This window comes from Dama dama, chromosome 12 (assembly GCF_033118175.1).
Source record: "Dama dama isolate Ldn47 chromosome 12, ASM3311817v1, whole genome shotgun sequence".
NCBI classification, from domain to species: domain Eukaryota; kingdom Metazoa; phylum Chordata; class Mammalia; order Artiodactyla; family Cervidae; genus Dama; species Dama dama.
Window position 1 is genome coordinate 96,167,142 of NC_083692.1, and position 144,179 is coordinate 96,311,320.

The 144,179-nt window shown below is 39.4% G+C and overlaps 3 protein-coding genes across 3 annotated transcripts; 2 read left to right on the plus strand and 1 right to left on the minus strand.

Moving 5' to 3' along the window:
* Window positions 1-17,541: 17,541 nt before the first annotated feature.
* AP3S1 (adaptor related protein complex 3 subunit sigma 1) lies at window positions 17,542-94,212 on the minus strand. The gene is made up of 6 exons (XM_061158181.1): window positions 94,021-94,212; window positions 63,942-64,033; window positions 60,446-60,557; window positions 48,963-49,034; window positions 27,421-27,528; window positions 17,542-18,261 (listed from the first exon to the last, which is right to left on the minus strand). Exons 1-6 carry the CDS (start codon window positions 94,087-94,089, stop codon window positions 18,133-18,135), a joined length of 582 nt encoding a protein of 193 aa, XP_061014164.1. The 5' UTR covers window positions 94,090-94,212; the 3' UTR covers window positions 17,542-18,132.
* Window positions 94,213-94,297: 85 nt separating this feature from the next.
* Window positions 94,298-117,097, plus strand: ATG12 (autophagy related 12). Its single transcript, XM_061158182.1, has 4 exons — window positions 94,298-94,724; window positions 107,026-107,162; window positions 114,643-114,705; window positions 115,237-117,097. The coding sequence occupies exons 1-4, from the start codon at window positions 94,562-94,564 to the stop codon at window positions 115,294-115,296; spliced, it is 423 nt and encodes a 140-aa protein (XP_061014165.1). The 5' UTR covers window positions 94,298-94,561; the 3' UTR covers window positions 115,297-117,097.
* Window positions 117,098-124,600: 7,503 nt separating this feature from the next.
* On the plus strand, window positions 124,601-136,064 carry CDO1 (cysteine dioxygenase type 1). Its single transcript, XM_061158524.1, has 5 exons — window positions 124,601-125,003; window positions 127,634-127,711; window positions 129,226-129,380; window positions 134,296-134,465; window positions 135,334-136,064. The coding sequence occupies exons 1-5, from the start codon at window positions 124,834-124,836 to the stop codon at window positions 135,361-135,363; spliced, it is 603 nt and encodes a 200-aa protein (XP_061014507.1). The 5' UTR covers window positions 124,601-124,833; the 3' UTR covers window positions 135,364-136,064.
* The last annotated feature ends 8,115 nt before the right edge of the window (window positions 136,065-144,179 follow it).

Genomic DNA, 144,179 nt, shown 5'->3' on the forward strand with positions numbered 1-144,179 from the left:
AGTATTACCCTGACATTTTCAGGACTATTTTATTCTATTCCATTCTTTTTTTTTTTTAATGCTGGTTGAAAGTGAAAGTCAGATACTTGGTTGTGTCTGAGTCTTTACAGTCCATGGAATTCTCCAGGCCAGAATACTGGAATGGGTAGCTGTTCCCTTTTCCAGGGGATCTTCCCAACCCAGGGATCAAACCCAGGTCTCCTGCATTGCAGGCGGACTATTTACCAGCTGAGCCACCAGGAAAGCCCAAGAATATTGGAGTTGGTAGTCTGTCCCTTCTCCAGGGGATCTTCCTGACCCAGAATTTGAACCAGGGTCTCCTGCATTGCAGGTGGATTCTTTACCAGAACCCACTAAATAGATTTCATAATCTTCTGAGTATCCTGAAAAACACTCCTGTTGAAGGAAGAGACTACCACTTAAGAAACGCAGACTAGAACCTAAGTGAGATGGGCTTTACATGTCAGCCTCTTGGGAATCCTTAGGGGTCGAATGGTTAGGACACCACGCTTCTACTGGATGGGGCCCAGGTTCGATCCCTGGTTGGAGAACTAAGATCTCACAAGCTGGACGGCACAGCCGAATTAAAAAGAAATGTCAACCTCTAGACAGCGTAGGACAAATGCTTAGTAGCTTATAGTTGGTGCCCCTGCCATCTGGGGCCTCAACAAAGTACAGACTTTGTTTAGCTTTTCCCTGGAATTCCAAATGAATTCTCTTCTCTAGTGGTTTCCAACTGAGGGTGATCTTGCAGCCCTGGGGACACTGGGCAAACACGCCTGGAGACATTTTTGTTGTTACGACTCAGAGAAAGACAGCTATTGGCATAAAGTGTGCGGAGGCCAGGGTGGACACTGCCAGCCATTCCACAACCCGCGTGACAGCCCCCACGACAGTGAATTATCCAGCCCGCGTGTCTCTGTTGCTGAGGCTGAGAAACCACGCTCCACTGGCACCTTCTCGTAGCCTGCTGTGTCCAGATCAGCTGTGTCTATCTCCTTAGAAGCCCTTTCCTGGCCCATCCTCCCTTACGATGCCCTGTGGTCTAAAATGTTGCCTTTTCTAGCTGGCAGAAGACAGTCACAAGCTCTTATGAATTATATTTGTGTTTTAGTCCATGAGGGCTGCTGTAACCAACACCACAAACGGGGTCGCTTATGCACAAATGTGCTTCTCACAGTTCAGGAGGCTGGGAGTCCAAATCGAGGTGCCAGCGTTATGGAGTGAGGTGGTCCTCCTCCGGCTGGAGACTTCCCAGCAATCCTGGGTGGCGGAAGAGGAGAGCAAGCCTCAGGGTGCCACCTTTATAAGGGCCTGGGTCCCATCTGGGAAGGCTCCGCGCTCATGACTAAGTGCCTCTCAAAGGCCCCATCTCCTGATAACATCACCTAGGGGGGTTAGATTTCAACATATTAACTTTGGGGGAACACATTCAGACCACAGCAGCTTGTGATAAACGGCAGCTGCCTTTGGAAGGGCTTACAAATGGAAAGCAGTGATTGGTGAAAGGTCCACAAGCTCCACCTGGCACACAGCAGCTTACCCCAGACTGCAGCCCTCAGTGAATTAAACCAGCACACCTACAAACTGGTTCAGACTTGCCAAACTACAAAACAGCTCATCTGGCCATCGTTTTGCTTTATTATATTTTACTACAGTCAGACTTAGGGGCTTCCCTGGTGGCTCAGACGGTAAAGAATCTGCCTGCAATGCAGGAGACCCAGGTTCAAACCCTGGGTTGGGAAGATCCCCAGGAGAAGGAAATGGCAACCCACTCCAGTATTCTTGCCTGGAAAATCCCACGCACAGAGGAGCCTGGCGGGCTACAGTCCATGGGGTCGCAAAGAGTCGGACACGACTGAGCGAGGAACGCACGCAGTCAGACTTCACAGTTGAAAGCCGTCTGAATGGGAGGCGAGCAGCACTGGTCCCCTGAAAACTGAAAACACAATGACTTCCATACTGTAAGGCTGTTTAAGAGGTTTTTCACTCTAAAAATAACTTTACAGTGAGTGTCCCTAATTCTGTATGTTCCATGGGCAGGGCACAAGAAAGCAGTTTAAGAGTAGAAGGGAACAGTCAATAACCACCTTCCGTTGTTGCTGCAAGGAATTGGTATAAAATGTACCATATGTTTAGGAAGTGACATCTAATTAGAGCCGATAGGGGACAACTTTCTAAGGGAGGCCCAGGCCACAATCACAGGGCCAGCTCCTTGGGAGACGTCAGGAGTGACACGCACAGGGGAGGGCGTGGTGGTGCCTAGCGTGAAGGGTGGATTGTGAAAATAATCTATTTCAGCCTTCATACTTGGGGTGGTCTTTGGGGAAAAAATACCACATGCATTGTTAATTCTAGAATGAATGGTTCTGTGGTTTAAGTATGACTGTCTCCTCTAGTTTCAGAGAAACATGAAAGCACCTATAAAAATAAACTCCAGGAAGTGGAAGATACATTACAAAGAGGGCTTTAAACATAATAATTAGAATTCCTGCCTTCTGAAACTAAGATAGCTTTACTGTGGAAAATACTCCGATCTTAATTTCTATGTTGCTATATGCAGCCCTCTCCCAACCCCAGGGGAATCTGGAATAGTAGCAGGAGAGGTCTTGGCAAACCAAACCTCAGGACCTTAAATGGTTAAGGAAGGTGTCTGAAAGGGAAAGTTCCAGAAGGGCACTGTTCCAAGCAGAACAAACCCTTGAAAGTGAAAAATATTCTTTACTAGCCAGCCAGGATCCTTCTGCACTTGTATGCATTTCCCCCCCTGGAGCAAAACCACATTTTTTTTTTTTTTAAAGCAACCATTTCATTAAATGCCAATCTTCTGTTTGGCACTGTGCTAGGCACATTACATAGATTATTCATGGAGTTTTCTGCTATGTAGTCAAGTCATGTCTGACTCTTTTGCAACTCCATGGACTGTAGCCCACCAGGCTCCTCTGTCCACAGGACATCGTGGGCAAGAATACTGGAATGGGTTGCCATTTCCTTCTCCAGGGGATCTTCCTGAACCAGGGATCGGATTGAAACCACATCTCCTGCAGCTCCGGCATTGGCAGGCATATTCTTTACCACTGAGCTACCACGTAAGTCCAGTTCATATACTCATCCCAGTAATTCTATGAGATAAGTACCATTGGCATATTCTACTTACACGTGAGAAAACTGAGGCTTAGCTGCCTTGCGTATTTGGTTTAACATGGACAAGCTAGAATTAAAAATCAGGTGATTTGAATCTAGAGGTCATGAAATCAATCACTGTGGTAACTGCAATGCTTCCCTCGTGGCTTTCCTGCAATGCAGGAGCTGCCAGAGGCACAGGTTTGATCCCTGGGTTGGGACGATTCCCTGGAGCGGGGCATGGCCCCGCACCCCAGTACTCTTGCCTGGAGAATCCCGTGGACAGAGGAGCCTGGCGAGCTACAGTCCAGGGTGCTGGACGTGACTTTTTACCCTTAAACAGCATCTCCCATTCCCTCAACCCCCAGCACCTGGTAACCACCATTTTACTCTTTGTTTTTACGAGTTCTGCTTTTTTAGGTTCCATACTCAGGTGTTAGCACACCTACCATTTATCATTCTCTACCCGCCGTACTGCACTCAGCATGATGCCTGAAGACCCGCGTGGCTGTAAAGAACAGGACTTGCTTCCTCACGATGAGTGACACTCCACTTCGCGTGTGTGTGTCTTTTTTTCCATGTCCTCACTGACACACACCTCTTGTTGTCTTCATAACAGCCATTCTAACAGATACGAGTTCATATCTCACTGTGGTTGTTTTCCTTAACCTTTTTAAAACTGTAGTTAACTTACAATGTTGTGTTAGTTTCAGATGTACAGCAAGTGATTCAGTTGTATACATCCATATACACAAATGTATTTTCCCAGATTCTTTTGCATTATAGGTTATTCCAAGCTATTGAATATATTGAATATAGTTCCCTGTGCTACACAGGAGATCCTTGTTGCTTACCTATTTTATATACAGTACTGTGTATCTGTTAACCCCAAACTCCTTATTTATCCTATCCCTTTCCCTTTGGTAATATAAGATTGTTTTCTATGTCTGAGTTCATTTTGTAAATAAACTCCTTTGTATCATTTTTTAAGAGTTCACAAGCGATAACATATGACACTTGTCTTTGTCTGGCTTACTTCACTTAGTGTGCTATCCTCAAGGTCCACCCTGGCTGCTGCATTTGGCATTATTTCGTTCTCCTTCACGGCTGAGTATGCGTGTCTGTGGCTGCCACGTCGTCTTTATCCATTCATCGCCTGATGGACACGCAGGACGCTCCTATGTCTCGGCTGTTGTAAACAGTGCTGCTGTGAACACTGGGGGGTGAGTATCTTTTCGAATGAGAGTTTCCATCCTTTCTGGATATATGCCCAGGAGTGGGATTGCTGGTTCAGTTCAGTTCAGTCGCTCAATTGTGTCTGACTCTTTGTGACCCCATGAACTGCAGCACGCCAGGCCTCCCTGTCCATCACCAACTCCCGGAGTCTACCCAAACCCATGTCCATTGAGTCGGTGATGCCATCTAACCATCTCATCCTCTGTCGTCCCCTTCTCCTCCTGCCCTCAACCCTTCCCAACATCAGGGTCTTTTCAAATAGGTCAGCTCTTTGCATCAGGTGGCCAAAATATTGGGAGTTTCAGCTTCAGCATCAGTCCTTCCAATGAACACCCAGGATTGATTTCCTTTAGGATGGACTGGTTGGATCTCCTTGCAGTCCAAGGGACTCTCAAGAGTCTTCTCCAACACCACAGTTCAAAAGCATCAATTCTTCGGCACTCAGCTTTCTTTACAGTCCAACTCTCACATCCGTACATGACCACTGGAAAAACCATAGCCTTGACTAGACAGACCTTTGTTGGCAAAGTAACGACTCTGCTTTTTAATATGCTGTCTAGGTTGGTCATAACTTTCCTTCCAAGGAGTAAGCGTCTTTTAATTTCATGGCTGCAATCACCATCTGCAGTGATTTTGGAGCCCCCAAAATAAAGTCAGTCACTGTTTCCACTGTTTCCCCATCTATTTGCCATGAAATGATGGGACCAGATGCCATAATCTTAGTTTCCTGAATGTTGAGTTTTAAGCCAACTTTTTCACTCTCCTCTTTCACTTTCATCAAGAGGGTCTTTAGTTCTTCTTCACTTTTTGTCATAAGGGTGGTGTTATCTGCATATCTGAGGTTATTGATATTTCTCCCAGCAATCTTGATTCCAGTTTGTGCTTCTTCCAGCCCAGCATTTCCCATGATGTACTCTGCATATAAGTTAAATAAGCAGGGTGACAATATACAGCCTTGACGTACTCCTTTCCCAAGTCGAAACCAGTTCATTGCTCTATGTCTGGTTCTAAATGTTGCTTCTTTACCTGTATACAGATTTCTCAGGAGGCAGGTCAGGTGGTCTGGTATTCCCATCTCTTTCAGAATTTTCCATAGTTTATTGTGATCCACACAGTCAAAGGCTTTGGCATAGTCAATAAAGCATAAATAGATGTTTTCTGGAAATCTCTTGCTTTTTCGATGATCCAGCGAATGTTGGCAATTTGATCTCTGGTTCCTCTGCCTTTTCTAAAACCAGCTTGAACATCTGGAAGTTCTCAGTTTACGTATTGCTGAAGCCTGACTTGGAGAATTTTGAGCATTACTTTACTAGCGTGTGAGATGAGTGCAACTGTGCGGTAGTTTGAGCATTCTTTGGTATTGCCTTTCTTTGGGATTGGAATGAAAACGGACCTTTTCCAGTCCTGGGGCCACTGCTGAGTTTTCCAAATTTGCTGGCATATTGAGTGCAGCATTTTCACAGCGTCATCTTTCAGGATTTGAAATAGTTCAACTGGAATTCCATCACCTCCACGAGCTTTGTTCATAGTGATGCTTCCTAAGGCCCACTTGACTTCACATTCCAGGATGTCTGGCTCTAGGTGAGTGATCACATCATCATGATTATCTGGGTCATGAAGATCTTTTTTGTACAGTTCTTCTGTGTATTCTTGCTACCTCTTCTTAATATCTTCTGCTTCTTTAGGTCCATACCATTTTTGTCCTTTATTGAGGCTATTTTTGCATGAAATGTTCCCTTGGTATCTCTAATTTTCTTGAAGAGATCTCTAGTCTTTCCTAATCTATTGTTTTCCTCTATTTCTTTGCATTGATCGCTGAGGAAGGCTTTCTTATCTCTCCTTGCCATTCTTTGGAACTCTGCATTCAAATGGGAGTATCTTTCCTTTTCTCCTTTGCTCTTCTCTTCTTTTCACAGCTTTTTGTAAGGCCTCCTCAGACAAACATTTTGCTTTTTTGCATTCCTTTTTTTGGAGATGGTCTTACTCTCTGTCTCCTGTACAATGTCATGAACCTGAGTCCATAGTTCTTCAGGCATTCATTCTATCAGATCTAGTTCCTTAAATCTATTTCTCACTACCACTGTATAATCAAAAGGGATTTGATTTAGGCCATACCTGAATGGCCTAGTGGTTTTCCCTACTTTCTTCAATTTCAGTCTGAATTTGAAGGAATTCATGATCTGAGCCACTGTCAGCTCCCGGTCTTGTTTTTGCTGACAAGAGCTTCTCCATCTTTGGCTGCAAAGAATATAATCAATCTGATTTAGGTGTTGAACATCTGGTGATGTCCATGTGTAGAGTCTTCTCTTGTGTTGTTGGAAGAGGGTGTTTGCTATGACCAGTGCATTCTCTTTGCAAAACTCTATTAGTCTTTGCCCTGCTTCATTCTGTACTCCAAGGCCGAATTTGCCTGTTACAGATGGTAACTCTATTTCTAGAAGGGGAAGATGTCATTGGAACTTTCATAGGGGCCACGCTGAATCTATGGGTGGCTTTGGGAATGGGGGGTTGCTGTCAGCACCAGGGCGGCATGAGCTCTTCCTTTTTCTCTCCCCTTTTATTTGCAGCAGGTTGGTGATTAACAAGCAAACAAAAGTGCTTCTTCACATTACACCAGAAAACAGAGTTGGGTGGGGAGGGGAGATGAAACTGGTGAATGCAAAATAAGGCAGACAAGCAAAGGGAAACAGAGAAACCTGTGGAAGTCCAGAGAGACCGTCAGGAGAATCAGGCGTGCTACTGGCATGGGAGAGTCGAGTTTGGAAACAGAGGAGGAGAATCTGAAACGTCAGCCCTCCTTCCCGGGGTAACACCGCCTGCTCCGGGCTTTCCCGGCATTGACAATGGTGATTGCCTTACGAGGGAGATGGAAAGCAAAAGGGTGAGTGGCTAACCAGTGGGCTGCCCGGGTCACAGGAGGATGGACCTGTTTCTCTCCAGCAGCATGGATTTGAGGAAAAGTCTCTGTGACTGAGGGGGAAAGTGGGTGAGAGAGGAAAGGGAAAGCGGCAGACAAGTGTAAGGAATGGCCTTACAGGAACAAGTGCCCTGCTATCTGCTTCAAGATTTTAGCAGGAGGTCTAACCTGCAATCAAGGAACCCCCTACTGCGTAATGGGCAGCCACAAAGCCCCAGGTGCTAAGCCCACACTTCCCCACAGTGTCCTCTAGCTTTTTCTAAGTCAGATTCTATTCTACCAGGAGCTCTCAAGTGCAGCCCCAGCGCTGGTTTAGGTAAGTGGAGCTGGTTTAGGTAAGCTGGTTTAGGTAAGTGGAGCTGGTTTAGGTAAGCTGGTTTAGGTAAGTGGAACTGGTTTAGGTAAGTGGAGCTGGTTTAGGTAAGCTGGTTTAGTAAGTGGAGCTGGTTTAGGTAAGTTTGACCTGTAGCGCCACCGTGTGGAAAACAAAAGTTTCTAACTGCCCATCTGCTAACCTGAACAAAGGAAACAAGAAAAGCGTGTGTGGTATTTCGAATGCAACAGGACAGGCACATTTCATCAAACACTATAAAAAAAATCATGGTAATATGGTATAACAAAAAGAAAACAATAATTCTGTAGCAACTGAACCCACAGGTACAGAGTATTGCAATCTGATAAAGAATTCAAAACAGTTGTTATGAAGAGATTCAATGAGCCTTCAAGAAAACTCAGAACAGCAATTAAAAGAACTCAGGAGTAAAATTAATGAATAGAAAGAGTTATTTACCAAAGAGACTAAAATTTTTTTAAAAAAAAGAAACAGACAAAAATTCTGGAGCTGAAAAAGTCAATGACTCTGATAAGGAATACATGAGAGAATTTAGGAAAAGAGGCAGAAAGATCAAAAAAGGAATTAGTGACCCAGAGGATAATAACGTGGAAATGACTCTGAAGACTAAAGACAAACTGAGATGTTTAAAAAGTAAAGAAACCCTATGATAACTATGAGATATGATGAGAAAAACAAATAAAAGAATAGTTGGTCTACCAGGAGGAAAAGAGTGAAAGAGGGAGCAGAGAGTGTATTTAGAGAAATAATAGCTGAGGATTTCCAAACCCTGGGGAAGGAACTGGACAAACAAGTCCAAGAAACTAATAGAACATCCTGTTATCTCCACGAAAAAAAGAACTTCTTGAGACACATTATAATGGAATTGTTAAGAATTAGTAATACAGAAAGAATCTTAAAGGCAGCCAGGGGAAAAAAGAAAGTAACCTACAAAGGAAAGGCACTCCATTAGGCTATCAGCAGATTTCTCATCAGGAATGCTACGGGACAGGAGAAAGTGAAACACATATTCAGAGTGCTGAAAGATAAAATCTGCCAGCCAAGAACACTTTATCCAGCAGTTACCCTGCACATATGAAGAGTAAAGGCATTCTCAGACAAACAAAAACTGAGGGAGTTCATCACCACGAGAGACCTGCCTGGCCAGAGAGGCTGAAAGCGGTTCTCCAAGTTGAAATGAAAAGATGCTAACTAGTGACATAAAAGTAAATGAAAGTGTGCTATACTCTAGCAATGGTGAAAAATAAATGGAATATAGATGACATTTTTAAGTTTTAATTCTTTAATTAAAATTTAATAATTTATTAAAGAATTATTTAAATTAATTAAAGATTAATTTTTAAATTTAACTTTAAAAATAATCCTTTAATTAATTAATTAAATTCTTTCATTCCAATCCACAAATTTCCATTTGTCTGTGCCTTCTTCAGTTTCTTTCAACGGTCTTGTAGTTTTCATTCTAGAGATCTTTCACTTCTTTGATTAAATTTATTTCTAGGTATTTTTCTGTTTTTGACGCTATTGTGAAAGGGACAGTTTTCTTTTTCAGATTTTTTGATTGTTAGTGTATAAAAGTGCACCTGACTTCTGTATGTTAATCTTATGTCCTGCAACTTAACTGAATTTGTTGATTACTTCAAACAGTTTTTTAATTCTCTAGGATTTTCTATATTTAAAATCATAGCATATCATCTGCAAATAATGCCAATTTTATTTCTTCCTCTCGAATTTGGATGATTTTATGTCTTTATCTTGCTTAACTGCTCCAGCTAGGACTTCCAGTACTACACTGAACAAGAGAGGTGAGAGTGAACTTACGTGTCTTGCTCCTGATCTTAGAAAAAAAGCTTTCAATGTTAGCTGTGCATTTCTCATTTTGATTTTGCTGAAGTGTGTCCCTTCTATACCAATCTATTGAAGGTTTTTATCATGAAAAGATGTTATATTTTGCCAAGTGCTTTCTCTGAATTTATTGGTTACTCTTCAGTTTTCTCTCTCTCATATATATCTATATATCTGGTTTTGGAGTCACACTGAATGAGCTGTGTCAAGTCAGCAACTGCAATGCTAGCAACAGAGTCCTAATGAAACCTGTCCTCAAAACAGCTGTGATTTTGAATCACTAGACAAAACATGATTGCTATTATTTTTGGTGCCCTGAAATATGCTTTTTTTGGGTCAGACTTCAGTGAGCTGAGGAGAAATGGAGGATGGGGACTCTTTACTTTGCCAACAAGATGTTTTGATATGAGGATCCTGAAATGAAAGGACAGCTGCTGTAGATGAAAGAGGAATACAACCCTTGTTGCACCCCTAGAGGAAGCATTTCTGGGATCCAAGACCTCTAGACCATAATAAACCCTAGAGTTGGGACGACAGGAAGCACAAATTCCCCTGGCAGGTCACTGGGAGTGGTGTAAGTTTAGCCACGTCTGCCCCGTGGTTCACCTGTTGGGAACAGAGCACCACGTAATGACTGTCGACGGAGGCACCCAGTACCTCACCAGTGCTTTAAAAAAGGCCACAACATGGCCCTAGCAGTCCAGCAGCTTGAGCTGGGCAGCGTGTAACGAAATCAGTTGACCCACTGTTCTGCATTCATCGCAGCCTCTCCTTTGCTGTAAGGTCCTTGGTGATGCTATGCGGGCCCTCCCGTGTGAGCTGATCAAACTCTTTGTAAGTCCTTCAATAGTGACGCTGGTTGAGGACACGCAGCCTGGAAACACACGCTCGTATCCAGAATACGTGTCCACTCTATCAGGCTTAATTCACTCTGCTTTCTAAAATGGAAGAGGCAAAAATTACTTGCCACAAGCGGCTGCTGGGTTTCCTCAAGGGGCTGAGCATTGGTCTCTGTTACCGGTAGAAGGCCATCTGACACAATCAGTGGCTAAGTTAGCCTTGATGTGGAGGAGTTCACGCTGCTGGGCCCATGTGTGGCCTCAATGCCTGGATACCCCTTTCAAGCTCCACTGGACCAACCCTGAGGCCAAAGGCAGAAGCACAGGAACACTTTGCTGAGTCGTTCTGTCCGTATTTGGCAGTATAGCATCTCTTCAGATGATTTCTATTCAAAAATCTTCACATTTTCATGCTCATTCTGATATAAGTCTATCCACACGCCTCCTCCCCAAGCTTCCTTACCCTGATCTTTCAATCTCTGTCCTTCTGGGACTTGGGCTAGCCCCTGTTTGCTCCCACCGTAACGGGGACAGAGGCACATGGTGAGGTTAGATTGCTAGTTGTCAGTGTCAACTTGGGAACCATGCCCAATACTCCTCAAAAGGTTGGGTATCTCCCATTTGCCAGTGTCTGGTTAGTCAAGTAAGTGGGAAAATAATTCATCTATGCCCTTGCCGTGGTGTGCTGGGTTGTCCTCCTGGAGACTCGATCTTTCTGTGAATCAGTGAGTTCTGGGTCTGAGAACCAGCTCAGGATCAGAGACTGGACCAAGAGTCATGCCTTTTTATCGTGGTGACTACTCTCAACCTGATCATCCATGTTTTATTTCTTTTGATTATGCAGATTGGGCAATGCCCTCACTGGCTGACCATCTGTCTTATATCTGCTGAAGCCCTGTTCCATTAACCATCTCTATAGCCCTCTGCGAATCTAGACCTTTGGCTGCCATTTCATTAAGATAATTAATCCAGGCCTACCCCAGTGGCTCACTGGTAAAGAATCCCGCCTGCCAATGCAAGAGACATGGGTTTGACTCCTGATCCAGGAAGATCCCACATGCCACAGAGCAACTAAGCCCATGGGTCACAACTACTGAGCCTGTGCTCTAGAGCGCGGGAGCTGCAACTACTGAGCCACGCGCTGCAACTACTGAAGCCCTCGCCCCCCAGAGCCCGTGCTCCACACCAAGAGACAGCACTGCAGAGCCCAGGCTCTGTGACCGCAGCAGCCCCCACTCACCACAGCTACAGAAAAGCCCGCACAGCAACAGAGACCCAGCGCAGCCAAGAAAAATTAATCCAATCGCCACAATCTGGAATCTCTTATTTCAGGATCTCAACATCCCTATTGTTTTCAGGGCACCCAGCTCTTTAACAGCATTTCCGACCATCAGCCCTGGCCTTCAGAAGACAGCCACTAAGGAGCTCCTAAATGATGCCAGTGTCCCTATAGACGGCATATTCCTTATTGCTTTAATAAATGGAGGAACTTCCGGGCTGTCTTGCTTTACACAGTATATTATTCACTTTAGCTCACATGCTTCTCTAAGGTTTTTAATGTCTTCTTCCTCCTCCTGTCAAAGAAAAGCTATGACCAACCTAGATAGCATATTTAGAAGCAGAGACATTACTTTGTCAACAAAGGTTCATCTAGTCGAAGCTATGCTTTTTCCAGTAGTCATGTATGGATGTGAGAGTTGGGACTATAAAGGAAGCTGAGCACCAAAGAATTGATGCTTCTGAACTGTGGTGTTGGAGAAGACTCTTGAGAGTCCCTTGGACTGCAAGGAGATCCAGCCAGTCCATCTGAAGGAGATCAGTCCTGAATATATATTGGAAAGACTGATGCTGAAGCTGAAATTCCAATACTTTGGACACCTGATGCGAAGAACCGACTCATTGGAAAAGACCCTGATGCTGGGAAAGATTGAAGGCGGGAGGAGAAGGGGACAACAGAGGATGAGATGGTTGGATGGCATCACCGACTCAGTAGACATGAGTTTGAGCAAGCTCTGGGAGTTGGTGATGGACAGGGAGGCCTGGCGTGCTGCAGTCCTTGGAGTGGCAAAGAGTTGGACACGCCTGAGTGACTGAACTGAACTCTACCTGTCTGCTTGCACATTCTGTTATACTTCACTTAGCTGGGCCAAACCAAGTGGCTCAGCCTTTCTCCAAGTTTTCAAGAAATACCCTAGCAGTGTAACAGCTCTGTCTCCCAAGGTCCTGACCAAACAGTTAAATCTTCTGTCACTGGAGAGCTCACATATAAAACTCTCTCCCTCGTCCAACTTTATGTTCCTTCCACCTTAAGCCAGAAGCCTTGTGACCCATGTCCATACGTTAATAGACTCTCTTGGCTCTTCCAGGCTTACTTTGGCAAGGTTCTGCAACAACTTTGGCAGACCTAGCACTTCCCTGGCCTGACTATGCTGTGTCTTGACCCTAGTTATTGGCTTGGTGATCAGAGCAAGGGAGGCAAATCCTAAGGTTTCATCTTACCCTGCGAGGTAGATGCTTCTGCATCTTCTTCAACAAGGACATGAGTGAGTGGCAGCTTAATGGGAAGAAGTGGGCTACCTCTGTAGGTCTGTATCTAAGATTTTTGTCCCTGACCTTGACTTAGCAGACATGATGAGCCTGGAATCCAGTCTTCCCTTGAACTTTGCCTATCTTACAGCTAAGTCTGGGCCTGATGCTTAGCTTTTCCTGTCATCCAGCTGAACAGAGATGAAAGTACTTTTATAGGCTGTTAAGAAGGCCTTCTGCTTTTCACTGTTGTTGTTCAGTCACTCAGCCCCCTTCTCCTCCTGCCCTCAATCTTTCCCAGCATCAGGGTCTTTTCTAATGAGTGAGCTCTTCGCATCGGGTAGCCAAGTACTGGAGCTCCAGCTTCAACATTAGTCCTTCCAATGAATATTCAGGACCCATTTTCTTTAGGATGGACTGGTTGGATCTCCTTGCAGTCCAACAGACTCTCAAGAGTCTTCTCCAACACCACAGTTCAAAAGCATCAATTTTTTCGTGCTCAGCCTTTTTTATTGTCCAGCTCTCACATCCATACATGACTACTGGAAAAACCATAGCTTTGTCTATATAGATCTTTGTCAGCAAAGTAACGTCTCTGCTTTTTAATGCACTGTCTAGGTTTGTCATTGCTTCTCTTCCAAGGAGTAAGCATCTTTTAATTTCATGGCTGCAGTCACCATCTGCAGTGATTTTGGAGCCCCCAAATATAAAGTCTATCACTGTTTCCATTGTTTCCCATTTGCCATGAAGTGCTGGGACTGGATGCCATGATCTTCGTTTTTTTTGAACATTGAGTTTTAAGCCAGTTTTGTCACTCTCGTCTTTCACCTTCATCAAGAGGCTCTTTACTTCCTCTTTGTTGAAGGGTGGTGTCATCTGAGGTTATTGATATTTCTCCCTGCAATTTTGATTCCAGCTTGTGCTTCTTCCAGCCCAGCATTTCACATGATGTACTCTGCATGTAAGTTAAATAAGTGGGGTGACAATATATGGCCCTGATGTACTTCCTTCCCAATATTGAACCTGCTCTTAACAAATAGCCTTTAATTAGTAATTAATCACACTCAGCATTTCTCTAATGGATTGACGGCCTGGAATAACAGTCATCCACTTACATACTCTTCAGTTACTAGTTCTCATGCATTTCTCAAAGGCCTGTGACACTGCCCCCACCAGGGCACGCCCAGCTCACCACCCGTGAGTGTCAACACTTACACTGCTGTGGCACACCACTGGTGAGCCTCGCTCCACTTGCTGTCAGTAATAGGTCTTCCAACGCCAGCCTGCCAGGAGGCAGTCACGTTTCAAATCTCATTTCAGAATGTGCCTCCTCAGATCATTCTAGGCTATAATTTGCTGAAAGCCAGACTGAGATAGAGATTTGCATGCCAGCCAATCACTGGGATCAAAGCCTGAAGTCTCAAGGAAGTAGGATGAGCCAGAGGGAAGAGTTAAGTGGCAGTGCAGTCCCAACAAAGGCTGGAGCTGATCCCATGGGCCGCGCTGGAGCTGGGGCTGTCCTGCCTTAGCCAAGTGGACTGCGCTTTAATAACTTGGCTGGAGGATGTCTCTGGAGAGGAGTCACGACTTGAGGTGAGGTAGCTCCCTTCAGCTGGCGGCAATCCTCAGCAACCAGCAGAGTGCCCTCCGCCACCCACGTGGCCGGCAGCTGAGGAGGTGCGTGCTCCAGTCCTGCAGAAGGCACGCCAAGGCGCCGCTTCTGGCACTGAGGCACTTTCTCCCCTGTTCTACCGCACCGTCCCCCTGCACAGGCCCCTTGGAATTCTAAAATATCACAGATACCAGGGTTAAAGAAAACAAGTTAATTTCGGAGGCAGGCAGGGCAGGTCTTTTTGTCTTTCGTGGTATTAAGAGTTTTAAAGTTGCCCTTTGGGGTCAGGCTTCCCAGGTGGTTTAGTGGTGAAGAATCCTTCTGCCAAAGTAGGAGACACAGGAGATGCAGGAGACAGCGTCTTTTGACCTCTGGGTTAGGAAGATCCCCTGGAGATGCAGTTTGACCTCTGGGTTAGGAAGATCCCCCGAAGGAGGAATTGGCAACTCACTCTGGTCCTCTTGCCTGGGAAATTCCATGGACAGAGGAACCTGATGGGCTACGGTCCGTGGGGTCGCAGAGTTGCACACGACTTAAAGACGCACGCATGCCACCAACTCATCACATAGTTCAATTTGCTTTGCTTTTAATTTTGGGGGGTTTAAAAATTTAAGTTTGATTACTAACTATGTAAAACATTTACATGGTTTCAAAACAAGATACACTTCAAGAAGTCCACGCCTCTGCCATTTTTCCTTCTCACTGTGTATGTGTGTGTGTGTGTGTGTATGTGTGTATCCCACACACACCACTCATTCTCCCTTTTTCTTGGGTAACTGATAGCATACCGTGATGGATAATTTTATGTCAGCTTAATTGGGTCTTGGGGTTTCCCAGACACTTGGTCAAACATTCTGGGTATTTCTGTGAGGGTGTTTTTGGTTGAGATTAACATTTAAATCAGTAAACTGAGTAAAGTGTATTGCCCTCCCTTGTGTGAATGGGCCTCACCCAAACAGCTGAAAGCATGAATAGACTGATCTTCTTCATTGCTCCTGTCGGACTGCCTTCAAGCCAGGACATCAGCCTTCTTCTTTTCTTGCCTTCTCATTTAAAAATGATCAGCAACATGATGATTTTATTTAAAGATCTTTATCATAAGGAAATGGCCCACATGAGTCCCGATCCTTATAAGTCCCACGATCTACAGGGTGAGTTGATAAGTTGGAGACCCAGAGAGGCTAAGGTGGAGCTCCAGTCTGAAAGCTGGCAAGATTGAGACCCAGGATGAATCCCCGTTTTATTTCAACTCCGAAGGCAGAAAAAAGCCAATGTCCCAGTCTGAAGGCAGTAAGCAGGAGGAATGAAAAGAGGCAGCTTTTTCATTCTACTCATGCTTTCAACTCATTGGGTAAGGCCTGTTCACATTAGGGAGTGCAATATGCTTTACTCAGTCTGCTGATAAAATGTCAACCTATTACATACACATATACACACACTCACATCCTACTGGTTCCAGGGAACCCTAACTAATACACATACCACAGATATAGATACTCTTCTTTTTATCTTGATTTTTCTCACTTAACATTATATTTTCTAGGAATCAATTTTATCAGTGTTTAGCACTATAGAGGGATATCTCATTTTGATTATCTCCTAAGACACCATAATGTGGATGCAATCCAACTTCTCAATCAGTCTCCTTATAAAGGACATTTGGGTCTCTCCAGGCTTTTGCTATTATAACTAGTATGATAGTTACCATTATTTATTCAACCATTTCCTTACTGGTGGGCACTGACGATATTTCCAGTTTATTATTATAATTATTTTGCTTTAAAAAGGTGATGAAATAATTACCTTTGTATATAAAGATATCCAGGAATGCTAAGAGAACAGAAAGTCTCCAAAGTGAGTCACAGGGTATGTATGATATGTGTGTTTTTAATTTTTAAAAATTTTCACAGAACTTAGCATATTATTTTTTTTTTTAAGTTACCATAAATTACATTCCCACCAGCAATATCTGACAGTTCTCATTCCCCACATCCTCTCCAGCACTGGATATTGTCACCCCTCCTAATTTTTGCTAGTATGACAGAAGTGAAAGTGAAGTCGCTCCGTCGTGTCTGACTCTTTGCAACCCCATGGACTGTAGCCACCAGGCTCCTCTGTCCACAGGATTCTCCAGGCAAGAGTACTGGAGTGGGTTGCCATTCCCTTCTCCAGGGGGTCTTCCCGATCTAGGGATCGAACTCATGCCTCCTAGATCACAGGCAGATTCTTCACTGTCTGAGCCACCAGGGAAACCCATGACAAGTGAAAGTAATTGTTCTTTAAACCTGCATTCCCTTGGTTACTAGTGAGATTAAGCATCTTTACATATTAAGTGATCGCTGAGATTTAGTTTTCTATGACTTGCTTATTTTTGTCACTGCACATGACTGGGTTTCTTTCTCATACTAGAATATAGTGAGAGAGAAAACCCTTTCCACTATTTAGGTTAAAGCATAATCTGGCCCAGAAGTTTCCCTAATTTTGGTACATTGTAACCAAAGAAAAACTTAAATTTTTCCATAATTCACACCTCTCACGCAGAAAAACGAAAAAGAGAAAAAAATACAAGCACTCTTGTGTGGTACTGTATATAGCTCCATTAGGACAGGGACTTGTTAACCTGGCACATTTGTCAAATGACTAAAACATCTGTCAAATGACTGAAGAGCAGGGACTTCCCTGCATGTTCTGCTTTGCACAACCTTCTTCTAGAACTTTGATCCACCTCTGAACTGATGGAAATCCCAATAATCACAGACTGAATTTCCTGGATGGGGCTTAGAGTCAGATTAATTTTATTTAAAAAGAAATAATGACTTTTCTTATACCCCAGACCTTGGAGTAAAATTCACACATGCCATAGATCTAAGGAAATGTTTCAAAAAAGAACATTTAGGGAGACAGGACTAGAACTACAGAGAAAACCTTAGTCTAACTGGAAGAGGAACTCCACTCATGGATCACAAGATAAGACTAAATATGAAAATGTGGGCAAATTATGTGATACACTGCTCTTGTGAAATAATTTAATTTTATAATAATGAGCTTCTGAATGTTAAAAATATAAATTAAATAAATCAACATTAACAGCTGCTTAACAGTGATAAAATATACTTTTATTTACTTTGTTGAGTCAGAGGGTCGTAAAAAAAATTATTGCTAAAGTAGATATCAGGCAAACAGAACGGTTCTTTATGAGTCCGGTTACCTTGGAGTTTATTTAAACTAAGAGAAATAGGTCATAAGGTTTTCATGCAATACATACTTCGTTCTTTAAATAACAATTGTGACAAATAACAGAAATTATTAAGGAATGCTGCACTTGTGATCCATACAAAACACCAACATTTTGGGTTGTACACAATTTAAAGAAATGTCCTGAACACTTTTCGAAATACTGTAATAGCCAATACATACAGGCATGCCTTAGGTGGCCACAGGAATGCAGTTTAGAAAATAAAGAAAAAAAATCACACTGGAACTACTTAATTTCTTCAAAACCACCGAGCAAGAAAAGCAACATTGAACTTCCATACTGATTTTATATAATGTCTATACAGTACCTTGACTTAAATCCAAGAGTAAAAGTTAAGACTCGCCTCCTTTATTTTTGGTAAACAACTGCATGGTAAACTTAGATGACTTTTTCCCCTGGATTTTACCTGGGAGTGGCCTTTTTAATTTTTTATTTAAAAGAGGGCAGGTTTGGCACTTTTATACTGATGTCACCAATGTTAATATTTCTTGGGATCTCAGGAAGATTCATATTCTTTACAGCTGATACAGCACGGGCTGGAGCTCCTGCTAAGCCAGCCTGTATACAGAAGCAAATAAAAGAAAAAGAAAATGAACAACTCAGGTGTAGCTCATCAAAAAACACTAAAACTGGAGGACAATGGTAAAAGATTTTCATATAACAAGCTTAGAGACCAGATGGTAGTTGAAATTGGTATGGAATGGTTACTTTGAAATACTAATCTATAAAGAGAAAACAGTTGACACATTAAAAAATACAGTGAATACATGCAATGATAACAATGTAAAGATTTAAATACAAATTAACTTGTACTATGGAAACATCACACAAAATATTTAAATTGCATAGCTAGATCTTCACCTTTATCTTGATTTAACTGACTTATGATATAAACATGAAGCATATTTTATATTACTTTCCTTACTAGACACCTCTTGCAACAACTGTGATAGATTTTGGGTTTTTGCTTTTAAACTGTCATTTATTATTAATATATGCTGTGAAATAAAAATTGAAAGTAATAAATCATGCTTTTTAGTTTCTTAGGGCTAAACCCTTAAAACATTTTAATACAGTACAGCTTTTTAAAATTATTTTTTACAACTGTAGAGGTTCTTCTAAACTTTTCTAGGAAAGTTCTAGAACATTAAAAAACAAAATCAGGCTTTTAAAGTGAAGCCTCAATCCAAAGAGAGTGGTCTGTCAAAAAATGAAACTGTAAGAAGAGGATCAATCCAACCCTTCAATACATTAGTAAAAATATAATGATTAAAAATATTCTGTCATATAAAGTAGATTCAACATATGTTCAGTTTATAATATACAAATTTAGAGAAAGAAATAGCATAAATGTAAAAGGTAGGATATATATGAATACATGAATTTAACAATTTCCTATGCCATTAGTATACAATATATGGCTTTCATCTTAGAAGGACAATTTATATTGTGAAAAATTTTGAGAGAAAACATGCTTAAAATTATAAGAAAAATGCATATACATCACTTTTCTTAAAAAGCTACAATCATCATTATGTTTTTAAGGTTTATTTTATATATTAATTAGATTTCATCAATTTTTATTCAGGTTATATAAAAAAGCCAACAAACATATGGGAATTCAGTACCATACATTATCTTGCACAAAAGCAATTAAATAACAAAAACAAATCTTCCACTTTGCTTAGATTTCATATATGAGACAGTGTCCATGTTATAAGAAATATGAGTTTTAATGTCCCTTTTTGTAATTTAGTTTTTTCTCTAATGTAATCCTACCTCTTTTGTTAATTAAAAAATAATAATAATAAAGCTGTTACCTGAGAAAAATCTTGACTGATACAAAATAGGCCAGTGTAAACTATTAGCTGAATAAAGGATACAAACATTGTTAAGCAATGAAATAAAAGCCATGGATTATCAAGTCAGAATTGGAAATAATAGAAAAATCAGCAAAACAGTATTAATAATATATATGGTCCACACAGGCAATGATAAGGGTGATATGGATGAAAAACTCCATACCCAGTTAAAGACTAATAGGGCCGGAGAATTCAACTTTTATAATTTAATGGAGGTTAGTTGTTTTTGATGTATAACTAAAATTTGAGTGACCTCTACATTTATACCTACCTGAAACAATGCAGTTTTTGTTATACCCCACTCCTCTCCAACTGCCCCCCAAAAGATGTTGGAGATACAGATGAATATTATTTGGGCTTCCCAGGTGGCGTTAGCGGTAAAGAACCCGTCTGCCAATGCAAGAGACATGGGTTTGATCCCTGGGTCGGGAAGATCCCCTGGAGAAGGGCATGGCAGCCCACTCCAGTATTCTTGCCTGGAGAGTCCCGTGGACACAGGAGCCTGGCAGGCTACAGTCCACAGAGTCGCAAAGAGTCAGACACGACTGAGCGACTTAGCACACATGCCAACTTGCTATTTTCAAGCTCAGTGTTTAGCTACCAAAGTTTAGGATGGTTTAGAATCAGAAAAGACTCTAATCCAAACAGCTTTGCCATGTTGTAGGCTTTCTTCCTTTTACTAGAAAGTATACTGTTTTCCGAGGGATCAAAAACTATTTAACAAAATAACAGACAACCTGGAAATAGTTATCATCTTTCCAGGTAAAAAGGTTTTATAATTTTTCTAATTAAATAAGCAACTTGCTCCTATTTCTACTCTGGAATTTATATACCAGGTGCTAGTTATGAGTAGGCTATAGTAAAGCACTGACAAAGTATTTAACTATAAATATTTTAAAAGGCATGGATTATTAGAGGATTTTTATTATTGAGAAAAAGAGAAAAGGTAGGGGTGCATGTGTGTGTATGTGTCCATCTGTTTTACTGGATGCTATGCTTAACATTTATAAGTAGTAAAAATACATTTTTGTAGTATTAAAAGTCATTGTCAAGAAGGTTTCTTCCCCCATAATACCCTGTACCATAAGCAGCTAAACTAGAGAATAAAATTGCATCCTGTTAAATTTCATTAGATTAAGTTGTTTCTTTGTGACCACAGACGGTGTTGACTGTTGGCTGCTAATAAGAATACATAAAGTCAATATAGCAATTGATTTAAATAGCATATATGTGCCAAATTCATATTATGTAAAACCAAAAAGTTTCTAAGTCAACAAACTACAATTCTTCTAAACATAAGCAGCAAGCCATAGACATGCAAAGGGTGGTAACTACTCAGAACACGCAAATGAATTAAGAGAATCAAATTATTTCTCAAGCATGTTCAATACTTCTGTGTAGTATGTCACAAATTTAAATGATAGAAAACTTAAAAATTGTAATGTATACTTCAATTAAGTTTTAATTAAACTAACATTTTAAGAAATCAGATTCTGTAGAATATAAAATGGAAAGAAAAACATGAGAAGGACTGTTGTTCAGTAAGTAGACGCTTAAATGAGCTGTTAATGCACAAAAATTCAGACTTTAAAAAATAATAGACTTCATGTCACTCAGATAGTTAACACCAGAACTGCTATAAACACATTTCAGTTTCAGACTTCCATGAACGTGAAGTCTGAAACATTTTTATTAAAGAATAAAATGTAAAAGAGGTCATTTGCCATTAGAAAATCAGTTTGCCAGCAAAAAGGTATAAAGGAATTTTCATCTGAGCTGAGCTTTTTTAGATATACTCAAAACAAGGTAACATTTACTAACACAATTTTTTTAACACTGAAACTTACAGAAATTAAGTTTACCTGTCTTCTTAGTAGTAAGTACAGTTTAAAATGTAAAAATAAGATCCTTTTGACAGTTCAGCATAGTTCTTATAGATTTAAGATTACACAGTTGACATAAAGCAGAAATAAAAAGAATGAAACCCTACTGGAGAAATAACTTGTTTCCATCTAAGCTGTTATACTCGAGCACCACCATGGCAGGTAAACCGCAGCAACTTCACTAACAAAAACAAATACATGAATCCAAAGCAGTTAAGAGTATGAATCGGATGGAAGAATGAAGTACAGTATATAAAAGAATGATCATGTTTTCTCTCCCATGAGATTAAATAAATTAACAGAATTAAGAGAAAGAAAACAAAATGAAGTCTGCAAGTATACCAAAATGAGGCCAAACAGATAGAAGACTTATACAGACATACTCTCAGAAATTTCAAGCACTTAATCACAAAGATAGTAATGGATGGATATGATTCGTTTTTGATTTTTTTTTAATTGCCAGACCCAAAAATAAACAAAATGTGTGCAAGCAAAACTGAAAAAGCAGCATTATAAAATACATTTCATTCAAAGGATCTGAAGGCTCCCTTTTCCTCATGCAATAAGCGATTAGCTTTCTCCAAGGGAAAAGGAAAGAACCTAGGTATTTACTTCATCTAACACATAAAATATTCTACCATCTTAAGATATTTTTTCAAGCTTGAAATAGACCATAATAAGATGGTAGTTGGAATAATCTTTACATACTAAAACCTTTACCCACCCATCCTGCTGGAAGTTGCTATATGCACAATTCATAATTTTGACCTAACAGCAAAGTGAAAGAACATCAACATTAATAAACACAGTATTAAATGGTTTCAGACTCAAAATCATTAACAAAATAATGGCAGGTTTTGAAAGCATGTTTTGAGCAGAATGGAAAACGTCAATATTTCAATTTTTGAATTTAAGGCAGAATAACTTTTAAACTGGGGACAGGCTTGCTCTTTGCTTTAAAGGCAGTGTTTTAAAACTGCAATTATAAACAGACTAGAAATGCTGCTGACAGCCCTCTAGTGAGCAAGAATGACGGCACTTTGTGAAAATTTTTATCAAAATGAGAATATTTAAAAATTGTAAACCTTTCACGTCTAGCAATTTTATGTAATCTTAAATTATAGTTTTAATTTCTAGCATAGGATTTACCTGTGTGAAATAAATATAGCAGACTGATGTCATTTATGGATTTAAGATAAATAGTTTTGACCATTACATGTGACCTCCTGGGTCTTCACCATAATTCTGAAGGGGAGAGTAACTGGGCATGTCAAGGTAGAGGGGCAGAACCAACTCACAAGCTGACTTTCCAACATCTATATCTGAGGGCCACTTTTCTTGTTCTCTATTCTTTGAAAATAGATACTTGATTTAAAAAAAAAAAAGCAAATCAGTAGTTTTAGTGATAGATGTTATAAGACCCAAGTTACTGATGGTTCTATGCTAGAAAAAACAATTTAACATAAATTAAAGACTGGAATGTAGAAACTGGCAGTGATTTGAGATTAATGGAATAAATGAGACCCATTATGCATTTTCTGTTCCTGGGATACAGTAATACAGATCTGGGCTTCAAAAGTGGTGTCCCCAGCTTCATGACACAAGGCCCACCAACTCAGGATAAGAAATGATAAAACCACCTGTATGATGCTCCTTTCTAAACACATCTAGAAAGCAGTAATTTAGTGTCTAAAAATGGTGCCGAATTATCAGTGGCATTTTTCTAATTACTAAAGTGGCTAACCCAAGTTTATACGTTTTTTCCCTGCATGAGACTCAATAAAGTATTTTCATTTGAAAATTTAAATGGAGGCATATAAACATCTTCATTTTTCCTGAAATGGTTCTGTACAAAAAGTTGTTCATTATCATCTCTACATGGAAATGATTGACAGTAATTCACACAGGTAACTTGTGGTGTGAAAAATTCACAGGAAACAGCAGAGAAAATTTAGTTTTGTAGGGCCAGGAGTCTATTTAAAACATTTCCAATTTTCTCCAACGTGATTTGCAAGAATTTTCAAGGTTTACAATATCTTATTGAGTCATATTATGATATATTTAGATATCAGAAGTTTGCTACAGTAGAAATCCATTTTAGTTTGGTCAATATATTTAATTCCATGTTTTAGAGCATTGAGTTCAATTTTAGAAAATTTCTGATCTTATTTTGCTAGCCACTTTCAATATTCACCTGTCAGTCAAAACTGTAAAAGCAATTCTGTTAAGACTTTGGAACTGAAAACCATTAAGTGGGGGGAAAGGGACTATTTAACAGTCACTGTTGTAAGCCTTTGTGGGTTCCCACTTTGTATCCAAATCTCTAAAGGTTCAGCTTTTGGTTTTTAAATTCAGAGCTTCCAAAACCCAGCAGGAAATTTTATGTTATTAACAGAATCCTAATTCAGAAAAATGAGGGAAAAGTATCTGTGAGAGTTAAATTAAGATTGGTTCTGCCATATGGTGCTCAAAATAAACTCTAATTTATATATACAAAGTAAATTGTCATTTCTACAAATGTGATTTGTCAGTTAAATGACAATGTTTTTAAAAAAAGAACAAAAAATTTAAACTTTCCTTCACAATGCAGGCAGACAAAACAGAACAAACATGACATTAATGATATACTAATAAAATACACTAAGTCCAATAAAAGATGAATAACTACAAGGAGAAACTAGAATGGAAAAGAGCTACAGGGACTATATGGGTTCATTAACACAAATAATTTTTGAGTCTGGCCTAAATAATTAATTGCCTTTGACATCATTTTGCTTTCCCTTTGTTAAAGTACATTTTTCTCAAAGTCAGCAATACCTTGTCTACCTGTCCTGTCTGGGAGATTGAAAGATAAAGGTCTGTAAGAGAGAAGAATGGAAAGAGCTAGAAAGATCAGGATGTTCGGAAAAAAAGAGGACTGACTTTTAAAAAGTAGTGACTAAATCCAGACCCATTTATTCATCTTGAAAATCACATGAAACACACACCTCCCCAACCCCACCCCTCGACCTCCACCCCCAGGGAGTCTTTTCACACCTAGGCAGATCCTGAGTGCCTCTTCCAGCCCCCAAGTCCCAACAACCTCCCAGCGTAAACCCTCCTTTCCCAGGATCCCAATGTTATAGTAAACCGTTCATCTATTAAAGTGGGATAGAGGAAAATCTGTTCAGAGCGTTATCTTTGTTTCTTCTCTTTTCAAAGATCTGAGTGATCTTTGCTTCTACTTGTCTAGGTAATGGGAATTAAACTGGCTCACTTTTGACTGTTACTAGAAATACACTATTTTTAAAATAATAAAATCTTTTTATTTCTGACAAAGTTAAAGGGACCTTGAAACATCCATGTTATATTTTAAAAGCTGTAAAGTAATTACATCCAAGCTTTTTAAACGACACATGATATTCTAAACAATACTTAATTTTTATAATATGATAAATAAGTCTCTTCACCAATCATGGTTTTCTGAACTTTAAGATTTTCTTTGGAAATTTTTGCTTACGTAATACATTTTAACTAAAATTTTGTAAGAGTAAGATTAATAAAAGCTTACAGTTTGCTCACAAATAATTTTTGGATTATTCTGCAGTCATATATTTGGTAGATATAACCAACTTAAATAATATTGAAATGAAATCCATATGAAAATCTTTAACATTTCCCTGTGTCTGGAATAAAGCTGGCAGCCTTCCAAACATATTTAACATATACGAAAATTACTGGAAAATTACACAAAGTCAATGTTGCTTCAACACAATTTCTTAAAATGTGATCAGAACTAAATTATGGCTTCACTATGACTCAAAATTCTATCTTGTGAGTAAAATATTAGCAGACATCACATATAGGGAAATGCTTGATAAACATATAACGTTAGTTTATCCCATCAGATTTAAAACATACTTCTCTGTAAAGAAGAAAAAGAAAAACTAATTCGGCAATAGACAACAATTGATTATACATGTTAAAAAATGATCAGTGGATGAAAAACAGAAGTATTCATTCTCTAGGATTCAAGACCAGTTTTAATAGCACTGTTTCGGTGAAAGGACATTTTTAAAAGTTGTAATATTCTTATAACTATTTCCACTGAAAACATCAATTCTTTATTTTACTGTTCTTTACAGATAAGAAAAATTGGCTTATTAACAAAGTTTTACTGGACAATCAAAAAGCAAATATCCATCATGGAATAATTATAGGTCTCTCATGACTTCTATCAATATTACAGATAGGAAACTAAGGAGGAAAAGGGGTGAAGGGCACCACCAATGGAAAGGAATTAAATACCTGGAAAGGCAAAAATTCCAGACAAGAGGTTGATATGTTTTTACAGATGATTACACAGAATTTATAAATTACCACATATCCACTCATTTTGGACTAAATATTAAGGGACTGCATCATTGTCTGATTCTTAGCATTTAAAATCTATATCCATACAATTTTGCAAAGCAAGATTTAACAGATTACATAAATTATCATTTTAAGACCTTAAAAACTATAGCTTAGAGCTTATAGTAAATCTTTTGCCATATTGATAAATCCATTGCAAGCCAACTCTACTAAACAGTCTGAGCCCTTTTCCTTGTCCTAAATGAAATTTTCTTTATTAATCTAGTTTGTTTTCCCTTTTCAAAAACCAGTATTTTAAAAACTGGTTGTAGAATATATAAAATATATACAATTACTTATAAGAGTCATAATTTTAAGTTCCTCCCCATTTCAAGCCCCTTCTTTGGGAAACCAAGAAGGATGATAAACTGAGATAAGGAGGAATGTAGGACTTATTTTAATTTAAAGTAGACATTGGAAAAGACTTTTATACAAAACTTCAACTGTTTCTAGCTCTCAGATTTCAGATTTATCCACCATCCTGTATTTCATTTAATTACAATGAGCACAGCATTTTGTTAAGCTGATCCTTTAAAGAGCCAACAAGATAAAAATTCTTCACAACTCACCTGTTGTAAATCAATGCTAGCATATTTTTAATATCTCTCTGCTTTTATAGTAATATTTACATTAGATCATCCGAACACCTGTACTAATAATTATAAATAAAATTAGTTTTCTACTCTGAGTTATGACTATAAATATCAAAGGTAAGGGTATCCTCAAACATGGATGGTGCTGAATGAGGTATCAAGACTATTCATCTTTCTAAATTTCTTCTACAGCAGTAAGAAATCACTAAAATAATGCCCACTTGAGTGGTTCAGCTTCAGCGCCTGTTATATTCGGCCTTGTTTTGAGGGAAGCAGCATGCTTAAAGTACATGTGCAGAGCAGAGTTTTACACAAGGCTAGAGTGCTGGTCGGTCCGCATTCCCTCAAACTAACAGCACAGTTAGCTCGTATCCCCACATCTTGCTCTTCTAGAATGCAACAAAAGCCATGACTACATGGGTCATTGCAGGAAATATTTATGATTTAGCTAACGTGTCAGTGACTTTTGACAAGGATCCAGAAATAAAAGATTAGCCGGCTGAATTTCTTTTTTTTCAATGTGCACTCAGGCCTACTAAGCATCTATTATTAATATCACCTCCTTATGAGAATTCCATTTTCTCTCCTTTCCTTTTTCAGAAAGTTTTATAAAACATTAAGTTCATATATCTTTGAAAACCAGTTCTAAGATTTCTTGGATAATTAATGACTAAGAACATAACAAATACTGATTCCATTATTCAAGTAAATAACTTCTTTTTTAAGCAGTAAGAATTGGGAATTTTATTTATTACCCAAAGCAATTATGACTGTGGCTAAAAGAATACACAAAACTATTTGGTGGATAGTGGTCACAGAACATTTAACATACTAAAATGTGTATATTCCATTTATTTTCAAAACCGAATAAGCCTACCAGCTGTACTGAAGGGTGATACTGAAGGACAAACAGTGAAAGCTACAAATCATGCATAATTTATGATCATGCTTACTCCCTTCATTAACTAGAGCACTTTCCATTCTTACCTCAGATTTCTCCAGTTTATTTTGGGCATCAATTTGTGTAACAATCTCATTCATGTTGGTCTCCAATACCATTCCCCCCATCACCATTTCTGCAAGAATATTGTGAACCTAAAGGAAGATAGAATACACATCCATAAAGAAAACTCACTATGTTTCATGATTCCAGTAATTTTTCTTTCAAATACTGCTGTGTCTGTTTTATGAGCTGTAAATAAAAATAATTTGGAGCGAGAGTTCATAATACACTTATGTCACTGCTGTGAAGCCTTAGGTAATTATACAAACCTCTTTAAATCTTAGTTTAATGAGCTGTAAAACAGGGATAATAATAATATCTCCTTCCTAGACTGTTGAGAAGATTAAGTGAGGTCAACCACCATGGACGTGTCCCCAAAATAAATAATCTATAAACATTAGCTACCATGATTATAGTATCAAAATTAAAGCTAAAAAAATGACCTATTGGGGCCTTTTATACCAGATTCTTCATCAATAATTATAAAGTTGTTTTATGCTCAAGGTACTTAATAAGGCTATGTGGCCTTACTACTAGCTCTAGATTTAAAATGAAGTAATTTTTTTTTTTTTATTGTGCCCACTTGCTCAGTCATGTCTGACTCTTTGCAATGCCATGGACTGTAGCCCACCAGGCTCCTCTGTCCATGGAATTTTCCAGGCAAGAATACTGGAGTGGGGTGACATTTCCTACTCCAGGGGATCTTTCAGACCTAGGTATCAAACCACCGTCTCTCCTGTCTCCTGCATTGGCAGGCAGATTATTTGGCACTAATGGTAAAGAACCTGCCTGCCAATGAAGGAGATCCAAGTGACGCAGGTTTGATCCCTAGACTGGGAAGCTTCCTCTGGAGAAGGGCATGGTAGCCCACTCCAGTATCCTTGCCTGGAGAATCCCATGAACAGAGGAGCCTGGCACGCTACAGTCCTACGGTTGCACAGAGTCGGACAAGACTGAAGTGACTTAGCATCCTCGTTAGCATAGTGCTGAGTATTCCCGCCTGTCATGTGGGAGACTGGGATTTGATTCTCTGACAGGGAGGCAACATGCCCTTTTTGAGTTCCTAGTGGCTCAGGTGGTAAAGAGTCTGCTTGTAATGCAGAAGACCGGGGTTCAATCCCTGGGTCAGGAAGAACCCCTGGAGAAGGAATGGCAACTCACTCCAGTACTCTTGCCTGGAAAATCCCATGGATGGAGAAGCCTGGTAGGCTACAGTCCATGGGGTCGCAAAGAATCTGACATGACTGAGCCACTTCACTTACTTTTCTTTCTAGCATAGCACAGCACCACCTGGGAAGTGGTGCTTTTGTTATATTATAGCAAGTGGTGGTTTCTTTATACTATAGGTACTTTAATAATACTTTAGGGCTTCTTTGATACCTCAGTTGATAAAGAGTCCACCTGCAATGCAGGAGACCCTGGTTCAATTCCTGGGTCAGGAAGATCCACTGGAGAAAGGATAGGCTACCCACTCCAGTATTCTTGGGCTTCCCTCGTAGCTTAGCTGGTAAAGAATCCTCTTGCAATGTGGGAGACCTGGGTTTGATCTCAGGGACAATACCCTGGAGAAGGGAAAGGCTACCCACTCCAGTATTCTGGCTAGGAGAATATATAGTCCATGGGGTCACAAAGAGTCGGACATGACTGAGCGACTTTCACTTTCAATAATGCTTTTACCCCAAAGCTCTCTCTACTAATCTAATTACTCACATTTTTCATGATCAAAAACATTACAATGACAAAAATATCATTTTCCATTGGGGAGAAAAACTATAACCCAGGTGTTTTATCATAAGGAATTTACTGAATCAAAAATCACCAATTCAAAGCTGAAGTGGGTGTCAAAGAGCAGTATACTGTGCTACAATATACATTTTTTAAAATAACGTGGCAGCATTAAGAATGGAGACTGTGAAGTTAGATAGGTGTAAATACTGCCTCAATCACTTACTAGCTGTACACCCTTCAGTAGCTACTTGACCTCTCTGTTGCATTATCTGTAAAGCAGAGGTAGAGACAGCATAGGTGCCTCAGAGAGTTATCATAAGGACTAAACAAATTCATGAAAGTACTGTAGCACAGTACCTTACAGGTTTTCTTTTAAAAAAAACTTTTAAAAAGTTAAATATAGAATTAAGCTATTCAATTTTCATTCTTTTAGGATTTCATGCAAATATATTCATGATTTTTAAAATATCTTATCATTATTTACTAATGCTTCATTTTGGAAAGTTGGACACTTCACATTCCAATTCTGAAAAATTCTAGAAATTATTCTTCCTTAACAAACAAAATAAAACCAGAAGCTATAGAAGCTTTAAAAATATCATCACTTTGACTACTATTCTTTCTGTTACTAGATACCATTTATTAAAACTCTGTTTTGATGCTGCTGGACTTGCAGTATCTGATTTAATTCTCACATTAACCTGTTACACTGACAGAATAAGCCAGCTTACTCAAGATACATAAGCTAATATGTAGCAAATTAATGACTCAAACCTAAATCTGAGTGATCCAAGTCCAACACTTTGTTTTCTTCTGTTAACAATAATAAATGAAATAATAAATGAAATAATTCATTCATAATAAGTACAGCAAATTACTTTCTAGTCTTAATCTATGAAAATCCACTTAAAGGTCAAGAAGGTAACTAGGTGATAAAATTACCTCATAATAGCTAATAGGTACTGTATGTGTAAAAAGTGTTCAGAAAGAAAAGTCATGGCAGGGAGAAATATCAATAACCTCAGATATGCAGATGACACCATCCTTATGGCAAAAAATGAAGAGGAACTAAAGAGCTTCTTAATGAAAGTGAAAGAGAAGAATGAAAAAGCTGGCCAAAAACTCAACATTCAAAAAATGAAGATCATGGCATATGGTCCCATCACTTCATGGAAAACAGATGGGGAAAAAATGAAAACAGTGACAGACTTTTATTTTCTTGGGCTCCAAAATCATCGCAGATAGTGAGTGCACCCATGAAATTAAAAGACACTTGCTCCTTGGAAGAAAAGCTATGACCAACCTAGACAGCATATTAAAAAGCAGAGACATTACTTTAGCAACAAAGGTCCATCTAGTCAAAGCTATGGTTTTTCCAGTAGTCATGGATGGATGTCAGAGTTGGACTCTAAAGAAAGCTGAGCACTGAAGAATTGATGCTTTTGAACTGTGGTGTTGGAGAAGACTTTTGGGGGTCCCTTGGACTGAAAGGTGATCAAACCAGTCAATCCTAAAGGAAATCAGTCCTGAATATTCATTGGAATGACTGATGCTGAAACTGAAACTTCAACACTTTGGCCATCTGATGCTAAGAACTGACTCACTGGAAAAGACCCTGATGCTGGGAAAGACTGAGGGCAGGAGGAGATGGGGATGACAGCGGTGGTTGGATGGCATCACTGACATGATAGACATGAGTTTGAGCAGGCTCCGGGAGTTGGTGATGGACAGGGAAGCCTGGCATGCTGCAGTCCATGGGATTGCAAAGAATCGGACAGGACTTAGCGACTGAACTGAACTGAGGGGAAAGAGATTCATTAAAACTTCTGATTTAGGAGTAGAAACTCTTCTCTACTTTGTAAAGCAAATTCTCATGAGATGGCATGACTTGTAACACTGACAGATGTGCAGCAATTCCACCAGCCCCATTTTGCTCAGGCTTTCTTGTGGCTTCATCCCTACACACATTGTTCTCTTGCCTTTCACAACATCTCAGAACACAAGCACTAGATTGGTAGAACTGTAGACTTCAGTAATACTGAAACGTCTGCTAAGATTAGAGGTATCAAAATATGAGCAGCCTACCAGTGTGAGTTGTAAGCAACAAATTCTAAGAATGTATGCAAATTTGTCCTCAAAGTTAAAAAAATTCTTATGAAAGCAAATTTTGATCCAGAAGAGACAGAAAATATGAGCTAAATTCCTAAACATAATCTCAGTCATTATAAAGACAATAAATGCCTAAAGATGGTATTCCCAATGAGGAGGTCCTATAAGTCATGTCGAAATCCAAGGAGATAAATGGCTTGGGAATGAGAACTATCAACTGGGAGGCTACTCCAGGCCTATCCAGGTTGCTGTGGTTCAGTTGCTAAGTCGTGTCCAACTCTTTGCAACCCCATGGACTAAGCGCACCAGCTGTCCAGAGTAAGGTATGGCACATGAGGAGAGGAATTTAGAAGGTGAATACGTCCAGTGACAGAAAGATTCATGTTCCAAGAACTGAAAAGAATTCTGGCAGACTTAGTAAGAGAAAGAGGATAAGCTCTGCTTTCAGCTTAGCCCTAACTCATATGGATGACATATTTTGTTTTACAAGTTTTACTAAAAACAGATTTTTATGGAAATAAAAGGGTAACAATATGCTTATAATACAACTCATCTACTAAACTGCTTTGATGTTCACGTAAAAGCTCAATAAGTTTTCACTCTCTTTTATGAATTTTTTTAAGTGCTTAAAAAGTGGCAAATACCACATTAACGATGTATTTTTGCTTTAAAAAAAAAAAAAAAAACGCCCTATCTACCCAACCACACAGCTTCTTCTGGACATAGACCATAACTTTTAAATTTCATTTTTACTTTTTAAAAAAATCACCATATAAGAAAAACAGAAACATATATAAAAATAGTCTCTACCACCCTCTGATTCTGTTATTAGGTCCCTCTATCCAAAGATAATCATAGTTAATTGTATCTTATATATCCTTCCAGAAAACGGACAGACATACTTGTTATATGTGTGTGCATATGTAATGTACACAAATGAGATTACATTGTACACACTATTCTCATAGTTCTACAAGAAAATAAAGATTGAATTGAAAGTTATAGGCAAGAGAAAATGAGCTTGTCAGTTAATAAAATAATACAAGTTACTGGAGCCAGATACATGCACAAAAATGATCAATGAAACTGTTGGTAAGCGCAAACAAAAATATAAAATTAAAATGGTGAATCTACCATATTATCACACACCTAAAAATGAGAGAAATATACATTCTTCAGGAATACAGGTAAGTTACTAAGTGAACAAATGAGTGGGACAGAACAATATCTATAATATAGTCCCACTGAGGTATACTAAAAAAATTACACACATACACACACTTGGATATACCCAGAAAAATTATGGAAAGGCACATAAATAATTTTAAAAATAAGACTTTATCTTTTAAGAGCTGTTTTACGTTCACAACATATCCCACACTTACAGCCCTGGCCTCTGACAGACATGACCTACTGAGAGTGGCAATTTGTTGAAACTAATGAACCTACACTGACACAAAATCACCCAGACTCACAGTCACCCTCAGAGCTCTCTTCTGCTGTCCTACAGCCAGCACTGTTCTGTCACAGAGAGTACCTGAAATATCCTCTGTGGTCCATGTATTCATCCATCCCCAACCCTGACAACCACCAATCTTTTCAGTATTTGCTTGGCTTTGCCTTTTCCAGATGTCATCCCATCTGGTTGGTTTCCTATACTTAGCAATATGTATTTTAAGGTTCATCAATGTCTTTCATAGTTTGATCACTTGTTTTTAGCACTGAGTAAAATTCCACTGACTGAATATGACACAGCTTGTTTTTCCATTTACCACGGAAGGACATCTCAGTTACTTTCAAGTTTTGCCAACTGTGAAAAGAGCTGCTATAATCACCCATGTGCATGCTATTGTATGGACGCAAGATTTCAACTCTTTGGGGCAAACACCAAGGAGCACGGTTGCTGGATTGTATGATAACAGTACTCTTGCCTGGAAAATCCCATGGACGGAGGAGCCTGGTAGGCTGCAGTCCATGGGATTGCGAAGAGTCAGACATGACTGAGCGACTTCACTTTCACTTTTCACTTTTATGCACTGGAGAAGGAAATGGCAACCCACTCCAGTGTTCTTGCCTGGAGAACCTCAGGGATGGGGTCGCACCAAGTCAGACACAACTGAAGTGACTTAGCAGCAGCAGTAGCAGTACTTTTTTAAAAAGAAATTGCCAAACTAACTTCCATAGTGACTACCATTTTGTATTCCCACCAGAAATGAATGAGAATTCCTGTTGCTCCACATCCTTACCAGAATTTGACGTTATCGGTGTTCTGGACTTTAGCCATTCCAATAGGTGTACAATGTGTTACAAATATTTTTTAATAGATAGTAGTTATCTAAGGAATGGTACTGGAGGATGAGGAAGAAAGGAGACTTACTTTCTTCTATAGTTTTTGTTCATTCGTTTTGAAAACTTTTAACACAAGCATATATTGCTAAAGAAAAAAAAAAAAACAGCTTCCAAAAAGAGTTCGGAGGAACAATATTAAAGGCAACAGCCATGTATGTATTTAAGTAACTTAAGAGGCAACTCAAAAGTGCTGAATATTTGTGAGTGATAAGAGAAGACAGGCATGCCACCTTTTACACTGTTGAACAATAACTCTTTTTATGGGTCAATGAAGAACATGAGACTTCTGCTTAAACCTACTGTAACATAAAAGTTTAAGTGGTCTCTGTATTATTTTATTATTATTTATACAGCATTATAATGTCCACAGTTGGCCTCTAATAAGTACATTTGATAAGTATTAGATGACAACATGACAATACTTTTTTTTCCTTCAAAATCATTTATCTCAATTATCTTAAAATTAAAAACAAAAAAACATGGCATTCTTTTTATACATAACAGTTTACTCCATCAATAAACCACATTTATTAGACATTTATATATAGTGCTACAGACAGCAGCATCTTGGTTGAGTAAAACCTATATAATCATTGGAGAGTAAATGAAGATTAAATCAAACACATTTCACTTTTTAACAATTACAAGTCAACCAGGTAGAAAAAAGCATCTCAAAACAAAGAGATGGAAGGAGGTCGAATTACATAGAGTCCTTTCTATGGATTATCATTTGTTTTCAAAACATAAAAGCTACTTTGCTGTAATTTATGCTAGAAATGAGGTCCTTGGTACTAAATATCTTTTAATTTGACTACACTAATATCTTACTACAGGGGTAGTCAAGTAAAACACGGCATAAACAATATTTCACTTAAGAATGAAGCTAATACATACATATTGATACGGAAGGATCTAAAGAGAGATAAAGACAAAAGCAAGGCATAGAATATTATGTGAAATACAAACATACTTAATCATTCACTGAACCAAGAGAACTATGCATATCTTTGAAAATACATAGAGAGTCCAGAAGCCTACCAAGCCACACTATTAAGAGAAATTACTTCTGGGAGCACCGTGTGGTAGGGGTGAGTTGGTATAAGGAGGGGGATGAGGTAAGAACAACTTTCATGTTTAATCATATAGCCTTCAGTATTATCTGACGTGTTTCTAAAGGAAGGTAAGTATTATTATTTTAATTTTAAAATAATAAAACATATGAATAACACTAATGTTAATGGCTGTCTGTGTGTCTGTGAGAAAAAGACACAGGCAAACAGATATCACACATCTTCCTAAAACAGATATGACACATGAACTACTTGAGGACTGGGGTAAGGAAACAGTTTTCACATAACCCTGCAAAGTGTTACATACTCAATAAATATTCTGTAAAATGTGTTTTGCAAAGAACACCTTCCTCTTCTCCTCTTGCAAAAGGAACAGGAGTTTTGAAAAGGGGTGAAGAGGAGGCAAAGCAGAGTCACAAGTCTACTCTAAAAACTATAAAACTGTTAAGATATGATTTTTTTATTAAGACAGAATAGCCAATTATGATGAAGTGACACATTATTTAAGATATGCTAGGACATTTCCATCTATGTACTTATGTGGGTCATATGCTTGCTAATATGATAATAAAATACTAATACATATATTTGCTTATCAAATTTAAACAATGTACCTAAAGTCATCTATTAATACCTGTATTTACAATTCTGAGTAGTCTAAATAAATCTCACTTCACATTTTGGTATTTCTTCAAATATAAGTACAGCTCAGTTCAGTTCAGGTGCTCAGTCATGTCCAACTCTTTGCGACCTCATGGACACACTAGGCTTCCCTATCCATCACCAACTCCTGGAGCGACTCAAACTCATGTCATTGCATTGGTGACACCATCCAACCATCGTATCCGATGTTGTCCCCTTCTCCTGCTGCCCTCAATCCCTCCCAGCATCTGGGTCTTTTCCAATGAAGTCAGTTCTTCACATCAGGTGGCCAAGTGTTGGAGTTTCAGCTTCAGCATCAGTCCTTCCAATGAATATTCAGGACTGATTTCCTTTAGGATTGACTGGTTTGATCACCTTTCAGTCCAAGAGACTCTCAAGAATCTTCTCCAACACCACAGTTCAAAAGCATCAATTCTTCAGTGCTCAGCTTCCTTTAGGGTCCAACTCTGACATCCATCCGTGACTACTGGAAAAACCATAGCTTTGACTAGATGGACCTTTGTTGGTAAAGTAATGTCTCTGCTTTTTAGTATGCTGTCTAGGTTGGTCATAGCTTTTCCTCCAAGGAGCAAATGTCTTTTAATTTCATGGCTGCAGTCACCATTTGTGGTGATTTTGGAGCCCCAAAAAATAAAGTCTGTCACTGTTTCCCCATCTATTTGCCATGAAGTGATGGGACCAGGTGCCATGATCTTAGTTTTCTAAATGTTGAGTTTTAAGCCAACATTTTCACTCTCCTCTTTCACTTTCATCAAGAGGCTCTTTAGCTCTTCTTTGCTTTCTGCCACAAGGGTGGTGTCACCTGCACATTGAGGTTACTGATACTTCTCCCGGCAATCTTGATTCTAGCTTGTGCTTCATCCAGCCTGGCATTTCACATGATGTACTGTGCATTTAAGTTAAATAAGCAGGGTGACAATATACAGCCTTGACAAATTCCTTTCCCAATCTGGAATCAGTCTGTTGTTCCATGTCCTGTTCTAACTGTTGCTTCTTGACCTGCACACAGATTTCTCAGGAGATAGGTCAGGTGGTCTGGTATTCCCATCTCTTTCAGAATTTTCCAGATTTTGTGATCCACACAATCAAAGGCTTTGGGATAGTCAATAAATCAAAAGTAGATGTTTTTCTGGAACTCCCTCGTTTTTTTGACAATCCAGCGGATGTTGGGAATTTGATCTCTGGTTCCTCTGCCTTTTTAAAATCCAGCTTGAACATCTGGAAGTTCACGGTTCATGTACTGTTGAACCTGGCTTGGAGAATTTTGAGCATTACTTTGCTAGTGTGTAAGATTAGCACAATTGTTCAATAGTTTGAACATTCTTTGGCATTGCCTTTCTTTGGCATTGGTATGAAAACTGACCTTTTCCAGTCCTGTCGCCACTGCTGAGTTTTACAGATTTGCTGGCATATTGAGTGCAGCACTTTCACAACATCTTCTTTTAGGATTTGGAATAGCTCAACTGGAATCCCATCACCACCACTAGCTTTACATTTGATCACTAAAAACATCATTACTTTATGAACCACTGAAAAGGAAGAATGCTGCCAATTAAATTATGACAAGCTATGGAATTATAAATGTATATTGATCTAAATTAAAACACACTTGCTCCTTGGAAGAAAAGCAATGACCAATATAGACAGCATATTAAAAAGCAGAGACATTACTTAACCAGCAAAGGTCTGTCTAGACAAAGCTATGGTTTTCCAGTAGTCATGTATGGATGTGAAAGTTGGACCACAAAGAAAGCTGAGTGCTAAAGAATTGATGCTTTTGAACTGTGGTGTTGGAGAAGACTCCTGAGCATCCCTTGGACAGCAAGGAGATCAAACCCGTCAATCCTAAAGGAAATCAGTCCTGAATATTCATTGGAAGGACTGATGCTGAAACTGAAGCTCCAATACTTTAGCCACCTGATGGGAAGAACTGACTCATTAGAAAAGACTGATGCTGGGAAAGATTGAAGGTAGGAGGAGAAGGGGATGACAGAAGATGAGATGGTTGGATGGCATCATGGACTCAATGGACATGAGTTTGAGCAAGCTCCGGGAGTTGGTGATGGACAGGGAGGCCTGGCATGCTGCAGTCCATGGGGCTGCAAAGAGTCGGACACAACTGAGTGACTGAACTCAACAATGTTAAAAATGGGAAAGAAAATCAGCATTTTAGAATCAATGAAATATGATATTTTCTTATCATGCTTTAGTTCCACAGGTATTTATAAATAAAGGAAAAGCTATAATGAAAAATTTTAAGTAAGAAAATGGATGTCTTTGGGTTTTACTGGAGTTATACCAACACCGAAAAAAGAGCTTACCTTCAGAAATACATCTTCTCAGAACATACTTATCAGAACTTCATTAAATCTAAAAATATGTTAAATTTTTGTATAATTATTCTCCAACAAGGTTAGCTGACATGTCAAAGTGTTATACAAATCAAAGTTTTCACTTGGTAACGTCATTAACCTGAAGAAAGTATTTGCTTGTTTGCGAAGGAAGTAACTGGTTCTTTGGTATGTGGTTAACGTTGAGACTGATGCAATTGAGCAGGTTCTGCTACTCAAGAACACCATCTTCACATAAACTTCTCTCTTCTTTTTTTTTTTTTTTCATTTATTTTTATTGGTTGGAGGCTAACTACTTTACAATATTGTAGTGGTTTTTCCATACATTGACATGAATCAGCCATGGATTTACATATGTTCCCCATCCCGATCCCCCCTCCCACCTCCCTCTCCATCCCATCCCTCTGGGTCTTCCCAGTGCACCAGCCCGGAGCACTTGTCTCATGCATCCAACCTGGGCTGGTGATCTGTTTCACCCTTGATAGTATAGTTGTTCCAATGCTATTCTCTCAGAACATCCCACCCTCGCCTTCTCCCACAGAGTCCAAAAGTCTGTTCCGTACATCTGTGTCTCTTTTTCTGTTTTGCATATTGGGTTATCATTTCCATCTTTTTAAATTCCATATATATGTGTTAGTATACTGTATTGGTGTTTCTTTCTGGCTTACTTCACTCTGTATAATGGGCTCCAGTTTCATCCATCTCATTAGGACTGATTCAAATGAATTCTTTTTAATGGCTGAGTAATATTCCATGGTGTATATGTACCACAGCTTCCTTATCCATTCGTCTGCTGATGGGCATCTAGGTTGCTTCCATGTCCTGGCAATTATAAACAGTGCTGCGATGAACACTGGGTTGCACGTGTCTCTTTCAGATCTGGTTTCCTCAGTGTGTATGCCCAGCAGTGGGATTGCTGGGTCATATGGCAGTTCTATTTCCAGTTTTTTAAGGAAATCTCCACACTGTTCTCCATAGCAGCTGTAGTAGTTTGCATTCCCACCAACAGGGTAAGAGGGTTCCCTTTTCTCCACACCCTCTCCAGCATTTATTGCTTGTAGACTTTTGGATAGCAGCCATTCTGACTGGAGTGTAGTGGTACCTCATTGAGGTTTTGATTTGCATTTCTCTGATAATGAGTCAGATGTTGAGGATCTTTTCATGTGTTTGTTAGCCATCTGTATGTCTTCTTTGGAGAAATGTCTGTTTAGATCTTTGGCCCATTTTTTGATTGGGTCATTTATTTTTCTGGAATTGAGCTGCAGGAGCTGCTTGTATATTTTTGAGATTAGTCCTTTATCTGTTGCTTCGTTTGCTATTATTTCATCTCATTCTGAGGGCTGTCTTTTCACCTTGCTTATAGTTTCCTTTGTTGTGCAAAAGCTTTTAAGTTTCATTAGGTCCCATTTGTGTATTTTTGCTTTTATTTCCAATATTCTGGGAGGTGGGTCATAGAGGATCTTGCTGTGATTTATGTAGGAGAGTGTTTTGCCTATGTTCTCCTCTAGGAGTTTTATAGTTTCTGGTCTTACATTTAGATCTTTAATCCATTTTGAGTTTATTTTTGTGTATGGTGTTAGAAGGTGTTCTGGTTTCATTCTTTTACAAGTGGTTGACCAGTTTTCCAGTACCACTTGTTAAAGAGGTTGTCTTTTTTCCATTGTATATTCTTGCCTCCTTTGTTGAAGATAAGGTGTCCACAGTTATGCGGATTTATCTCTGGGCTTTCAATTCTGTTCCATTGACCTATATTTCTGTCTTTGTGTCAGTACCACACTGTCTTAATGACTGTGGCTTTGTAGTAGAGCCTGAAGTCAGGCACGTTCATTCCTCCAGTTCCATTCTTCTTTCTCAAGATTGCTTTGGTTATTTGAGGTTTTTTGTATTTCCATGCAAATTGTGAAATTATTTGTTCTAGTTCTGTGAAAAATACCATTGGTAGCTTGATAGTGATTGCATTGAATCTATAGATTGCTTTGGGTAGTATAGCCATTTTGACAATATTGAGTCTTCCAATCCATGAACACAGTATATTTCTCCATCTATTTGTGTCCTCTTTGATTTCTTTCATCAGTGTTTTATAGTTTTCTATATATAAGTCTTTCGTTTCTTTAGGTAGATATACTCCTAAGTATTTTATTCTTTTTGTTGCAATGGTGAATGGTATTGTTTCCTTAATTTCTCTTTCTGTTTTCTCATTGTTAGTGTATAGGAATGCAAGGGATTTCTGTGTGTTAATTTTATATCCTGCAACATTACTATATTCATTGATTAGCTGTAGTAATTTTCTGGTAGAGTCTTTAGGGTTTTCTATGTAGAGGATCATGTCGTCTGCAAACAGTGCGAGTTTTACTTCTTCTTTTCCTAACTGGATTCCTTTTATTTCTTTTTCTGCTCTGATTGCTGTGGCCAACACTTCCAAAACTATGTTGAATAGTAGTGGTGAGAGTGGACACCCATGTCTTATTCCTGACTTTAAGGGAAATGCTTTCAATTTTTCACCATTGAGGATAATGTTTGCTGTGGGTTTGTCATATATAGCTTCTATTATGTTGAGGTATGTTCCTTCTATGCCTGCTTTCTGGAGAGTTTTCATCATAAATGGATGCTGAATTCTGTCAGAGGCTTTTTCTGCATCTGTTGAGATAATCATATGGTTTTTATCTTTCAATTTGTTAATGTGGTGTATTACATTGATTGATTTGCAGGTATTAAAGAATCCTTGCATTCCTGGGATAAAGCCCACTTGGTCATGATGTATGATCTTTTTAATATGTTGTTGGATTCTGTTTGCTAGAATTTTGTTAAGGATTTTCTTCTCTCTTCTTTAATATTACATCATGAAAAAAAGTCTAAAGTATGACAATTTTGAAAATGATTTTGAAATGAACTAAGAGTATATTTTGCTGGTCCATCAAAATTTTGATAAAATTTTCAAGACAAAATGGAAACGGAAAGCATACAACATACTTTCAGTTCAGTTCAGTCACTCAATTGTGTCTGATTCTTTGCAACCCCATGAACCATAGCATGCCAGGCCTCCCTGTCCATCACCAACTCCCAGAGTTTACCCAAACTCATGTCCACTGAGTCCATGATGCCATCCAACCATCTCATCTTCTGTCATCCCCTTCTCCTCCTGCCCTCAATCTTTCCCAACATCAGGGTCTTCTCAAATGAGTCAGCTCTTCACATCAGGTGGCCAAAAGATTGGAGTTTCAGCTTCAACATCAGTCCTCGCAATGAACATCCAGGATTGATTTCCTTTAGGATGGCCTGGTTGGATCTCCTTGCAGTCCAAGGGACTCTCAAGAGTCTTCTCCAACACCACAGTTCAAAAGCATCAGTTCTTCTGCGCTCAGCTTTCTTTATAGTCCAACTCTCACATCCATACATGACCACTGGAAAAACCATAGCCTTGGCTAGACGGACCTTTGCTGACAAAGTAATGTCTCTGCTTTTTAATAAACTGTCTAGGTTGGTCATAACTTTCCTTCCAGGGAGTCAGTGTCTTTCATGGCTGCAATCACAATCTGTAGTGATTTTGGAGCCCCAAAAATAAAGTCAGCCACTGTTGCCACTTTTTCCCCATCTATTTGCCATGAAGTGCTGTGATCAGATGCCATGATCTTAGTGTTCTGAAAGTTGAACTTTAAGCCAACTTTTTTACTCTCCTCTTTCACTTTCATCAAGAGGCCCTTTAGTTCTTCACTTTCTGCCATAAGGGTGGTGTCATCTGCATATCTGAGGTTATTGATATTTCTCCCGGCAATCTTGATTCCAGCTTGTGCTTCCTCCAGCCCAGGGTTTCTCGTGATGTACTCTGCATATAAGTTAAATAAGCACAGTGACAATATACAGCCTTGACGTGCTCCTTTTCCTATTTGGAACCAGTCTGTTGTTCCATGTCCAGTTCTAACTGTTGCTTCCTGACCTGCATACAGGTTTCTCAAGAGGCAGGTCAGGTGGTCTGGTATTCCCATCTCTTTCAGAATTTTCCACAATTTATTGTGATCCACACAGTCAAGGCTTTGGCATAGTCAATAAAGCAGAAATAGATGTTTTTCTGGAAGTCTCTAGCTTTTTGATGATCCATCAGATGGTAGCAATTTGATCTCTGGTTCCTCTGCCTTTTTTAAATCCACCTTGAACATCTGGAAGTTCATGGTTCACATATTGCTGAAGCCTGGCTTGGAGAATTTTGAGCATTACTTTACTAGCGTGTGAGATGAGTGCAATGTGCGGTAGTTTGAGCATTCTTTGGCATTGCCTTTCTTGGGACTAGAATGAAAACTGACCTTTTCCAGTCCTCTGGCCACTGCTGAGTTTTCCACATTTGCTGGCATATTGAGTGTAGCACTTTTACAGCATCATCTTTGAGGATTTGAAATAGCTCAACTGGAATTCCATCACCTCCACTAGCTTTGTTTGTAGTGATGCTTCCTAAGGCCCACTTGACTTCGCATTCCAGGATGTCTGGCTCTAGGTGAGTGATCACACCATCATGATTATCTGGATCGTGAAGATCTTTTTTGTACAGTTCTTCTGTGTATTCTTGCCACCTCTTCTTAATATCTTCTGCTTCTGTTAGGTCCAGACCATTTCTATTCCATACCATTTATTGAGCCCATCTTTGCATGAAATTTTCCCTTGGTATCTCTAATTTTCTTGAACAGATCTCCAGTCTTTCCCATTCTATTGTTTTCCTCTATTTCTTTGCATTGATTGCTGAGGAAGGCTTTCTTATCTCTCCTTGCTATTCTTTGGAACTCTGCTTTCAAATGGGTATACCTTTCCTTTCCTCCTTTGCCTTTTGCTTCTCTTTTTTTCACAGCTATTTGTAAGGTCTTCTCAGACAGCCATTTTGCTTTTTTGCATTTCTTTTTCTTGGGGATGGTCTTGATCCCTATCTCCTGTACAATGTCCATAGGACATCAGGCACTCTATGAGATCTAGTCCCTTAAATCTATTTCTCACTTACACTGTATAATCGTAAGGGATTTGATTTGACAACATACTTCAATATGCTATAATATACTACTAATAATTAATGCATTTTTAAAATTGCTGAATATGCCTCAGTCTTTCCCTCTTCTATATTAGACATTTCTTGTTCCATTTTCCTTGACCTGTAAACTATCTTTCCATTTTCAATCTTTTTGTCTCTCAAAGTATATTTATTAGAACTTCATTAAATTAAAAATACATTGAATTTTTGTGTAATTATTCTTTAGGAGGATAGCTGACATATCAAAGTGCTGTATAAATCAAAAGTTTCACCTGCTAATGTCATGAACCTGAAAAAAGTCTTTGCTGAGGAAGTAATTTGTTATATAAGTATGCAGTTAATATTAACCACATATAACTTTTAACCATGAACATATAACATTAACCACAAATAACATTTTCAGTCTTTCTTGACTTTTTATGCTACAATATGAACAATGTGTTCTACCTTTCTATTTACTCAGATGTGTCTGTTTAAATTTATCCACTGAAAATTTTGACATTTTTTTTCCTTTTCCAGAAATTCCATTAACTCCTCTAGTAGTTACATATGCTTTCTCATGGAGCATATGTACTGAATGTTCAGCCTATTTTTCATTTCTCTTGTTGAGATGGCTTTTTTTTTTTTAAGAAAACAAGCAAAGGCCATCATGTAAGATTTTGTTAAATTTGAGCAAAATCTGTATTTTAGTTAATAATACTGCACAACATGTTAATTTTCTATTTTTTTTATAACATAGTATTTCTATATATATATATATTTTTTTTTTTTCTTACTCACTGGTACTTAGGTGTGGTTGCTGAGATCTCTTAAAGGTTAATTTTTCCCATGGATGAAAGGAAAAGGATACTCTCACCCTATGTCCTGTGGTTTAAGGACTGGCTATCAAACTCCTTAACAGGGAGTAGGCTAGAGGAAACCAGCTCTGCTCTTAATTCTTCATTCTCCTGGCCCGAAGGGTAGGAAAGATACTGAGGCCTCCAATCAGATCTCCCTTATTCTGATCTTCTTTTTTGGGGAGCATGGGGGTGGGGGAAAGAAGCAGGGAGAAATAGACAGAACACATTATAGCTGTCAATGTCAAAGTCATACATGCTCCAAACCGAGCTCTTTATAAATCTTCAGCTCTATCATTTTTGCCCTGGGATTTGTTGGTGTGTTGCAGTAGCAGCAACAACCCAGGGCTGCTCAATTAGAGCCAGGGTGTGCGGGAAATGGGCAGGTGACACAGCTGAGCAAATAAGCAGACCTTCCCAGTAAACCCACAATGGCATGTAAGTAAGAAATAAACCAAGCTACTCATATTTCTGATCTTATGACGGTAATGTAACCAAACTGTAATAAAGAGTCTGACTCTATTTTGGATGTCTGCCTCCTGACAGCCTGCAAGCCCCACTGTTCTCCCTTCCTCTCCTGCTCACATCTGGGAGAACTGATAAGAAAGTCCATGTGCTCCTTCCTTTACCCTGCCAGGAAATTCAAACTATGCAAGACCTGAGCTGCCTGTGGATACGCTCATTCCAGCCCCAACCCACTAACCACATAAAACCCCCAAACGGTCACTGTTCTTGTTCTCCCTCTAAACACTTGTTATATGACTGATAAATCCTCCCATATCAGATCTTAGTGTACATGTGGTATCTTCGGTCTCTACATCCAAATAAATTTTGGGTTGGGGGTACTGTTCCATTCTTCAGGGTGACTACAAATATTAGCTTATGTGACTGATAAACAAATTGTTACTTAAAGGCTGGTAATGAGAAGCTCAACAACAATCACAATAAAGGAAAAGACAATGGCTTAGGGGTTGGGCAGTAGGCCATGTGGAAATTATTGTACTGGAGGTTAGAAAGTTAGTGATCCAAGTTTGTAGTGGTAAAACATTGGCAAAAAAGCAGATAAATTTACCCATGAAAATGCATTTCTCTCTAACATAAAAACTGATGATTTTCCAGATACTATCAGTTTTGTTACCATGGATCCCAGAGAGACAGCATGTAGGACAAGATAAACATACTGCATAAATTAGAAATAATCTGGTATTTGTTACTGCAGTATAAACTAATCCATCTTAACTGATAACAGAACAGGTATTCTTTACAACTTCCTTCTTTCCTCTACCCAAGTGTGGTCTAACAGCACTCAGAGGGTTGTGCAGAAAACTGTATTTGCCCCTAAGAAGAAATGGGCTAAGCTATTTAGGAGATCCCTTACTGCTAAAAGGTCCAGGGCTGCTTGGAAGCTGAAAACAAGCCTACTTTCACAGAAGGGGTAAAAACAAGACTAGCATTGTTTTAGATAGAGAGTATAGGGACAGAAAAAGACCCTGATGCTGGGAAAGACTGTAAACAAAAGGAAAAGGGGGCAGCAGAGGATGAGATGATTGGATGGCATCACTGATTCAATGGACATGAGTTTGGGCAAACTTTGGGAGACAGTGGAGGACAGAGGAGCCTGGAGTGTTGTAGTTCATGGGGCTGCAAAGAGTTGGACACGACTTAGCAGCTGAACATCAACAACTAACAGGGACAAGAAATGTCTATTCGACTGGTCTGTTCAGTTCAGTTCAGTTCAGTCGCTCAGTCGTGTCTGACTCTTTGCAACTCCATGAACTGCAGCACGCCAGGCCTCCCTGTCCATCGCCAACTCCCGGAGTCCACCCAAACCCATGTCCATCGAGTCAATGATGCCATCCAACCATCTCATCTTCTGTCATCCCCTTCTCCTCCTGCCCTCAACCTTTCCCAGCATCAGGGTCTTTTCCAATGAGTCAGCTCTTCACATCAGGTGGACAAAGTATTGGAGTTTCAGTTTCAGCATCAGTCCTTCCAGTGAACACCCAGGACTGATCTCCTTGAGGATGGACTGGTTGGATCTCCTTGCACTCCAAGGGACTCTCAAGAGTCTTCTCCAACACCACAGTTCAAAAGCATCAATTCTGCTGCGCTCAGCTTTCTTTATAGTTCAACTCTCACATCCATCCATGACCACTGGAAAAACCATAGCCTTGACTAGACGGGCCTTTGTTGGCAAAGTAATGTCTCTGCTTTTTAATATGCTGTTTAGGTTGGTCATAACTTTCCTTCCAAGGAATAAGTGTCTTTTCATTTCATTGCTGCAATCATCATCTACAGTGATTTTGGAGCCCAGAAAAAGAAAGTCAGCCACTGTTTCCACTGTTTCCCCATCTATCTGCCATGAAGTGATGGGACCGGATGCCATGATCTTAGTTGTCTGAATATTGCGCTTTAAGCCAACCTTTTCACTCTCCTCTTTCACTTTCATCAAGAGGCTCTGTAACTTCTGTTAAACTGAAATTTTTTCCTGATTGCACTGAAGAAAAATTAAAACAAGATTTGAGGCCAGAAAAAGAGGCACAGCTAATTTTGGCAGGTTCAAAAACAGTGATACATGGTTGTGTGATATGAATAGGCTGCTGCTGCTGCTAAGTCGCTTCAGTCCAACTCCGTGCAACCCCACAGACGGCAGCCCACCAGGCTCCCCCGTCCCTGGGATTCTCCAGCAAGAACACTGGAGTGGGTTGCCATTTCCTTCTCCAATGCAGGAAAGTGAAAAGTGAAAGTGAAGCCACGCAGTCGTGTCTGACTCTTCGCAACCCCACGGACTACAGCCTACCAGGCTCCTCTGTCCACGGGATTTTCCAGGCAAGAGTACTGGAGTGGGTTGCCATTGCCTTCCCCAATGAACAGGTTATGCACACTATATATATGATTCTATAAAGACATATTTGCTTGTTACTTAATTGTACGAAAAAATCTAGAAATACACATACTCTAAAATGCCAACACTAGTGTCAGTTAAACAAGGAGGTGATTAGACCGGGTGGTTCTAATACATTAACAACCTGCATGAGCAAAGTAAAGCCTAAGCCTGAAAGGCCTCAAGGTTAAGAAATCAAAGCCTAAGAACAACCAACATACACTTGGCTTTCCCAAATAATGCAACTGCTTAAGCAACAGCCAGGGCTTCCCTGATAGCTCAGCTGGTAAAGAACCTGCCTGCAATGCGGGAGACCTGGGTTCAATCCCTGGGTTGGAAAGACCCACTGGAGAAAGGAAAGGCTCCCCACTACAGTATTCTGGCCTGGAGAAGTCCATGGACTACATAGTCCATGGGGTCGCAAGAGTCAGACACAACTGAGCGACTTTCACTTTCACACAACAGCCATTCACTTTCACTTTCAAGCAACTTTCACTTTTTCACTTTCCTCAGATGCTTCTGCTCCTTCTCTATAAATGTCTTTCATTTAGCTTGCATCAGTGGAGTGCTCATAGCCAGTTTTGGTTTGGTGTTGACCAATTTGAATCCATTTTTATGCAAATAAACTTAAAATGTTTAATGTGCCTCAATTTATCTTTTAATACTAGACAATCACTGAAATTGAGATGGCTTCTATTTATTTTCTTATTTGTTTTTTCTGATTTTTCTAAAATGAGTGTATATTAATGTAAAATAGAAGTTATAAAAACACCATGTGTCATGAATGGAAAGTATATATATATGTAGTTTAATTTTTCTATTAAGAAAAATTTTTCTATTACAAATGCAACAACTTTACTCTTACTGCAACATTTTACAATAGAACTCTCGATTTTCTCAAAAAATTGCTACATATAACAGATAAGCTAATGATCTTTGAGCAGTCATTTTAAAAACAGAATTTTAAACATTTTAACCATGTACCAAACATACTTTAGAATATTGTAAACCCTAAGGCCTAAAAATAACAGGAGTCTTTGTAAGTGCAAATGGCATAAGATAGGTAATAGAAAAAAGCAATAGAAAACTAAAATGAATTCTCTTAAAAATATCAAGGTTAAGTTCTTTCTGCAAAATGAGTCAAAATATGAAATTAAATCACTTAGTAGATGAGAATTGTGACCTAAAGGACTGGCTAATGGTAAAAGTATTCTTCTGATGTTCACAAATAATAAAATGCATTCTTTTTGTTATGTCTTGATTGTGGTAGTGTACATAACTAAATGCATTTGCCAAAACTTTGTAAAATGTATGCTTACAGCTACTGAATTTTAATGTATGTGAATTACATTTCAATGAAGCTGACTTTTAAAAATCACAATTTTTATGTTAAAATTTCCATATTATTTCCCAACAATTTTATTCAATGATTTAGCCATTCAAAACAATGTTACATTTTATCAACTTAACAGAGAAAAAAATCCATGTATAGTAGAAGTGGAATCTCTCATAAATTCCCTATTCTGAACAGCCAGTAACACTAAAGAATTCAGTCATTCTTCCTTGTTCTCACCTCCTTTCAACAGATCAAGTCCTATCAATTTTACCTTCTTTCATCTCAACTCTACCACCTTAGTTTATTTCTTCCTGGACTACTGCAGTACACTTCTAATTGATTTCCTTGTCTTTACTCTCCCACCTACCAACCCACCATCCTTAAAGCAGAAAATTATTTTGTTTTGTCCCCCCCAAAAATGAACAAACAAAGCAACAACAATGCCAAAAAATACTTGTTTTAGCCCAAATCCATGGGAGTAAAGGTACTTTAAAATTAGGCTTCATGATCAATATCAAATCTTCCCCTCACAAAAAGCATGTATTTTATATCTCTGCCTGTAGAGTCATCCTCTCCTTTTCTGTCTGTGAAATATCTATGAACCCTTTAACCTTTTTTCCTGGGGAAAAAAAAATCCAGTTTAAATGTAATTTCCTCCATTCCCATCTCATCCTCTAGATGTGAATTCCTCTAGGTCAGGGCCTGAAACTTCATCACTAAACACAGTGCCTGGCTCATAGTAAACACAACTAATGGATTGAATAAAGGATTAAAAATAGCATTATTCACTAAATTTATTTTTACTTTGACAAATACAAATTAACATTTTTCTAAGAATTTAGAAAGGTGATAACGATAACCCTATATGCAGAACAGAAAAAGAGACACAGAAATACAGGACAGACTTTTGAACTTTGTGGGAGAATGTGAGGGTGGGATATTTCAAAAGAACAGCATGTATCCCATCTATGGTGAAACAGATCACCAGCCCAGGTGGGATGCACGAGACAAGTGCTCCGGCCTGGTGCACTGGGAAGACCCAGAGGAATTGGGTGGAGAGGGAGGTGGGAGGGGGGATCGGGATTGGGAATACATGTAAATCCATGGCTGATTCATATCAATGTATGACAAAACCCACTGGAAAAAAAAAAAAAAAAAAAGCTTAGAAAATTTGATAACATAGAAGCTGTACCTTGTCTACATGGAAAATTAGATCCAGTTCACAGACGTTTTCAAAACACTTGTCTAATGTTTCCACAAATACCTAAGGAAAAGAAAAAAGGTTAAAAGCTTAAAGAACTATAGAAGTTCATTCAAATCTATCACCTACAAGGCAGACAATTTGTAACTGAGAACTAAAATGTTGAAATCCATTATCACATTTCTCTTTTTTAAATTGAAAACTGTATTAAGTACAAAAGGAATAATTATAGACTAGTCTTCTAAACTAATTTTCAATATGGTAATAACCAAAATAAACTTCACTGAAAATTATTAAGAATCAGAAACTGTTAGCACCATTACTTACAAAACTACTGACAAACACTCAAATCAGGCTCCCTTTCTTCATATGAGGAACAAAGAAAACCTGTCATAAGCATCTGTCAAGCTGGACAGGCATAGTCCAAGTCTCAACCACATCTAACAGAGCCAGGAGTTTTTAATTAGCAAAGCAGGATACAAGATCACTAAAATTCAAACTCATGGAAAGAACACAGGCTTTTAGAATCACACTGACCTGGACTCAAACTCTGGCTAGAATTCCTTGTATGACCTTGTATGGGAAAAGGTTAACCCAGTAAGCCTGGCTTGTTCAACCCTACCCATTCCCCAAAATGGTCTGCTTACAGACTAGTCTCCGACTAGTTCCTGGGAACCCAGCCCTTGGAAAGTTCTGTCTGATAAGAGTGTTTCTGCATGCCTGAGAATCTAGACCACACTGTACCAGCGTGACAAGACAGTTTATGCTGAAAATGTGATTTACAATGAACACACTTTTCTCTCTCAGGTTCTGAAGCTTAAATAGTTCAGTCACAGAGGTATCACATGCCTATGTCACTGACCCCTAATAAAGCACCTAACACTGCCCCAAACACATCTACTAACCAAAGTCACTACTATTTATCTAGTTGTTTAACATATATGATGATTACAAGTTAAAACAAAAATAGAAAATTCTAATTCTGCTAATAAACACTGATATAAAAGCAAGGAAATTATGTGGTTGCCAAAACTTTGGAATTTGCTTATTAACTTAGAAAAAAGGTTGTCCATATTTAAACCAGAGTAATACCACCTATGAAAAATGTAAATACTTTTTTTAAAAAGTGCCTTGCAGCAAAATATCATTATAACTACATGCTCTTAACTTAGGAAAAGAATTTTAAAGATTTAAGGCATACAAATGCTTAGTTGAAAACTTAAAAACCTGCTTCAAAAAACTCTTTCTTAACTTTCAAGTTAGCAAGAATTACTTATAATTAGAATCGAAAGCCTCAAGGCACATACATACTGCCAATCTGTTACATGAACAAGGTCAATACAAAACTAATAATCTACAAATTGAAATTAAGAAATTAAAAAAAAAACAAATTAATGGGCTTTGGGGAGTCTAGTCAGAACAGTCAAAAAATAATACAGTTGTTGCTGCATTGTATTTCACAAAGAGAAAGATAAAAAGTAAAAAACCAGAACTGGCATGGTAAATGGCACCCTCTTGTGTTTCATTTTTAATGATAAAAGTTTAAAGTCAATTTCAAGGTAACTGTTATCTTCTAAGTAGCTACTCATTAATCTCTGGCCTTAGAAATTCAAAGGCTGGTGGGAGAAAAATTACTTTTAATTTACTAAGAATAATTTTTTAGGTTTTCCCACATTTTAAAACTTATACAGCTTTCTAAAAATAAACATAAAGATATTCAGAAAAATGCCACATTCACATATAAACTGAGTCTCCCTTACCAGTGCCCTTCTAACAACAGAACTTCCTTGCATCTCCTCTCTCTTTAATTACAAACTTATATGCCTGTGTCTGTATTTCTTGGGCTCTAAAACCACACCAGATGTTGACTGTAGCCATGAAATCAGAAGACATCTGCTTCTTGGCAGGAAAGCTATGACAAACCTAGACAGTGTCCTGAAATGTTACTCTGCAGACAAAGGTCTGTACAGTCAAGGCTATGGTTTTCCCAATAATCACAAACAATTGTTAACAGCTGGATGGTAAAGAAGACAGAGCGCCAAAGAAATGATGCCTTCAAACTATGGTTCTGGAGAAGACTCCTGAGAGTCCCATGGACAGCAAGGAGATCAAACCAGTCAATCGTAAGGGAAATCAACACTGATTATTCATTGGAAGGACTGGTACTGAAGCTGAAGCTCCAGTATTTTGGTCATCTGATGCAAACTGTTGACTCATTGGAAAAGTCCCTGATGCTGGGAAAGATTAAGGACAGAAGGAGAAGAGGGTGTCAGAGGATGAGACAGCTGGATGGCATCACCGATGCAGTGGATATGAACTTGGGCAAATTTAGGAAGATGGTGAGGGACAGAGAGGCCTGGCATGCCGCAGTCCATGGGGTTCAGGTGACTGAACAACAACAACAATAATGCCTGGGTCACAAAGGGTAGCGGGAATCTATCACAAGCTTAGTATCTAAGAGTACTTGCTGCTGCTGCTGCTAAGTCGCTTCAGTAGTGTCCAACTCTGTGACCCCATAGACGGCAGGCCACCAGGCTCCCCCGTCCCTGGGATTCTCCAGGCAAGAACACTGGAGTGGGTTGCCATTTTCTTCTCCAATGCATGCAAGTGAAAAGTGAAAGTGAAGTCTCTCAGTCGTGTCTGACTCGTCGCGACCCCATGGACTGCAGCCCACCAGGCTCCTCTGTCCATGGGATTTTCCAGGCAAGAGTACTGGAGTGGGGTGCCATTGCCTTTTCCATAAGAGTACTTAGTATGCTACTAAAATTACAGCTTAGACTCTAACAATGGAAACTAGGGCAAGTTATTTAACTCCAAGCCTCATTTGGGCATAATAATAGTGCCTATGCCACAGAGTTGTTTTAATGATTAAAAGAATAAATATAAAGGGCTTAGAACAGTATCTCACCAAAAAAAGTATTTCAATATATGTTAGCAAGGATTAAAATATAATATACAGATGCAAAAATAAAAATGTGCACTAGATAAAATAAAAATAAATGTCATAAAAATTTCCTTAAGCAGTATCACTGACTTTGCAGGCCCTCCTTTAGATTATCTAGGTAAAAATATAAAAGATTTCTAGGCTTACGGACTTCTGCTAAATTTCAGGAGGAACCAATCCTACTGTTTCTAATCTATAATATTAAATATAACACATAAGTGTTAAACTGACATGTTATAAGACAAGAAGTGCCTTAAACCCAAGAAAAGAGGACATAAATATAAAAATATGCCAAGATCAAAAAAATAATAATTTTGTTCAGTCAGCAGCGAGATGTTCTAGAGAAACATTCACTTAGCTCAAATAAAGAATCAAAACCATCAATAAAAACGTACTAACAAAGCTAGGGAAGACAGACTGAACTTAAAATCCGACCAATTACCCTTGAAGAACAACTATGAATACAGTTGCACATAAGATCCAGACTATAGAAAGTGTGATGTTTAAGGTACATAAATAGCTCTTGAGTCATTATATGACTGGATTCTGGACTGGATTTCCATTAAATCTGACCTAGATACTAACGCGCCAATGATTACAGATATTTTTTCTATCAGTAAAAATGAGACATTTATTGTGCATTTACCATGTAGCAGTTAATTGAGACAAATTAAACTCTTGACTTCAATATGAAAAAACTGAGTTGATGAAAGGACTGTTTTCTGTATTCATGTCATAATGATTAAGAATTCTTAACTCAGTGATTCTTACTGTGTGATTAATTTCTATTTTTTAAAATAAAAATGAAAAAAATTTAAAAGCTAACAATGATAATGGCACACAGTGGTAAAGAATCCACCTGCAATTCAGGAAGTGGAGGAGACAAAACTCGGGTTTGACCCTGGGTGGGGAAGATCTGCTGGAGGAGGAAATGGCAGCCCACTCCAGTATTCCTGCCCTGGAGAGTCCTATGGACAGAGAAGCCTGGCGGGCTACAGCCCATGGAGTCGCAAAGAGTCACACATGACTGGTATTTTTTAAATATGTATTTACTTATTTACTTATTTGGCTGAGTCCAGACTTAGTTGCGGCACACGGGCCTAGCTGTCTCATAGCATGTAGGATCTTTTCAGTTCCCTGACCAGGTATCAAACTGGTAACCCCTGCACTGGAAGGCAAGTTCTTAACCACCAGACCACCAGGGAAGTCCCTACAATTGGTATTTTGAGCACTGACTTAAAATGAATAAAATTCTTAGCTTTTCCTTACAGAATATCAACTAATAAATATAAAAATCATGAAAAAAATCACCATTTGGCAAACACCACAATAATTCAGGCAGGAATCATCAAAAGATGCTAAAAACTAATGTCCAAATTATGATTAGAAAAAAAATTATTTATATACTATCAAAATTATTCTCCATAAGATACTTCTAAGCACAAAGGGGCAAGAGAAGTTTAAGGAGGTAAACCTGGCAGGCACTTTATCATAAGTAATGGGACAAAATGACATCATGCATATCCTGACATGATGCCTTTGAGAAGGACACAACATTACTTGTGATATTCAAAAATATACAACCCAAATTTAACCATTAAGAAACATCAAACCCAAACTGAGGAATACTCTGTGCAATAACTGGCTAGTACTCTCCAAAGGATCAAGGTACAAAAGACATGAAATGAACGGAAGACAAAGGTGAAGAACTATTACAGAGTGAAGGAGACTTAGAAGACAGAAAAACTAACACAATACATGACCTTAACTGTACACTTAACAAGAAAAATTATATGAATGGCACAACTGGCAAATTTTGAATACACTCTGCAGATAACAGTATTCTATAAATGTAAATTTCCTGATTTTAATTACCTACTTGAAGTTATGGAAGATGTTAAATTTGAGGAGTCTGGATGAAGATATGGTGTTGAAAATTCTTTGTATTGTATTAGTATTTACCACTCTTTTAAGTCTAAAATAATTTCAACATGAAAAGTTTTTTTTTAATTTTAAAGAAAAAAATTTTTGAAAAACCAAGTTGAAAAGGTACTCTTCTCCTGTACGTCCAATCCCCCCTGAAATCTACTATTCTATGCTGACAAAGAAATCACATTATTTCAAAGAAAAATACTAACATAAGCTGAGTTTTTCTCTCTCAATCCTACTGTGAAGGGGAAAAAAATAAATTTTAACTTTTAGCTCTAAAATTCTGACTTTACATACTTGACTTCTTCACCACTATAAAGTAATAACAATGTGTCTGCTACATTCCGGGCCCTGGGCTGACTACTTTATACACACTAGCTCCAATTCTTATCACAATGCTGGCAAGGCAGGTATGGATATTGGCATTAGAGATGAGAAAATTGGGGAGGGATAAGACTAAGTAATTTACTCAAAGTTACAGAACTGTTAGATGACATAACCAATACTTAAGCCCACACCATTGAACTCCAAACACCAACTTGACACTATAATGCCTCCCAAGGGGACTGCTGAGGTCAATAAAACATGTAAATTAGAATAGGGAAAGGGAAAGTGAAGTCACTCAGTCATGTCCAACTCTTTGCAACCCCATGGACTGTAGCCTGTCATGCTCCTCTGTCCAAGGGCTTTTCCAGGCAAGGGTACTGGAGTGGGTTGCCATTTCCTTCTCCATAGAAAAGGGAGTATCATCAAATTTGACACCTGGATTTATCATGAAGCAGAAGCAATGGAAATAACTGAAAAGTGCATTACTTCAATTATCATAAATTAGAATTTTCAACAATGAAAATAAGATAGGAAAAGGATCTTAGGAATGCTGAATCACCCTAACAGTGTCGATTCAAGTTGTCTACAGAACTATTTCTTGGTTTCCTACATACATAAAAAACAAGTCTTATTAAAAACAGGAATTTCTAACACTCTGGTAACACAGTCTGGTGGAACAAGTAGAATTTTCCTAAAATGATCCTGGGCGTTCACTGTGGAATGCCCAGAAAAGAAACAAATCGAGCCACGGTTCCCTCTTTCTCCAGCAGGAGGAACTGCACCAGAATTCCTTTCTCTCTGGAACCAGGGGTTTATCCTTCTCAGTCCCTAACAGGAAAGCTGCAACTTCCCACAGTCCTCAAGAGCTGGTCGGTTAGGTTTCCCAGACAGTTCTTAAAAGCAGGTGGCACCTCGACACGTACAGCTCAAACCTTAAGTAATGTGTACGCCACCCTACGGATTAGGGTGCTTTCAATGACGCTGACCTTTGTCATGAAAGAACAACGATGTGGCGGAAGGTGTGAGCCCTCCGTTGGCACACTCTTCCATGTGTAGTAGTATCTACCTCAGCACAGCTTCCTGCACGATAGTGCAAAGACCGGAGAATCTTTAGCTGAGTGTTCTTGGCTTATGAGTTTCTTCAATTACGCCTATCCCTACCACATAACTCTATCACAATGCAGAACTCCTCCTAAGAATTCATCTAAGACCATATAGGATAAAAAGAAGCCCAAATTCATGTAATAATGAAAAAAAAAAAATCAGACGACTTCTTTACCCAATTCAGTTTGTGTACTAATGAAATAAAACTTTATACACTATCCTCATAAATATATCGGAGAAGGCAATGGCACCCCACTCCAGTACTCTTGCCTGGAAAATCCCATGGACGGAGGAGCCTGGTAGGCTGCAGTCCATGGGTTCGCTAAGAGCCGGACACGACTGAGCAACTTCACTTTCACTTTCATAAATATATGCTTTAACGATAATGTCAGCTAAAAAAATTGACTGCTATAAGTCAGTCATTTAACAACAGGCTTCACATACACTATATATTTTTTAATGCTTTCACCTATTCTATGAGTTATTATTATTATTACCCCCATTTTGCAGACAAGGAAAATCAGGGTTAAAGAGCTTAAATAACTTGCCCAAAGTACAAGCAGGGCCTGAATGGTTTTAATCACTACCAGTGTGCTTTAATTTACTGATATTTCTAACAACTCATCAGGCCTATAGGTAGTATTCTGAAATAGGCATACTTTACAACTGAAAAAAATTCAAGGTCTGCAAGCATTAAATGACTTGCTCACTATTACATTAAATTAACATTAATAGCAATAAGTAAAATAACTTCACACAAGTCAGTGTAACAGTCAGTACTACAGAACTGACAGATGCTATATATATAAGAACCCTAGTTTATATACATATTCTAACACCAAGATCAAAACATATCTTTCTAAATCTAGAGAAAAGTTTAGTAGCTTCTTCTCCATTTCTTCCTAACTATAACTGAACAAGACTGACAACTGAATAACTGCTACATGTGACATCATGTATTAGAGAACTGTTACAAAATTTGGAATTACTGAGTAAACTTCTATGCCTCCATTATCAGCGTGGCATACTAAATTAACTGAGGACACACTGCTTATAAATAACTCAAACAACCAACATGAATATTTAATGAAGTCTTATTCTCACTCTGTGTAAATATTTCAACACTTCCAATGAAGATATGCTACAACAGAAAGGACTTCAAAAAGGCTAGCTTACAACTCTGAAACTGGATTATACTGCAGTCAATATCACACTAAAATAGCACACACAAGAAAGGAAAAAAGGCCACCTTTCCCCCCTGACTAACAAAGAATTAAAAGAAAATAGAGGCTGATTATTCAACTTGGTGGCATGCTGGTATAAATCTCACATGGAAGGTACTAGCAAGTCCTTCTTTCAGATTTTATATAAGATAAAAAGTCAAATCTGACAAGACACACTGGTATCTTAGAAACACAAAATCTTTGCATAAAAGTACTAATATAAGTGCCCAATGATCATTTGAATTGTGTCATTTTTAATATTAAAAAAACCACAATCAAAACATGTATTTAGTCATCACATACTGATGTTGATTAAGTTTTCTTGACCCATTCTCTAACGAAAATATAAAACCAAGAGGTTTTGATCTAAACTCTCTTGATTTATATAATTTTCCACCTTTACTTGTATTACACTTGCCTTTCTCAAAACTAGAGGATGAACAAGGCCAGAAAATCAGTTCTAAATAAGCTCTGAAAAGCTGTTTGTTTCATGAGACAGAAGCAGAGACAATAAGCTACTCCCTTCCATTTTGTTCACTCAACCAATTTTTTTAAAAATGACTACCTTGTGCATACTCAGCACTCCCTCTTCTTTAAAGATCTGTAATAACCACAGGGGAAGACAGTAACTACAGAGCTTCCAACATGTTCAAGGGAGTGAAAGAACCCATCTCTGTGAGGCAAATTACAGAAAGCTTCTTTTTTTGTGACATAATAGATCAACATGTAATAACTCAATAGGATCTTCTTATAAAAACAGCTCAAGTCTACACTAGAAATGGAAAGACAAGATAATTCTCCTGAAATTCTTTTCTCTGTATTTTATTTAGGAACAAGACATATTACCAACATTTCAAATAGTCATAGCTAAACAGTTTTGCAAAACATAAGACATAGTTTCCACTTTTCATGAATAGATGATAGACTTCAGATATGACGAAGGATATTGGTTTTTAATTCCCATCTGAGCTGTAACAACCATGCCGTCATATCCATTAAGATCAGCAATAATATCAAAATAGTAATCAATGATGGGTGAACAACACAGGTAGGAAGATCAGCAAGTACAAAGGTTGTAGATAAAAGCATACCTGGTGGATCTGAGGAACACAGAGGCCAGGGTGGGTGAAGCAAAGGGGGAAAACACTAGAAAATGGAGGTAAGTAATAAGGCATGGGGAGGAGAGTAAGATTATGTGACTCACGGGTCATTTATAAGGAATTTGGCTTTTGCTGTGAGAGGCTGAAGCCATTGGAGAATTCAATATGGAAGAGTGTAAAACACAACATATTTGAACAGTATCACTCTGGCTGTTCTAAGAAAAGACAAAAAGGAAAAGACAGTGGAAGCAGGAAGCCCAGTCGGAAAACTACTGAAATAACCGAAGCAAGAGCTGATGGTGGCATGGACCATGTGGAGGCAGTGCAGAGCGTACTAAGTGGATTCTGCATACTCAACAGAGTTTTTGCCAAAGAAGACTTGAGAGAGATCAAGAAACTAAAATGAAGCAACTAATAGTAGTAGGATGCAAACCAGACAAGTAAGGTGTCCTAGAAGCCAAGTGAAGATGGTATTTCATGAAGAAGAGAGAGCTAAATAATCTTGATCGAGCAAAGGAGGGCTGAGAAGCACCTTTAGATTTAGCAAGAGTGGAGCTGAAAATCCTGATTGGAATGTGTTCAAGAAAGAATGGGAGAAGGAAAATTTAAGACACTGCATATAGAAAACATTTTTAAAGTGTTTTGCTATAAGGAGAGGGAAAGAAATAAGGCAGTGGCTAGAAAGGAAGGAGGGACAGGATTTTTAAGATAGAAGAACATATCAACACTTTACAGACTAGTGGGAATAATCTTGAAGAGAAGAAAAAATGATACAGAGGAGAGAGAAATGCTAGAGCAATGAGGAGGAAGCAGACTAGTGTATAAGTGGGGGGCTGGCCTTAGCTAGGAGCAGAGTTCACTCACTTCTTACAGAAAAGGACAGAGTACAAGGACACAGATACAGAGACTGTGGAAGTTCCCTTCTGATTGCTTCTGACTGCTTAACAAACCAGGAAGCTATACGCTGGAGAAGTGCTAGAGGTTTGAGAAAGGAGGAGAATGTATCAGCCATTGTCGAGGAGTGTGGGAGAGTGAAATGACCGGGGAAATATAATGTGATTACTGGGCAACATTAAGAACTCACTAAGGTCTGGGACCGTGAATTTAAAGTGAGGACAGCATGTATGGTTATCTTTTTTTCCTCAGATATGTGGGTATAGGCAAAAGGCTGAGTATATGCAAGCCTATGACTATCATGATTGACCATGGAATTTAAGCTGGGCAAGGAAAGTAAGACATCAGGAGGATCAGGGACAGTGAGAAAATGATAGATTTAAAAGATGGAAGATCCCAAAGATCCACTGAAAAGACAAAAAACACAGGAAGAGAATACTGGATTCTAGATATATCTATTTTTCTAAAACTGCCATTTATTTATTAATAAACACTGAATAGTTTAGAATATATAACTATAGCTAGAAAACTGAAAACTGTCAATAAATGTTTTTATCCTAAAAAAAAAAAAACAACCAAAGAAAAGGACTGAGGGTCCCAACAGGCTCCAAGAACCGCTGGAGTAATAGAAACTGTGATATGAAAAGGTAAGAGATGGTAGCAGAGAGTGGAAACTGTGAGGGACCGAAGTCTGGATAAACACAAGGTCTAGAAGTGAGCAGTGAAGCGGGATAACGGGCAAAATTCACTGGAGAAGAGGAATTTCAGTTTGAAGATACCAGTGTACTGAATGAATTACCCACATAAATGTTGAAATAACCAAGAATTATAATACAAGTAGTACCGGAGTGAATGTCATGGAACTAAGAACTAGTGTCTGTTGGAGACAATCCTCCATGAGTCTTGCATTCCTCTACATCATGTGAACAGAGGTACTAATTACCTTTATTGAGGATAAACTTTCCAAGCAAACCTGTATAGCCAACAGCCTTGGAAAATAGACAGTGTTTCCCTCCAAAGCAAAGGGTACGTTTCCTTTGCTTGGAAGACAATCTCTTCCTCCATGACACGGGCAGACATGCTTAGTGCATGTTATGAAAAGACACCTTATTGAGTCACACTTTAGGAACTGTGACTTGAGTAACCAGTGTAAGCAAATGCTGTCGCTCTGGCTACTGCTTTTGCTGTTAGTAATAAAGTCCTTTGTTTCTGCACCAGAAACACCACCCCCCTTACTCCATCTTTTGTTAGCATCCATGAAACCGGGGTAGTTTTAGCTTGCAGGTAGAATAAAATCTCAGACCACTAAAAGTTTTTGACAAAATCTCCCATGAATAGGGAGTGGGAGTGAGAGGTTACTGCAATGGGTAGAAAGTGGTACAGTTTGAGAACATGAGATAAAGTCTGGAGATGTTTCAGAAGAGAAAAGGGTCTAGACAAAGTAATGAAAAGCAAAGAGAACACCCTTCAGGCTCAATGAAGTGAAGAAAGGAGGAGAGAAAACTACTGTTTGAGAAGGTGGCAGGTATTATCATCAGGGAAGCCAGATTTACATGACAGCAAAAAGATGAAGGCAATATTAACAGAAGAGGCTGAAGGACTTTGCTGATACCTGACCGTGAGTTTACAGGGACACTAAGGCAGACTTGCAGGAGACAGGAAGGGGCAGGTTTGGGGTGAGATCTGGGTACATGTGGTGAAGGGCTTCCTCTGGTGACTTACATGAGCAGGAAAAGGGGCACGAGGACGTCAGCTGTCGTCAGCTCCATCAGATTAAACCAGTCTGTGTTTCTACATCCCTCACCCCTCTTTTACCCACCCAACATCTACTACGGAATACTTTATTTCTTACCAAACAAAATATCATTTTAGAAAATTTAGAACATTGAAGTTTTAAAAAACAAAAATGCCAAAGTTGTTGTTTAAGACAGTAAAAAGCAAGTGTTAACTTACTTGAATTAGATCTAAAATGCCAAGTTCACTTTCTGAAGAATCCACACAGAAGACAAAATATAATGTTGCATAATGTCTATAAATCAGTTTGTTGTCAGATCCTCCGATTAATCTAAATGACAAAACAAAACAATTGTAATGTTATAGAAGCAAACTGAAAAACATTTTCATTAACTCAAGCAAACTGATAATTTTTTTTAAAACTTTCTATAAAATGAAAGGTAGCAATGACACAGCATTCAAGTGAACTAGATGGCTGTTATCTTCAGAGAACCCAAGTAAAGATGCCAGTGCTTAATCTTAGTTCATTCATTCAATTATTTACTGAGTACTTGCTATGTGTCAGGCACTGAGAGTGGGTAAGCAGCAATGAACAAATAAGAAAAAATGGAGCTGCGTAACTGGAAGGAACTACTTAGAGAATCAAAATAGGACAATGCCACACCCATAGATTTGCTACTTTCAATTGGGAGTTAAAAGAGTTGATGTTTAGGCTGAGATTTAATGATAAGAAAAATTTTGAGATGAGCATTTCAGACACAGGTAAACTAATAAAAAAGCAAATTCATCAAGAATGAAATATCTATGTTCAAGAAAGAAAAAGAAAGCTTCAATCAATGAAAGATAAGTACATGATTAGGCCAGAGACGTAAGCAGAAATGAGTCCATAGGGCATTTTTAGGTGCTTATTAGATTTAATCCCATAGGTCACAGTAAGTTACATAGCTTGAGACTGATTATCAACTAGGAAAAAAAAAAAAGAAGGACATTTCTTCTTCAGTTTTGGACAGACTTACTATCAAATTCTTCTACAAAAGCACATTTTGTTTTGGAGTAGAAGAGCAAGAAAACTGAGCTAAGAGATACTCAATTCTTTTGCCAAATACTTTTTTTTTTACTGATTGGTGTTTCAGCATTTTAAAAATAATAATTCAGGAATCATTATAAACACCTTTTGTTTTTCTAAATATAGTTTAGCTATTCCATAGTTAAGTTTACAAAAATCAAAGCTAAACAAAAAGAGAGCTAACTGAACATCCAAACATGACACAGGAAAATAACAACTATTTCTTTTTCTTTGGCCTCACTTTGAGGCTTGCGGGATCTCAGTTCCCCAACCAGGGATCAAACCCATGCCCCTTGCACAGAGTCTTAACCTGTGGTCCTCCAGGGAAGTCCCTATTTCTTACTCAGTAAAAGTAATACTAAATCCACAAGTTTGTAGAAACAACTTCCTTAAGTATACACTCATTCATTACTTAACATCCTTTTACACCAAAAATGAAAATTATCTTGGACAAGAATTAAAACTCCTACTATTTAGAAAAGATATGCCATTTAAAAATATGTACAAGCACTTCAAAGAGTCCCTCACTTGTATTTATTTATACACTATCCTTGCACCTGACCCTTGAAAGGGACAGAGAGAGCACAAACAGCAGGCTTCATCCTGAATCTGCAATTTAGTCATTTATCTTAAATTTTTGTTTGGTTCTGCTGTAAAAGAAGACCAAATATTTAAAAACTGTAAGTTTTAAAATGGCAATTAAAATTATTGAAAGGAAATAAAAATATTAATATAAATACATTTTATTATAATTTTGCTACATAGTACAATACCGATTCAAATTCTTGTATAGAATGCAACACACAATATAAAAACCACAGAATTCTAGAAATCCTTAGTCCAAGTATCTCATTTAACATAAAAGGGGAAAACTGAGATACAAAGAATTTTAGTGACCTATCCAAGAAAACCAGCTTGTTAGTAACAACACTAGGATTAAACCAGATGTGTAGCCCCATTTCTGATGCAATATTTGCTTTCTACTTTTTATAAGGTTGAAAAGAATAATCACAAATTCAAGTCATACTTTCTGGTTCAAACACTGCCCTGGTTAGATCAACCAAGTTCTTGCACATGTACCACATGCAGTACACTGTGCTGGGTGATAAACTTCCCATGAGATTAGAAGATCAAGAGACTGAAATAAAGGGAAATGATGGCATTGGCAAACACAAGTCAACCACAGAAGTTTAAGTGAGATAAGTGAGGCCCAATTAAAATACAAAACCAGAAAGCAGGTACATCTATCAACTATGAAATTGGAGGCCTCGAGTTAACAGCAAAATTTACAAATCATAGGTGTATATTTGCAAATTTAAGTGCAACATGATATAACCTTTTAAGAAATGCAAGTAAACTTTCTACATGATAAAAAGTAATTTATGGTCAGGCATGATTGAATTCTCTATTGTGAAAGTTATTCTTTATAATATACATCGTCTACCTTAGAAATACAGAAAACTGTAGGTTTCTCTAATTTCTAATTATTTGCAGTGAAGTTCAGTTAAAGTTGAGTTTTTTGAATTGTCAGTGAGGAAATATCCTGTTAAGAAATTAAACATATAAGCATGGAAGGGAACATCTATGAAACCATTTGAGAACAAACTGTTTTCATGAAACCTATTAATTTAAATTTATAATAGTTGGCAAACTAATTATATGCAATTTTTATTTATTCCTTTTAAAAATAGAAAAGTCTGTTCTCTGAATTTGAACTTATTTTATCTAGACACACACATATATAATATCTGAAAAGCAGACTTCAGAATTGTCAATAATATAAAATAAAAGATGCTATCTAAATTTTTATGAAAGCAGGTTCATTCACCCTAAGGAGTACTCTGTAGTCATTAAAAAGAATGAGATTGCTCTAGATGGGTTTATATGCAAAGCTTTTCAAAATATAAGTGCAAACAAGCAACATGGTAAGCAAAATACATGTGTGATCCCCTAAGTAAAACTTTTTAACATTATATTTTTATGTGCTGTGTTGAGTCGCTCAGTAGTGTCCAACTCTTTGTGACCCCGTGGATTGTAGCCTGTCAGGTTCCTCTGTCCATAGGGATTCTCCAGGCAAGAATACTGGAGTGGGTTGCCATTCCCTCCTCCAGGGGATCTTCCCGGCCCAGAGATTGAACCCACGTCACTCACATTGCAGGTGGATTCTTTACCATCTGAGCCACCAGGGAAGCCCAAGAATACTGGAGTGGGTAGCCTTTCCCTTCTCCAGGGGATCTTTCCGACCCAGGAATTCAACTGGGGTCTTCTGCATTGCAGGCAGATTCTTTACCAGCTGAACTACCAGGGAAGCCTTACATTTTTATATGTTAGTGCAAAACTAATTTTCTAGAAGGATACACAAGAAACTGGGAAGAAGGACTGAAGTTAGAGGAGGAAGACTTGGTTTACGTTTTATATTTCTGTTTGAATTTTTGCCATATGAACGTATTACCTCTATATAAAATGCCTATTTTAAAAGAAAAAGATTAAGTATCTAAAAATTATGTTAGATTTATAGCTAATATAAGATGCAATTAATTCCCCTGACCCAATTAATCAAATCAGGAAATTTTACAATAAAATCATTAAACAGTGATACTCTACTTATACAGTCAAAGATTAGAAATGTCCATGAAATGCTTTACTTACAATCCTCCTTCTAGGAAATTACAAACATTTTCATCTCTCTTAGATACCAAATGGAATGTCTCCCTGATGATTTGCTGTTGTGTATCTTCACTCTGAGAAAGAATAATTCATATACATTAGAGTCCAATTTCTAGGTTTAACAGTTTTATAAGAATTTGAAAATAAAAGACAGTAATCTGTCTGGGAAATTCATAAAAGAGTATAGTCATTGGAGAACTAACCTATTATATCTTAATAGAAACAAAACCCAACATATTAAAATTAAAAACAAAAAGCAAAAACATAACAAAAAATCAGCATTTAATATTTTCTAGTATAATAAAACTTATTTCTCAGCTTCAAAAACCAACAAGAAAAATATCAGACACATGAATTATAGGCACTGGCAAAAGGGAAACTAGATATCAACTAGTCAAAGTACACTGTACAAATGGGTAAACTGAAACAAAGAGATAGTGTTATAAACAATTCATGGAACTAATCTATATTTTAATAGAAGAAAGAACAGAAGTTTGGTGCTCTCAATTAAGTAAGTTTAAGTGCAAACTGAGGTAAGAGTTTATCCAGCTTACTTATCTTTATGTAAGCACAGCTTAAAACCAAGAATTGACTCAATAAATATTTATTAAATTCACCAAGCAATTCATATCAAAGTAAAAAAAGAATCAGCTTCTCAAACACTGCAATATAAAACTGGGTAAAATCATGAACAAGAAATTTTCCAGGAAAGAATATATGATGGTCCATAAACAAATGAAAAGATGCTAAACCTCATTAGTTATGAAGTGAAATACAAATTAAAGTAACAATGAAATAATTCAACATGTACCATATGAGCAAAAATATAAAAGTATGACAATATCAAATGTTGACAAAGATATGGAGCCAAAGAAATTCTCGTCCTACCAGTGAAAAGGTAAATGGTAAAACCATTTGGGCAGGAAGTTTTATAATTCAGCACTCTACTCTTAGGTACAGTGCTAACCCATGTGAAACCATAAGTGTTTGAAGGTCAAAACAGTATAATATTGACAACTACATATACATAATAAATTCTTAACCTGTATACCAAGAAAGACATAGAAGAATGTTCATAAAGGCACCATAACAACAATAACAACAAACAAAGCTGAAAACAACCCAAATGTTCAACAATCACATAAGTTACAGTATGCTTATATAACGGAATCCTATAAGAAGTAAAAACTAAGTAAGTAAATTATACCCACCAATATGAATGAGTCTCAAAAAATTAATGTGGAAAAAAGGAGTTACCAGAGTTCAAGTTGCCATTTTAAAAAAAATACCACAAACTGATGACTTAACTAACAGAAATGCATCTTCTCACAATTCTGGGGGCTAGAGGTTCAAGACTGAGGTGCCAGGATAGCTGGTTTCTGGTGAGTGATATCTTTTTGGCTTGAAGACAACCACCTGCTCTTTGCATTCTTACATGTCCTTATGGGGAGAAACAGCAAGAACAGGCTCTCTGGTACCTCTTCTGGTAAGGGCACTGATCACACCCTGAGGGCACCATGGTCATCAGCTCATCTAAACCTAATTAAGTTCCAAAGTCCTAACCCCAAATAACATCAAACTGAGGGTCAGGGCTTCAATATGTAAAGGTAGGGGGTACACAATTCAGTCTACAGTAGGGGAGTAAAGCAAGTACCAGAATAATATGTAATCACTCCATTAGTATAAAATTCAAAAACATGAAAAACTAAACATTATATCTGACAAAAATTTGGGGGTGATAAAAATAAAAACTATAAAGAAAATCACGGAAATGATTAACAGATTTCAAAGGCCTATTTTCATAGGAAGAAACAAAAGTGTCATTCACAGATGAAAAGATTTTCCACATAGAAAATCTAACATAATTTACACAGAAGTGATACAATTAATAAATGGTTATAATAAGAACACAAAGACAACACATAAAAATCCTAATGCCATTCTAAACTGCTGCAAGAATGAGTTGCAAAATGTAATTTTAAAAAGATACCATCAAAAACCACGCATTGCCTAGGAGTAAAGGAAACAAAAAAATTGCAAGAGGAAACAAAAAAAAAAACAAAAAACTTTACTGGAAAAAGTTAAAGAAGATCTAAGTAAATGAAAATATGTACAATGTTTATAGACTGAATGATCCAATATTATACAGATGCTCAAACTCCCCAAAATGCTCCAAAGTCTTAAGGTAATTCTAATCAAAATTTCAACATGGGTGTGGGAGATAAACTTGAAAACCTGATTACAACTCAAAATATGATTTATATATGAGAAGAGAATATAGAATAGAGAATTCAGCCAGAATAACCAGACACTCTCAAGTAGAATACAAGAGGACCTGTTGACCAGGTAAGAATTATTATAAAGCCACAGTAATTAAGATAACATATTGGTGCAGAAATAGGGAAAATGACTGATGGAGCCAGAAGCACACCCACACATAAGTATAATAATTTAATTTTAAATATAATACGCACTACAGATTAGCAGGGATGGAAGGGCATTTTCATAAATGGTCCCAGGATGAAAATTATTGGTTTTGTTCCAACATAATGAACTTCTAGCTCTCATATTATACTCAAAAATCAATCCCAGATTGATTAAAAATAAATGTCAATGCAACCTAAAAGTCCATCATCAGAGGAATGGATGAAGATGTGGTCCATATACACAATGGAATACTACTCAGCCATTAAAAAGACTGAAATGCCATTTGCAGCAACAGGACGGACCTCGAGTGTGGTACTGAGTGAAGTCAGACAGAGGGCAAGCATATTACATGACGTCCCTTATGTGTGGGTCCTGCAAAGAAACGACACCAATGCATGCATGGCTGAGTCCCTTCACCATTCACCTGAAATGACCGCAACACTGTTAACTGGCTGTACCCCATACAAAACAAAAAGTTTAAAGTTAAAAAAAATGTCAAGTATGAAGCTACAAAAATCTAAAAATATAATACAGAAGAATATCTTTATAACTTTGTAACAGTGTGGACTTTTAAACACGACACAAATGATAACTATAAAGGAAGTGGTAACTATAAAGGAAAAGATCTGCAAATTTGATCACATCGGAAGTAATTGCTTTTAATGCTGAAGTGACATCACAAAAAAAAAATTAAGAGCTACAAACATGACAAATATTTCTACAATACATAAAACTGACAAAAGGAATAGTATCTAGCACACAAAAAATACTTAAATGCCAGCAAGAAAAAGATAAAAATTCCAACAGAAAAATAACTTGGCAAAAATAAGACTTGGAATACAACAAACTAAAAAGTTTCTCTATAGCAACGAAAACCATCAACAAAATAGGTACCCCACTGAATGAAAGAAAATGTCTGCAAATCATATATCTGATCAGAGGTTAATATTCAAAACATATAAAGACTCCATACAACTGAATAGCAAAAAAAAAAAAATCCAAACAATCCTAATTTTAAACCTTAGGACAGAAAATCTAAATAGACTTTTCCAAACAAGACATACAGGTGGCCACAAGGTACAAGAAAAGACGCTCAATATCAGTAATCATCAGGGAAATACAAACTAAAACCACAATGAAGTATCACTTCACACCTGTCAGAGTGACTATAATAAAGATGCTCACGTGTTGGTGGGGAGGTGGAGAGAAGGGAACCACGGTGCACTGTTGATGGGAAAGTAAATTGGTGCAGCTACTATGAAAACCAGTAAGGAGGTTCCTCAAAAAAGTAAAAATAGAACTACCACATGATCCAGCAATTTCACTTCCAAGTTTTTATCTGAAGAAAATGAAAATACTAACTTGAAAAGATAAAAGCATTCTCATGCTCATCTGGGCATCACACACCAATAACCAATATATGGCAACAACCTAAATGTCCATGCAAAGATAGAGAAAATAAAATGTGGTGCATATCAAGGCATACCCTGCAAATATTGAAGGTCTGGTTCCAGACCACAGTGCAGCAATAAAATGAGTAACACAAAACTTTTGGTTACCCAGTTCATAAAAAAGTTATGTTTATTCTATAATGTAGGCTACTAAGTATTCAACAGGATTACATATAAAAAAAAGTACATACCTTAATTAAAGAATACTTTATTGCTAAAAAATGTTAACCATCATCTGAACTTTAAGTATTTAACAGGATTACATATAAAAAAAGTACATACCTTAATTAAAGAATACTTTATTGCTAAAAAATGTTAACCATCATCTGAGCTTTCCCTGAATTATAATCTTTCTGCTGGTGGAAGGTGTTGCTCAATGGCTGCTGACTGATCAGGGTGGTGGTTGCTGAAGGTTTGGGTGACTATGGCCATTTCTTTATGTAAAACAACAATGCAGTTTGCCGCATCGATGGACTCTTCCTTTCATAAAGGAGGAATCATGCAGTGCTGCTTGACAGTATTTTACCCACAGGAAAATTTCCTTGAAAACTGGAGTCAGTCTTCTCAAGCCTACAACTGCTTTATCAACTAAATTTATGAATTACTCTAAGTCCTTTGTTGTCCTAATAACACTCTTTACAGCATCCCCACCAGGAATAGATTCTATCTCAAGAAACCACTTCTTTGCTCATCATTATGAAGCAACTCCTCACCTGTTCAAGTTTTATCTATTGCTGCTGTTCAGTCGCTCAGTAATGTCCAACTCTGCAACCCCATGGACTGCAGCATGTCAGGCTTCCCTGACCTTCACCGTCTCCCAGAGCTTGCTCAAACTCATATACATTGAGTCAGTGATGACATCCAACCATTCAGTCCCCTGTTATGCCCTTCTCCTCCTGTTTTCAATTGTTCCCAGCATCAGGGTCTTTTCCAATGAGTCGGCTCTTCACATCGGGTGGCCAAAGTATTGGAGTTTCGGCTTCAGCATCAGTCCTTCCAATGAATATTCAGGATTGATTTAATTTAGGGTTGATCTCCCTGCAGTCCAAGGGACTCTCAAGAGTGTTCTCCAACACCACAATTCAGAAAGCATCAATTCTTCGGTGGTGAGCCTTCCTTATGTCCAACTCTCACATCCATACACGACTACTGTAAAAACCATAGTTTTGACTATACAGACCTTTGTCAGCAAAGCAATGTCTCTGCTTTTGGGTTTTTTTTTTTTATTTATTTTTTATTTTTTCCCAATTATTTTTATTAGTTGGAGGCTAATTACTTTACAGTATTGTAGTGGTTTTTGCCATACATTGACATGAATCAGCCACAGATTTACTGGGTTCCCCATCCCGATCCCCCCTCCCACCTCCCTCCCCCTCCCATCCCTCTGGGTCTTCCCAGTGCACCAGCCCCGAGCATTTGTCTCACGCATCCAACCTAGACTGGCGATCTGTTTCACACTTGATAATATACATGTTTTGATGCTGTTCTCTCAGATCATCCCACCCTCGCCTTCTCCCATAGAGTCTAAAAGTCTGTTCTGTACATCTATGTCTCTTTTTCTGTTTTGCATATTGGGTTATCGTTGCTATCTTTCTAAATTCCATATATATGCATTAGTACACTGTATTGGTCTTTATCTTTCTGGCTTACTTCACTCTGTATAATGGGCTCCAGTTTCATCCATCTCATTAGAACTGATTCAAATGAATTCTTTTTAATGGCTGAGTAATATTCCATGGTGTATATGTACCACAGCTTCCTTATCCATTCGTCTGCTGATGGGCATCTAGGTTGCTTCCATGTCCTGGCTATTATAAACAGTGCTGCGATGAACACTGGGGTGCATGTGTCTCTTTCAGATCTGGTTTCCTCGGTGTGTATGCCCAGGAGTGGGATTGCTGGGTCATATGGCAGTTCTATTTCCAGTTTTTTAAGGAATCTCCACACTGTTCTCCATAGCGGCTGTACTAGTTTGCATTCCCACCAACAGTGTAAGAGGGTTCCCTTTTCTCCACACCCTCTCCAGCATTTATTGCTTGTAGACTTTTGGATAGCAGCCATTCTGACTGGAGTGTAGTGGTACCTCATTGAGGTTTTGATTTGCATTTCTCTGATAATGAGTGATGTTGAGGATCTTTTCATGTGTTTGTTAGCCATCTGTATGTCTTCTTTGGAGAAATGTCTGTTTAGTTCTTTGGCCCATTTGTTGATTGGGTCATTTATTTTTCTGGAATTGAGTTGCTTGTATATTTTTGAGATTACTCCTTTGTCTGTTTCTTCATTTGCTATTATTTTCTCCCATTCTGAAGGCTGTCTTTTCACCTTGCTTATAGTTTCCTTCGCTGTGCAAAAGCTTTTAAGTTTCATTAGGTCCCATTTGTTTATTTTTGCTTTTATTTCCAATATTCTGGGAGGTGGGTCATAGAGGATCTTGCTGTGATTTATAGGCAATGTCTCTGCTTTTAATACTGTCTAGGTTTGTCACAGCTTTTCTTCAAAGGGGCAAGCATCTTTTAAATTTCATGGCTGCAGTCACTGTCACCAGTGATTTTGGAGTCCAAGAAAATAAAGTCTGTCACTGTTTCCCCATCTATTAACCATGAAGTGATGGGACCAGATGTCATGACCTTCATCTTTTGAATGTTGAGTTTTAAGCCAGCATTTTCACTCCCCTATTTCACCTTCATCAAGAAGTAAAAATATTTCCTCTTCACTTTCTGCCATAAGGGTGGTGTCATCTGACTATCCGGGGTTGTTGATATTTCTCCTGGCAATCTTCATTCCAGTTTGTGCTTCAACCAGTCCAGCATTTTGCATGATGTACTCTACATATGAGTTATATAAACAGGGTGACAATATGCAGCCTTGACGTACTCCTTTCCCAATTTGGAAACAGTCTGTTATTCCATGTCCAGTTCTAACTGTTGTTTCTTGACCTGCATACAGATTTCTTAAGAGGCAGGTAAGGTGGTCTGGTATTTCCATCTCTTTAAGAATTTTCCACAGTTTGTTGTGATCCACACAGTCAAAGGCTTTTGTGCAATGAAGCAGAAGCATATGTTTTTCTGGAATTCTCTTGCTTTTCCTATGATCCAGTGGATGTTGGCAATTTGATCTCTGGCTCCTCTGCCTTTTCTAAATCCAGCTTGTACATCTGGAAATTCTTGGTTCCAGTACTACTGAAGTCTAGCTTGGAGGATTTTGAGCATTACTTTGCTTGTGTGTGAGATGAGTGCAATTGTGTCGTAGTTTGAACATTCTTTGGCACTGGAATGAAAACTGACCTTTTCAAGTCTTGTGTCCACTGTTGAGTTTTCCCAATTTGCTGGGATATTGAGTGCAGCACTTTAACAGCATCATCTTTCAGGATTTGAAACAGCTTAGCTGGAATTCCATCACCTCCACTAGCTTTGTTCACAGTGATGCTTCCTAAGGCCCACTCGACTTCACATTACAGGATGGCAGGCTCTAGGTAAGTGATCATACCATCACGGTAATCTGGGTCATCAAGATCTTTTTTTATAGTTCTGTGTTTTCTTGCCACCTCTTCTTAATGTCTTCTACTTCTGTTAAGTCCATACTATTTCTGTCCTTTATTGTTTCCCTCTTTGCATGAAATGTTCCCTTGGTATCTCTAATTTTCTTGAAGAGATCTCTAGTCTTTCCCATTCTATTGTTTCCCCCTATTTCTTTGCACTGTTCACTTAGGAAGACTTTCTTATCTCTCTTGCTAGTCTTTGGAACTCTGTAGTCACATCTTCAGGCTCTCCTTCTAATTCTAGTTCTCTTGCTATATCTACCACATCTGCAATTACTTCCTCCACTGGAGTTTTGAATCCCTCCCCTGCAAGTCATTCACAAAGGTTGGAATCAACTTCTTCTAACTCCTGTGAATGTTGATATTATCACCTCTTCTTATGAATCATAAATGCTCTTAATAGCATTTTGAATGGTGAACCCCTCCCTAAAGGCTTCCAACTGACTGGCCACATCCATCAGAGGAATCACTGTCTATGGCTGCTATAGCCTTACAAAATATATTTTTTAAAGTAGAAGACTTGAAAGTCAAAATGATTTCTTGATCTGTGGCCTGTAGAATGGATACTGTATTAGCAAGCATTAAAATAACATGAATCTCATTGTACATCTTTCACCACAGCTCTTGAGTGACCACCTGCATTGTCATGAGCAATAATAATTTGAAAGGAATGTTTTATTTATTTTTTTTATGAGCAGGAGGTCTTAACAGTGGGCTTAAAATAAATTCAGTAAACCATGTTGCAAATAGATGTGCTGTCATCTGGCTTTGTTGTTCCATTTACAGAGCACAAGCAGAGCAGCACAATTCCAGCATAACAGCATAATTCTTAAGGGCCCCAGGATTTGGCGAATGGTAAATGAGCACTGGCTTCAAATGAGTCACCAGCTGCACTAGCCCTTAACAAGAGTCAGCCTAGTCTTTGAATCACTGATGCCAGGCCCGTCCTAGATGGCATCTTCTTCCAATAGAAGGATGTTCTGTCTACATGGAAAATCTGTCATTTAGTACAGTCACCTTCGTTCATTATCTTGATTCTTCTGAATAACTCAATGTAGTTTCTATATCAGCACTTGCTGTTTCACCTTGCACTTTCATGTTACTAAGGTTTCTTTCCTTAAACATCATGAATGAACCTCTGCCAGTTTCAAACTTCTCTTCTGCAGCATCCTCACCTCTGTCAGCCTTCACAGATCTGAAGAATTAACAGTCATGCTCTGGATTAGGCTTTGGCTTAAGGGAATGTTGTGGCTGGTTTGACCTTCTATTCAGACCACTGAAACTTTCTCCACATCAGCAGTAAGGCTACTTCACTTTCTTATCATTCGTGTGCTCACTGCAATAGTACTTTTAATTTCCTTCAAGAACGTTTCCTTTGCATTCACAGGTTGGCTATCTATTTGGTGCAAGAGGCCAAGCTTTTATCCAACCTTAGCTTTCAACATGCCTTCCTCACTAAGCCTAACTACATCTTGCTTTTGATTTAAAGTGAGAGATGTGGACTCCTCCTTTCACTTGAACAACTTATAGGCTACTATCAGGTCACCGACTACTCTAATTTCAAAGCTGTTGTATCTCAGGAACCAGGGAAGCCCAGGAAGTGGGGGAGAGAAGGGGACTGGCTGGTCAGTGGGGCAGTCAGAACACACACATTTGGTTTGCTCTCATATGTGTGTGGTTTGTGGCACCCCCCCAAAAAATTACAACAGTGACATCAATGATCACTCACAGACCATTATAACAAAGAAAATAATAATGAAAATATTTGAAATATTGCAAGAATTGCCAAAATGGGACACAGAGACACAGGTGAGCAAATGCTGTCAGAAAAACCAGCGCAAATAGACTTGCTCGAGGCAGGGCTTGCCACAGACCTCCAATCTGTAAAAAATGCAGAATCTGGGGCAAAATGTGATAAAACAAAGGGCAATAAAATGAGGCATGCTTGTAAATCTGTGTTATTTTTAAGTCACTACATTTGTGGTCAATTCTTAGGGCAGCAATAAAAGTAAATACCAGACCATACTGGGGGATAAAGAAAATATCAACAAGCCAGATGCTGAAATCCCTATTTCTTTACTTTGATCAGCTCCCAGAATTCTATACCAGAGCTGGCACAACCGAAAGTCAACTGGGCACATCTCTTCCAAATTCTGCATTCCGTCACACGATGTCACCACATCATGTTGATAGCATGAAACTGACCATAACGGAGTCCTTACACCATGTAGCAAATACCACAAAATAGAGCTCTTTCCTCCAGGTAAGCCAGTCGTTAAAAAAAAAAAAAATACTGGCCATTTCTGTCTTCCTTAAATGCAAATCAAAACTTCAAAGACGTATCATTTCACACTGGTAGAACGGCTACCATTAAAAAGTCCACAAATAATAAATGCTGGAGAGGGTATGAAGAAAAGGGAATCTCCTACACTGTTGATGGGAATGTAAGTTGGTGCAGTCAACTTACGGGAAGTTCCCCAGAAAACTAAAAGTAGAATTACCATATGATCCAGCAATTCCACTGCTGGTATATACCCAGACAAAACTACAATTTGAAAAGATGTATGCATCCCCATGTTCATAGCAGCATTATTTACAACAGCCAGGACACAAACAGATGAACGAATAAAGATGTGGTACATATATACCATAGACTACTGCTCAGCCAAAAAATGAATGAAACACAGATGTGACTAAAGATTATCATGGGGCTTCCCTGAAAGCTCAGGAGGTAAAGAATCCACCTACAATGTGGGAGGCCTGGGTTTGATCCCTGGGTTGGGAAGATCCCCTGAAAAAGGATAAGACTACCCACTCCAGTATTCTGACCTGGAGAATTCCATGGACTGTAGAGTCCATGGGGTCACAAAGATTTGGACACCACTGAGCAACTTTCATTCCACAAAGATTATCATACTAAGTGAAGTCAGAAAGAGAATGACAAAAAGCATATGATACCACTTACATGTGGAATTTAAAATATGGCACAAATAAACCTATCTATAAATCAGAAACATACTCACAGACATAGAGAGCAGACTTGTGCTTGCCAGGGGGAAAGGATAGTAATGGGGAGAACTACTGGGAGTTTGGGATTAGGAGAGGTAAACTATTATATGTAGGATGGATAAATAACAAATTCCTACTGTATAGCACAGGGAACTATGCTCAATATCCTGTGATGAACAATAATGGAAAAGAATATTTTAAAAAAAGAATGTGTGTGTATTACTGAGGCACTCTGCTGTATAGCAGAAATGGGCACAACTCTGTAAATCAACTACATGTCAATAAAAATTTTTTTATTTAAAATATATACCATCCAAGCTTCACTCATAAAAATTCCTATACTATCTTCCACGGTAACTAGATGCAGAAGCTCCTCTGACACCATCTCAAGGATGACAAATAAGTGCCCACAAAGGAGGTTCTAGCTGATCAAGAACACTAAACTAGACTTAATGTGAGTTAAAAATAAGTCTTTATTGTATTAAGCACAAAGACTTGGGGAGACTGCTGTTATAGCAGTTTCCACTGTTACACTAGTGAAACTGCCTATCCTGACCATCCCAGTAAAGCTCATATGCTGCTAAGGCGCTTCAGTCGTGTCCGACTCTGTGCGACCCCATGGACGGCAGGCCACCAGGCTCCCCCGTCCCTGGGATTCTCCAGGCAAGAACACCAGAGTGGGTTGCCTTTTCCTTCTCCAACGCATGAACGTGAAAAGTGAAAGTGAAGTCGCTCAGTCGTGTCTGACTCTTAGTGACCCCATGGACCGCAGCCTACCAGGCTCCTCCATTCACGGGATTTTCCAGGAAAGAGTACTGGAGTGGGTCACCAGTGCCTTCTCAAAAGCTCATATAGACAACCTGTATTCACAGATTCAGTAGTCATGTATGGATGTGAGAGCTCAACAATAAAAAAGGCTGTGCCAAAGAACTGATGCCTTCAAATTACGTTGCTGGAGAAGACTCTTGAGAGTCCCTTGGACAGCAAGGAGATCAAACAGTAACTGGAGGAATCAACCTGCCTGACTTCAGACTCTACTACAAAGCCACAGTCATCAAGACAGTATGGTACTGGCACAAAGACAGAAATATAGATCAATGGAACAGAATAGAAAGCCCAGAGATAAACCCACGAACCTATGGACACCTTATCTTTGACAAAGGAGGCAAGAATATACAATGGAAAAAAGACAACCTCTTTAACAAGTGGTGCTGGGAAAACTGGTCAACCACTTGTAAAAGAAAGAAACTAGAACACTTTCTAACACCATACACAAAAATAAACTCAAAATGGATTAAAGATCTAAATGTAAGACCAGAAACTATAAAACTCCTAGAGGAGAACATAGGCAAAACACTCTCCGACATAAATCACAGCAAGATCCTCTATGACCCACCTCCCAGAATATTGGAAATAAAAGCAAAACTAAACAAATGGGACCTAATGAAACTTAAAAGCTTTTGCACTACAAAGGAAACTATAAGTAAGGTGAAAAGACAGCCCTCAGATTGGGAGAAAATAATAGCAAATGAAGAAACAGACAAAGGATTAATCTCAAAAATATACAAGCAACTCCTGCAGCTCAATTCCAGAAAAATAAATGACCCAATCAAAAAATGGGCCAAAGAACTAAACAGACATTTCTCCAAAGAAGACATACAGATGGCTAACAAACACATGAAAAGATGCTCAACATCACTCATTATCAGAGAAATGCAAATCAAAACCACAATGAGGTACCATTACACGCCAGTCAGGATGGCTGCTATCCAAAAGTCTACAAGCAATAAATGCTGGAGAGAGTGTGGAGAAAGGGAACCCTCTTACACTGTTGGTGGGAATGCAAACTAGTACAGCCACTATGGAAAACAGTGTGGAGATTTCTTAAAAAACTGGAAATAGAACTGCCATATGACCCAGCAATCCCACTTCTGGGCATACACACTGAGGAAACCAGATCTGAAAGAGACACGTGCACCCCAATGTTCATCGCAGCACTGTTTATAATAGCCAGGACATGGAAGCAACCTAGATGCCCATCAGCAGATGAATGGATAAGGAAGCTGTGGTACATATACACCATGGAATATTACTCAGCCGTTAAAAAGAATTCATTTGAATCAGTCCTAATGAGATGGATGAAACTGGAGCCCCTTATACAGAGTGAAGTAAGCCAGAAAGATAAAGAACATTACAGCATACTAACACATATATAAAGAACATTACAGCATACTAACACATATATATGGAATTTAGAAAGATGGCAACGATAACCCTATATGCAAAACAGAAAAAGAGACACAGAAATACAGAACAGACTTTTGAACTCTGTGGGAGAAGGCGAGGGTGGGATATTTCAAAAGAACAGCATGTATACTATCTATGGTGAAACAGATCACCAGCCCAGGTGGGATGCCTGAGACAAGTGCTCGGGCCTGGTGCACTGGGAAGACCCAGAGGAATCGGGTGGAGAGGGAGGTGGGAGGGGGGATCGGGATGGGGAATACGTGTAAATCTATGGCTGATTCATATCAATGTATGACAAAACCCACTGAAATGTTGTGAAGTAATTAGCCTCCAACTAATAATAAAAAAAAAAAAATAAAGGAAATCAATGCTAAATATTCTTTGGAAGGACTGATGCTGAAGCTGAAGCTCCAATACTTTGTCTACCTGATGTGAAGAGCTGAGTCACTGGAAAAGACCCTGATGCTGGGAAAGACTGAGGGCAGGAGGAGAAGGGGACGACAGAGGATGAGATGGCGGGTTGTCATCACCGACTCAATGGACACGAGCTTGAGCAAACTCCGGGAGGTGGTGAAGGACAGGGAAGCGTGACGTGCTGCGGTCCACGGGGTTGCAGAGTGGGACAGGCCTGAGCGAATGAACAGCAGTGACATGGAGCGCGAGTCTCCGGCTGGTTCTTAGTGCCCTACCTCTACAGAGGAGTCAACCAAAGACCAGTGCGCATCTGATGAGCGCTCTGAACAAAAGCTAAGGACAAAACCAGGGCTGAAAAGCAACTGACAGGAAACAAACCAAGTAGAGTGAAGCAAAAACATAAGTGCACGGCATTAGTACCAGTGAGCCAAGAAAAGGTTATCCAACTGTGAACAGGACAGCACACCATAAAGCAGTAACACTCAAATTTTTTACAAAGAGTTCATGTAAATTAAAAATATGAGAAGCAATCTTAAAATTCAGGGCAAAGACTAGAAAATAAAGTGAGAAAACCATTCAAAAAATAGGACCAAAGGGCAGAAAAATAGAAAATAGGTGAGAAAGAATAACAGAAGTAGAACAACAATCCAGAGGAATGCTGAATAAAAGGAGATTTAAAAAAAGAACTGAGAAAATTTTCAAGGAGAGAAAACAAGAATTTCCAGAATTAAAGCACCCGTCAAGAACCCAGCACAACTAGTGAAAACAGATTCACAGCAAGAGTCCATGAAACCTAAGAAACTGCAGACAAACAGGAGTCTACATATTTTCTGCAGAGGAAAAAGAGGCCAATACACAAAGAATAGGTAATTAGAACTTCACCAGGCTTTTTGATAACAATACTGGAAACTAAAGGTAAAAGAGCAATGTCATTAAAACTCTGAGGAAAAGTTATTTCCAGCAATAATTCTATAGGCGGTCAGTGTAAAGTTAGTCTCTTCAGACTTGCAAAGTCTCAAAAAAATTTATTAATATCTCCCATGATCTTTCTTCCTCAAGGAGTTACTGGAAGATATGTTCCACCATGGTAAGGTAATAAACCAAAAAAAACAAGCAAGAGGAGATCCAACACAGGAACAGGAAAAAGGAATACCTACAATAACAAAGATTCTAACGTGACTGCCATAAAGCAGGTCCAAAGGATTTCAGGAGAGACTTCCTTTTTTTTTTTGGTAGGCTCCAGAGTCCCCCTGTGGATAGCTGTTCAACAGCTAGTTGTGATTCTGGTACTCTCACACGAAGAGATGAGCACATGTCCTTCTACTCTGCCATCTTGAATCAATCTCTCCAAGAGAGATTTCTTCAGGAATAAGAAACTGATAGAAAATGTATATAACTGAGACAACTGGCAAAGACATGGATTAATGGTAAGTAAATAAAAGATTAGATCAAAGGAAAAGGTGACTGTATCTCCAAGGAAAAAGAAATGTCAGGAAAAACTAAGTGATTTATAATATGGTTCAGATGAGGATGGTGTTCACAAAAGAAACTAATGTAAACATTAAATACTGATGTAACCAAAATTATGAAATAACTATGAAAGGATTGGAAGGATACAGATGTTGAATGGGAGGGGTGGAAAAAGAGCTAAATAATCATTTTCAATAGCAGAAATCAACAGATCATGCCTATAAGTGAAAAATGCCCATTGCCTACAGGCAACAAAACAAGCATGTTATTTAGAGACATGTAATAAACACCGAGTTATCAGATAAATGTATGTACCTACGGGAGGGGGAGAATGAGAGCATGTTATTTTTCATAATAAATCCTACAGAACTATATAATAGTTCTTTGTGTATGTGTGTTCAGTTGCTTAGTCGTATCTGACTCTTGACGACCCTGTGGGCCACAGCCTGCTGGGGTCCTCTGTCCACGGGATTTTCCCAGCAAGAATAATGGAATAGGTTGCCATTTCCTCCTCCAAAGGATCTTCCTGACCCAGGGATGGAATTCCTATCTCCTGCACTGCAGGCAGATTCTTTACTGCTGAGCCAGTGGGGAATCCTGTTACATTCTATAACCTATGCTTATGTATACAACTGTGATAAGCAAGCTAAAAATAAAGAAGGGAGGGAAGAGAGTATGGATTCTGCAACCAGACTACCTGGCTTTATTCCTGAATATGGTCTTTATTAACTGTGTAACTTTGAGCGAATTGCTTTACCTGCCTGAGTTTTCCTCTGGTAGCAAGAATAATAATATCTACCTCACAGAGTTGTTGTGAGGATTGAATTAATACACATAAAGCTCTAAAAAACAACAGCTGGCACATAATAAGCATGGATTAACACTGACTTACTTTAGAATATCCATTTCGAGGCCTTGTCATCATCCGTTAAATAGCTTGAGAATTATAATGAAAGTATAAAGGTCTTATAGGAGTCTTAAGAAAAGTTATCTTTTTGCATTACATTACTTTTTATAAACAAATAACAGGTTAAATATGTGAAACTCTAATTACGTTTCACTGTTTTAACAGTGAAAAGAATTTCTCATACAAATTTCAAGACTGCTACTTGGAATCATCTTTCTTAAAATACCAAGCAATACTCAACTAACAAAATCAATACTAGAAAGAAGCCCTGAAATTTTAATCAAGCAACCGAAGTCTAAGTTAAGATTAAACAAATCAAGTCTCTACTGACAAAAGACAATTTCCCTTTCTTTAAAAATCAATTTAATTTAGCAGCTTTCATAAAGAAGCCTGGAGCTTGCTTTAGGCAGATCAGATTTCCTAACGCTACAGTTTCATAACAGAAGTCAAAAGATACACATACATTTCAGTCAATCACATCCCCTAGATTACATCAGTCTAAAGACAACTAGAATTACATGACGGCAACGATGCTTATTATTTTTAATACTTCTTAATCCACACTGAAAACCAAATTTTAAAAATCCAGTAGCCCAGTTATAAAAACTTACCTTTTTCTATGTTCCTTCCTTGATTCTAAACATTTATCCCAAACAAAAAACAAAAACCCAAACTTTCCTCTAATCAGACAGTAAATATATCATTATCCACTTCCTTGCCTCCCACAAATAATTTTTTTCTTAAAGTACATTCATTTACTCCACTGAATGTCAGAATATCAACAATTACCAACACAAAAAGAAAGTTTCTTTTCCGAAAGAGCTTAAAACAAGAAATAAAATGAATGTATCTACTTAGTATTTTTATTTCACATTCTATATTTTGCCTTTTTTATTGTTCAAAAAAGAAATAGACATCTCTATGATAAAAGGGGGTAACCTCTGACATAAAAACAGCACAAAAAATATATTCAATACTGTAAGAAGTCAAGGGGAACACATGATTTTCAACAGCAAGAATTATCTTCAAAGAAAAGTGACATATATCTAGGGATGGCCTTACAGAACAGACAGAATTCAGGAATGCAGAGAAGGAGGAATGTGATGCTACATGATATTGGAGGCAGAAGGAGAAGTCTGGGCCAAAGCAAGGACCAAAGCATGACCACAGTGAGCAGCATAAATGAGGAATAATAATTAGTTTACTTTGCATTAAAATGCAGAAGGGAGAGAAAGACTGTCTTTTTCCTAAAGGGAACAGAGGTTTGTAAACTAAGCCACAGAGCACTCCAACACTCAGAAAACATGAAAAAGAGAAGGCCTCAACAAAAAAAATTCAGTTAGTGTGGGGTTTTTTTGCCAGATCTCGCCCAAGTTGGAAGTCTGCCTTGAAACTTGTATACGCGAGTAAGCTTCACTTTTAGCCTGAGTGTATAAAGAAGAAGCAGTCATCACTGGGCTACCCCTATATCCCAGCCAACAAGGAGCGAAGGCAGCACCTGCAACTGAAATTACACTAGCACCTGCCCAGACAGTTCATGAAATTTCTTTGAACTCAATGGTGTTTCCCCTTACAATGTATAAAGATGTGTTAATAATGCTTAGCACAAGAAAGCACTCAATATGTGAAAGCTATTATCAACACTCTAAAATTAACATCTATCATACTAAGAAGTTTGCCACTTTCAGTGGCAAAAACCCTACTATTTAATTTAAATAACAAACAGCTGAGAAGGTGAGAGACTGAGTCTGAAATATTTAAAGAGAGAGACTGAACCCGTGGTGGAAGGTGAAAGGTCTGAGAACTAAAAAACAAAGTAAAATTTGGGGATGAAAACTGGAGTAAGGTACTTAGACAATTCAATAGGAAAAGAATAGTCTTTTCCACAAAAGGTGAGAGGAAAAATGGATAGCTACATGCAAAAAATGACATTAACCTCTACCCCACACCATACACAGAGCTAACTCAAAAAAAGATCACAGACCTAAATGTAAGAAAACTACGAAACTCCTGAAAGGAAATATAACCTATATGATCTTGGATTAGACAAAGTTTTCTTAGATATGCCAAAAAAACACAGGGACAGGGGGGAAAAAAAGGATAAATTGGACAAAATCAAAATAAAAAACCTTTAGGGACTTCCCTTGTGGTCCAATGGTTAAGAACCCAGCTTCCAGTGCAGGGGATGCGGGTTTGATCCCTGGCCAGGGAACTAAGTTCCCACATGTCACAGGGCAACGAAGGCCGAGCACCGCAACAAAGAGCTGACGTGGCCAAACAAATACAGGCCTTAAAAATTACAAACCTCTGTGCTGCAAATGACACTAGAAGGAAAGTGAAAGCAACAACAAAGATGTGCAACTCATGCATCTGTAAGGTGTTTGCATCCAGAGTAAATCGAGAACTCTTACAAACTCAATAACAAAAAGACATATAACCCAACTTAAAAATGGATTAAGGATTTGAATAGACTTTTCTCCAAAGATACACAAATAGCCAACAAGTACATGAAAAGATGCTATCACTGTCATTAGGAAAATATAAACGAAAACCACAATGAGATACCATCTGACATCCAACACATTAGCTAGAATCAAAAAGACACGTAATAATAAGAGTTAATGAAGATCTGGAGAAATTGGAGCCTACATACATTGCTGATGGGCATTAAAATGGAATACACAATCTGGAGAACAATCTGGCAATTCTTTAAATAATTAATAAACATAGTTACCATATGACCTAGTCATTCCACTCCTCGATACATAACCAAAAGATACCAAAATATATGCCCACAGAAAAAATCTGTACATGAATATTCATAGCAACACTATCCACAGTAGTCAAAAAGTAGAAACAGTTCAAACATCCATCAACTGATGAAGGACAAACAAATGTGGTATGTCTGTACAATGGAATATTATTTGGCCATAAAAATGCAGTACTGATAACGTGCTACAACATGGGTGAATCCTGAAAATATCATATTAAGTGAAAAGATGGCAGCCACAAGAGACTACATATTTCATGATTTCATTTATGTGAGATGTCTAGAATAGGCAAATCTAAATACACAGAAAATAGATTAGTAGTTGCCGAGGGCTGGGGGGAGTAGAGATTAGGGATTGACTGTTAATGGGTATGAGGTTTCATTTGGTTTGATAAAAATGTTCTAAATATACATTATGCTAATAGTTGCATTAATACAGCCATGAATAAAAAAAATTGTTTTTAATCACTGAATTGTACACTTTAAATGGGTAAATTTTATAGTATGTGCATTATAAAGTATACCTTAAAGATTTTTTTAAAGGTTAGGTAATTCTTCAAAAAAAAAAAAGCCGGGCAAGTCTTTTAGCTTTCTCTTTAAAATACCTCCCAATGAAACTCTCTTCTCTGGAAGACTCGTGTAGAACTTCGCATTTTGTAATAAGAAGGAAGTTCACTCCAAAACAAGGTCTACAAAGACAATTCATTTTGAGGAAATAGAAAGAACATCTAAAAACAATCTCTGGACTGTTCTATAGTCCCTTAGCTATATAATTTTCCAACCAAGGATAGGAAGTAACAAGAAGTAGTAATAATAAAAGTAGCAATGAAAGTTATTATTAATTTAGGTAACAAGTACTGAGTTTTTATTATGCATCAGGTTTTGAAAGTATTTTCTTACCCAATATTCACTTTAAAAAACCTTATTCAAAATAAAAGGCCACAGCAGAAGACTGGTTAAATAAATTATGATATACTATACTATAAACTATTATATAGTCATTAAAAAATCATTTTCTGGATATGATAGCAAAAGCACAGGAGAACAAAAAAAAGATGGACCTCACCAAAATCAAAAATTTTGTGCATCAAAAGGCTGTCCTTTGAAAAGGGATAACACTCCTTGGGTGAAAAAGCAACCCACTGATTGGGAGAAAATATCTGCAAATCATGTATCTGATAAGAAACAACTCAACAACAAAGAAACCAAATAGCCTGATTATAAAATGGGTAAAGTCTTAGATATTTCTCCAGAGAAGATATACAAGTGATCAGTAAACACACAAGATGACGCTCAACATCACTAGTCAACAGGGAAGTGTAACCTAACACCCAGGTTCACAGCAGCATTACTCACAACACTCAGAAAGTGGAACCCAAGCATCCATTAATAGATAAATGGATAAATAATGCAGGGCATGTGCATATATACCATGGACTGTTATCCAGCCTTGAGAAAGAAGGGAACATGCAACAACACTGTTAAATCTCTTTAGACACCATGCCAAGTGAAGGGTTTCCTGGGTGGCGCTAGAGGTAAAGAGCCCATCTGCCAACGCAGGAAACATAAGAGACACAGGTTCGATCCCTGGGTCGGGAAGATCCCACGGAGGAGAGCATGGCAACCAACTCCAGTATTCTTCCTGGAGAATCCCATGGACAGGAGTGTGGCGGGCTACAGTCCATGGGGTCGCAAAGAGTCAGATATGACTGAAGTGACGGCACGCATGCATAGCACACATGCATAGCATGCATTCCTGCTAAATGAAAGAGGCCAGTCATGAAAGGACAAACATTGCGTGATTCCCCTTTCATGAGATTCCTAACCAAATTCACTGAGACAGAAAGTAGAATGGTGGTTGCCAGTGGCTTTCCAGGGAGAAGGGGACAATGGGGGGGTTAAGTGTTTAACAGTGTACAAAGTTTCAAGTGGGGAAGATGAAGAAGTTCTCCAGATAGATGGGAGTGATAGTTATACAAGGCTTTACTTAATGCTACAGAGCTATATACTTAAAATGGTAAATCTGTTACAAATGTTTTATCACCATAAAAATCATTTTATAACAATCACACCAAGAATTGACAGGTAATAGCAGAATACATGTGTGGTGGGATGAACTGGCAATCTTTTCCACTTAATTGGCTAGCACACAGTCATCAAAACAATACAGTGGGTCTGACACTCTGATCAAGAGCCCTTCCCTCCTGGGTAACAGAGAACAATGACTGACAGCTATGGATTCCTGCATTAGGAGGCTTCGAGCAAAGCAGAAAAGATGTAAATGCTTCCTGGCACGATAACAGAGGTGGTCTAGTAGGCTTCACATAAACTTTGCTCATCTATAATTAAGGCTGTGAGATGTCTGAGAAGATAAATGCTTTTCTTCTTGAGCTGTGTTACTTCACAGGTTACTTAGGAAACGAAACCAGCTTGATCACTCGTCTCATTAATACAGAGGCTGCACAGAATTGAGCGCTCACTTTTGCCTTCATTTGCTGGGCGAGCTCTCCTACCTCTCCAAACCAGGTAGAGAAGAAAATAATTGAGCAGAGGAGAGCATCACTGCCTCTCCTGCAGAGGTGAGAGGCATTGTTCAACCATACAAAATACAAGTGGGATTCAAGGAGAAACGCTGCTTCCTGTGGAGAACACGACAGGGATGCTGTCACCTGACTAAAAGACTGGAAGAAGAGATGGTGCGATTTGACACAGGCATGATCTGTCCCTCTCTTTCTCTGACTTCATCTCCTGTCACTCTTCCCTGCGATCACTCCGCCTGCCTTCTTGCTAGTCCTCCACACCAACTGTGGACCCGTCTGAGGGATCCTGCACCTCCCTCTGCCTGAAACGTTCTTTCCTCAGTTCTTCTCACACACTCCCTCACCTAGTTCGGTTCTCTTCTCCAACGTCAGGTTTGTAAAGAGTCTTTCCTTGATGATTTTATTTAAGATAGCTTCTCCCCGTCATTCTTTATCCCCCTACACGGTTTCCTTTTTTTTTTTTCACAGACTAATCACAGTTTGACATAATTCATTTATTGTTTATTTCTTGTCACTGGAAAGTATTAATAAACCCACACAGCAGCAGGAAGGCTGTCAGTCTTACTCATTACAATATTCCCAGAGCTTAGAACAGGGGCATACAAAACAACAAATAAATATGTGTGGAAGGAATATGAGCAGGGGAGGAGAGAAAGTAGAGTGCAATGGACAGGTCAGATAGTACCCAAAAAGGACACTCTTACTTTCAAAGAACTAAGCCTGGATGTGTCTCCCCTTGGAGTCAAGAAATTAACACCTGAGAGCTAGAATGCTGGCCTTTACTGCTCCTACACAGCTTGAGAGTTTCCTGATCCTTTAGTAAATAAAGCTGTATATCTGTATTGTAGTTCAGGTGGGTCGTGACAGGAAGGCTGACAGGGCCAGAATTGCCTTGGCTTAGCAGCAGCAGTGAAGAAATCAGTAACCCAAAAGTACAAAGACAATTCCAAGTGCTAAAGAAGGAATTTTTTTACTTTATCACAAAAATTAGCAAGGATTTCCCTTCAGAATCAAAAAAAGGGAAGGGCCCTGATACACTCAGCTTACTTACATAAGTTCAATTCTATGCGGGGAGGGAGGAAGATATATATGGAGAAAAAAAATACATGTAAGTTATTAAAATGCAATTAATATACATTATGTGTTTTTAAATATTTAATAACAGAACAGCTACACATGAGATGGCTGGATAGCATCATCAACTCAATGAACCTGAATTTGAGCAAACATTGGGAGATAGTGAAGGACAAGGAAGCCTGTTATGCTGCAGTCCATGGGGTTGCAAAGAGCTGGACATGACTTAGTGACATGACATTAACAACAAGACATTAACATATTTGGTTATCTTAAAGCCACAAGACTAAATATCTCTTCAAGAAAATTAGAGATACCAAGGGAACGTTTCATGCAAAGATGGGCTCAATAAAGGACAGAAATGGCAGGGACCTAACAGAAGCAGAAGATATAAAGAAGAGGTGGCAAGAATACACAGAAGAACTGTACAAAAAAGATATTCATGACCCAGATAATCATGATGGTGTGATCATTCACCTAAAGCCAGACATCCTGGAATGTGAAGTCAAGTGGGCCTTAGGAAGCATCACTACGAACAAAGCTCGTGGAGGTGATTCAATTCCAGTTGAGCTATTTCAAATCCTGAAAGATGATGCTGTGAAAGTGCTACACTCAATATGCCAGCAAATGTGGAAAACTCAGCAGTGGCCAGAGGACTGGAAAAGGTCAGTTTTCATTCCAATCCCAAAGACAGGCAATGCCAAAGAATGCTCAAACTATGCACAATTGCACTCATCTCACACGCTAGTAAAGTAATGCTTAAAATTCTCCAAGCCAGGCTTCAAGTGTATGTGAACCATGAACTTCCAGATGTTCAAGCTGGCTTTAGAAAAGGCAGAGGAACCAGAGATCAAATTGCCAACATCCGCTGGATCATCCAAAAAGCAAGAGATTTCCAGAAAAACATCTATTTCTGCGTTATTGACTATGCCAAAGCCTTTGACTGTGTGCATCACAATAAACTGTGGAAAATTCTGAAAAAGATGGGAATACCAGACCACCTGACCTGCCTCTTGAGAAACCTGTATGGAAGTCAGGAAGCAACAGTTAGAACTGGACATGGAACAACAGACTGGTTCCAAATAGGAAAAGGAATACGTCAAGGCTGTATATTGTCTCCCTGCTTATTTAACTTATATGCAGAGTACCTCATGAGAAATGCTGGGCTGGAGGAAGCACAAGCTGGAATCAAGATTGCTGGGAGAAATATCAATAAGCTCAGATAAGCAGATGATACCATCCTTATGGCAGAAAGCGAAGAACTAAAGAGCCTCTTGATGAAAGTGAAAGAGGAGAGTGAAAAAGTTGGCTTACAGCTCAACATTCAGAAAACTAAGATCATAGCATCTGGTCCCATCACTTCATGGCAAATAGATGGGGAAACAGTGGCTGACTTTATTTTTTGGGCTCCAAAATCACTGCAGATGGTGACTGCAGCCATGAAATTAAAAGATGTTTACTCCTTGGAAGGAAAGTTATGACCAACCTAGACAGCATACTAAAAAGCAGAGACATTACTTTGCCAACAAAGGTCCGTCTGGTCAAGGCTATGGTTTTTCCAGTAGTCATGTATGGATGTGAGAGTTGGACTATAAAGAAAGCTGAGCACAGAAGAATTGATGCTTTTGAACTGTGGTGTTGGAGAAGACTCTTGAGAGTCCCTTGGACTGCAGGGACATCCAACCAGTCCATCCTCAAGGAGATCAGTCCTGGGTGTTCATTGGAAGGACTGATGCTGAAGCTGAAACTCCAATACTTTGGCCACCTGATGTGAAGAGCTGACTCATTTGAAAAGACTCTGATGCTGGGAAAGGCAGGAGGAGAAGGGGACGACAGAGGATGAGATGGTTGGATGGCATCACCAACTGGATGGACATGGGTTTGGGTAGACTCCAGGAACTGGTGATAGACAGGGAGGCCTGGTGTGCTGCGGTTCATGGGGTCGCAAAGAGTCGGACATGACTGAGTGACTGAACTGAACTAAACTGAAAGCCATAAGTATTCTATAACTCCAAAAACAGCTTCAATGCATTCTTTGTGTTATTAATGTCTAAAAGGGATATACTCTTCATTGGGATATTCTAAAGAAAAAATTTAAGGAGACATAGGGAAGAAGTATATTAAATAACAACAGTTATCTATGGGTGGTGAAATCAAGGATGACCTTAGTGATCTTAATACTTACATATTTTTCATGTAATCACAATAAATTTATTTAAAGATAAAAACAATAAATATTCTAGCAATCAGCTTAACCAAAGAAACATAATGCAGCCACTCGATACAAGGCCTTTTTCAGTTCTGAAAGGCAGAGGAGTGGACTATGACATTTTCCTATTTATAACCTTTTCCCCCAAACCAAAAATCACTGTGATTTTCTTCCTTTCAATACAATTTGCAACAGGTTTACTAATCTTAATTTTTTAAAAAGCAAGTCTTTAAGCATACTTACCTACAAAAATTGTGATTATATTAGAATTTGAATTTTTTAATATTCCACTGGTATAAGGAACACCTTGAACTAAGTAATAAGATTTTTTGTGTCACGTGTTCAGAACCACATAGTATCAAGAACTATTTCTTGATAGTAACATCCTCAGAAACAATCTAAGATTACAGAGAATGGGGCTTCCCGGGTGGTGCAGTGGTTACAAATGGGCTTTGCAATGCAAGGGACAGGGGTTGGACCCCTAGTCTGGGAAGATCCCACATGCTGCACAGCAACTAAGCCCATGTGCTGCAACGACGGAGCCACAGCTGCCGAACCCACCCGCTGCAACTACTAACGCCCCTGCACCTGGAGCCTGTGCCCCTCAGCAGGAGATGCCACTGCAGTGAGGAGCCAGCATGCCACAGCAGAGAAGCTCCCACGTGCCACAACTAGAGAAAGCCTGTGTATGGCAATGAAGACCCTGCAACCAAAAATAAAATTACAGAGAAGAAAATATCTATTCAAAAGAAATAACATGAGCTAATGAAGAGGGAACAGTGGATACTATTTTGCCTACCCACATCCACTCCTCTCTTCCACCTTTCCAACAGAATAGCAATTTTCTTCGTATTTCCACCCTCATCCTCAGCTGCAAGTGAAAGTGTGAAAGTCACTCAGTCGTGTCTGACTCTTTGCGACCCATGGACTATACAGTCCATAGAATTCTCCAGGCCAGAATACTGGAGTGGGTAGCCTTTCCCTTCTCCAGGGGATCTTCCCAGCCCAGGGATGGAACCCAGGTCTCCCGCACTGCAGGCAGATTCTTCACCAGCTGAGCCACAAGAGAAGCCCCAGCTGTGAGGGTGGACCCCAATTAGTCTAACCAGACAGTAGAACCACCCAGACTGAAGGGAAAGACATAGTCTAGGATTACAGGAACAGATCACTCTCTTCTTGTCGATTTTATTAATTAAAACTAATTCCAAGGAGGAAATCAACCTTTGGATATCAACTTTGTGAAGCGCAGGGCAGAGAAAGAGAAACAAACTGGATCTATAGTGAAGTCACTGATTTGCTGAATCAAATAATTTTGGAGTTTGTCTATTAGTCTGCATTTCCTATTCTGTATCCTAACAAAGTTCCTTTTAAAGCAAATTGGAGTCAGGTTACATAAAACTCAATTTGTATACTCAAAAGTGTCCTAACTCATGTGGAAGGAAATAAAATAATTTTGAATTATCTTGTTAACAAAACAGTCAAATACTATATGTTAATATGTGTTAATACCTAAATTTAAACTTAGAATTGTTGACATCTCAATCATAAAAATAAGTTTAACTATCCCACTTGCCACAATGTCTTAATAGCTGCTAAAAAAGACATCAGTCAACACCACTGCATCTTTCTCAAAGAAATTAAAAAAAAAAAAAGTTATATATACTTACACTTTAAATTTTTTCTGTAAACAAATTCAAAAAAAGGAAAGAACAATCTAGGGCTTGCATTTGGTTGAAAAACAACTTAACAATCAGATATAGTTTATAAGAATGTTGAGACAACTCATGTATGTAATAGTTTGAAAACTTTCCTGTTTGTACTTTGTGTACACCCTTATACATACACAACTGCTTAAATCTGTAGACACAACTACAATAATTCATATAAAAGGAAAACAATTTTATTTTATTACAGATATTCACCAAAGGATATGCCATGGTGCATTAATAACATGAGAATCATAACCCAAGGGTTTTTTTCCTTGCTTGATGGCTATATAAAATATATATCTGGCTTATGAAATATAAATCTCTTTAGTGATTTGTAGTAATATACAAATATTGCCAGGCAAATATTAAAACACTGAAGTTTACTGTTGCCAAGTCGCTGTTGCTAAATGTCAATTAAAGAAGTAAAGCAAGAAAAACATTTGAATTTCTGCAGTCAAGTTCAAGGATGTGCTTGCGTGCTAAATCGCTTCAGTCGTGTCCGACTCTTTGCAACCCTATGGACTGTAGCCTGCCAGGCTCCTCTGTCCATGGAATTCTCCTGGCAAGAATACTGGAGTGGGTTGCCATGCCCTCCTCCAGGGGATCTTCCCAAACCAGGGATAGAACCTGCATCTCTTACGTCTCCTTCATTGGCAGGTGGGTTCTTTACCACTAGCGACATCTGGGAAGCCCAGTTCAAGAATACAGGAGGGAAAAACAAAAGTGAACGAATTCTGACTCCACTCTTGAAATCTTACATGTCTGATTCTAGCAGAATGAACTAAAAACCTCAGTTTAGAAAACCTAGGGTGACTTTATATGTCCCATACATTGAACAGCAGGTCGGAGGCACAATCAAATCTAAACATTTATTACAGCAGGAACTGGAAATCTGTACTATTAAAGGGTAAACACAAACTGTTGTATCTTAAGGGAGAATAAATGAGAAATGGAAATCCAATGCAGTAAGGAAAACTGGTTGGCAAATGGTTAAACAGTTTTCAAACTCTTCAGTGTCAAATCATTATTGCTGGACTCAAACTTCAGCATCCCATCAGAGTACAGGAATGGTACCCAAACCACACCCCTAGATATCCCTCAATAAATTAAACTCAAAACTGCCAATGATACTGGATATATACTTCTTAAAGCCTTCTTTCAACTAAAAACCAAAACAGTTGCAATAGCAGCTGTTTTCTCATTACTTCTGTCCTAAAGACATGGATTCTTAAAACTTTCAGTTGATAAAAAGACTAAATAAAGAGTTGGAAGGAACCTTAGGAAATCATTTCTAAACACATCCATCTGAAGCTAGGAAACTCTGATGAATACATTTAGCAAAGAAATACAGAGTTCTTTATGTTTAAGGTTTAATGTTGATTGCTGAGGCTAACACAAAGATGTTTAAAACCTGATACCTTCTGTTAAGGAATGTATAGGATGCCCCAAGGAATTATGCAATCTGAAACAGAATACTACACCATCATAAAATAAAGACAAAATCCTAAGAACTAAGAGGAATCTTCAAGCAAGACAAAAAGGCTTCAGTGGATACATAAGTGATGAGTTAAGCCGGGAGTCTGGACATCTGGCAATGGTCGGGAAGGACAGCGCGAGCAGCAAGGACAGAATAAACCCTGCTGCCCCCCACACAGACCTCGCGCCCTCCTTCGGCAGACAGTCTGTTCTGGCCGTGCCAGTCCTGGTCTTCTCCCAACAGGACGGGCTCTTCCGTTCCCTCCTCAGGGCCCTTGCACCTACTGCTCCCTTTGCGTGGAAAGAATTTCCCCCAGATAACTGCAAAGCTGCCTTTTTCACCTCCTTCAAGTCTTTGCTCAAGTATCACCATCTCAGCGGAAACTTCTCTATTCTATTTTAAAGTGTCACCTTTGCATTCCTTATCACCCTTCCCTGCTTTATTTTTCCCACAGCACCTATTACTATCCGGCATGGTATATATTCTACTTATTAGCTCTATGTCCCAGCTGGAAAAGCATGTTTGTTTTATGCATATCTGTTTGTTCACCTCCAAATTTTGAATCACTGCCTGCACACGGTAGGCATGAAATCAATATTTGTTGACAAACTGACTGATGGAATAAAAACTGAATAAATGAACTGATTGAATGAAAAGGATTTCTGCCCTCAAACAGGTTATGATCCATCAGAGAAAGCAAATATATAAATAATCTCAAATTATCCCTGAATGACAAAAATAAACAGCTGGCAAAACTCGATTTATGAAAGAGTAATAACATTACCCTGCATCCCCCACTTCCTCAAGTTCAGTGACCACCAGATTCTTCTTTTACATTTCTTAGCAACCTACTCCCAGCCACACCCGTCATTTAGCAATGGACATGAGTTTGAGCAAATTCCATGAGATAGTGAAGGACAGGAAAACCTGGAGTGCTGCAGTTCACAGGGTCGTAAAGAGTCGGACATTTCCTCACGACTGAACGACGACAAAACGACACCAGAGATGTCACTGTTCCACCTTAACCTTACTGCTACCTACTGAGTAAAGGTAAAAGATAATCTGTTGCCAGAGCTGGACAAGAGAGAGAGGTATTTCTGCATTTCAAATTCGACACATTTTTCTGTACATAGTTAAAGTCTACACTACAGGAGTGGTAACACCGATATTATGGATTAGCCAGAAAACCTTCTACTTTGAATAGTGCTTAATTATTAAGTGGAGATATGGAGAAACACATGTTAAAATTCTATTTCACAACTGGAACATACTGTTTCTACACTGCAAATGGATGGCAGGGCGAAATGGCTCAAAGAAAGATATCTTCAGGAAAGGCTAGCACAGCAATCTATTTTAGGCAAATGGGTAACAATGTAAAATCAAGGGGATTTTTTTCCATTCAGAAAAATCAACTAGAATTTTATCCTGAATAAAGAATGGTGTAGAATTCTTAAAGTATTAGGATCGAAATTATACTACACTAAAATGAAACAAGAGTAGTAGAAAATATTCTCTTCTACTTATCGCCAGCAAAAGCAAAACTACTTATGGATATGAGAAATGAGCTCAAGATTTCTCACTTCAACTAACACCTCCACACAGACTGCATTATAATTTCAGGCAAAGTGAAATTGTCACATTTAATTTTTAAAGGCAGGAATGACTTCCATTTGGGGTTTATCTGCATAAAAGTGTTAGCCATGGCACAGTTTCAATATTTAATTGAAAACTCATTTTCTGGCTCTAAGCAAAATATCCAATACAAAGTTATATACAACAATAAATAATGCAACAATAAACAAGAGTTATATATCCACATTAATCCTATCACTGAGAGCTTAATTTTGTGTTTCCACAGTGGTAAATTTTGCCCTCAGAGACACTGGTCTATAACCCGTCATCAAACAGTGATAAATTACTTGTAAATTACTACCGTAAAACCTGCGTTGTCCCACAATATTTACACTTCTGAAAGAGTTTAACAAATATTACTATTCTTTGTAAGCATAACAAAAACTATAAATTAGGGCAAACTCCCTTACGTAGAAAAATGACAAACCAGTCGCTGAAATGGTCACTTTCAGGTACAGCATCACCGTTCTACTTGATCAAACAACAATCCTCGCCAGTTATTGCAGGAGTAAATAAAAGGCAGCCGCTAGGGGAAAAGCCACAGAGAAACGTTAGGTCCTCACTTATCTTTGTCGTTAAAAAGGAGACACCGGAAAGTCACACTGAGCACTCGATCACGTATGGCAACCTAGGGGAGAGACTACTGAGTGTGCAGGTCTCTCCAAACGCAGGAAGTCAAAGTTCCTGCGCGACGAGAGGATTACAGCGGAAAAAAAAAAACCCACTAGCCCATCTGTCCACACAGGAGAAGAGAAAGAAGTCAGGCAGGAAAGGCTGGGAGTCGGGGAGGTGGGGCTGCCAGACCAACCGGCTCCGCGCCGTCTCCCTCCGCTGCTAACAGGAGCCGCGGGCTGCAAACCCCGGTGGGCTCGCCCGCGCAGGTGGGCTGCAGCCTCCAGACCCGCTTCGGCCCCGCACCGGGAAGTCTCCAGGGCCTCGCCCGCACAGCCGGGAAGCCACCCAGCCCACAGACAAGCGGAGGAGCCGCCTGAGAGGAGCCACGTCGGAGGAAGGGAGCGCGGCGGGAGGTGGGCACCTGGCACACCCACCCGGGGGCTGACAGCCCGGAGCGCGCGGCGGCCGGGGCGCCAGAAGGGCCGCGGCGCGCCTGAGGGGGGTCGCCCGGAGGGCGCTGCCGGCCGCCAACGACTCCCCCCTCGCCCCGATCGGCGGCGGCGGGCACTCACGTAGGGCTGGTAGAACTTGGAGAGCCGCGGCTTCCCGTGGTTGTTAAAGATGAGGATCGCCTTGATCATGGCTGAGCCGGGCGGACCGGGTGGGAGCTGGGGGCCAGGGCGGGGGCGGACGCGCGAGCCTCGCCTCGGGATCTCGCCGGCTGTCCTTCCCCACCCGCCCCCTCCCGCACACGCGCGCGCGCGCGCGCCCCCGAGACTCGGGGCGGGGTTTGCACGGGGCGGGGCTTGGGAGGGGTCGGCCCGGGGGGAAGCGGAAACAGCTCCAGGGCCGGGGCGCGGAGTTTAGGGGCGCCTGCGCACTCGGCGGCTGACGGAGACGTCGCCTTCGGGAAGCTTTTCCGGAAGCTTGCTAGAGTGAAATAGTAGTTGTTCTGTCAGCGGTCTAGGGGCCAACCTGCGATTCCGAGTCAGGGTTGGGTCGGGTTCTCCCCCGCCCCTACCCCGGCGCCTCTCTAGAGATGCTCATCGGCGCAAGGCCCGCCCACCGCACGCGCTGAGCCACCGCTTCCGCCCTCCCTTCCCTCCAAGCAAGATGGCTGAGGAGCAGGAGTCTGCGCTGCAGCTGCCTCCCTCAACTGCTCCCGAAGCTGAAGGGCCTACGGAGGTCTCCCCAGAAACAGCCACTCCGGAGCCCCCTTCTTCGGCTGCAGTCTCTCCGGGAACAGAGGAACCTGTCGGTGACACCAAGAAAAAAAGTAATTTTCAGAGCACTGTCTCTGGGCAGAGGCGGGAGGTTGAGGTTGTGTTCGAAAAGGGATGGCGGCTACTAAGAAGCAAAATTTAGGGTTGGGCCGGTTCCAGACGAGGTTCCTGATCAGTCAGGAGAAAGGAAGTATACTTTTCGGCTTTCAAGACGTTTGAGTTGAGTGCCTCGAAAGAAAAGCTATCCCTAGAGGCGCCTTCGCGATGTGGCGCTGGGTTTTAAAACCGTCTACTCTCACTTTCCTTTGAAATAGCCAGACTGCGAGCTCTGTGAAGGTGGGAGCACTGTGGGATCTTGGTAGTTCTGAGAACTTAATGCGAGATCTAATTGTTTGAATAGTGACTTTAGCTGATAAGGATTGTCGTTAAGTCGCTCAGTCGTTTCAGATTCTGTGCGACCCCTGGACTGCAGTACTCCAGGCTTCACCATTTTCCGGAGTTTGCTCAAACTCATGTCCGTTGTGTCGGTGATGCCATCCAGCCATCTAGGTGGTAAGGATAGTCGGTAGCAGATCTGAAGTAGAATCCACACCTTACAACTAGGTCACCGGTTTTTTTTATTCCAAATTGGTGAGAGCTCATCTTGGACCAAAAAACGGGTTTTGAACACTGCTAACGGAAAACCGAAAACATTAGCATCGCCTTTAGAAAACAAAAAAAGGCAACACCATTTTGGAATCTTTGTAGGAATTACATTCGTTACAAATCATTTCATTGCTTGAACTGGCTGTCCTCAACCCTTTATTGCTTGAGAATTAGTTCGCCCTTGTAAAATACAGAAATTCCTTTGTAAAATGCAGAAATTCCTAAGTGGAGCTCTCTATGTAGAGTTGCCTATGAGAAAAGCAGGAAATCATTTTCTGTCCTGAGTGTTAAAGTGTAGGTATGGCATTTTGTGCTTACTGATCTCTTGGCCTTTCATCCAGCTTCATTTTCTGCTGCTGTGGAATGTAATTGTCCCAGCATTGTTCCTCTTTCAAGTCAGACTGACTCTACATTTGAAAGAAGTCTTTTCTTTCATTTCCAGCTGATGCACCAGTAGAGAAACAAAACCCTGTAATTATTTCTGTAGATAACCACTAAAATCGTCCTTCAGATGAATCCCTTGAGTTTTACAGAACTCCTTATTTTTTTGGAGTTGTGTTGGTTTCAGCTGTACAGTGAAGTGAATCAGTTATATATATACATAGCTACTCTTTAAGATTCATTTCCCCGTTGGTGATTACAGAGTATTGAGTAGCATGCCTTGTGCTCTACAGTAGGTTCCTATTAAGTTACCTGTTTTATATATAGTACTGTTGTTCCCTTTTTTTCCCTTCCAATTTACTGTAAGCCAAAACAGACTTTGAAAGGGTTTGTCTTAATATCTAGCAGTCTTAGTCAACAGTTTACTACGTACTTGACCCTGGAGATCGCTGTGAGAACTGTGGCTAAAAGATAACTGCTCACAACCTAGATATGGTCTGTTTTCTTGGGTCTGCTCAATTTATGATTTTTTAACCATTCTTTAAAAACCAAATTTTCATCTTCTGGCTCCTGTGAATATTTGAGTTAGCTTCTCTGATATCACGCTTACTTTCTACGTCTTGAATTTCTACCCTGAAATTGTCATCCTTTTTTGAGGACCTTTTTTGATAGAGAAAAGGTTAAATATTTCATATATTCCACATTTGGTTTGATCTACAGCTTATTGAAGCAGACCCAGGTTGTTAGTTCTTGCGGCCCTTTAGGATCACCTGAGGGAGCTTTTAAACTATCAGTGCCAAGGCCCTACTTCCAGAAGATTCTGATTTAATTGATGTAGGCATGTGTATTCTTGTAAATGTTTTCCCAGTTGAGTCTTAATGTGTAGCTATGGTTGAGAACTACAGGCAAATTACATTTTATAATTTTTTTTTTAAATGTATAGCTTTAATTATAAATATTTTTCCTCTCTAGCTTCTTGCCCTTGCCTTCTTCAGTAATACAGCTCACTATTTTCTGCTTCACATTCTTGGAATGCGCAGTTGCAGTTGACTGATAGCCCCAGGGAATTTAGGGAACAAGGACAAGGCAGTGTGGAAGATTAGTTAACCAAAATCCCCTTAGTTACCTCCCAATTCATCTTTTTTCCTTGGATAACTGAGACTAGAATTACCAAGTGGAAGAAGGAAAATAAACTTTCAGTTCAGTTCAGTTCAGTCGCTCAGTCCTGTCCGACTCTGCAACCCCATGAATCGCAGCACACCAGGCCTCCCTGTCCATCGCCAACTCCCAGAGTCTACTCAAACCCATGTCCATCAAGTCCGTAATGCCATCCAGCCATCTTATCCTCTGTTGTCTCCTTCTCCTCCTGCCCCCAAGCCCTCTCAGCATCAGGGTCTTTTCCAATGAGTCAACTCTTTGCATGAGGTGGCCAAAGTACTGGAGCTTCAGCATCAGTCCTTCCAGTGAACACCCAGGACTCATCTCCTTTAGGATGGACTGGTTGGATCTCCTTGCAGTCCAAGGGACTCTCAAGAGTCTTCTCCAACACCACAGTTCAAATGCCTCAATTCTTCTGTGCTCAGCTTTCTTCACAGTCCAACTCTCACATCCATACATGACCACTGGAAAAACCATAGCCTTGACTAGACGGACCTTTGTTGGCAAAGTAGTGTCTCTGCTTTATAATATGCTATCTAGGTTGGTCATAACTTTCCTTCCAAGGAGTAAGCATCTTTTCATTTCATGGGTGCAGTCACCATCTGCAGTGATTTTGGAGCCCAAAATAATAAAGTCTAACACTGTTTCCACTGTTTCCCCATCTATTTGCCATGAAGTGATGGGACCAGATGCCATGATCTTAGTTTTCTGAATGTTAAGCTTTAAGCCAACTTTTTCACTCTCCTCTTTCACGTTCATCAAGAGGCTTTTTAGTTCCTCTTCACTTTCTGCCATAAGGGTGGTGTCATCTGCATATCTGAGGTTACTGATATTTCTCCTGGCAATCTTGATTCCAGCTTGTGCTTCCTCCAGCCCAGCATGTCTCATGATGTACTCTGCATATAAGTTAAATAAGCAGGGCGACAACATACAGCCTTGACGTACTCCTTTTCCTATTTGGAACCAGTCTGTTGTTCCATGTCCACTTCTAATTGTTGCTTCCTGACCTGCATACAGATTTCTCAAGAGGCAGGTCAGGTGGTCTGGTATTCCCATCTCTTTCAGAATTTTCCACAATTTATTTTGATCCACACAGTCAAAGGCTTTGGCATAGTCAATAAAGCATAAATAGATGTTTTCTGGAAATCTCTTGCTTTTTGGATGATCCAGCGGATGTTGGCAATTTGATCTCTGGTTCCTCTGCCTTTTCTAAAACCAGCTTGAACATCTGGAAGTTCATGGGTCATGTATTGCTGAAGCCTGGCTTGGAGAGTTTTGAACATTACTAGCGTGTGAGATGAGTGCAATTGTGCGGTAGTTTGAGCATTCTTTGGCATTGCCTGTCTTTGGGATTGGAATGAAAACTGACCTTTTCCAGTCCTGGGGCCACTGCTGAGTTTTCCACATTTGCTGGCATATTGAGTGCAGCACTTTCACAGCATCATCTTTCAGGATTTGAAATAGCTCAACTGGAATGCCATCACCTCCACGAGCTTTGTTCGTAGTGATGCTTCCTAAGGCCCACTTGACTTCACATTCCAGGATGTCTGGCTTTAGGTGAATGATCACACCATCGTGATTATCTGGGTCATGAAGACCTTTTTTGTACAATTCTTGCTGTGTATTCTTGCCATCTTTTCTTAGTATCTTCTGCTTCTGTTAGGTCCTTACCATTTCTGTCCTTTATTGAGTCCATCTTTGCGTGAAATGTTCCCTTGATATCTCTAATTTTCTTGAAGAGATCTCTAGTCTTTCCCATTCTGTTGTTTTCCTCTATTTCTTTGCATTGATCGCTGAAGAAGGCTTTCTTATCTCTCCTTGCTATTCTTTGGAACTCTGCGTTCAAATGGGAATATCTTTGCTTTTCTCCTTTGCTTTTCACTTCTTTTCTTTTCACAGCTATTTGTAAGACCTCCTCAGACAACCATTTTGCCTTTTTGCATTTCTTTTCCATGGGGACGGTCTTGATCCCTGTCTCCTGTACAATGTCACGAACCTCTGTCCATAGTTCATCAGGCACTCTGTCTATCAGATCTAGTCCCTTAAATCTATTTCTCAGTTCCACTGTATAGTCATAAGGGATTTGATTTAGGTCATACCTGAACGGTCTAATGGTTTTCCCTACTTTCTTCAATTTCAGTCTGAATTTGGCAATAAGGAGTTCATGATCTGAGCCACAGTCAGCTCCCAGTCTTGTTTTTGCTGAGTGTATAAAGCTTCTCCCTCTTTGGCTGCAAAGAATATAATCGGTCTGATTTTTGGTTTTGACGATCTGGTGATGTCCATGTGTAGAGTCTTCTCTTGTGTTGTTGGAACAGGGTGTTTGCTATGACCAGTGCACTCTCTTGGCAGAACTCTGTTAGCCTTTGCCCTGCTTCATTCCACACTCCAAGGCCAAATTTGCCTGTTACTCCAGGTTTTTCTTGACTTCCTACTTTTGCATTACAGTCCCCTATGACAAAAAGGACATCTTTTTTGGATGTTAGTTCTAGAAGGTCTAGAACCGTTCAACTTCAGCTTCTTCAGCATTACTGGTTGGGGCATAGACTTGGATTACCGTGATATTGAATGGGGATACCCCTCGTCCAAGGTAAGGAGCAGCGTCTGCACTTTACTGGAGCAGCCGTAAAAAGATACCCCACGTCCAAGGTAAGAGAAACCCAATTAGGACGGTAGGTGTTGCGAGAGGGCATCAGAGGGCAGACACACTGAAACCATAATCACAGAAAACTAACCAATCTGATCACAGGACCACAGACGTGTCTAAGTCAGTGAAACTAAGCCATGCCGTGTGGGCCACCCAAGACAGACGGGTCATGGTGGAGAGGTCTGACAGAATGTGGTCCGCTGGAGAAGGGAATGGCAAACCACTTCAGTATTCTTGCCTTGAGGACCCCATGAACAGTGTGAAAAGGCAAAATGATAGGATACTGAAAGAGGAACTCCCCAGGTTGGTAGGTGCCCAATATGCTACTGGAGCTCAGTGGAGAAATAACTCCAGAAAGAATGAAGGGATGGAGCCATAGCAAAAACAATACCCAGTTGTGGATGTGACTGGTGATAGATGCAAGATCTGATGCTGTAAAGAGCAATATTGCCTAGGAACCTGGAATGTTAGGTCCATGATCAGGGCAAACTGGAAGTGGTCAAACAGGAAATGGCAAGAGTGAATGTCAACATTCTAGGAATCAGCAAACTAAAATAGACTGGAATGGGTGAATTTAACTCAGATGACCATTATATCTACTACTGTGGGCAGGAATCCCTTGGAAGAAATGGAGTAGCCATCATGGTCAACAAAAGAGTCCGAAATGCAGAACTTAGATTCGGTCTCAAAAATGACAGAATGATCTCTGTTCGTTTCCAAGGCAAACCATTCAATATCATGGTAATCCAAACCTATGCTCCAACCAGTAACACTCAAGAAGCTGAAGTTGAACGGTTCTATGAAGATAAACTTTAGTAGAAAGGGAAACAGTGCATTATGGGTTTCAGATAGCTTCATTCCAGGGATAAACTTGAATAAATTAATCTCAGTAACCTCATAGTGACCCAATTTTTAATACCAAGGAATGGGACAAGAAGGATGTAATAGAATAGACTTGACTTTAAGGGGCAGCAGAACTCTTCTGCTTTCAGTCTTTCTTTTGATTTAATTTTTTAATTTTTTTTAAATTGAAGTATAGTTAATTTGGGCTTCTCAGGTGGTGCTCTGGGTAAAGAACCTGCCTGCCAATGCAGGAGACTTAAGAGACTCAGGTTCTATCCCTGGGTCAGGAAGATCCCCTGAAGGAGGGCTTGGCAACCCTCTCCATTACTCTTGCCTGGAGAATCCCATGGACAGAAGAGGCTGGAGGGCTACAGAGTGTAGGGTTGCAGAGGGTCAGCTATGCCTGAATCAACCCAGCAAGCATGCGCAATGTTAATTTACAGCGTTGTGTTAGTTTCAAGTGTCCAGCAAAGTGATTCAGCTACATGTATGTGTATTGCTCAATCATGTCCAACTCTGTAACCCTGTAACCACCAGGCTCCTCTGTCCATGAGATTTTCCAGGTGAGAATACTGGAGTGGGTTGCTACTTCTACTCCAGGAGATCTTCCTAACCCGCGGATCAAACCCAAGTCTCTTGTCTCATGTGGATTCTTTACTTCTGCGTCACCTGGAAAGCCCCAATTCAGCTATACATATGTGTATAGATTCTTTGTCTTATTCTTTTCCATTGTACATTATTGCAAGATAAACCCTGTGCTATAAAGCAAGTCCTGTTTACCTGTTTTATATCAAGTAGTATATATTAATCCCAAATTCCTAATATATTCCTTTCCCCTTTGCTGCTGCTAAGTCGTTTCAGTTGTGTCCGACTCTGTGCGACCCCATAGACAGCAGCCCACCAGGCTCCTCTGTCCCTGGGATTCTCTAGGCAAGAACACTGGAGTGGGTAGCCATTTCCTTTTTCACCTCTCCCCTTTGGTAACTATAAATTTGTTTTTTTCTGTTTGTGACTCTCTATTTTGTAAGTAAGTTCATTCGTGTCATTTTTTTAGATTCCACATGTAAGTTGTATCATATGATAATTATCTTTCTCTTTCTGACTTAATATGATCTCTAGATCCATCCATGTTGCTGCAAGTGGCATTATTTTGTCTATTTTTTCGCCGAGTGATAGCCCACATCTTTTTTCCTGTTGACGAATACTTAGGTTTCTTCCATATCTTGGCTATTTTAAATAGTGCTGCTATGAACATTTGGGTGTGTTTTGGTTTTCTCCAGATATATGCGCAGGAGTGGGATTGCAGGGTTTTATGGTAACTCTATTTTTAGTTTTTTAATGAACCTCTGTACTGGTCTCCATAATGTCTGTTAATTACATTCCCACCAACAGTATAAGAGGGCTCCTTTTTCTCCACACCCTCTCCAGCATTTATTACTTGTAGACTTCTTAATGGCCATTCTGACTGACGTGACTTCATGGTAACTTTGATTTGCATTTGTCTAATAATTAGCAGTATTGAGCATCTTTTCAAATGCCTTTTGACCATCTGTGTCTTCTTTGGAGAAACATCTGTTTAGGGCTTCTGCCCATTTTCTAATTGGGCTGTTTGGTTTTTTTTAATACTAAGTTGTAAGAGCTCTTTATATATTTTGGAAATAAATCCCTTGTCTATTACATTATTTGTAGATATTTTCTCCCACTCCATAGGTTTTTGTTTTGTTGATGGTCTCTTTCACTGTGCCAAAGCTTTAACTTTTAGTTAGGTCCTGTTTGCTTACATTTGCTGTTATTTCCAGTACGAAAGAGACAGATCCAGAAAAACGTTGCATTTTATGTCAGAGTGTTCTGCCTGTGTTTTCCCCTAGGAATTTTATAATATCCAGCCTTATATTTTAGGTCTTTAATATATTTTGAGTTTATTTGTGTATGTGGTGGTAGTGGATGTTCTGATTTCATTCTTTCACATGTAGCTGTCCAGTTTCCCAGCAGCACTTACTGAAGAAACTGTCTTTTCTTCATAGTATCTTGTCTCCTCTGTAGCAGGTTACTTGACCATGAGTGTGGTTTCTCATTGATCTGTGTGTGTTTTGGTGTCAGTCCTGTATTGCTTTGGTGACTGTCGCATGTAGTACAGTCCAGAGGCAAGGACTGTGGTTCCTCCAGCTCTGGTCTTTCTCACGGTTGTTAAAATGCTTGTTTTAGTTCTGTGAAAAATGCCATTGGTAATTTGATGGGAATTGGATTGAATCTGTAGATTGTCTTGGGTAGTGTAGTCATTTTAACTATACTGATTCATCCAATCCAAGAACACAGTATATCATTATCATTCTTTTGTGCTGTCTTCGGTTTCTTTCATCAATGTCTTACAGTTTTTGGAATAAAGGGTTTTGCCTCTTTATTTGATTGTTTTTCATGCAATGGTAAGTGAGATTGTTTCCCTAATTTCTCTTTCTGATATTTTGTTGTTAGTCTATGGAAATGCAACAGATTACTGTACACTAATTTTGTATCCAGCAACTTAAGGGAATTTGTTGATGAGCTTTATTAGTTTAGTATCACTGATTGACCTGTAGATGTTGAAAACTCATCACACTGCTGGGATAAAACCCACTTGATCATGGTGTGTGGTCCTTTTGATGTATTGTTGGAATCAGTTTGCTAGTATTTTGTTGAGGATGTTTGCGTCTATGTCTGTCACTGATACTGGCCTGTAATTTTCTTTTTTTGTGATACCTTTTTCTGGTTTTCCAACAGGGTGACCTCATTAAATGAGTTAGTAAATGTTCTTTCCTCTGTGACTTTTGGGAATAGTTTCAGAAGAATAAGCATTAAATCTTGTAAATATTTGGTAGAATTCACCTGGGAAGCCATCTGGTCCTGGAGTTTAGTTTATTGGCAGTTTTCAAATTTCTGATTCAGTTTTAGTACTGAATAAACAGGTAATTGATCTGTTCATATTTTCTATTTCTTCCTGGTTCAGTCTTGGAAGATTGTATCTTTCTTAAAATTTGCCCATTTCTTCTCAGTTGTCCATTTTATTGGCATATAGTTGCTCAGAGTAGTCTCTTATGATCCTTTGTATTTCTGTGGTGTCTGTTGTAACTTCTTTTTCATTTCTGATTTTATTGATGTGGGCCCTCTTCGTTTTTTTCTTGATGAGTCTGACTAAAGGTTTATCAAGTTTGTTTATCTTTTCAAAGAACCAGCTTTCAGTTTCCGTGATCTTTGTCTTTATTTCACTGACTTCTGCTCTGATCTTTATTTTTTCTTTCCTCCTACTAACTTTGGATTTTGTTTGTTGTTCTTTCTCTAGTTGCTTTAGATGTAAGGTGGTTTGAGATTTTTCTTCTTCCCAAAGGAAATCTGTATCACTGTCAACTTTCCTTTTAGAACTGCTTTTGCTGTTTCATAGCTTTTGGATCACTGTTCATTTTCATTTGTCTCTAGGTATTTTTTATTTCCTCTTTGATTTCCTCAGTGATGCATTGATTGTTTAGCTTCCATGTGTTTGTGTTTTTGCAGTTTTTTTCCAGTAGTTGATTTCTAGCCTTGTATTGTTGTGGTCAGAAAAGATTCTTGATATGAATTCAGTTTTCTTCAATTTACCAAAGCTGGCTTTGTGGCACAGCATGTGATCTGTCCTAGAGAATGTTCCGCGTGCATTTGAGAAGAATGTGTGTTCTGCTGCTTTTGGATGGAACACTCTATATAAATATCAGTTGAGTCAATCTAGTCTAATGTGTCATTTAAGACTTATGTTTCCTTATTGATTTTTCTGTCTGAATACTCTGTCCATGGATGTAAGTGGAGTGTTAAAAGTGTTACTGTCATTTACTCCTGTTATATCTGTTAACATTTGCCTTATATGTTGAGGTGTTTCTCTGTTGGGTGCATATATATTTACAATTGTTACATCTTCTTGGATTGATGCTTTCATTATTATGTAGTGTCTTTCTTTGTCTCTTGTAACAGTCTTTGTTTAAAGTGTATGTTGTCTGATACAGCTGTTGCAGCTGTGGCTTTCATTTGATTTCCATTTGTGTGGAATACCTTTTTCCATTCCCCACACTTTCTGTCTATATGTATGTTTAGATCTGAAGGGTTTCCCTGGTAGGCAGCAACTATACAGATTTTGTTTTTGTATCCATTTAGCCAGTCTTTTTTGGTTGGAGCATTTAGTCTGTTTTCTCTTAAAGTAATTATTGATATCTGTGTTCCTACTGCCATTTTATTCATTATTTTGGGTTCATCTTTGTAGGTCTTTTTGTTCTCCTTCTTTCATTCTCTTGTGATTTGATGAGTATCTTTGGTGTTAAGTTTGGATTCCTTTTTCTTTTTTTGTATGAATGTGTGTTAATAGATTTCCGTTTTGCAGTTACCATGAGGTGTTTATGGAGGAGCCAATATGTACGTGTACTTGTTTTAAGTTGCTGATCTCTTAATTTTAAATGCACTTTAGATACTTTGCAGCTATACTTTCCTCCTTTCATAGTTACTGTTTTGATACTATATTTTACATCTGATTTGTTTTATGTATCCTTTAAACTGCCTGTTATGAATACAGATGATTTTACTGTTTTTGCCTTTAAACTTCCCTGCTAGCTTGGTCTACAAATGACTTCCTGCCTTTACTGCATGTTTGCCTTCACCAGTGAGCTTTTCTGTGTCATAGTTTTCTTATTTCTAGTTGTGGCCTTTTCTTTTCCACCTATAAAAGTTTCTTTAGCATTTGTTGTAACGCTGGTGGTACTGAGTTCTTCCAGCTTTTTTTTTTTAAATCTTTAAAGTTTTTGATTTCCTCATCAAAGCTGAATGAGAGCCTTGCTGGGTAGTGTGTTCTTGGTTGTAAGTTTTTCTCTGTCATCACTGTGAGTATATCATATTGCTCCCTTCTGACCTGAAGAGTTTTTGTTAAAAAATCAGCCAGTAGCCTTATGGAAGTTCCCGTGTATGTTTTATACGTACAAGTATTTTCTGTTTATCTTCAGTTTTCGTCACTTTGGTTACAATATGTTGTATATTTCTCTGTGAAGTGATCTTATATGGAGCTTTCTTCACTTCCTAGACTTTGGTGACTGTTTGCTTCCCTAGGTTAGGGAAAGTTTCAGCTATTATCTCTTTAGATATTTTCTCAGGCGCATTTTCTCTCTCTCTCTCTCTCTCTTCCCCTTCTAGGGTATAATGTAAATATTACACCTTTAATGTTGTCCCAGAAGTCTCTTAAACGATCCTCATTGCTTTTCATTCTTTTTTCTGTTTGGCAGCAGTGATTTCCACTATTTTGTCAGAACTAATCCATTCTTCTGCCTCATTGTTAAAAAAACTTCTAATTATTTTGTTAAGTGAAGTAATTTCTGGAGACAAGTTCATAGTCTTTCTATTTGCATCTTTGTTTTTGAATTACTGAAACATTTGATTTCTCTGAAACTTTTTTGGCCCTAGTTGATGTATTTCTTTTTAATTTTAGTGTTTTCCTTCATTAAAAAGTTTATTGTAGAAAACTTGATAATTACAAAAAGCACAAGTAAAATCAAATAATAATCACCTATAATACTCCTACTAGGAAATACTATTTTGGAGCATATTATACATGTACATGAATATGTGCCTGTGATGGTTTTAATGAAATTGAAATCATATGCAGTTTTATACATAATTATGCTGTTTTATATGTAATACTTTTTGATAACTTTTATACTATTAAATATGCTTTTATAATACTTATCTTTAATGGCAGCTTAATTATCTTGTGGTTTAATGAGTGAGTTATATGATACTGTTCTAAATAAACACTCTATACATAATCATTTAATCTTTATAACAGTCTTACCAGGTTTCTGCTGTTATCCTCATTTTACAAGTGGAGAAACTGTAGTGTGGTGAGGTTGAAGGGCTTACCTAGATACATGTATATATACCTGGCAAGTGGCAGAGCCAAGATTTTGAACTCAGGGAGCTCAGAGTGTGTTCTTTTATCTTTACTATAGTATATGAATTCTATCAGAGAGTATAATATCTTTTATTTAACCAATCCCCTCTAAATATCTTTGTTGAAAATTTAGATTTACCTTTTTTTAATTAAAACTAGATGTTTCAACGAAAGTGAAATTCTTCTAAATGAATCTTTTCATATCTTGTGTTTTTAATCTCAGGCATGCCTCCAGGATCATAAATACATAAACTGTATATTGGTTGAAGATTTAAGCTTTCTAAAGCCTTCTATATCACATTCTCTTTAGGTGTATCAGTGTACTTGTCAGTATAGTTGACCATTGAACAACATGAGTTTGAACTAAGCAGGTCTGCTTATATCTTCACATGTGGCTCAGTGGTGAAGAATCTGCCTGCTGATGCAGGAGATGCAGGTTTGATCCCTGGGTCGAAAGATCTCTGGTTAAGGAAATGGCAACCCACTATAGTATTCTTGCCTGGAAAATCCCATGGAGTCTAGTGGGTCCATGGAGTTGCAAAGAGTCAGACGACTTGGCAACTGAGCAACAAGTCTACTTATACATGGATTGTTTTCAGTAAATACCTACCAGAATAATAGATAATCCATTGTGGGTTGAATCTGTGGATGAATAAGTTATAGGTGGATTTTCGACTGTATGGACATTGATGCTCTGAGTTCCTGTTTTGACCAGGGTCAACTGTATTTTTTTTTTTCTTCTTTACAGTTGACATTCTGCTAAAGGCGGTGGGAGACACCCCTATAATGAAAACAAAGAAATGGGCTGTAGAGCGAACCCGAACCATCCAAGGACTCATTGACTTCATCAAAAAGTTCCTTAAACTTGTGGCTTCAGAACAGTTGGTATGAACCAATGGTGGTCATTTCCCTACAGAAATTCACAGAGCATTCATCTCTCAGTATCGGGGGGGTGGGGGGGATTGACTCCAGGACCGTCTTCTGTAGATGCTCAGGTTCCGTATATAAAATGGCATATTTGCATATAATCTTTGCATATTCTCCCATATACTTTGAATCACTTTTAGATCCCTTATGATAGCTTATACTATGTGAATAGTTGCCAGTACCCAACAAATTAAAGTTTTGCTTTTTGGAACTTTCTGGAGTTTTTCTCTCCAAATGTTTTACATCACAACTGGGTGAATCTGAGAGAGCATTCAGAGCCCATGGATTCAGAGGGGGAACTATAGTTCCTAGGCGACAATGAATAACTTTTATATAGAAATACATATGGAGCCATATATGTTACTTCAGTAATGTCCTTTTATTTCTTTCGTTAGTGGAACTTCTGTGCTTTATTGAAGGATTCTCTGGTGAACCCTGAAATGAAATGAGTTTTGTTAGCCTACTGTATTGGTTTTCCTCAAAAAGTCACTGAATGCCCATGCAGAAAGATCTATCCTAGAATATTGGTACAGAAAATTCTGGAATTTTCTTTGTTCTGGTATCAATATTGCGTCCTTTGCATTCTTCTCAAGATAAGCAGTATACCTTTGCCATGTGCTGTGGAAGAACTGAGAGATGTACCGTTCTTTCTTCATGAGTTTGAACTGCAGAAATCCGCTTATACATGGCCCTTGAACAACAGGACTTTGAACTGCAGAAATCCACTTATACATGGCCCTTGAACAACATGAGTTTGAACTGCAGAAATCCACGTACATGTGGATTTTTTTCAAATACATAGTGTACCACTACACGACCAACTGTTGGTTGAATCTGCCTTGTATACGTAGGTTTTTGACTGCTCAGAGGGTAGGCATCCCAACCCCCTTGTTTCTGAGGGTCAGCTGTGCTCATTTCATACTGTGGTACATGTTAAGCGTTTCATGCCAGATTGTTAGCATTAACATTTTAAATGCCACTGGTTTTGAATTTGGTGTTTGACCACAGAAACTTAAATGTCTACATGGATTTGACTTTTTGTCACATGTATTAATACATAAAATGCCTTTATCTTCAGATCACAGTCTTGGTCCGTGTTAACACATAATGTATAAATGGATAGGTAATTGAACAATCATTAAGTATTTTTTGAATACAAGTATGTATACAGATTGGGGACGGACATAGTTGCCTGTGAACACAGGAGTGAGAACTGGCAAAATGAATGAAGTGATTATTAAGTGAGGTTTGTTGGAATTTATCTCTCTTTGTCAATGAAGAAGAAGAAACTACTCTGATCTAAGATTTTGGTGGTAATTGGTTTTCACGGAAGTGTCATGTCATGAGTACGAAAGTTAAGTGCAAGATAGATTAACCACTACAAGTTACTTGAGATAAGGATAGCATAAAGCCAGGGATTCCTCCAGAGGAAGTTGCAGGGGGAAAGTGTTGGAGATTTTTGAGTTTTACAGGTGAACATCTCCATTTGTGATCACTTGGAGTAAGAAAATCATGTTTTCTAAAGGGTGCCATAAAGAATTTAATTAAATTTCAGAGATGGGCAAGAAGATTATAGTGTCATCCACTTGCATATGGTAGCTAAAACCTGAGGAACAGAGGACCTTGCCTAGAGGCCAAGTCTAAATGAAATAGGGGGATAAGGACATACACTTAAGAGATTACTAAGGGTAGAGCATGAAGAGTTGGAGAGATAGGTAACTAGAGGAGAACCAAGTAATTAAAGCATTACTTTTAGAAATTTGTAGATAGAAGAAAAAATGAAATAGTGCTTTGTTCTATGTTAATGTTAGAATTTTGACAGTTTATATTGCCTATATTCAGTAATCTGAAAGGACTTGGTTGATGTCAACATGTATTTGGTTGAACCATGTAAACTTTTCATCCATGAATCGTTTTGACCAAAAAAAGCCCCAGCAATTTCATATGGTCCAATTTTAAACTTCTGTAGTGAAAATGACTCTCTTCCCTTTTAGGAAATGAAAGCATAAAAGCCGCCTTTTACCCCTTTTCTAGGTTAAGCTGGAACTCGCGTCTTCTCAGGGGGCTGCTGTCCTTCAGTGCTGCTGTCTCTTGTCTGTGACCCTGTGGACTGCAGGGCGCCAGGCTTCCCTGTCCCTCACTGTCCGCTGGAGCTTGCTCAAACGCGTGTCCACTGAGTCAGTGACACTATCCAACCATCTCATCCTCTGTCGCCCCCTTCTGCTGCCCTGTCTTTCCCAGCATCAGGGTCTTTTCCAGTAAGTCAGCTGTTCACATCAACTGGCCGAAATAGTGGAGCTTCAGCTTCAGCATCAGTCGTCCCAGTGAATATTCAGGACTGATTTCCTTTAGGACTGACTGGTTTGATCTCCTTGCCATCCAGGGACTCTCAAGAGTCTTCTTCAGCACCACAGTTTGAAAGCATCAAACCCTTTGGCTCTCAGCCTTCTTTATGGTCCAACTCTCACATCCATTCATGGCTACTGGAAAAACTATAGCTTTGACTATATGGACCTTTGTTGGCAAAGTGATGTCTTGCTTTTTTAATGTGCTGTCGAGGTTTGTCATAGCTTTTCTTCAAAGGAGCAAATGTCTTTTAATTTCATGGCTGCAGTCACCATCTGGACCCTACATCATTTTCGCAAAATAAATGTCAAAAGAAAAGGTAATGCTGGGGATTCTGGGAAGATAGCATTAGTGTCAGAAGATATGAATTCCCACTAAAACAGTCAACTAGAAAGTAAAACCAAATCCCCATAATCAGTATACTTAAGACTCAGATGATAGTATCCTCGTGAACCCTAAGATTCAAGTTGGTAGAAATTCCCAACAACTACAGGGTCTGTGTCATATTAGCAGATGTGCTGCCAAGATATGCAAGCAACCTATCAAAAGATAAGTGGACAGAAGATGTGTATACACACACACAACACAGTGAAATAGTTGTTCAGTCGCCAAGTTGTGTCCGACTCTTCACAACCCCATGGACTGCAACACGCCAGGCTTCTCTGTTCCTTACCGTCTCCCTGAGTTTGCCCAAGTTCATGTCCATTGCATCAGTGATGCCATCCAACCATCTCGTCGTCTGTTGTCCTCTTCTCCTTCTGCCTTCACTCTTTACCAGCATCAGGGCCTGATGAGTCAGCTGTTCACATCAGGTGGCCAAAGTTTTGGAGCTTCAGCATCAGTCCTTGTCAAAGATGGAAAAGATGTATACAGTCAGCAAAAAGAAAACCTGAAGTGACTGTAGCTCAGATCATCAGCTTCTCCTAGAAAAATTCAGGCTTAACCTAACGAAAGCAGGGAAAACCAGTAGGCCAGCCAAGGTATGACTTAAATCTCCTGTGAATGTACAGTGGAAGTAATGAATTGATTCAAGGGATTCGATCTAGTAAACAGTGCCTGAAGAACTATGGACAGAGGTCCATAATATTATATAGGAGGCAGCAAACAAAACCATCCCAAAGAAAAAGAAAGAAGGCAAAATTGTTTGCTGCTGCTGCTGCTGCTAAGTCGCTTCAGTTGTGTCCAACTCTGTGTGACCCCATAGATGGCAGCCCACCAGGCTCCCCCGTCCCTGGGATTCTCCAGGCAAGAACACTGGAGTGGGTTGCCATTTCCTTCTCCAGCGCATGAAAGTGAAAAGTGAAAATGAAGTTGCTCAGTCGTGTCCGACTCTTAGCGACCCCATAGACTGCAGACTACCAAGCTCCTCCGTCCATGGGATTTTCCAGGCAAGAGTACTGGAGTGGGTTGCCATTGCTTTCTCCGAATTGTTGTCCAAGGAAGCTTTATAAATAACTGAATGGAATGCTACTGAGCCATTAAAACGAAAGAAAATTTGCCATTTGCAGCAACATGGATGGACTTGAAGGGCATTATGCTACATGAAATAAGTCAGAGAAAGATGAATACTGTATGATATCACTTATTCATGGAAACCAAAAAATACAAAAAAACTAGTGAATATAACAAAAAAGAAGCAGACTTAACAGATACAGAGAACAAACTAATGGTTTCCAGTGGTGGGAGTAGGGTGCAATATAGGGCTGGAGAAGTGGGATGTAAAGACTGTTGGATGCAAGATAGGATGAAGGGTGTATTGTACAACACGGGGAACATAGCCTCTATTTTGTAATAATGGTAAATAGAAAGTAACCCTTAAGAATTGTATTAAAAAATTTTTTTAACTTAAAAAAAGAACTTCAGCCTGGAGTGTTTGGTTGCTCAGGCTCTGGGATGTGTCTTGAGGAGAGGTGGAATGAAATGTTGAAAGAATTGGAGGGACTTCCTGGGTGGTTCAGCAGTTAAGAATCTGCCTTGCAGTGCAGGGAACACGGGTTAGACCCCTGGTTGGGGACCTGGGTCCTGCATACCATGGAGCAGCTAAGCCTGTGTGATGCAACTGCTGAGCTTGCGTACTGCAACTAGAGAGTTCTGTGCACCACAGTGAAGAAAAGAATGAGACAACAGTTAATACTGAGTATGAACACAGGAGAGTAAACATAGATAACAGGAGTCCCTGAAGAAGAAAACCAAAGCAAAGGAACAAGACAAATACTTGGAACTATAATTCAAGAGAAATTGCTTCTAAACAGATTTGAAACTACGTACTGAAAAAACTTACAAGATCCTGAGAATACTAACCCAGTGCAACCATCACCAAGACACATTCTAGTAAGATTACTGGACATGAAATAAAAAGAAAAATCCTTTGGACCTCTAAGGAGAAAAGGTCATGGCTTAGGATATTAGGTTACCTCCAAATTTAGCTAGCAGAGATACAAAGAAAGTGTGAGATAATGGATTTTTTATACTATTAATACAAAACTGGCTTTTAAGGCAGCAACTATTAGCGGTGTGCAAGAACTCAAGAGTATGCTGTTCCCATGAACCCTTTCTACATAATCTAGTCGAGAGGTTATAACAACCAAAACAACTAAAGAGACATTTATATGCATACTGGTGATTTAAAAGCAAATCATTAGTCTTTAAAATTTTATCCTCCCACCTTCTAGCATTTAGTTAAAGATTGCATTTTGAAATTTTTATCTCCATGTATGTCCCATATAAACTAGCTTAATTGCTTTTTTATATTAAAGTCAACTTTCAGTTGCTAACTCCTGCTACAGCGTTACGTAGGTTTCTTACAGTTCTCTACTGTATCTGCTGTATTGTCCCTTCGACACTCAAAACATCTTTTGTCGCTTTTGCCTACAGAGTCCTAATTATTACTGTCTTCACCTAGTTAAGTCCAAATTTAGTCCTCAACTGTTTTCTTCCAGAAAGTCTTTCCTAAGCAAGCGGCTAGGCTAAACTAATGCCACATCTTTGTGCTACGCCCCTTCTCAGTGCATCTCTCCCAACTATATTCTTATCTGAGTATGTTTGCTTATTGAAGGTAGGAATCACAATCCTCAGTTTTGTTCCACACCTTGTGCATTTCGTAGCACATAATAGACACTCAGGGTTTGTCTGCTCAAATAAACTAAATTGTCATCCAGAGTCCTTTCTCTACTTTAAAGTGTACCAAAAAATAATAAAATCTGGGTTCACTCATAGTTGAACTGTCAGGAACTAAACACAAATTATTATGTCTCTATCATAGGAAATTCACATTAAAATGCACACTGATTTCTGAAATTATGTTAGAGCCTTATTCAGTCTTAATAATGAATTGATATTTATACATGAGTTATTTTAAATAGTTAAATAGTATAACTTATAAGTCTATTGAATACATATACCAAGCACTTATACTTGATGTGTACAATCTCATTTTATTGTTCCCAGCAGCTTCAAGAAGTATAGGTCCTGTTGTTTTCCGTATTTACAAGCAAGCATACAGTTTGAAAAAAGTTACTTGGATTTAGAGCCAGAGTTCAAACCTGGATCTCAGTAGGACCCCTCCTCTTCCTTGTGCTTGGTCTCTCAGTCGAGTCTGACTCTTTGCAAACCCAGGACTGTAGCCCGCCGGGTTCCTGTGTCCATGGGGAGTCTCCAGGCCAGAATACTGGAGTGGGCTGCCATGCCCTCCTCCAGGGGGTCTTCCCAACCCAGAGACCAAACCCATTGCACGTGGATTCTTTACCAGCTGAGCCACCAGGGAAGCCCGAGAATACTGGAGTGGGCAGCCTCTCCCTTCTCCAGGGGAATGCCTGACCCAGGAATCAAGCCGGGGTCTCATTGCAGGCGGATTCTTTACCAGCTGAGCTACCCAGGAAGCCCTCTCCCCCTTACTTAAGAAGTACTGTTACCACTCTATATTGTCTGAGGGAGAAATATGTATGATATTTATTCTTGTTCTAGCTGGCATCCCAAATAGTATCTAGTAACCAACTATGTGTGTGTGAATATATGTATATTTAAGGACTAAAAGATTAATGCCACAGTTATAACCACTGGGATTCAAGCTATCATTAAATGATAGGATTGAAAAGAGATGACTCATTTGTATAGAATTTGTAAAATAAATTCTGTTTCCCAATAAAACAAACAAACCACAAATTTTCTCTAAAGCTATATACTATGAGCATATTTCTTCCATATTTCTTCATAGAATATGCTCATATGTGAAACCCGGGAAATTTTAGTCTTAGAATTTAATATAGACAAAGGAAAATTGACTGTGTTAACCTGCAGTGTTTTGTTTTCTTAAAAGGAAACTATGAAAGGTCACCTAGATACTATGATCTTTTGTTTCAGCATCTTAAGGAATTTTTTTAAGTACTAAAATGTTTTAGTGGAAACAGACTAGACTGAAACATTTAACAATGAATCCTTTAAGAAACAGCAAGATTGTAAGGTTTCAATTTTGTTACATTTTTTTCTGTGTCATTTGGCCGCAAGTGACTTTAACTGATGCAATGGTTAAGAGTCCGCCTACCAATGCTAGAGATACAAAATATGCAGGTTTGCTCCCTGGATGGGGAAGATCCGTTGGAGTAGAAAATGGCAACTCACTCCAGTATTCTTGCCTGAAAAATTCCATGGGCAGGGGAACCTGGCAGGCTACAGTCCATGGGGTCCCAAAGAATCAGACACAATTGGTACGCAGCACACAATTAGATGTTTTGATTTGGGGCTGTATGTGTAAAACTTTGTTAAGAGAAACTCTGTCTTTAATTATGAATAAATGAGAATATTGGTACTTTTTACAAATGTAATTTCTTGAATAAGTCTTTAAAAGCTATTGGTGAAAACAAAAGTTTCTTACTTATAAAAAGCTGGAAACAAAAATTGTTACTCCTCCAGAGGGAAAACAGGTTGTTCCGAAAGATCTTATTAATTACTAATTTATGAGAATTAGAAGCAGTTTAGGGACACTTTGTTCACTTCTGAAGACAAAGAATTTGAGGTAGCTGACTGGGAACCAGAAAAATGCAGATTAATCTGAATACCTTTAAAAATGAATCACCATAAATATTCTTTCTTGCAGTTTATTTATGTGAATCAATCCTTTGCCCCCTCCCCAGACCAGGAAGTTGGGACCCTCTATGAGGTAAAATATTCCTGCTTTATTTTCTTCATAGAATATACTCATCTGTGTATAGTGTGATCATTAATTCACATCATTTAAGAGATGATAAGCCATTCATAATTGTCTGTCAAAAAAATTACTTTGTTGTCTCTTAACACCTTGAATATAGTTGTATCTCAATAAATGACACAGTGACTGAAGAATTAAGGGATGAATAATACAAATAGAAGATGACTGAAATATGACCAGAAAGTGAGATTTCCTTTTTTACCTACAGGGAGTGTCCTCTATGTTGTTTATATAGTCAGTAATCCAGATCTCCCTCCAAGAAATTGAAAAGGAGACTATGTAAGAATGATTTTATTTAGCATCATTAACATTTATGATTACTAGTATTTGTCCAATAGCAGCTTGCATCTGTTGAAGGAAATAGCCTTTATAAATACATGTGCAAGGATATTTATGATACACATAACAATTCTTTCTTAGTTTCATCTAAAGATAACAAAAATTGAGTTTAATTTATTGCCTTTTTTTTTTTTCTTTCTGTAGTGTTTTGGCAGTGATGGTAAACTGGTCCTGCATTACTGCAAATCTCAAGCATGGGGATGAACTACAGAGGAAAAGATCTTGCTAACTTAAAAGGAATCTTCACAAAGGAAACCACTCTGAAAAGTTTTGATCGCAAGAGACTTGTGGATGTAATCTGTTCAGCATGTATCTACTATGACCCATGTTTATTCTTTAAAATATCCACAGAATGGATGGACTTTAAAAATGTGATTTGTATTAATACACAAATCATCATAAAAGATTGACATTAGTATATACCCATTACTACAATTATTTCTTCAGAGTTATCTTCAAGGTGTTGAAAAGGAGACTAATAAAAAAAAATCAATTAATTTAAAAAAAAAGAAAAGGAGACTAAGATGATATAAAGCTGCTTTTGTACTAGTTCTCAAAATAACTGAAATTGTTTACTTGAAGAATTAGCACTCTACTGATTTTTTTTCGCCGCCCCCCCCCCCCCCCCCCCCCCGCCCCAAAAGTCAATTTACTAAAAGATTCTTTGGGGGCATATTCAGGGGAGTTCAATTTGTTTGTGGCAGTGGTAGGCCTTTTCTCATTGACATTTCTGTCAACAGTGTTATCTTGTGAAGCAGATTTGCATTGACCTGCTGGCTTTATTACCTTAGACAGTCAGTAGAGGGCAGCCCAGCTGCCAGGAAGAGTTGAGCAGTTCTGTTCTCCATCTTCACTGGAAGATAATAGCTATTCCCTGCTAGTTTCTAGCAAACATCTAGCCAAGACAGCATGCGTGTTAGCACGCTGGAATACTGCTTTAGAGAGGATCTGTGGTTTTGGTTTGTTTTACTGGGAAACAGAAGTGATTTTACAAATTCTAGACAAATGAGTCTTTGAACTCTTTCAATCCTATCATTTAACAATTCTTGAGTCCCAGTGGTTATAACTGTGGTATTAATCTCTCCTTTATTTCTATAGTGTCAGAAACACTCAGTGAGTAAGCTTGGCAGCATCTTTCAGTTTTTTATAATGTATTTTCCAACTTGAAAATGCTCAAAGAATGGCTGGAAAATAGCTAGATTTTATGCCATGAGTAAAAGTACTATTTTTTTTTTTTTTACTGATGCTATTAAAGTGATAATTGCTTTAATAAGATTTAACTTTTTTCTTCATTCTGTATTTGTGATGCAGCATTTTTTATAAAACATTCTAATAAATTGAATGGAATGTTCAAACAGGATCTAAGGTGTGTGCAAGAAATCTTAAGTGTTTATTTTCAAAGGTAATGAGAATTGTATGATTTTGTCAAAGAATTTTTGAGCTACACTTATGTCCTTTGAGTCCCAGAATGTACTTTATGGTTAATGATCTGCCATACATTATTGTTAGGGAATGCCAAGGAACAATTCAGTTTAAGGTGATGAAATCATGTTCAGTTCTCATTTTCTTTTGAGAACAAATTTCTAAGCCCCCCTATAATGATGTCCCTGTTTAATAAATTAATGCAACCAGTATTCAGCCCTGAAATAATATAGGTTGAATTGTGTAAATTTATTTTGTAAGGTGAGGTAAGAAATCAGTGTATGTGTTGAAAGTTGGAACGTATATTATTTTCAGATCAAATAAGTTGAATATGGTGAAGATCTGTTGTCTGGTTTTATGCTCTTACAGCTTACTGAAGGATGTAAATGTATTTATCTGTATGCATTTATATTTAACAGACAGCGAGAATGTGTTTAACCTGTGTGTATATTATGTTTCCTGCTAAGGTTTCAGAATGATAGACTGTCAACAGTCAAAACTACTTGAGTTTGAATTGTGTCATCAACTTATTCTTTTTTGATCTGAATAATCAATTAATTTATTAAATCTGAGGTTAGCTAAATATGTACTTTGTTTTCTTCCCTCACAACCTTTAAAAATAGGGCTTTACAAGTTTTTCAAACTATATTTGCAACACTTATAAGCCTAGATCCCGTAAGTTATTTGCTTATCAGAACCTAGACTGCAATTTACAAAAATATTTTTGCAGTTGTTTGAACTCTTGATTGACATGAGCTTGGGGTGTTGCGGGGGACCTGAATCCGCAGGTTACATTTTAAGTTTTCCATATTTATGAGAAAATGAGTGTGAGTAACGGCATGCTTTATCTTACTGTACAGAGATTACAGTGTACGTAGTGTTAGAATATGGGGCTTCCCGGGCGGTGCAGTGGTAGAGAGCCCTGCCAATGCAGGAGATGCTGAGACCCGGGTTCAGGAAGATCCCCTGGAGACGGGAATGACAGATAACTCACTCCAGAGGTCTTGCCTGGAGAGTACCGTGGACCAGGGAGCCTGCTGGGCTGCAGTGGGGGTCGCAAGGATCGGGACACAAGTAGACAGCTGAGCACACGCAGCACACGGTGTCACAGCGCTTTGCTTTCCCCTGAAGCTGCCAGTGCCCAGGACTGCACCGTGAGCTCCGTAGTGAGGGCGTGAGGTGAGCGTAAGAATGTTCATCTGGAATCAAAAGAAGGTGGAGTAGTTTCTGGAATAACCAGTTTTTTGTTTTTTGGATATTTTTTTGAGGCGTTGGGGGTGGGGCGGGGGGGAGTTTTAACCCTGAAGGGACTTTTAATATTATCTATTCTGATAAGATTAGAAAACTCGAAAGAGAAGTGCAGACCAAGCTTAGATCACATAGCATTAGATTACACTTGCTTTAGATTACACAACCGGTTTAGTTGTGAGCAACCCACAGTGGGAAAGTGCAGTGTTCAGGGGTATAATAATGAAAACCAACTTTTGTGCAGCTTCTGCTTCATTTTCCAAGGACTATAATATCCGTAGTGCAATATGCCTTACTAAGGCATAAGGGAATTCAGCTACAGACCACATAATGAAAGGAAAATATTCAGAAAACAGTACAGCAGGTTTAGTTTTACAAATAACTCTTTTCCTTCAAAATCGTTCAGCCTACACTAGATTATTCGCCATTCCCTGAACTTGCATTGTGTTTGTTTTCTGTTTCCTACACCTCAGCCCCTTCAAGTCTTACTTCTCTGCCTAATTCATTTTTTATCTTAAAGATTACCTGAATCTCAGGAGGAGGAGATGCTCTCATAAGAACACAGCAAACTACCACGCTTACAGCAGTTACTGCACTTACTACCTTACAAGCATGTTGAACACCGTTTCATCATTCTAATATCCCTAAAAGTGGGATGTTTTGGGGGCTTTTATTTGGTACCCACTATGTAATACTTAGTACATTGCCTTAGACATAATCAGTAATTCATTATATATTGAGTTTATGAAATTAAGTATGGTTTGCAAAATGATTTAACTTAAAGCAACAAGTAAAGATTTAATTTTTTATGGCAGAAGATAAAAAAGCAACATACAACAGTTTTGATGTCCAATAATTGAGGCGCTCATTTCAGTTGATAAAAGAGACCATTGAAAAATGGGTGAAATACAGTATAATGCAGTTAACAAGAATAAAAATATTGATGGCTAATGGAGCATGAAAAGTACTGGACATCACTAGTTATAAAAAGTACAAGTAAAAACTATGAGATGCTGATTATCACCTCTTGCATTATCAGTAGTTAAAAACAACTGCCAGTATTGACAACATTCTGGGGAAATAAGTCCTATCATACTCTTGGTGAATGGAATATGAATTAGTACTACGTATTTAAGGGACATTTTGGCAATCTATCAAAAGCCTTGAAATTATAAATTTTCATTTGTTTATTTTGTTTATTCACCTATATAGTGCCTACTGTGTCCTTAGCATTGGAATAAAGCGTAAGGTCCCTGTTCTGGAACTTTCTAATTGGGAGGTAGATTGTCAGGTATGAATTTAAATAGTTCTTGAAATTTTGATTTTTTTAAATAATAGATACTTGATACCAAATACTAGATTTACCTCTTTTTTTTTTTTTTCCTTTTTGGTCATGCCACTCAGCTTGTGGGATCTAAGTTCCCTGATTAGGGATTGAAACTGGGCTCTCAGCAATGAGAGGGCCACGTCCTAACCACTGGCCCGTCAGAGAATTCCCTTTGTTTTCTTGTATGATATTGATGAAGGAACGATAAAGCAGGTATGTATATGAGTATGTTTAGAATCTTGAGTTAGAGGAATCCTTATAAATCAGCTCCCATGGTTCCCTGTATGTTCTCATATGAAGCAGATATACCTGAAGCTCATTGGTTATTTACAGTGACGCCCTACCCATTTTGAGCTGGATCTATTCTTTACAGAACTCTTCGCTACTGCCTTCCTCCCTGCCTCTTAAAACTGTCTCTTCCCAGTTCTACTATGTACGAAGCCTATCTTTTCCCCCTTTCCACCTCAGTTCTCCCAAGTCCTCTGATTTAATCATGGCAAATCCATTCTTTTTGATTCTTTAATTACTAATTCCTCTCTAACAACCCACTTCTAGTCTGTCAGCAAATCTTGGCAACTTTACCAAAAACATGTTCAGAATTCAGCCATTTTTCATCTCTTCTCTGACACTAGCCAAGGCCACCATGATCTTCCTTGTGAAATATAATAGCCAGCTAATTGGCTTCCCTTTATCTGCTCTGTAGCCAAAACCCCCAAGTTAAAAGTCCTAAGTGATCTAAAGTCCCCATTACTACAGCTTGCCACCCACATCCGTGTTCATCTGTGTTATTCACACACTCGGCTTGCTTCCATCCCAAGGCTTTCTGCTTACCATATCCTCCACCTGGAAGCGTCCCCCAGACAACCACATTTCTCACTAACATCCTTCAGTTCCTGCTCAACTTCATGAAGGAAGTGTTCCCCTGAGCTCCCTCTAAAATGACACCTCCTCACCACTATCTTTCCCCCTGCTTAATTTTTCTCCATTGTGTGTTGTATATAGTACCATGTGTCCATTTTTCCATGTATACCATAGGTAGTAGTTGCCATAGCTAACCCCATGAACATTAGAACATAAGCCTACTGAGGGCAGTCTTAAGTTTTATAAGCAGTACCTGCTGTATAGTACATGCTTTTAAATATGTGTTGAAGTAATTAAAAATAAATAGATATGTGTTGAAAGATAGCTCAATATTGTAAACCTCTAATAATTCTAGCTCCTTTCTCTGGATATCCACCACATGTCAATGTCTTTCTTAAATGATCTTAAATCTTTCTTAAACATCATGATCATTGCCCTGGGCCATGCACAATGCAGTAGAACTGCCCCCTCTGAATCTAGGTATTCTGCTTATGTTCATGGAGCGTGTCCTGGCAGTCACTTGGGGTGGGGTGGGCATGAGGGATACTACCATTACCATGTGCAGTCCTTTGTGAAAGAATATGGGTGTTCTTTGCAAAAAAACAAAAAGCCTGCAAAGAAGTCTACTGCATTTGAATGTACAGCCACAAGGATCCTTAAAGAAAAAACCAACAGTTGAATTACTCCAATCAATTACCGGTATGCTTTTACTGAAGTCATCATTCATGCATACTCAAAGCACTGTATGCTAGGCACAGAGGAGAGGATACAAAAATAACATGTAAGTGAAGTGTGTCCCAAAGGTCCTCATTGTCAAAATAATCCACATAAGTAACTACAAATACCTGCTGCGAGGTGGTAAGTACCATAAGAAAGATACTGATTATTGCTCTAGTTGTTCAAGAGGAGACATGAGAGGAAAGCATTTGAGCTAAGACCCTAAGGTAGGATTTGGACATATTAAAATGTCTTTCTAGTATCTAGGCAGAAGGAAAAGCTTAAGCAGAAGAATGAATTTGGTAACCACAAGAAATACTAACTAATACAATCTGGCTGGAAGATATCTGGTAAATGAGAAAAGTAAAGATGAAAGATGAAAAAGGAATTGTAGAACCAAAACATGGAGAACTTTAAGTACCAGAGTGACAAACCTAGTGTGTAGAAAAAGAGTTACTGAAAGTTTCTGACCAGGAGACATAATCAGTGTGGAGTTTAAAGGATAGTTAGTGTGTATAAAGGATCCACACTGGGAAAGGCCAGCACAATAATCCACCCAAAATTATAGTAAAGGCTTGAACAAATGGAGTAGCAATAGGAATAGAAAGGTGGGGAACCCTAAAAGATATTCTGGAGATTTAAAAAACTTATTTATTGGTTGAAAAGGCTTGAGAATGAAGCAAGGAGATCCAACCAGTCCATCCTAAAGGAGATCAGTCCTGAATATTCATTGAAAGGACTGATGCTGAAACTGAAACTCCAATACTTTGGCCACCTGATGCAAAGAACTGACTCATGGGAAAAAACTCGGATGCTGGGAAAGAAAGAGTCAGACACGACTGAGCAACTGAGCTGAACGGAAATGAGAGTGAAGTTGGAAAAAGTAGACAGTGGTGGATGAGGTTCTTGAACTTTGGTAGCCTCGTTGTGGAAATAGAACCTCCAGGAAATGAAAAGCATGTTTGAAAGGAGTTTAACATATGGTATATTTCATTTGTGGTACTAAAAGGTGTTTGAGATTGCTCTCAGTGTATGCGATTAGGGAGATGTAGGAGACATCCACAGAGGGGGTTAATCGTGATTTTGGGGGGAGAGTTTAGAGAGGCAATATGAACGTGTGGATATAGCTATATTATATAGATAGATCCTTGATTATAGAGACATACAATATTTTATATATATAATGTGTATACATATATATGTGTGTGTATATATATGTGTATCCTTGAGGTCTCTGAATGTCGAGGAGCTGGAAAAAGAAAATGCTGTCTGAAAAATTTAGGGAAGTGTAATCCACTATGAAATGAAGGAACGTTAAGCTTGTATTTGATTTTTGTTTTTCATTCCCAATATTTGTGAGTTAAAATGGCTGAAATGAGGTATTCAGTAATTAAGAGACTCAACAGGAAATTCAGTAGTAGCCACAGGACTGGAAAAGGTCAGTTTTCATTCCAATCCCAAAGAAAAGCAATGCCAAAGAATATTCAAACTACCATACAATTGCACTCATTTCACATACTAGCAAGGTAATGCTCAAAATCCTTCAAGGTAGGCTTCAACAGTACGTGAACCAAGAACTTCCAAATATCCAACTGTAATCCAACTACAAGCTGGATTTAGAGAAGGCAGAAGAACCAGAGGTCAAATTCCCAACATCCGTTGGATCATAGGAAAAGCAAGGGAATAAGAAAAAAATCTATTTCTGCTTCTTTGACTGTGCTAAAGCTTTGACTGTGTAGGTCACAACAAAATGTGGAAAATTCTTAAAGGAAATGGGAATACCAGACCACCTTACCTGTCTCCTGAGAAACCTGTATGCAGGTCAAGAAGCAGCAGTTAGAACTGGACATGGAACAACAGACTGGTTCAAAATTGGGAAAGGAGTATGTCAAGGCTGTATATTGTCACCCTGCTTATTTAACTTATATGCAGAGTATATCATGTGAAAGACTGGGCTGGATGAAGCACAAGCTGGAATCAAGATTGCCGGGAAAAATATCAACAACCTCAGAAGTGCAGATGACACCACCCTTATGGCAGAAGCGAAGAGCAAGTAAAGAGCCTCTTGATGAGGGTGAAAGAGGAGAGTGAAAAAGCTGACTTAAAACTAAACATTCAAAAACTAAGATTATGGCATCTGATCCCATCACTTCATAGCAAATAGAAGGGGGGAAAGTGGAAACAGTGACAGATTTTACTTTCTTGGGCTCCCAAATCACTGCAGACAATGACTGCTGCCACGAAATTAAAGACGCATGCTCCTTGGAAGAGACACCACTTTGCCGACAAAGGTCCGTATAGTCAAAGCTATGTGTTTCCCGGTAGTTGTGTAAGGATGTGAGAGTTGGACCATCAAGAAGGCTGAGCACCAAAGAATTGATGCTTTCGAATTGTGGTGTTAGAGAAGACTCTTGAGAATCCCCTGGACTGCAAGAAGATCAAACCAGTCAGTCCTAAAGGAAATCAACCCTGAATATTCATTGGAACGACTGATGCTGAAGCTGAAGCTCTAATACTCTGGCCATGTAATGCGAAGAACTGACTCATTGGAAAAAGACCCTGATGATAGGAAAGATGGAGGGCAAGAGAAGGGGGCAACAGAGGATGAGATGGTTGGATGGCATCATCAATTCAATGGACTCATCAATTCAATGAGTTTGAGCAAACTCCCGAAGGTAGTGAGGGACAGGGAAGCCTGGTGTGCTGCATTTCATGGGGTTGCAAAGAGTAGCACTTAGCAACTGAACAACAGGAAACACAAGAATAAAAAATTTTGAGCAAATGATCAAAAGGGTGCAAGTTTTTAATACTTTGTCCTATGATTCTGTAACCACCTCTGCAACACACACCACAAAAGCTTGGCTTCTGGAGTACTAACATATATACAATATATACATATATTCATACATATGTATATACATATAAATACCTTGGAGCAAAATCTAGGAAAAATAAACAGTCTTCCAGAAGTCTAGACCTTTAATAAACCCCAATCTATCTATAGTGAGAAAGAAGGAATCTCTACTGGCATTTCTTCTGTCCTTCACTTTTTCATTCATACCTAATTTGTGTTCACATCAAAGCTTGCCGTGTGCCACACACAACATAGAAATGCATTTTCTTGTATGTATTACTGGTACACACAAGTACCAGTGGTATTATCCTTCAAGCACAAGCCTAAAATTGAGAGATTTAAGTAACAAGAACGCTTTAAATTTCTTTGACCCATTACTTGAAACATCAGGTCTTCGCATTGAATATATTATTTTTAAGGAAATGTTTTATTTTAAAAATCAGAGGGATATCCGGCCTTCTATTGTTTCACTAGGTTGCTCTAGACACAAGCCTCCCTCGTCAAACTGTAATTTAAAGTACAACACATTCAAAAAATTTTTAAAGATTTTCATTTATTTTCACCTAGCCTTGAAGCACGTTATCGACGGTTTCAATTGGCGAAACAGTAGCTCTCCAGCCTTAGGAGTGCAATCCATCCTCAACCTTTGAAAACTGTTCACAATCCCTCGGCTCCATTTGGAAGAAAACCCCCTTTCTTTCCCATGCCTTCCTGCCCGCCGTCCTCCCCTTCTCCAGACCCCTTCTGTCGACGTCCTAGCGTTGTGAATCAAGGCTGCAGAACGGAGCCTCAGGGAGCTGGGAGGGGGAGTAGGCTTTGGATGGGCTGTCAAAAGGCGCCCTGCTCCGGCGGGGGAGAGACTGTGCGAAGCCCATCGCAAGCGCTGGGACCCGCGAGGACAGCGTTCCGCCAGGGCGAGGGTGCCGCGGGAGCCGGGGTCGTCTGCGTGGGCCTTACGCGCACACGTTGTCGCCGCTTTAACCACCCTTCTCAGGTCGCTTCCCGCTTCTCCCCACCCTCCGAGGGACGTTGGTACATTCCCGCCGACTCCGAGAGCTTTAAAAGGGCCCTGGGAGGCTGCGCCTACAAGGTTTGATCTTGATTTGTGTGCGCAGCGCGTACCCAGACCCGCCAGGGCGGGTATCTTGGCAAAGGGCTTATTTACGCCGTGACCCTCGTGCGTTAGGGGGGGCTTTGTGTCGCGTGTAACTGTCTAGCTAGCGCCTAGGGACTCTCGCCTCCGGATCCTCGGCTCGCTCAGCTCCTCCTTCATCATCCTTCAGCGAGACGCGTGCCGCCAGTTCCTCGGGGGATGGAGCGGACCGAGGTGCTAAAGCCCCGCACCCTGGCCGATCTGATCCGCGTCCTGCACCAGCTCTTCGCCGGCGAGGAGGTCAACGTGGAGGAGGTGCAGGCCGTCTTGGAGGCTTACGAGAGCAATCCCGCCGAGTGGGCTTTGTACGCCAAGTTCGACCAGTACAGGTGAGCGCGCTCTCGCCCGGCTCTCCGAGGCTCCGCAGCGCCGGCCTCCCGGCCCAACGGCGGCCGGCGCGGGAGGAGGGGGTTCGACCGCCCGAGAGCGCCGGCGGCTCGGCGCCCGCCGCGCCCACCCTCGCGATGCTCCCAGCCCGCTCCCGCACCCCAGCGCCGCGCCTCCGTGCCCGCGAGCCCTGGGGCCTGCGCCCGGCGCTTTGGGCCGAAGGTGGGTCCCACTGGCCCGAGACTGCGACAGGCTCCCGGAGGGGAGGACACCGCGCGGCTGCAAGTTTTCTGTTCTCTTCTCGTTGATCGACCGCTCGGCTGCCGAACAGCCGCTCCTCCTCCGAACCTTGGCGTCCAGAGCAGTAGCCCTCCACCCCCACCCCCCACCCCGCTCCGGAGACTTCGCTCGCCTAGTCCGCGGAGGAGATGCGGGGAGCCCCTGGGGGCTGGACGCCCTCAGGCTCGGACTGGCTGGATTAACCCGGGGTGCTCCTAGGAGAAGGTCCAACAGCGGTCCGGAGAAAGGGGTGACCGTGGAAGACACAATTAAGCGACATTACTTCTCCCTCGGTCGCCTGCAACCAGGCGTCCGCCGGCAAGCATTTTTGCTAATATAAAATAACGACCTGGGAATGTCAGCTGCTATTTTTCAGCCTATGCTGATCCCTCTCCCAAAGCAAGTTGTCTCCACCGACTGTGGGTTTATTTAAACCCACTGTTTTGGTTCTCAAATGAGAGCTTCTCTTTCAGCCCCCAGGCAATATGCTGTTTCTTATCCTCTAGATCTGAGCGTCTGGAATGTAAATTGAAGACCCCTGCTCCTCAGCTGTGCTAGAGTGAGATGAACGGGTGGCTGCTCATTGCAGCCCTGGCTTGGAGATTAAGTAAAATTGAAACATGAAGCACTACCAATCCCCTGGGGAGAGGAGTAAAATTTAATCACCCAGAAGAGTGAGGATTTCTTTTACCGAAGGGTAGCCAGCGCTTCGGTCATAATGGTTGGTTAGGTAGGTTGGTCATAATGGTAGGGAGGGCTCTGGTCCTCTTCGGATCACTTGGCACGTGAATTAACTTATTACCTTGCAGAGGTTCTGTGAGATAGGTGCCATTGTCATCCCTGTTTTACAGGGGAAGAAGAGTAGGCAGTGAGAAGGTTGGATTACCTGCGTAAGAACTAATGTCCAGGATTCAAATTAGCATTCTTGTTCGGGAGCCTACACTCTAAACCACTGCTAAACTTCCTATAGACATAAGGTGCCATCATAGTTTTCTTTTACCTAGATTTATTATTGACCAAGTGAAATCAATTAACCAGGGTAGCTTGTAAGAGCTTTTAATCTGTAGAACAAGGGCATTTCCAAGGCCTTGAATTTACCTTGACGGACAAGCTCGAAACCACTTGATACCTTTGGGTAGACTTATTCCACAGGTTTCTGAAGCACCCCTCAGTAAGATAATGGGTGTAGTCCTGCAGTTGGAGGAGGGAGGGAGATGGGAGAACAGAAATCAATGCCATCATGGCCTTGGGAAGGCCAGTGCAGAAGAAGCAACACAGAGTAAGTGCTAGGCAGTAAATTCTCCGGAAGAAGCCCCAGCAAGAGGAGGACCCTAAGACTGGTGGAAGGAGACTGGGATCCCTAGTACAGAAGCGTTTCCCAGGGTCAAGGGCTATGTGTGCGGCCCCTTGCAAATCATAAAGGGCTGCAAAGTAAGGATAACTGTCCTCTAATCCATTAATCAATCTCAGGGACCCTGCTCTGCCAGCACCTGGCCTCTAGCCCAGGGGAGGAGGGGGTGTGTGGGGCACAGTGAGCAGATGACCATGTGAGCAAACAAAACGGGATAAAGATTCCTTTCCTTAAAAATGAGTTTAAATAAATGTCTTAATTACCTAACTTTGTTAATTAGATAGCGTCAAGAGAACCCGCTAGACCAAGAGAAGCTTTAAAGTTGATTTTCTGAGGTGGGGTGGTGTGGGTGGGGTTGTTTTGGTTTGAGATTTTTGGAGGCCAGTTGCTAATTTCTCTTCACTGTACAAGGTTTAGGGTATTATTTTACTTCACAAGTATAGTGACTTTTGTCCGGGTACTTAGGTCCCTCTGGAGGACTTTTCATTCTGATGCTTTTGAATGTGGATGTCATTTGTGTCTTGGCTGTAGTAAAACTAAGGAGAGTTCTAGAACAGCTATTTAATAAAACCTTGTTTCTCAAATTCTGGTTTAGCTACAGGGAGGAGGAAAAAAAGATAATAGCAGCATTCTTGCTTAGAGCAGTAATGTACTTTGAAAATACTTTCTGTGAGAAACTTTTATTCTTTTTATCAGTTTGAGGCTGTCACGTGAAAAATCAAGGAATTTGGGGTGGTAGGTTTTTTTTTTTTGGTTACCTTTTTCACGCCACTGATTGAAACTCAGCAGCTGTGAACAGTGATTAAAATACAAAAATGTCTAAAATGAACCATAGAAAAATATTTGTTTTCATTTGTGCTCAATTTCTAACTAGACAACCACATTTAAAGTTGCTGAGAGGTAAAAATAATTAACATTTGTAAATTAATGATACTGTATGACATTTTTCTCCCAGTGCTTGTCTCATCAAACAAATTCAAACTTCTGAAATGGTCTTTTTAGGTATACTCGAAATCTTGTGGATCAAGGAAATGGAAAATTTAATCTCATGATTCTATGCTGGGGTGAAGGACATGGCAGGTAAGACAGCTGCTCGTTTGGGTATTTATTTAAGTACTTAGTCCAGCACATGAAAAGTATAGTGCAAACTGGCCACGTGTCCGTGAGCACTAATAAATCACAAATTGTTCACAGTGTTCCCTAATCCCAGCAAAACTTCTCATGGGAATTAGCATGAGGGGTTTAGCATATACCATGTATGAGAGACCTGCTGCTCAAATGAGTGGTCAGTCAAAGGAGGTGGTGGTAAGTAACCAGCTTAATTTAACCTCTGTGTTCTCCGGAGTTAAACTTTCTATGGAATTATGCTAAAACTTGACCTTTGTGGTGCTTTGAAGTGTGTAAACAATTGTCAGGCCAAAGACCAAAGCATCCAGATGTGAAACTAGAAAAGCAATTTGGAAAATTTTCTACTTCAAGCTGATTGTTTATTTTCTTTATATAGAGATAAGGTAACTTAGGCTAATACCAGTTCTTCGTTCCTTAATTTTCCCTCAGCTTATGCATTTGCAAGTCTTACTACCAATCAAGTATGATTACCTCTTTAAGTAGGTCCTCCTCAGTCTTGAAAATGGTAAAACAAACAAACAAACAATAATCCAGACCCATTTTTGGTACAAGAAAGGAAATATGAATTTATAAGATTTTGGAAAGTTAGGTTTATAGAGGGCATTTACTTATCTATCTAGAATGAAGTTGTTTTCATCCTCTCAAAATTTTTTGAAAGCAGATTATATGTTAGGAGTAGGACAATGCTCTGTGAATTAGGAAGCAAGTTCTTATGGTACATATATGGGTTAACAGAATTCAACGTATGAAATAAATGCTGTAGTGTATACAAATTCATACCTTTTAATCAACCCTATAGCTAATACTACTTAATAAGCTTAAATACTATTTACAGGAATAAACTCTTTCCCCAAATCCAATTTGCTTTTTTATTCTCCCATCAATATTGGGAAGTAATCACAGGTAGGATACTCTAAATCTATAAAATGTTAACATTTTGTATACTTTACAGTATAATTTTCAGTTGGTCACACAGGTTCATACCTTTTGTCCTCCAGAAGAAAGAGAAAAAAAGCCTGAGGGGGAAAACACTGTCACATGACCTTTGACCTTCTCAACGTGATGCTGTTATTACAGTTATTATCATTATTATCCTTTCTAAAATTACTCTAATGTAGTTTTTAAATCAAGTTCTAACTGAAAAGCTGTATCTTGGAAATGGTTACTGGTTTTGTGTTTCTGTTATCAAAGTAGTTTTACAACAGGGTTTAAAAAAGTGAACTGTTCTTCAGTAGGGTTATGGATCAAAACTGTACCCCTTATATGCATCAACATGGAAAATATAGTGTTGCATTACTTTGCCCTGAACAATGTTGAATTATAAATTGATGACATTTAGAAATCCAGCTGAAATGGATATTGGCCTGGGAGGTATCCTACTGACAGTTTTGGCTGTAAGCTCTGGAGAGACTGTTACAGGTCTGAGTTCATCTACTGAGTTCAGTTGTTGTTTTGTGTAAATATAGCAGTATCCATGATCACACCGACTCCCACTGCTTTCTGAAGATGCTGCAGGGAAATCTAAAGGAGACATTGTTTGCCTGGCCTGACAAGAAATCCAATGAGATGATCAAGAAGTCTGAAAGAATCTTGAGGGAAAACCAGTGTGCCTACATCAACGGTAACATCCAATACATTTAACTAACTAGTGGGGAAAACCTTGCACACCCATCTGAAATATTGCTCTCTTACATTTGTGCAGTAGAGCATGGGTCCTGGAGGCATGATTTCATCTGCTTAGGAAGTAACTTAAAAGCAGTGGGTTTTGCTTTTTTTCCTTAAAGCTTTTGCATGTGGATGGTTGCAAGGAGTTGGACATGACGGTAACTAAACCATCCCCATGTGTGGAAGGGAATCACTTATTAAAAACATATGCATGCAGGCTAGCATCCATTGAAGAGTTATTTACCTACCAAGTCTTAGGACAGTTAGAATCAAATAGGAATTTACATAAGGAGAGTCTTTTAATAAAGGTGAGAGGCCAACTTGGAAGTATTAGTCTTTGATTAGAAAATGGAAAGAAATGTTCTGGAAGTGATTAAGAATGCTAGCTAGTCCCTGTTTTCCTAAAGTGCATACAGTATTCTCAGGAGAAACTTTATGAAGCACATTATTTAGCAATGATTTCTAGATCTCTGACAATTCATTCTTTCTCCTGAATATAATATGGGATTGAACGCTCTTCAGTAGAGGCAATGATTAACATCTGTGTTCCTAAAGGGCTTGGTAACTGCAAAAAGCTCCTCAAAGCTTCTATGAGATAACTTTTTTATTCCCATTTACAGATGAAATTGCCAACACATACGAAGATTAAGGTCACTCAGGATTTTAACCCAAAGAATTTGATGCCAAAGCCCACACTCTTAGTTGGGATGCTATCCCACTTATCTAAAATAAAGTATTACAGAGGTTTTTCTGCCAAAGCAAGTTCTTTCTTCTTAGATCTTAAGGTTAAGTATTGGCCTTGGTACGTGGCTTAATTTTGTTCATTAGTTTAAGAATGCAAGTCACTTACAAAGGTCAGATTGTGTAGGAACTTTTCCCCCATTCACATAACACAAGGGGGTTAATTCCTCAAGTGGCAGGAAACTCTTATTTGAGGTGGACTTCCTGAGTGGCGCTAAAGAAACTGCCTGCCAATGCAGGAGACATAAGAGATGTGGGTTCCACTCCTGGGTCGGGAAGGTCCCCTGGAGGAGGGCGTGGCAACCCACTCCAGTATTCTTGCCTGGAGAATCCCATGGACAGAGGAGCCTGTGGGTCCATGGGGTCACACAGAGTCACACACGGCTGAAGAGACATACATAAATACATACACATAAATAAATACACACACATAAATAGCAGGCACACGAGACTCCCAAGAGCAAGATTACCAGTACTCCTCACAATAAAGCCAAAAGCCTTTCAGAATAATTACTTTCCGCTAGAATCACAGAGTCATTGTGAAGCTACATTAGATCTTGGAAAACACTTAAGATTTTTTTCAAGGGTCTTCAATGCAAGAGACTGTGGGAACTGGTGTGCAAGCGGTCCTGTCTAAAGGGACAACATGACTATCAGCTCCAGTGAGATCATCCTGACTTTTTTCCGTAGAAGTGGGACATTCTGATTTTTTTTTTTTTTTTTTTTTTTGCTGCACCTCATGGCATGCCAGACTCCCCTGACCAGGGATTGAACCCATGTCTTGTGTACTGGAAGCTCACCATCTTTACCAGTGGACCATCAGAGAGGTCCTGGGAAATTCTTGATTTTTATGGGAAATTTTGCTAACCTGCAAAATACTGGATAAGATAAGCTAAATATTTCTGTAGACGTATTACTCAAAAACCACAGACTTTTAACCTTTGATTTTTACATGCAGGAAGAATGCTAGATATGGATAGTGATCAGAGGAAAGATGTTTCAAGTATAGGAAAGAGTATGAGTGAAGGCACAACCATTGCAAAGAATGAAAACTATGCAGGGATGGTCTAGCTGGAAGGGAAGAAGAATGGACTTGGATAGGAATAATAGGAGAGTAAAGCCAGATCAGGGCCTTAGCCTCCAAGACAAGCTTCGAGTAAGAGCTTTCTTTGGTCAGCAGAATTTTACTGGGAATGTCTTGATCAAGCAGTATGCGTCACAGGGTGAAGGTGAGGGAAAATGGGGCAAGGAAATCAAGTTACCTGTCTTAATAGGTGGAACGTGGACATTGCCTCGAACAAGCTGGCATCCATAAGTATCACCAAGAACAGTCTGGTATTAGTGTGACAGAGGGTATATCATTGGCAAAAACGAAAGGAGGGAAAAACTAATAATAATAATAATGTTGGAATTACTAACATCAGGGATCAGACATGAGCACTGGGGGCTTCTAAAGAATGGGCGACCTGTTTTTGTGGGATCTTTGCTTGAAATTGGAGGGGAAAGGCAATCAGTTCTTCGGAATGTTTCACTTTTGTTCAAAATTAAGCCAGTGTATTATAAAAGCATTGGCTATAAAATGGAAGGGTTTGCATATCTAAGAACTAAGCCCCATTTTTTTAAAATGAGGAAGACAGAAGATCCTGGAAGTTCTGAGTTGTTCAAAGGTAGTCAGTCTAACTGGGAGTAGAATCAAAGACTTCTGTTTCTGAGCTATGTTGTTCTTTGTATGCAAGCTCCTGGAGCTAGATGATAAAGCGTAAGGCCAAATTAAGTGCCCTAAGGAGAAGAGGGCGTTGGAGGATGAGATGGTCGGATAGCATCACTGACTCAATGGACATGAACTTGAGCAAACTCCAGGAGAGAGTGGGGGACAGAGAAGCCTGGTATGCTGTAGTTCATGGGGTCACAAAACTCGGGCATGACTTAGCAACTGAACAACAACTAACTACACTAATACCCTGAGCTCCTTCCTTGATTCACCTTCCAGCTGTCTCTCTACTATAGAAATTTCTTTATCCACAGGTATAAAAGTACTGTTTTGTTTATTTCGGTCTCTTTTTTTTTTTTTTTGTTTAGATAATTCTTTTTTTTTTTTTTTTTTTTATTATTATTATTTTTTTCCAGTGGGTTTTGTCATACATTGATATGAATCAGCCATGGATTTACATGTATTCCCAATCCCTTGAAGACACCTCCCCTGGGCCTTTTGACCTCCTTCAATGTGGATTGGCTGGCCAGGTCTCCCCCCTGGGTCCCCTCACACCATCCAGGCTTTCCATTTCCTCTCTCCGGGCGCCTATTCCCTCATTTCCTTATCTCATGCCTGCTTTCTCTTGGGTTCACATGCTTGTTTTGGTAGCACAAGTCTTCCAACGGCCCTGTGAGAAAGGGTACACGGAAGATAAATTTTTGAGACCTTTTATATCTAAAAATCTCTGTCTTCAACCCTTATGAAATCATGACCTGGCAACCACTTTTTCTCAGAACTGTAAAGGTCATCCCTTGTCTTTTAGTTTCCATTCTTCTTGTTGAAAGCCTGGTTCCATTCTGATTCTTGAATATCTCTGTGAATCCTATTTTTTCTTTCTAGGAACTCTTGAGGCCTTCTCTTTGGGTGTCTTTTGATGCCCTTTGTTTCATGACACTCGTGCTGGGAGCTCACGAGGTCCTTATGAGCTAGGAATTCACATTCTTCAAAATAATGTTCTCAGGTCGTTTCTTTGATTTTGCTATTGTTGTGTTTGTTTCTGAAACTACTATGGGTCAGATATTAAATCTTTTGAACTAGTCCTTTGGTGTTTTGGGGTTTTTATCTTCCCTATGTTCTATCTTTGGCCCTTTGTTCTTTGAGTCTTCACAGGTTTTTCTTCTAGCGCTTCTATTCAGATTTTTATTTCTTCTCTTTATATCTATGAAAGCTCTTTTTGCTCTCTAGCCCTTTTATGGTATTCTCCTCTTATCTCTGTCTCTAAGCGCCAGGTGGCTTACAGGATCTTTGTTCCCCGACCAGGGGTTGAACTCAGCTCATCACAGTGAAAGCACTCAGTCCTAACTCCTGGACCACCAGGGAACTCCCTCTCTCTTGTTTCTATGAGGATATTGATGTTTTTGGTTTTGTTTTTTTAAGCCTTCTCATGAGTCGTGTCTGTTTCACGTTGCCTTTTTTTCAGGTTGCTCTTGCCTCTGTTATACTAGAGGCTCTGCTCACATGTCTGGTGGCCTTGACTGTGTGCTAGCATTTAAAAACCAGGGACACAAAAGTTAATTGGAAGCTTTCACACATGGATGGTGTTTGTCAACTGGACTTCACTCTAGATCATCTGGTAAAGCTTTTCCTTGAGGACCAACCAAGGGCCATATCTTCAGGACTTTTTTCTTGAGCTGATCAGATTCTCAGAGAAACTGCTTCCCATCTGTTGTCTGGAGAAGAAATTCCCATCTGGCAGCATTTTGGCAATTTTGTGATGAAGAAAGTGGAGATCTTACCACTCAATGTGTAAATTTTCATTTTAGTCACCAGTTTTTCACCGAGTATCCGCCGGTTCTGAGTTCATCTGCTATACTCTTTCTAGAGAATAAATAGATCTCTTCTACCAGGGTTAGAGGGGAGGGGAGGGAGACATGATGAAAAGAGTTTGAGGCTAAACTTCAGATAGACTTCAACGAGTTCTTTATATCTGAAGCCCGTCTTTACCTTCATTTCAGGAAGTGTCTGTGCTGCCAGCCTCTGCGCTGTTTGTCAGTTTCAGGATATAAATCAGGTTATTTCTTGGCCATGTCCAAGCATAACTGAGGATTTAGCTTTCTCTCCTCTGCAAAGTCATCCATCTACTTCTGTACTTTTAATTTTTTTAAGAGTTTTTTTTTTTCACTTTAATAAAGATGTTTTTTCTTTTCCTTTTATCTTTATATGTTGATGGCTTTTTAATTCTTCCACTTCAAGAAAGAGCGTCTTCAGGAAAAAAGCAGAGTGTCATTTACTCTTTAACTAGAAGTTCAGTTATAACTAGTTTTTAATAATTCCATATGTATTGGTTGATTTAAGATTTGGGGTGATTAACAAAATTTTTACCTAAGTCTATCATCTAAGCCCCTTCATCTCTCCATCCCTCTTGGATATTGTTTAGATTCCATTGGCTTACATCGAGTAGAGAACATTAGCCATACAGAGCCTGCTGTGAGCCTTCACTTGTACAGTCCGCCTTTTGACACGTGCCATGCCTTTGATCAAAGAACAGGACACAAAAACAAAGTCACCATGACATTCCATAGCAAATTTGGAATCAGGACTCCATTTGTAAGTATAATTTCTCTCTCCTATATTTGAATGCTTTGTAGGTTGACAGCATCACATGGATACATTGCTTTTTTTGTTCTAGATATTATTTGAATTATTTAAATTCTTAAGTTGAAGTATAGGATGAGCCTTAACTTGGGGAAAAGGCCTGCTCTATATTCTCTTACTTTCTTTAATTTCAGAGACTATACTTCCATTTATTAAAAAGAAAAAGCTTAAATTAGCTGCAAAGAATTGATTATTGAAAGATTTCAAAATTTATACTTATTACTAAAGAAAATATCTCATCGTCATTAGGGAAATAAGAGTGAGAACTATATTGATAAATCTGCCGCTGCCATGACTTCATGTCCGTAGGTCTGATCTGCTGAGACAACACAAATAACTTGCGTAGTTAACCTTTGCAAAGTTGAGATTCTATTCTGATAACGTGAATAAAGAAACTTGCCTGTTTTGATTCCCAAGTTGCTTTGTCTTTGAGCAGTGATGGCAACCAACAGTAACATGCTGTGGCAGTCTTCTACCTCTGAGGTCAGTGGGCCATTCAGCTGAGGGATCTTTAGTTAGTCATGGGAATGCCCAGAAATGCACAGTTCATGAAAAGACTGAATATCCTTATCCATCTTAGGAAAGTACAGCCTTTGCAAGAAGCCAGGGCAGAATTCTCTCAACTGATTGCCCTGCTTCTTTTCTTGCATTCCAATCCCCAGGAGATAGATACTCTTATCCCAGGAACAAAACAGCAGAAGCTTCATTGCCATATACTGAATTTTCAAACACTGCTAGAGAAGCAGAACTACTTAGAACAGGCAGAAATGTCTGATGGAAAGATCCCACCCTGCTTTCTTTCTTTCTTTCTTTCTTACAGGCAACTTCAGGATCACTGGAGAACAACTAAGGGGCACCAGACCCTCTGAGGTTTTACTTTAAGGTCCAGTGAAGTTTCACCTCGGACAGGAAGGTCTCCTACCACTTGCCTGTCCAGTAATACACTTTACAAGGCCAATATTAGATCTACCATAAGGCAGATGCTAATTATGAGGGATTAAGTAAGCAAATAGTGCCCCGAGCTACTATAGAAGAAAAATCCCACTAAAGATAAAAAGGCTTATGATTATAAAGGTCAAATCAAGCTCCACTGTTTTTCCTGCTAAACCCATCAGAACCATACTAGGAATGTCAATGATGGTTTTTATAGTTTCTGGAAACACTTTGGTCTCTGGATTGTAATTAGCAATAAATAAAAGCAAGATATCAAACCACCCACCTTGTTACTTGGAAGGCTAAATGTAGATGTCTTCAATATACTTTGTATGTTCTTAATATTTGAGGAGAACTTTTTGAATCTGTGCATTTTATTTTTTCAATCTTATTTTACAAATTCCTGTTCTATAAATAATAGGGTAGTAGATAGAGAAACTTAAGGCACTTTGCCATTTGGTAATTAAATGAAGGGCAGAAGATTTCAAAAAGTACATGTACCCAAACCCACAACAAACTAAAACTATGAACTCAATGTCTAATGTATCCAGTGGTGAGAGACTTTGTACTGCTGCCAGAATTGCCAAATAATTTTAATAAAGTTGGGTTTGAACATAATTCAAAGTTTTCCTTCTCTTTAGCTTGATCAGAATTTCGTATGATTCATGGCTTCTTAGATTTAGGTAGACTACCAAAAGCACTGCAGAAGATGCTTTTATGATATAAGAATATAAGAAGGCCTAAAACCGCATTCAAGAGGAACTTACCTTTGGGGTTTTTTATATGTGTTCACCAACTGGCCAGAGATAGCAACCCAAGGGTCTCTGGCCCTAGGGCGGCTCATAGACATGATCAGTTTTGCCTGAAAATTGTCTGTGGGGCCTGCATGTGTTTATATATGAATTAGATTTCAACAGTTAAAAACTGGGGATTTCACGGAAGGAGGAATGGACTTTGAAGTGTCTGGCAAGATTGGACCTGCGCTGCACTCGTACTGATAGAAGTTAACTGTGCTGGGATCTGCCCCTTGGATGGGGCCGCCTCCCCCATCTGTGGCAATCCCCATTTTCCCTGTTTCCTTTGTGTGTTTCCTGCAAAGCCCACTCATGCCTTTGAGTTTGCTGCTCCCACGGTAGGCAATTTTCTTACGAGTAGCTGTCATAATCGTGGGTTTTGTTATCTCTGGTAACTGAATTAGAAAGTAAACTCTTTTGAAGATACTTCTGATTAGGCCATTGATTGTGGAGTCTCATAGAATTATTTACATCTTTATACCTTTGCTTCCTCTCACTTTTGAGAAGGATATTAATGTTTACTGACATCAATGTCTAGTTGGTGCTAGTCGTGAAGAATTCACCTGCCAATGCAGGAGTTACTGGTTCAATCCCTGGGTTGGGAAGATTCCCTGGAGGAGGAAATGGCACCCCACTGCAGTATTCTTGCCTGAAAATTCCATGGGCAGAGGAGCCTGGTGGGCTGCAGTCCACGGGGCTGTGAAGAGTCAGATGAGACTGAGCATTTAAAATATACTTGGTGTTATTATAAGTTGTTAAGATGTACTAACAAATTGAATTCCAGAAAGCTCTTCCTTATGAATTAAACACTGGATTGATTTCATTCTGCTCTAACACTACCACAGACTCACTTTCCCACAGCCCTGTTGGTCAGGAGTCAGAAGCTTCATGGCCTCATGTGCAAGGCCCATGTCAGAGGCTTATCTTTTGGTGTGGGTTCATTGATCATGTACTTGGACGAACTGGTTGATGAATGAAGGGCTTTTACCTGTGTTTCATGTGAAGGGATAGCAGTACGTTTAGTAATGGTGCTTAGTCTTTATTTATTTATTTTTTTACTACTACCACTTTGAAATCTCAAACGCTAAAAAAGTCTCCAGAAAGACCAACACACAACAGATTTGCTTACAATTTCAGAAAAGATTCCTAGACCCTGTGAAGGCCCTTAGAAGCCCCAGTTAAGAGCTTTGCCACATATGAGGCTTTCCCAAGGCTCGTGACAAATGGTGGCTATTTCACTTCATTTTCTGAGCAAGCTGGGTTACTAGTTAACCTGTGAAAGTTACAGGAAGGTTTCTAGGAATCACCAGAGGTTGATGCTACCTTGTCTGAGGCACATCCACGTAGTTCACAAGGTCAGTTCTCTCTAAAGACATGAAAAACTGCAGTCTTTCACAACTTCAGTTATCTAGTTTGTAGGTGTTTTCTTTATAAAGTGTATGTGGGTTAGTGAAGTAAATCAGACACAGAAGGACAAACAATGCATGATTCCACTTACACAAGACGCCTAGAAAAGGCCAATTTACGTAGATAGAAAAGGTAGCCTAGAGGTAACCAGAGGCTGAGGGGTAGGGAGTGGCAGGGGATGAGAGTTACTATTTAATGGGTCCAGAGTCTCCGTTGGGGGTAATGAAAATGACTTGGGTATAGATAGTAGTTGTGCATACATAGCATTGTGAATGTATTTGGTATCACTGAATTGAACATTTGTGTATAGTTAAAATAGTAAAAAAAAAAAAAGTGTATGTGGAAGTAAAGTTTGTGTGTGTTGGAATAGGTAAGACTTCCTGCCATAGAGAATGCAAATGAAATGAAAAGCACGTGGTGAAAAGTATCTTTTTCACCCCATCCTCAGGCTCTCAGTTTTCCTCTCTTGATGTAACCTGGCCCATATGACCACTCTCCTGTGCTTCCTCATTTACTTGTCCCCGTTACTTAGACACAGGGTAGCATTCTGAAGTCCATATGGTGCATTTACAAGGAGACTTTTCCATAGCCAGCTACAAGCAGTTCCCTCACTCTGTACTGATGGTTGCCTGTGTGGTATTACACTGTGTGAATGTGCCATAGTTTAACCCACTGGTCCTCCGCTGATGGACTTTGAGGTGATTTGTAACCTTTTACAATCACAAACAATTCTGCAATGAGTAACCATGTATGTGATGTCATTTCACAAATATCAGTGGACATGTCTTTATTACAAAACAGCCGCGATAACTCAGCCCCAAGAAATGAGGTAACAGTGGAAGGTCATGGCAAGCCACCCTAACTGGAGAGGGCCTCTCCGGTGTAGAACTTATCACCTGATGTCATCACTGTTCAATTCAGCCGCTTCCACATGTTCATTGGTCAAGTGTGTTCACGTTAAGCCTCCAACTGTCAGAAGCTTGACACTCAGAGAGATTCCTTATCACGAGCAGGAAAACCTGCGTTTTTGTGAGCAAACTGATGATCAATCTACATTCTCCCCATGCAGATCGGAGAGCTGACCCATTCCTGATGTTCCATTTTTGTTTGCTTTTTCACTCACTCCCCTTGATGAATGCTTGAAGATGTGACAGCTTCCTGTGCTTTTGAAAACATCCTTCAGTTTGCTTAATGAGGGCCATTTTACTGCTTCTTGAGTAATTCACAAAGAGATGTCAAGGATCTCAGAGACAGATCTTCTGAATGTGATTTTGAGCACTGATTTAAGCCTCAGTAGCCTGAGGGGGCCTTCTTATACAAGCTCAAGGAGATGGCCATCTGCTTGACATGTTTATGTCTGTATATCATATGATAGAGTGGGATGTATATTTACCTAAAAATGCAACCAGAAAAATTCCTTGTACATGAGGGGTAAAAATATAGAACTAGAAAGTAATCTACTGCAACTGAAAAGATTGATTAGCCTTCCATTCCATGGGCCCTCCTGGGCATGTCATAAGAAGAAAAAGTATCATTACAACAATAGATCACTGCCATACACCTTTCCACAAATGAAAGTATGATTCTAATGAATTTATGCAGGATTCATCTAACTGATAAATATAAAATAATGCTAGCATGAAATCATGAAGATGAAATGAGTGAGCATATTGCCAAACAAATCTTTTGATAAATGAAACTGAGGCAGTTGAAGTTAGGGTTAACCACTGCTCAGAGCAGCTTTGTACCAGAGTAGGTTCACACAGCCCCAAGGGAGATGGTATGGAGAAATTTCACAAGCTGACTGATAGATTAAAATTAACAATAATGGGAATATTTACACTGTGTCAATCTGTCAATACTACAAGTCCGAGTAGGTAGTTCTCTATCTTAAGAGAGTATGTTAAATATTTGAGAGCATACCACTATATCTAAACCTATTCAGTCAATTCAAAATAAAGACAAGGTTTACCCAGACTATTTAAATATACATTTTAATCCTTTCATTGTTACTGGACTTTTGCATACATAGAAAAATGTCACTTCAAAGAAATCCTTTAAATTGAGACAGAGATATTGTTTCTCCCCTCCCCATGTCAAAGACGGGGACATATAAGCAGACGTAGATAAAATCGTTTACCTAACGACACACAGCTAGGTAATGGAAAAAACAAAATAGACGTTGGCTCTGCCCAGGACACACTGAACCTTGGGCAGAAGAGCAAAACTATTAAGCAGGAACAGAAAGTTAATATGCAATGGTGGTTCTGTGGCTTTCGTATCTGTCAACTGGTTCTTGACTTCATAGCTAAAAAGAAAAAAAACCAAATACTCAGAAGGTACTCAGGCTGAAAGGGACATTGAAAAGTGAAAAAGTGAAAGTGTCAGTCACTCAGTTGTGTCTGACTCTTTGTGACCCCATAGACTGTAGCCCACCAGGCTCCTCTGTCCATGGAATTCTCCAGGCAAGAGTACTGGAGTGGGTAGCCATTCCCTTCTCCAGGGGATCTTCATGACCCTGGGAAAGGGACAATCTTTCCCCTAAGTGGATCTGAATTAATTATCCTGTCATAACACAACCCAGGAGTGAGCTGTGCTTCGCTCCTGCTTGTCTGACAGAGTGAGGCCATCTTCACTGGGACTGGTCACAGTTGTACTCTACAACACCAGACCAGTGTTCCAGGTTGTTTTCATCAGGACTCACTCAACTGCAAGTGACAACATGTGACCCAACTGACTTGAGCAAAATGAGGTCATATAACTGTCAAATCCAGTAGGTTCTCAGGCAAAGGTGGGCCAAAGGGTTGAAACAGCTTCTTGGTACTCGGACCTTGCTCTAGCATTCCTGACTCTGAAGTCTAACCCTTGTATAGGATGATTCCCAGTAATGCCAGGCTCACAGTTTCAATTCAGTTTTCGCAAAATAAGGTATTTCCTTACAATCTTTCTATAAAAGTTTAGGAAGTTAGCCATGTGGGTGCTCATTGCATCGTACACCCATCTCCAACCCGTTCACTATGGGCAGCAGCATATGAACTCGGCCCTGGCCCAAGTCATCTGGTTGCCTCTGGAGTCGGCTGGAGCCAGTTCCATCGAATCAAATGCATTAGTGTGGGGCATAAGGTCACCCAGGGAAGTCAGAAGGGGAGACTAGAGGCCAGGCAGACAAAATCAACAGATTTTTACCTCTTGGGAAGTCAACAGATATTTGTTGAATTAATGAATGAAGGAAGGAAGGAAGGAATGATCATAGCAACTAAACCACCATCACCTTTTTATCCCTGGTAACACTAATTTAGGGCTTCCCAGGTGGTGCTAGTGGTAAAGAACCTGCCTACCAATGCAGGAGATTTAAGAGACTTGGGTTTGATCCCCGGGTTGGGAAGGTCCCCTGGGGGAGGAAATGGCACCCCACTCCAGTATTCTTGCTTGGAAAATCCCGTGGACAGAGGAGCCTGGCAGACTACAGTCCATGGGGTCACAAAGAGTTGACACGACTGAGCAACGAACATTACTACTCTAACACTAATTTAAACCATTCAGTGCTAGCTATTTTTCTTTGACTTACTAAGGAAATTTATAAAACACCCCATCCCTCCAAAGACAGGAATTTATAGATAGACTCCTGAGTGTGCCCCCAAAGAAAGCTCCAATATATAAATATCCTCCATCAGTTCTTACCCATGAATAACATTTTTCCACCAGAATTGCAGCCTTATGTGATAGGAGGCAAGCAGACTTTTTTCACTGTCCCAGAATCTCGCTAAATCTTAAAGTTGAAAACAAACGATGTCGAAAATGTCATGCACTAAAGTGAACAGAAAAAGTCACTAGGAGGCAGGATCAGGCATTTCTCTTCAGGGCTTATGAGGAGCTGTGTCTCCCAGCCGTAGCACCACCCCATCACTCCTTCCCCAGCCTGAATAAAGCAAGGCTGAAGAGTTGCAGTCTTGGCATTGCCTCTGAGAGTTCCTCAAATCCCTCTCTTTATGTTCATTCCTAAATCTCTCTTCTCTCTTTAGTTGCTAAGTTTTGACTCTTGCGACCCCATGGACTGTAGCCTGCCAGGCTCCTCTGTCCATGGGATTCTCCAGGCAACAATACTGGAGTGGGTTGAAGTTTCCTTCTCCAGGGGATCTTTCCAACCCAGGGATCGAACCCGGGTCTCCTGTATTGCAGGCAGACTCTTTACCAACTGAGCTATGCGGGAAGCCCATTCCTATGTCTACATGAGTGCTTAAGTCTGTTAAGACAGCATTCCAGCTGCTGCTGGGCCCACCTCTCATGTAGCTCTTCCCTGTCCCTCCTCTAGCTCCCTCTTCCCCTCCCCAGATGTTTCATTCAGATCTTAGGCTTCCCTGCACGCTCCTCTTTCAGGTCCAGCTCAGATACCAATTCTTTCAGAAGTACCATGGGCATGCGTGCCCATGTCACTTCAGTCGTGTCTGACTCTGTGACCCCCTGGACTGTAGTCCACCAGGCTCCTCTGTCCCTGGGATTCTCCAGGCAAGAACACTGGAGTGGGTTGCCACACCCCTCCTCCAGGGCATCTTCCCCACCCAGGGACTGAACCCGAGTCTCCTGAGGCCCCTGGGCTCCCACACTGCAGGCATATTCTTTACTGCTGAGCCACCAGAGAAGCCCCAGAAGCACCGCAGGGAGAGAGGGTCTCTCTGTCTTTGGGCTTCCACAGAATGTCATTTTCATTTTCTTGTAGCTGTGAAATAAAATCCACACTTTATAGCAAGATAAGAAACATTTAAACGGGAAAAATGTTCTCTACCCTTCGCTCTCCTCTCTCCCCACTACTGTATATTGTATATCTGAATTATGCATCAGTCAAACCTCCCCTACCGGCAGAAACGCCTCCTCAAAGAGCCACATTCTCCTAGCATCAGCAAGACAACTGAAAAGATAACATTTCTTCTTGATTTTGTAAGGGGCCTCGATGAGGCTTAGCTCTGGATTGTATAAACTCAATAATACATCATTTAAAGTATAGTCCTCTGTCTTAGAAAAACTTATCTGGCTGTGTCTTGACTTCCAATGGATGGAACAGTTCTCTGAGCTTTCTGAGGTGTTTCCAGGTTATAATCTTCATATATGGCTCAAATAAAATGTGCCATTTCTTCCTTAGGTTGACTGATAATTTATTCCTCAATGTAGCATTACTGCATTGTGCTCTAGGTTATAGGAATTCATTTGTGTCCTTTCTACCACCAGATAGCAGGCTCTCAAGGTGCTGGACAGTCACTTAGGCAGAGTTCCCTTTACTGGGCCCAGCTAATTCTTGTTGCATTGAGCTGTAGCAAGACAATTTTTTCTTTTTTACAGAATATAATTTGTGTCTTGTTTTGCTATTGTACAGAAATGAGAAAGAATATGGGCCATTGAGTTTCTTTTTTTTTTTTTTTTTTTCCTGATTGTGCCTGCCTTTGAATTCTCTTGCTTCAGGGGATAAAGAAGTGACTTCAGACAATTTCTCCTGGCCTTTTTTTTCCCCCAAAAGCCTAAACTGATGAAGAGATTATGCTGAGTATTCAGGAGTTGGGTATGATGGGGATTGGGCGTGGTAGCTGAATGGGAAAGGACATGGTTTCTTTTAGAAAGACTTGCTCCTTATTCCCTGAAAGTTTTTAAAGAGTGGATTTATGGTGCACTTAGGAAGGCTGGACTCTGAGAGCTAGCACAAAGCAGGCTCTTTCCAGGGACTATACAGACTTAAGCAATGAGCTTATCAGTGACGACAAAGGTAAACTGAAACCTGGAAGTATTTACTTTCTCAGCAGCACAGAGGCTTCCTGAATTCTTGTGTAATTCTGAGAGGGGGAAGGAACTGCTTCCAGTCAAAACCTAAGAGTGAACTTCTCACCAGCCTGGCACAATATTGGCCAAGAGTTGGAATTACTTTGATTCACAGAAAAATGAAGTAATAGCGCTTCCAGTGTTGGATAAGAGCCTGGCTGCTGTGACCTGAATGCTGAGTCAAAAGGATTTTCTTTCAAGATGGGTTCAGATTCATAGACTTGCAGTCCACTGGACCCTGGGGCAAGAATCTGCTATAAACAACTGGGTTTCTAACTCAGAAAGGGCCCAAATCATGAGCAAAAATAGCAGAGATTTTATAAGAATAGAGAGCCATGTCATCCAAGTGAAAAAATAGATTTATCTAGAGATTGCTGTTGTTTAGTTGCTAAGTCACATCCAACTCTTTGTAACCCCATGGACTGCCAGGCTCCCTCTGTCCATAGGATTTTCCAGGCAAGAATATTGGAGTGGGTTGCCATGCCCTCTTCCAAGGGATCTTCCCAAGCCAGGGATCGAACCGTGTCTCATGCATTGGCATGCAGATTCTTTACCTCTGCACCACCTGAGAAGCCCCAAGAACACTGGAGTGGGTTGCCATTTCCTTCTCCAGGGGATCTTCCTGACCCAGGGATTGAACACATCTCCTGCACTGGCAGGTGTATTCTTTTACAGCTGAGCTACCAGGGAAGCCCATTTAGAGATACACACATTCCATAAGGACTTC

Coding starts and splice junctions, on each gene's coding strand:
- AP3S1 (XM_061158181.1), bottom strand. CDS start 94,089: ATGATCAAGGCGATCCTCATCTTTAACAACCACGGGAAGCCGCGGCTC. Junction 27,529..48,962: donor TAATTTTCCATGTAGACAAG/GTACAGCTTCTA, acceptor ATCTTCCTTTAG/GTTCACAATATTCTTGCAGA. Junction 18,262..27,420: donor ATAAACTGGAGAAATCTGAG/GTAAGAATGGAA, acceptor TTCTGTATACAG/GCTGGCTTAGCAGGAGCTCC.
- ATG12 (XM_061158182.1), top strand. CDS start 94,562: ATGGCTGAGGAGCAGGAGTCTGCGCTGCAGCTGCCTCCCTCAACTGCT. Junction 107,163..114,642: donor TTGTGGCTTCAGAACAGTTG/GTATGAACCAAT, acceptor TCTTTCTTGCAG/TTTATTTATGTGAATCAATC. Junction 114,706..115,236: donor AAGTTGGGACCCTCTATGAG/GTAAAATATTCC, acceptor TTCTTTCTGTAG/TGTTTTGGCAGTGATGGTAA.
- CDO1 (XM_061158524.1), top strand. CDS start 124,834: ATGGAGCGGACCGAGGTGCTAAAGCCCCGCACCCTGGCCGATCTGATC. Junction 127,712..129,225: donor TGGGGTGAAGGACATGGCAG/GTAAGACAGCTG, acceptor GTGTAAATATAG/CAGTATCCATGATCACACCG. Junction 134,466..135,333: donor TTGGAATCAGGACTCCATTT/GTAAGTATAATT, acceptor TCTTTCTTACAG/GCAACTTCAGGATCACTGGA.